The sequence below is a fragment of the Leptosomus discolor genome, chromosome 2 (assembly GCF_034619465.1).
Source record: "Leptosomus discolor isolate bLepDis1 chromosome 2, bLepDis1.hap2, whole genome shotgun sequence".
NCBI classification, from domain to species: domain Eukaryota; kingdom Metazoa; phylum Chordata; class Aves; order Leptosomiformes; family Leptosomidae; genus Leptosomus; species Leptosomus discolor.
Window position 1 is genome coordinate 68,820,795 of NC_141392.1, and position 132,723 is coordinate 68,953,517.

A 132,723-nucleotide genomic window follows, 5' to 3' on the forward strand; every position below is an offset into this window, starting at 1 on the left:
AGATTCACTATACACCTCAGAACAGTTGCTACAGCATGTGCTTGCAATAGCGCAGCAAAACTTTGCCAGTGTCAGAGCCTTGGAAAACTAGGATGGAAGATGCTGATGAAGATCAAGGTAGAAAACATAGGGTTGCAGTTTCTGCTGAGGCAACATTGGCTGTTTCTGCCTTCACTTCTAGGTTCCTTGGAAGCTGTAACTATCCTGCTCCTCTTGGCTTCCTCCTGTATCTCTGTTCCAGATCTGACCATGGGTGGAATAATCAGGCCCCTGCCTCGCACAAGCCCTCATGCTTGGGGCAGCAGACATCAATTTTGCCTACGCTGCAGGTGAATTTTGTATAGTTTCTTGTTACCTAGTCACAAGCTTCAAGTCTTATCTCTAAAAGCATTATTTATTTCAGTTCTCTCTGCATCTTCCTCAGCAGATTACACTGTCCCTTAGCTGCATCATCCTTAAATGAGCCTAATAGTAAATGAGACAGGAGATCACACAGTGAGTATATATGCATTCCTTTAGGACTAACTATTCAAAGTTGGCTTCCAGTGTTCTTTTGTGCATATAGTCTGGGGCCAAACGACATAGCCCCCGCTGCTCCCCATCCTGCGTGACACCCCCCTCCCCCACCCCCGCCTTAGAGATGCTAGATAAAGAGAAGTTGAAAAAACCGCACTGTGTTGATTGCTGTAATTGCTGACACATTCCTGTGGTATACTTGATCATTAGAACAGCTCACTTAAAACAATATTTTCTTTATAGAAAGGAAGTTGGTAATCGAGTTGTCATGCTTCTCTGCTTTGCATTTTCAGTTTAAATATTCAGCTGGCATTCAGTGTATGGTTATTGGTTACCAGAGCATGTTGATTCAAATTTTCATTATCCAACTGCAAGCTGATTTTGTTGAATGCTGTTTAAGCACTTGATTGCTACAGATTCTCATGTACAGGCCTTTTAGATTTTAGTCATGAATGTGGGCCATTTGAAAATGCTGTAATCTCTAACTGCTCTGTGATTAAGATGGCTGTGACACAGATTTGAATTTGGTCAAGTCTATCCCCAAACCACAGTGACCAAAATGAACTGGTTGTAGAAACCATGCAAGGAAATGCATTCTGTAAAGTACCAATCTAGCTCTGAAGTGTATGAGACTAAGTGGAGTTTTGCCAAAACAATGCATTTTACTGTCTGGGGATGAGCTAAACCTGTATTATCAATGAGTTTCAAGTGTTTGTGGCTGGAGTGCAAAGTGATATAGGGAAACAGTAGTCCTACGCAAGTCCTACTTCTTCTCTCTAAGCTGATAACCCAAGTTGTTCCCATTACAGTCTTGTGACTCCCCATCACTCAATGCCATTCTGCTAGTCCAGCCATCCCCATTCTCCGCTATGAAATGCCATTTTCTCTCTGTTGCCCTCGCTGCCCAGCAGCATGTGAGCCCCATCTGAATGCCAGGTTCTTCTCTCTGAGATACTCCCCTTGCCCAGACTGCTCTTGCCTGTACCAACCTTCCTCAACTTTTCTGGACACTTTGGAAGCCAACACAATGCATTCAGAGGGGTTTACATGATGGAAATGAAACAAAACAAAAAGGGAAAATGATCATCTATCTTCTGTGAAACATTGTCTTCCTAGTAGAAAGGGCTCTTCTAAAAAAAGCCTAATACTAGTTACCATCTTCTGCGAAATCTCTATGAAAAGATCCTGCACCAAGAAAATACAACGTACGGACTTCATGGTGTTGGGATTCATCTGATCGCCCTTCAAGTTAGGTGTCTCATCCACATTTGCCATCTGTGCTCCTTTGGAAGGAGTGACACTGGAAAGTAATTCAGTGTACCTATCTGAAACTTCTGTTTTAAGATGGGGTTATCTCTGTCTCTCCACTGAAAATACAAGTTGTGTAGACAATTAATTAGGCAAGATGCTAACCTTTTGTGTCTTGGGCTAGGTCGGCTGAATCCTGCATCAACAGGTAGCGCTTATAGAGTGTGTGGGACAGGAGAGGATTGTAGTTCCAAGCAGGAATTTACAAACTATTTACTATGAGATTATTATTCTTCAACATGCACTGAAAAGTTAGGAAGTCACCCTGAATGAAGTCCTACTGGCTGAGATAAACCTATGGTGCCTCACTTAGTAACAGACACCGTCTTATTTATTATAGAAATGGAAAATGAATACCGCAAAACACTGCTGGAAAATCCCGAAATAATTAATGCACGTGTAAGTTGCCTGGGCATGCCAGTTAAAACTTTAAATCCTGCATACTTGATTTAAAAGACAATCTAAGTCTTGCAAAACTACTAAGGTCGATAAATCCTCCAATAAAACAGAAGTGTGATTACAAAAGTCATCTAGTCCATGGACTAGAACTTTTGTCAACATTGACTCCCTGTGCTCCCTGGTCTTTGTGAATTAAATGCATATCCCTGCCATGAAACACTGAGTTCGAACTACACCCAGATTTTTTATGAGGTCTGTTGTCTTTTGATATTGCTTGAGAATAGTTTGCAAACAGCACTCAAAGTCCTAGTCTGAGATCTGATAGGATACAATTCTGACACAAATTAACAGAAATAATAGTTACCTTAGTCTGGACTGATCACCTAACTTCCTTGGCTGGTTAACAGCAAGAAAAATTCACAGGGAGAGCCATCTCACCCTGAAAAAGGTACATAAAATAAACAACTTAAAAAGCTACATAAAATAAACAACTGGAAAACCCTTTCTACAAAGGATATGAGGATACCTATTGAGGTATAGGTGAATAAAATTTTCGTTAGCCTAATGTCAGGCAAGACGAACAGAACACTCCTCTTTTCAGAGCAATAGAACATAACTTTTGCAAAGCAAACATCTGATCAGGCAGCTGGAAGTTGTCATGCAGGAATACCGTGTCCGACTCTTTATTTCAAGTTTTAACATGTGAAATTGTTTCGAAGAAGCCTAATGAAAAGAGGATTAAAAATTTCAGCTAATATTTTCAGATGTTACCATATTGCCCCACTTCCATAAACATACACCTCTGCTTGCTTCACCTTTTGTCGTTTGAGATCTATTTTTAGTTCCATTGTACTTAGAAATTCTTCACACTGCTGAATGCTAAACTGCACTGGCAACTCAGGAAGAATGACAATGAAAGATCTACAACATGGATTTCTTGAAGCTCCAGTTTTCTTTTAGAGACTGTTAAAAGACTATTGGATTGGTTTTCAAGCCAGGCTTCAAAAGAGTAATCCGGTAACAGAACTGCTTAAAATTTAATTGTTAAGTGGAGCAATTACTGCATAGTGTGAATGTCTCAAGTTCAGCCCCCAAGTATTCTTTGAGCTTGAAATCCATTGCACTAACAAATGGCCTCACAATTCAATGTAAGCAAACCCATTTACTAGCATAAATTTTTCTGTACTCACCACGAGGGAAAGAAAAAGGGAAGTACGGGATCGGTTCTCCCTCCTCTATGTCTCAGATATTGTTTATTCTGCAAAGCATTATTTGTTTTAGCTTGGTATTTCTTTTTAAATGCCTTTACTAGACTAGAGTGCTGCAATTTTAAGCCTCACTGGGAAACTTTAGTGAGTTATGAATAACCAGGGAGTGGGATTTCAGTGTAATTCAGGAATGAGAACTAAGCAAAGAGAAGAATATTCAACCTTTTCATGGAAGGATTCAGTATTCTTTTCAAAGTCATATATCAAAAAGCCACATACAATGGAAACATTCTCTCTCCCTAGAACATAAAAGAAGAGGGAACTGCCTGTTATGTGTTCTGAAATGATCCCTTTTCATTACGACTTCAGAATTTTTCTCTCTGGGGATCGCTGACTTCAAACCATGAAGAAAGGGAGAAACGACATCATACTATTTCCATTAAAAGCAGCCATGCGTAACCTATATTTTTTCCTTTCCTCTTTTTTTCCCATTTCACAATAATATTTGCATTCCAAAAAACTTATTCTCTTTTTTTGATGCACTGAGGTTAAGCAAATGAGGTTGCTGCCGACAGTGTTGTTCATACCACTTGCGTCTGCCTTGTTTTCAGCCAGCAGCAGAGAAACTGCTATGTCTGTGTGAAATTCATTAGAAAACAAAACATTCCATCTTTCTTCATTTGGCCTGATCCTGCTTGTTTACCATAATTAAGTTATAAGAAAATCATCTTACACAATAGGAATACAAAATTCCCTCCGTCTTGTAAACGCATAAGCTAGAACTGACTTGATTTTTTTTTAACGATCCCATGTACAGTATATTCAGAAAACTCTTGTATATGAACAGTTAGAAAAGAAATGAGATTAAATGATTCATACAGTAGAAGAAATCCGGAGAAAAGGGAATAAGTGTGGTAAGGGAAAGGTTTCATCTGCCTTTTAATACAGTGAAGAAAAATAAAGTTAACAACAGTTAGTATAACACAAGGGATATAAAAAGAAAGAGCAACATAGTCCCAGAGAAGAGTTTTTCCAGGTCCAGTGAGACTGGAGCAAGAAGCTAACCTTGGACATTTCAATATTAGAAATATAAGATTACTGTAGGAAGAGTTTAGAGAAAAGAGATAAAAAAATGGATGTAAGACATAAATACACTGTAAGTGAAAGAGAAAACAGTACTCATCACTCACATATTGTTCTTTAGACGTTCAAAGCAGTGTACAGACATTATCAATTAACTCCTGTATAATATTTGTTTAAGGCAGGTAGATTTTTAATCCCTTTTTTACAAATCAGGAAACTAAACCAGAAACGTAAAATGGCGTAACTAGGGGCCACGATAATAGAATGAGGTGGCTTTACTCTTCTTCTGGTGTTTATTCCACCAGATGACAATGCAGCACTAATCGAAAGATCTGTCTAAAGCATACTACATAACACGGATTTTCTGTATTCTACAGTTAAATCTCAGTGATTACAGATGCCATGATTCTTCATAAATTTCTGAAATGTGAGCTATCAGAAAAAAAAAAGATAATGATATAAAATGATTAAAAAGTCAGAAAAAAAGTTATTTTAAAGATTTCATATTTTGTAACTCAAATGCAATGAGAAAACATTGAGATGGTAATGTCTGGAGGCCTGAAATAATTTCTCAAAACATATTTTACCAATCCTGTGTGATGGTGACTTAAGCCTAGACTCTTCCAACTCTATGCATCCTGACAAGATTGTGCTAGTAGCATCTAAAATGATTCACAGATTACAAGCAAAATTAGCAAATGTATCTAACACTTGCATGTTGGTGCAAATGCATGATGTTTGATGTAACTTGCTGTAAGCTTCAAGTTACTGACCTGTGCAACATCCAAACGCCACTTGCATTTCTGCAGACACACAGAGTTAGCCAGACTTCGTGAAAGGGATCTGTATACGTAACTGGAATTGCTAGCAAATGTCAGGAAAAAACGGTCTGAGTTCATTAGAAAAAGTGACCTTCTCTGGAAGTGAAGACTGTAAATCTTGCTATGGGATTTGAAATTAAAAGGCACTCTAAAAACATTCATTGTTACTACCAGTATAAAGAAAATGGCACTTGTAATACAATATGTTTGAACAGGGTATACGATTGCTATTGTCTCATATAGTTCGCTAGAATAGCAACACAGTATAGCAGCAACAGTTTTGTAATGTCTTTTCTGGAATTTAGGAGCATAACACTGAATACTGAAAACAATTCTGTTTCTTCCTCGTTCTTCCAAAGACTAATTTCTTTGTCATCAATTCATTCTCACATCTATATCGGTTTTCAAAATGTTTTCAAAAATGTTTGCTGAATAGCTATGGGAAGTGATCTGGACATCCAGTATGTTCCAACTGATGTTAGATTCTTCCTTTGTTTTATTAAAGTTGTGTTCTCTATTATTCCCAGCCTTTAAGTGGTTTATGATCTTTTCGCACTGCAAGTCATCTGCAAAATTGATTAATATGCTTTCTTCCAACCATTCCTGAAACTATTGCACGCAGAAAACCCCCAGAAGGCACCTTCTCTCAATTAGCACTGGAGGTTTTTTGAAGGCATTTCTCTGCATTCCCATACTACAGATTATGACATCAAACAATCGAGATTAGGATCAGAGTCTGAACAAGCAGGAAGGACATATGTTCTTAGGGGGAAAGATCTCACACACAGAGATATTTTCAGTAAATTGCAGATTATAAAGGCTCAACAAAAGCTTAGGCTTTAAATTGGCTTGTTTTAAACGATGTTCATTCCTCCTCTGCTTTTAAAGCAACATTTGGTCCTTCTGAAAACAGAAAACTGAAAGCATAAGACATGAGACCAAGTCAGTCCTAGCAATTGGACTGCAGTCTGGAGGAGGCACCCCTTACTCATATAGAGCTTTTGCCAGATCTCCATGCGCAGTGTGGCTAGCTTTTACCATGTTTTCCTGAAGAATTAAGGTGACTTGGTCTCAATTCAGATGTCAGACAATTCTAAGATGACCAAAATAAACCCTTTCTGACAGGTCATCTCCTTCCTTTCTGCCTCCAGAGAAAGAACAAACCCTGGGCAGAGAACAACCATGGGCAGAGGAGCAGAAGATGACAGAAAGTTTATCTTGAGGGAAGGCAATTCTGGCCATCATGCTTGTGCTCATTCAAATTGTCTTCTTTCCTTGTACGAGGAAGGATGGTAGGAAGAGAGATATTTGTGAGTGCTGCCTAGCCACAGGGGTTTCCTTCCCAGGGCCGGAGGGAAAGCAGGGAAGTGAAATAAAGGCTGAATTTCCCCAAACTCTGGCTGCATGGTGATTTTTGACACTTTTGAGGTCTGCTAAGGCACAGAAGAAGGACAGTTATTCTTGTTCTCAAGTCCCTGCTTTATGGAAAGCCCCATCCATTCTTGGGTGTAGAGCACTGAGATAAGAACTGAACGTTCCTGTTGCTGGGGTGATTCTTATCTTTTCTGTGCAGTTTTGCAAAATGCCATTGTCAAAGACAGGCTTCAAGGCAGTGGCCAAGCTCCTTATGCCCGAAGTTAGGCACCAACAGTTTATTTTAATAAAAAGTGAAAAATATTAGTAATGGTTAATAAATAAGAAGCTCTAATATATAGTCTTATTAGATAAATGTTTAACAGTATACGATTTTTAACTTGATGCCAACATAAGAGCATATTGGACGTAGCAATAGGGTAGATTGTTTTTGTTAGTGTAGAGTAGCACAAATTAGTTAGAAAGGTGGCCTCAGTGTTTAAATATCAAAAATGTCTGTTTAGGTATTTAATAGATACCTTGATTTTGGGGGCCCACTTGCCTTCTTGTTACCTACTTAAATCAGACTCAAACTTACTGAAACAGAAGTGTGATGATACCAGAAATTAGAGACAATATTTTCAGAGTTAGACCTATAAAAGCAGCTTTTTTACTAATTAAAAATTCTAAAATGAATCCCTTTGGTCCTCCCAAGCCAGTACCTCCTGGGCATGTTCCTCAGTGATGCACCTTTGTCCAATAAAAAAAATAGCTACTCAAGCTGTCAGATGCATTTAAGCATTCATTATCTCCATGGTCAATAAATAACACAAGTTATTCTGCATGTCAACAGAAGCAGTAAAGCAATTTAACTCACTCACATCATTAGGAAAGAGCTGCTCATCTAGTCCCACTATGTTAAATGTTATTGTTTAAAATCACAGCTACCCCTGACTGAAGCTTTAAGGGAGTGGAACCAGCTAGCAGAGTGCAGTGAGAAGCGTATCTTAATCTTTTCTTGTCACTTGGAGGAATTTCTATTTTCTACGTAAAATCTAGGCTAAAATGTATTTTTTAGGGGTTTTAAAAAATTACAGCGTTTGCACTGCCTGCATAAAATGTCATTATTTTATTAGTTCACCTGATGTTTTTGCATGAATTCCAAGTGCATTGTGACCTTCCTTATAAGCTAACCATAGTAATTTTTATAATGAGTTTTAATCAACATAAACCTTAAAAAGTGATCAGATCAAAATGTTTGCTCTTAAAATACCAGTAAATTGCATGCTTAACCACTTAATTCCCTTTCTGCTTGAATTCAAAGCAAGCAATTGATCAGATCCAAGTATTTTTTCATACTTAGAGAAGAAAGCTATATTAAGACAAAGAAAATATTTTAATTCTGTGGTCTGATATTATATTGTCTGGAGATCCGAAAATATCGTTCTAACATTTCCCCTGAAAGGGATTCATTCATACAGAAAACCAAAAGGAAAGGAAGTGGGAAGGTCATTGGGCAATGCTTATTTTTTGTGAACCTACAAGCTCAGACTAGAGTTGGTTTATTGGGTCAGATGGTACTTCATCATATGAAGAAACATCTTTAAGAAATTAGGAACATCCTAGTGGCTTAGTATGAGCATTCCATTTATATTTGAATGAATTAAACAATGCGTTTTCTTGAGAGGCAAAAGGAAACTTTCCTCCCCCTACTCTTCTGATGTTTAATTTTAAAGTTTTCCAACCGCATATGGTTGATGTGCTTAGGACTGCTGGAGCAATGAAACCAAGGATAAGAATTTTGCACTATAATTTCATGAAGATTAGGAGATATAAAAGCCCATTGTTAAGAAGTATTGATTGGCCCAGAAATCAATCTCTTGATTGACACGTCTACTAGTTAAAAAGAATATGATTTAATTGATTACAGCAGCCTTCATTATGCCATGGGTTAGAAGGTGAGATGGCAATTATTGTATAAGAATACAGAAGGCAGGCTAAAAAAGACGACAGAGGGTAGGGTAAAAAAAAGAGAGTTAAGATAGTGTAAAATGAAAGACAAATTTTATTGTACACAGGGTTACTACTGCCTGGAAGAACAGAAATGCAGGGTTGTTAAGATAATGTTTTCTCCTGGAAGTAGGAAAGGTGAACAGCATTTTTGAGGACAGCCATGAACTAAGCATATTAATGTCTAAGAAACTTGGGAGTATAAAAATGAAAGGAAGACGGAAATAAAGAGCTAATTCCCATGCTTCCACAAGGTAAGGGGCCAGTAGCAGGAAGGGAATGGCATAGGCATAAGACAGCTTGAGGTCACGCTGATATGTTTCTCTGATTTTTTTCTACTCCTGGGACTTACAGAAAATGCAGGAAAGAATTGAAAAAGGGCGATTTTTTTGGTAGCATCCTTTCCAAAATGGAAACACTTCTCAAAGGTTATGCACCTTCTTCTGCCTCTTCAGCTGGGAAAATTCACAGAAAGCTCTAGAAAAGTTGTCCACTTTTCTAACTTTATTTTGTAGGTATTTCATGGATGTTGACCCATTTGAATGATAACAAAGGGAAAATTTGGGGTAGGAGAAGTGAATTACACTTAGGCCAAGTGCTGAACAGAGAGTGAGCCAAAAGTGAATTAAAATAATTAGCATTTTATTTGAATTCTGTGGGCAAAGGGATAGTAAGTGAGTAAAGAGAGATGAAGCCCCTTAGCAAATAATATGGTCTGACTGCAGTTTTCTGGGCAGTTTAAAATCTTGTGTGTATGGCTTCAGGACGCCATTGAAATGAGAATTACAGTAGTGACACAGGGAATAATCATGTCTTGGTTAAGGATTGTTACAGGGACAGATCCTGGTAACATTTCAGAGAAAGCAGTAGAAATTCAGATAAGGAAAGAAAAATATTTTTGTCAAAGGATACTCACAGATTTGTCGTTTCAGAAGTAAATTTCAGACTTGAGATGCAGATAGAGGAAATGATGTCACAGCCTTTTACTGACAAAATAGCTTAATTCAGAAAAATATAGTACACGAAGAGGCTGAAAGTTCTGGCAGAAATGGAAGATATGGAGATATCAGAGAGGTACTTGTCTGATCAGAGAGGGATCTGTAGCTGTTGTTCACGAGTACTCGTAATAAATTAGTTTCTTGATCATGTAGTGAGCATATTTCTTTCCTGGTTTGACTCATATCTCTCTAGCTGCATTTTCATTCCTACTAAAGGCTTTACGTCTTCTCCCCGGCTTTCCCTTGAGGGAGTGTGCAAGGTGCTTCTTTACTTTATCTTTCTCATGGATGATTCATGGCTAATGTCAGCCCTGGTCATCCTCTGCACACAGAAGAAAATTTTATATTAACCTTTAATCATCTGGTTTTCAGCTCACAATGCTTAAGTCACAGAAGCAAAGCTCCTGAAGCACATACCAACTAGTCTAAAAGTATGATTTATAGTTGCACTTTGTCTGTGGAGAAACATTTGTACAAAGCATGAAGTGCAGACGTACACTTTATAGACATCACTGACAAATATGACTGAGAGCAAGGTAGACAAATAGGACAAAATGGCTCTTTCATTATTGTCACCTCCTTCTGTATAGCCTAGACTTTGATATAAGATCTAATAAAATCTAGTGGCAGCTTTGCAGTACATTAACCAATTTTTAAAGCTTTAAAATTTAAAAAAAGTACTCTGTCTTTGAAATAGTAACTTTTGCCCTGAAAGTATTTAATTCTTGATTAGCAAATATTTTTGACCCACCTGTAACAAGGTTTCGAATTTTTTGCTTTGTTTTGTTTTTTTTTTTTTTGCAAAAAGTTGACATTTTTAGGACAATACTCTTTTTGGGTGTACTTATGTACTTAAAATTTTATTTTTCAATTGAAAGATAGTAAAGGAAAAATTTCAGTTGCTCTATCACTTCTCCTATGCCCACTTATGTGAATGGGAAAACATTTTTTAAACTGTGCTCTCTATCCAAGTCTTGCCAGCACTTTGTTTTATTTTGTGGCCTAAATAAACTGGACTCATCAAAAGACTTTGTATTACTCTTCTTCCTGTTTCATTCTACGCCAGTCTTGTCACTTCATGATACACAGACTCTCCCTTCCTTCAACAGTTCCCTTCAACATTTTTACAGTATTTTTTGACTGTAGCAGCTCCCTGTTTTTGAGATCTGTTCATATAATTTAGTGATCCTAAAGACTTGATTTTCCCTTTGTACTCATGTTTATCACATCCAAAACCCATTTTCAATTCTTTTGGCATTATTTCCACCAGACCACATGGGAGAACATTAAATATGCTTCATGAATTCCTGTACTTAAGCATCAAAGAACCTATACCAGGCCTACTGGCATTGCAAGCCATATTATGTCTTTTGTAGCTTGATACGCATCTGCAGGGGGCAAGGTCTTTCTCATATTTCTTTAAAACGGTGGCTTAAAACTTAAAAAAGATGAATTAACATTTTAATACAAACACAAGAGCATCGTTTACTTGTGAAAATGCACTGAAGTCATCCAGAACAGCATACTCCAAACAGAAGTATACCACATAAAACACACCTCCCTCTGTGGCTACAACTCTCTCTGTTTCTTGTATACAGATGTTAGCATGGGCAGCATGGGGAATATCTCATGTTGCACTCTGATGACTACCAAGAAATACTACTGACAATCTCTGCTCTCTGTCTCTCCACCTCTGCATTCAACTCAGCCCTTTGCTCCACCGTAGGGAGTTTACAGTATAAATTACAGGGACACTAGAAACTTCTGGAGGGGTGCTTAGAGGACCCACAGAGATTTTGGGCTCTTTGCAGAAAAGGAGATATTTATGCATGTAAATCCTGGCTCTCAGTGACTTCAGTGGGAGCTGCAGGGCTGCGTGAATCTGGAAGGTGCTGAGGAGGAGGCTGTGCAGGGGAGTGATACAACCACATACTGCACCAGTCGATGTTGGTGGCTCCCACATCCTCACAGGAGATGTTAATCTGCCCATGAAGTTAGGTCATAATACCCAGGTCCTGTCCTTACGTACATAAAAATCTGAGCATTACGATGCCTAGATTTTCTACCCCACAGAGGAATTCGGAATCCCTGTGTGGCACCTCAGACTCCCTGCACTGTACATATACAGCATTAGCCTAGGGTGCAGGACACTTATGAGTAGCACCTTCGTTTCCCCACCCTATGGCATGCAAAGCAAGGCACAATCTAAAGCTAACATCCAACATTGCCTACAGCTACCACTAGAATGGACCAGAGGGAGGACATGCTTTCTGCCTTGGAAGACCCATTCTGTAAAGTACACTCCTCGGAGCAGGAACCAGTAGCTATCAGAGTTCTTCAATTGCTCTTTTTTTCCCCAGCCTTCTGAATTCAGGAGAGGCAGAGAGCATCCTTCTCACACTAAGCTATAGTCTGGTGGTTAGTGTAGCCTCATAGGAGGTGGGGATTTGAAAGGGAAAAGCCAAGCTGAGGTCCTTCACAGCCTAGATGTGTAATCCAATTGCTAAGTTACTATTTACTGGGATTGATACAAACAAAACCAAACTCAAACTCCAATGATGCTCCTTTTTGTAGGTAGCTGGTTCAATAGATTTTTGAGGATGCTCCAAGAATACCCTTTGATTGAACATCTCTAAGGACCCAGACAAAGTAAAGACACATCTCTGGACCTTGATCAGACTTAGATGTCAGTTGGAACTTGGCTGTCCAGCTCTGTTACAGGCAAGATACTTTTGTTCATTCCCCACGGCAGACCTTTCAGGTGTCTATACAGGTTTAGGATACAAAGTTTGTTTAAGTTTAGGTGGCACCTGGATTAGATTGAAACTGCATAAGGAATTTTACAATTTTATCTTTCCGTCTAGTTGATCAATTTTCTTCTGAGTTCTATTTTCTTCCACTAGATCTGTCTGCTTTAGATTTGTTCACTGAATGAGGAAGGACTGGGCTACGTCTTGCAGAAGCAATGAATTCTTGCAAGTTCATCTGCTGTATCATTTTTCTGCCAGGTAATGGAAAGGTTTCATGTATTTCTGTCTATTTATGAACAGTTTTGCTGCAGTTTTATGGAGAGAAACTGCACTGTTAATTGAGAGAGATGTGCATCAAGATGAGTTGGTCATGGGAAAACACGGGCTTTGACATGAACCAGAGCAGGAAAAGTAAAGAAGAACGTGTCATAAGGGATAGCACTAACAAACTTGATTTTTTTGTGGGAACTTGAGTGGGTGAAACGTAAGCTGTGGAAACCTGTGTTGTTCATTAAAAGACCACGTTGTTCAGGCACAACCCTGCTCCTTCCCATTAAAGACAGTACTGACATCTGATCCAATCTGGGAAAAAAGGGCTCATGAAAAAAGGTATTTCAGTGAATAGATTTCCATTTAAACCTAGTGACAACAAGACAATGAGGAGATAGAAGCAGCTTCCTTAGACCTAATTTAGTAAAGGTCTAAAGAAATAGAAAGGCTCTCAGAAAGCTGATACAGTCCTGTGGCAGGACATAGGGGGCTTCCAGTGCTTCTGCAGAAGATCTGTTATTACCTAAAAATAGCAGACATTTGTTAAAACTGTAGCTATTTCTCCTCAGCTTTAGACTGGCACTATTTATTAGTTTAGATGCCATTGATTCCAAAAGGCCAAAACAGTTCCTATGCAATTAGAAGAAAAATATGCTTTTGACTCCCAGGAAAGTTTCCCTCCCAGCTCCTGGTTTCCCACTCAGGCTCTTTGTGAGGCAAGTGGTGAAACCAGCTTTTGTGAAGAAGAACCACACATGCAATCCAGACCTCTTCGGACAAGGCGCCATCATTCATGGCCCTTGCATGTTGACAAACACTTTGGTTGTGTTGCTAGGGCAATGGTGCTGGAGCAGCGAGCACATCTCTGTTAAATATACCCCCCGAGGGCGATGGGGCTGAAGGGCAGCGGGACCAGATGGTTCCACTCATTCCCGGCAGTCGGCCATCGCTCTGTGTAGGGCCAACTGGTAGCCGCTTTCCAGCCAGCCGGACAGCTCAGAAGGCTTGTGGGTTGCTTTTCTTTAATTACCTCTTTTTGAGAAACATATCAAAGGCCATTTTCTTCTTCTAAGCAACACATTCGTTTACTCAAAATATTTCCAGGCAGTACGAGCTGCAGCAGCAGCGTGAGGGATCACCGGAGTGTTGAAACACAGACGCGCAAGAGGCGAGAGCAAGAGGCAGGCTGTCACTGGGGTTCGCAGCCATCAGGGATGGCTGCCCTACCCCTGGCCTACGCTGGTGGCTCTCTGTGTGGCACACCTCTCCGTAAAACCCCGTGTATTTGAACAGCCGCATGTGTTTGAGATGAGGGTGCAGGAGCTGTTGTGGGAATAGAAGCAGCAGAGCGCACTGATGCCGGAAAAAAATGCACTTGGAGGCTTTCCTTTCTCTTCTTTTTTTTTTTTTTTTTCACAAAAAGGATTAAAAAAATTAGCAGGGCATACCTGCTTTTATTCCATTTGTTTTATTTTCATTTCTCTTTGCTGGGGAGGGGGGAGCTAATCGACGGAGCAGGGTGGCTGCAAAACATGAGTTTCTCATCTCGCCTGTGTGTGTGGATCCAGTTTCCTGTCCTTGATCCCAGATTATTTTCTCCCGTCAGGAGACAGCTGGTTTGGCAGAGCCGAGCACGGGGCGGCTCCGCAGGCAGTGCCGGGGGCGCGGGGCTCAGGGCAGGGGGGAGGAGGGCCGCCATGGCCGGGCGGTGCGAGCTGCGCTTGAGGCCGCCGGCGGGTGACCAGCAGCAGCGAGAGGTCCTGTGAAAGCTGGCGGGGTGGCCTCCCCTGGCTGCCCTCCAACCAGGGCCATTCACAGGCCTGTTCTCAGCCTCGCCTCTTCCACAGGGTCCAACCGGGAACAGAAGATGAATCACTTTTTTATCGGCCTCAAAGAGGTCCTTTGATGGGCAGGCGTATGCCTGCCATTGCTGTTTGATCCCCGCCTCAGCGCTGGGCCAACCCTGGTGCCCCTGCCCCCATCCCAGCCTGGTAGCAGGTGACATTCCCCCGGCCCATGGGTGCCCTGGGGGTGTCTGAGCCCCAGCATGGGGCATGGCTGGGCCACAGCACCTCCACCAGGACCTGGGCTCAGGGCCAAGGCCGGCACCCTGCACGCAGAGCCCCTGCGGTTGTCAGCAGCTTTCAGGAGCAGGAGGTGGCCACCTACAGGGTGTTCGCAGTGTATTTCCTTGGCTAGGCTTTTTAATTTCCCCCGAGAACTGCCCCAAAAGCGGCTTTTGAAGAGAGCCTGCCCCTTCAGAAGACACAGTGGTTGATGCCCCCCAGCAGTCCTGGCTGCTTGCACCCCGTTTTGGAGGCCCCAGAGCAGACGTCCGCAGGGTGGGCATTCCCCCGGCGCCGTGGCACAAGCAAGACCTCACAGCAGTGCTGCGAAGAGGCTGTTTGACATCATGTGGTGTCTGGGTTTTGTGGTTGGGCTTCGTAGACCATATATCCCGGCTTTTGTGCACCTCGGGAAAGGAGCAGGATTTGACTCAAGGAAAATAAATAAGGACTTTAAAAGACATGTTTATTTATGGACAGGCTTTCATGCATGCATCTAACAGCACTCCGCATAAAATATAATTAAAACAAGCATCAAGCTGAATATGATTCAGAAAATAAAAATGTCTTTAAATACAGTTTAGCTGCCAGCAGCTCGACATACTTCATTCCTCTGGGGAAGGAATAACGGAGACATGAAGTTATGTGACTACAGAAGCCACAAGACGTGGGTATTTTTAGGGGAAGTACAACTGGGGGAAGTAACTGACCTGTGACACGGGTTTAATACAAGAAACGCTCCCAAAGCCACCCGGCTCCTGACGGCAGTCAGGCAGCCTCAGATGGCGGTCAGGCCGTTTGGGAGGAGGATGGAGAGGGAGGTCAAGACCCACCAGGTCTGCTCCTGTGGCTGGTCTCAGGCACCCCACGGAGGCACACCTTCACCCAAACAGATCTTCAAACACTTGTATTGGCAGAGCTGTCTGAAAGCTAGACAAAATCAGTAAAACACTGTCAGATCCTGAATGCCTGCCATGATTTTCTACCATTTCTGTTTTTTTTTTTTCTCCATTCCCATTCAGGTCTGCAGCCAGGGAGGCACATAAAGCTGGCCCGGGGCACCGTGCAATGCCATGCAAGCAGAGGTGCAAGAGTTGCTTCCTACCGCTGTGCACTCCATTTTATAGCACCTGCTACCAAACCAGGACAGTAGGAGGTTGGTTACAGCCCTGAAAAGCCGGAGGTACTTTTCTGCCTTTGTCCATGCGTTCGCCACCGGCCCTGAGATGAGGTTCATGGCCTGAGTTGAGCAATCAAGGATGAACACATGTGGAGCCTGAAATAAACTCAACCTGTACTTGTTTTCTTTCTCTTTCCGCCTCCTCATCATATTTGCTGAGACAGAAGCACACCTTTTTGGAAGGTAAATACTAGTCTGGTATCATGCCGTAGAGCTGGGAACAATAGTGTGAACTCACTTAATGTTTTTTTACCTATGGACTTTTTACCACTTGCGTGACTTTTGGAGGACTTTTGCCAGCATTCTTTCCATTAGACCTACCAGGACAAGGGTGTTTCTCATGGGATTTCAAAAAAGACTTTATTTTAAATACCTCTGGAAAATAATATGTCATTCTAATACTGTCTGTGATTTTCCCACATTCTTCATAGCAATATAGGGAACTTTCAACCTTTCTTCCTTGTTAGTTTTATATTTTCTTTTTACGATCTGAAATTTTTTTTAGGGGAAGAGACTCAAATTTATTTTCACAGAACTGTTGTTCTAATTCCGAAGCAAGTATATGCAAATATTGTGAGGCACCAAGGAATCAGTTTTGTTTGTGAACAAATGACTTAATACCGTAGATTTAATTTATTTCTTTTTTCTTTATCCCAAGTCATCTCAGCATATGTAGCACAATAGGTACTTGGCCCTGTTTTTTAATTTCCTCATTCTGTTTGCAGAAGAAAATGCAATTCAGCTCTAGCTCTTGTTGCCATTGAAGGCAATGCCAAAAAACCAAAAGAACGTGAATGGAGGTAGGATGAATCTTGTTTAACTCTACAATCTATAGAATAAAAGTTACCCTTTAGAAAATCTGGTTATAGATTACAAATTTACAAAATCAAAGCCCTAAAGTGCTAGATTTATAAGTTTCATTGCAAATTCTTGAACTTCAGACTTTTTTATTTATTGTCAGAAATGCTAGATACTTGAGCTGCATAATCGTAACTATACTGCTGTAGCTTATGTCTTTCGTAAAATGAAAATTGCATGTAGATGAGTGTTCTGTGTTATTATTATTTCACTTTCAGTGTGTTTTCCAAGAAGTTGGGTTGAAGTCTTAGTTGCTTTTTTCTTACACTGTATTTAAATGTAGTTTTAAATTGGTATATATGGTGAGTGGATCCTCTAGTTTAATGGATATCCCTTCTACTTTGCATGCATCTAAGTAGACAAATAAATGACACAGACATCAGAAAATGAAGCCAACTCAAAGCTGCGTACTAGTGTGCTATACAAATACAGGTGCTTTAAATGCAAGAGTTTTATCTCAAGCTTCATCTTCCCATTGTGCCCTGAGAGAACAGGTAACAGGTGAGGAAGAGTCAGCCTTGGAGCAGGGTTTTCTCTGCTGAACTGACTGGAACCTTGCCACCGATTTCCACCGATGTCTGAACCAGCATTTACCCCAACTGCATAAGGCCTGTCTCTGCCACCTATTCCAGATTGTACACAATCCTGTGCATTTCTTCATGAGGGAATAGATAATGACTAGGTCAATACATTTGACCTAGGCAATGTATCTACTAACCTGTTTCCATTAATACAGGCAAACCCATAAATCTCATGAAAAATAAAGACTGTGTGTGGTCGTATGTTTATGTACATAATTATATACCAGTAGTCAAGGCACTGGGACACTGCCCAGCTGTTAGCTGCTTAGTGTCTGTGAGTGGATTTGGAGGAGGAAAGGAACCAAGTAGTGCAGTAGAGCTGCAAAGGTGAAAAGTGGTCTGATGATGCAAAGTATTCAGATTGTTGTATAGAGCAGAGGTTCTCTTTCAAGTTGGTATGTCTGAGGAACTTCCCAGGTATTTTTACCTTTTTGTCCATTTGTCCAGCAGTTTGGTGCTCTGAACAGAGAAGGTGAAAGGACAGAATGGTATTTGTAAACAAAACAATGATATCTGACATCCTTTATAACCACTGCAGATATGACTTTGTCACCTTGAAGACCTAACACTCTGGCATAAGTTGACCTTGATCTCCAAACCAGATCTTTGTGACCAGTATAAAACCTACAGGTGCAAAATCTCCAACTGCTGGTCTCTGATGTCATCAAACTGCTCATTTTCAGGTACCTAAATGCAGATTTGTGAAAATCTCATCTTGTCTCCCAAGGACAAAAAATGTATTTTTTGTTCTTTACTGATTACCAAATATTTCAGCTCTGTCCAAATGCATGGCTGTGTTTTCCTATGTACCAGGAGGAAATGGAGCGTCTCATTGCCCTACAGCTGTGACCCCCCCACAGCTGTGACCCCCCCACAGTGAATAGGTGATGACAGATGGGACATTGGTTTTGGAATTCACATGATTTCTGAAATCCCCTGTGCTTGCTGGTGAGCATGGCAGTGTTTATTCTCATCATTTTACACCCAAATTTTCCCTCTGCTGGTTTATCTTAGAGCAGATAAAGACAATTACTATGTGTGTATGTATACATTACTATTATTTGGAAAAAAACTCAGATATTTCCTGCTCTTTTTCCACTCCTGCCTCCCACTATAGCCCAGCCCACCCTGGGGAAACACTCTTCATGCTGAGGGTGTGCATTGTGTGGGTACTGGCAAGTGCTCAGGGGTTACACTGGGAGGGAGGCAGCAGCTGAGTCAGAAGCACTGTGGTAGCGCTGGGCTGGGGGCAGTCGGCAAAGAAACAGTGGAGAGACAGTTCTTCTGCTTCTGGCTGCTAATGATCTTTCTGGTGGCAATGCTGTTCTCATCAGGACTATTTGTTTTTACAGGCTGCCCTTTGTTGACTTTAGGCTTGTTTTCCTTGCCATGCAATACAAATATTCTCAGGCGTTAAGCTTTCCTTACCCCTACTGCCTTTTTTTTTCATCTGGGACCATGTAGGAGCTAAATTTAAACTTGATTGATAGCGTTTAATCCAGAGAGGGTCAGGGTGCTATTTTCCTGTTAAATGTTCTCTGGTTTGCTTCTTCTGTTTACAATCATGTCTCTGAAGTACTGTAGTCAGTCCTGCTTCCCAATGAAATCTCTTCTGCTTTCCTTGCCGCTGTGGGATAGTTGCTCTTAATTATGTGGAGCTTCATGCCGCTTTGTCTGATCCTAGATGGAAAAGAACAACAGCTATGGGCCTTTAAACCAGATGATGCCATGACTTACATACTCCCTCCACTGTAATAGATAGCAGGCCCCAGATTCCACTATTGTAAACCACTAAACATGGAAATACGAAAGCAGTCCTGGTTGTGTTTTCCCTTTCCTGACAGTCTTTGAGAAACATCTTCCTTGAGCAACCACATGTTCAGCATAACCATATGAGTTCTTTTTTACAGCTCTGAAGACAGCAATTGTACTGTCTGTCTGCAGTACTTTACTGCACAGATGTCTGTGCAATCTTAAACACATTATTTGCACATACTTTGAGCAGGACACCTCTTGCTGATGTCAGCTAGCTGTATGCATAGGCTTTTACTGATTTTACCTATTTCTTTTGTACCTTCATTGCCTCTGTGGTAAAATTCTGACATTCTAAGGAAGATGGAGAGGTTTAGGGCTAGGGAAAGAAAGGCAGGCCTTCCTGATTTAAGGCTTTACACATTTTCACTTTTTCTGGAGTGTATATGCTCTTTTATTGTGGAATTACAATCTTCTGCTTTCAAAATTAATTCATAGACTCACAGAATGGTTTGGGCAGGAAGGGACATTAAAGATCACCTAGTTCCAACGCCCCTGCCATGGGCAGGGACACCTTCCACTAGATCAGGTTGCTCAAAGCCCCATCCAAACTGGCCTTGAACACTGCCAGGGAGGGGGCAGCCACAGCTTCTCTGGGCAACCCGGGCCAGTGTCTCACCACCCTCCCAGTGAGGAATTTCTTCCTAATATCTAATCTAAGTCTCCGCTCTTGCAGCGTGAAACCATTACCTCTTGTCTTATCACTACACTCCCTGATCGAGAGTCCCTCCCCACCTTTCCTGCAGGCCCCCTTTAAGCACTGGAAGGCCACTGTAAGGTCTCCCCGGAGCCTTCTCTTCTCCAGGCTGAACAGCCCCAACTCTCTCAGCCTGTCCTCATAGGGGAGGTGCTCCAGCACTCATGAAATACACACACATGCACACATATAAAAGCAAATGAAAGAAAACCACCTGAACCACTATGTGAAGTTGGAATTATTTTTAATGGTTTAAAGAGCCCTTTTCATTTGTTCACATCTATAGCCATGTCATATTCTTCATAACGTACCTGCAGTGTTCCTTGAAGTACATTGACAGCCATCTGCCTACACATGTGTATGAGGTTAACTAATCAGTGCTTTTCCGTGGTATAGTCCATCAGGGTTAGACACTAGATTTCATGAGTTGTTGACAAATCTAACCTAAAAAATGCATGTCCTAACTCTGACACTGCTCTCAAGTAGCTGGTGCTTTCTGTTTGGACACCAGGTGGGAAAAAAGATGTCTTTAATACACAGGATTTTGAGTATAAATTATTTTTAAAATGTATCATAACAGAGAGCTACCTTATAGCCTAGAACCTTACCAGTTTGTACACATGATTGTGCATTTACAAGTTGCTGCTGCAAGAGCTGGAGTGTGTATTCTGCAGAGCTATGCAGGTATATGTACGTACACGCAAACCCTCTACCTCATGCAGAGGGAGAATACATTTAAACAAGTAAGTACACCTCTCAAACTATGCTGCTAGAATGCTTAGGGCTTAGCTGCTAGGAAACCAACATTAGACTCGCTTATGTGTTAAACATGATACTGGATGAAATAATATTTGTCGATTGGAAGTGGAAAATTTGGAAACAGATAATTACTCTCCTGAGTAATTCAGAAACAATGCAAACACACACACCCCCCCCCGCCAACCCCTCTGAAAACCTAACAAGAATACACGAGGAAAGTAGATGGGAAGAATCGGGGACTAGTACTTGTCCAAGACCCTGTGACCCTGTGAACTTCTTGAAAATGGAAGAAGGATCAACTCATTTTTCAAGAAAGAATCACAGGAAAAATGATGAGCAGATCTCTGCAACTTGCATATACAAGATGAGGGCTTCACTTTACCTCGTTTGGTTGTATAAAAAGTAGATGTCTGTCTTGGGTAGTGCTTTCATCTCACTTTATCAGCATGGGATGCAGGAGTGGTCACAGGAATGTTTGTACTAGCTGAGAGCATACGTCCTTCTTATCTGGTCTTCCTTCTGCAACAGAGTCCACAAATGCATGATAAAGAGGAAATAAGGACAGGACAAGAATATATGATTCTTCCCTCTAAGTCCTCTGCCATGTCCAACTTTTTTTGGGTGAGGAGAATTTTTGAGGACCTGATGCACTTTGTCTGTTTAGAAACCTTCAGATCCTTCTTCCAACTACTTGTCCAGTCTGTCTTTCAGCCCATGTGAACTTCTTCCTTGGACAAGAACAGCTATAGATCTATGTTGCATGAAGAAGCATCTCCTTTTGTTTGCTCCAAACCTGGATCTTACTGCCATAAAGACAGTAAGGCAGTGACGGTTCCTAGTTCATATATTGGAAGAGACAGGAAAAAGTTAATTTCTAAGCGTCTTCTGCAGGCCACTCATGATTTTGTACACATGTATCATATCACTCAAATTGTCTCTTTTCTAGCCTGAAGACTCCTACTACTACTCAGTTGTTCCTCATGTAGAAGATATTTCACATCTTTCTCATCTTTATTGCTCTTTTCTAGTTTTCATACACCCTTTTCAAAAGAAGGGCACCAGCACATCACACACTGATAGAGCATCTCACTTCTCTGAACGATCATCACTTAGCCTTCTGGACTCTCTAGAGGGGATTTTGCTCCTTCCTGATATGCTAGAAGTCCTGGTTTTCATTCCCTCATCATTTGCTTCTTGTTCTCTTTTGGCTTACTTATGTTTTTATTTTCCATATGCTAGAATGCATATTACTATATATGTTCTTTTCCTGGATACAACTAAGAGTATCTTGTGTCAAACAAAGCGCCCTATTTTGCCATTTAATCACATCAGCTTCCCTTTAACCTTTTCCAAGGCTTACCTAATAGACGACAAATGAGGAACCAACAGCAAGATTTCAGCAGAGTCCTGCACTATTATCCCCATCACATTCCTAGCTGCACCTTCTAGCTTCTTTTTTTTTGAAAAAGAACCCACCATAGTTCTCATTTGGAAGCTGAGCACAACTTTTTGGACTTCTTGACCTATAATGTTCTGAAACACATAAAATCTAAGCACATTGGAGTCATAATTGGAGTCATAATACATGGAGAGGGCTGGCAGACCCAAGAGGATTTATTCCCCTTGTCTTAAAACCAGCCCTGAATCTGGCTATCTTGTCTCATCGCTGACTACAGGGGGATCTGGGTGACTAGCTTAGATATTAGCCTGGATGACTAATGGTTAGCATGCTATAGTTAGATTCATTTCAGTGTCAAATAATCCAATGCTGGTTTCTCAGTCGGCTTGGAAAAGCAGCAATATTAGGTAAGAAACCCATCGCCATATGTAGAAGCATGTGAAATAAAGGCTCTGACGAAGACAGCGGTTACTGGAGATTAGCTGTAGAAGTAATTTGACAACAATGGCTGATTTTTATCAGCATCAGTTGATACAAATATACTTGAATCTATTGGTGTTAGATTTATATCAGCTGAAGTTATTTACCCAAATTATTCAATATTTTTCTCCATCTTCCTGCTTTCCTTTAAGCTCCTGCAGTTTTTCCTTCACTCTCATACACCACTAAGTCAGGAGGAGGTTTGATAGGGATATTTTTTATTCTCACTTTCCTTTTTCTTACCTAGCTAATCCAAGTTGCTGTGTGATCCCAAGACTGCTGTTGTCAGTAAAGGGACAAGGGGAGATGTGTCATGGAGGTAGTGAAGGAGGGACCACGGCTTTGGCACAGGTTTGCTCATAGACTGGGCTAAGCCAGTCGTGAAACCTCACCCTTGATTTATAAACACTAATTATCTTTTAATGTTACCATTGTAATTACTACTCTATTCCCATTTCTTTGTTTATGCCTCTCCCTGGGCGACCAATTTATATTTTCATTGTGTTTCTTTGTAGAGAAAATGCTAGGAACTGCATTTTAAAAATGCATGAAAGCTTAGTAGTCCCTTCATACCCTATTTTAAATCGTCTGGTGTTAAATGACTCACGATAATGTTACCTTAAATCTTAGTATGTCTGTGGCCAAAGCAAAACTGTCTAAGCCACTAATCTGAACACCAGTGTTTCCTCTGTGCAAATTTCATGAGTGAGGAAGGACACCTGAGTCTAGCATTGAAATTCAGTTTTACATCTTTGCAAACATGTACATCTGATAACACAGTGGTGGTGTACATGTGGGGTTCTAGCAAAAAGCAGCTGAGTTTTGGTTACTAGGCTCCTACCAGATATGCTGGCCTCTTTAGAGGAACATAGGGAGGCAACTTTTCTACTAATAAATAATGTTTATGAGAAACATCGTGATACATGTATAAAAGGCTAACACAGAAAAATGTGGGAAATGTCTTCATCTTCAAAATGAAGACTCAACTTGTGACATGGCATGAGTTTTGCTTTTCTAGAGCAACATGTGCAGAGGACAAAACTATACATCTCTCCTTTGAATGCCTTGCTTTTAGTCTCTCAACCTTCATGTCTTTTAAATGAAGGCCTTTATGTTTTAGATCCCAAATGCCTGAGCTTCCAGAAGGTGCTTCTAATAAAAAGCAATTGTGCAAGGGCTTAAATGGGACCCAATAATTTACAACTTTCCAACTGTCCTCTTCCATCCTGTTTAATAACTGTCTTTAACATGGGCTTTGCCCAAGTTCAAAATTGTGGAAGAATCATTCTCCCCCTCCCTTACTACTAATGGCAATGACGAACCTGTTTTCTTTTTCAGTGCTGTAGAGTTAAACCTGAGATTACTGCAGGTCCTCAACACAACTAATCATGAACAACAGATAGGAAAGCCTCTTCCTCCACCTTGGTGATGTATTGCTACAGTTAGTTAATTCATGATGCTTGGGATTTTGTAATTCACACATTCATTAAGTAAACCCCTGTATCTGTGTGCCCAGGACACGATCCAGTGTCAACTGCTGTAAATGGGGAGCATCCTGTGGATTTCATATGTTGCTTTAGAAACAGGCCTTTCTGGCACTTCTGGGGTGCTTTCCTACTGTAGGATGCTCTGCTCAGAGTTTTTGTCTCTTCCCCATCCCTTCCTCCCTCCCTCTTTTTCATATTCATAGAACCAAAATGAAACTACAGCTATGGACACTACCAGGCCATCATGTCAGACACTTTCTGTTTTCACATTAAGACTGAAAAAAGGTTTCTTCTCTCTTCCTCTGCTCTTGTGTCTACCAGCCTCTTCAGAGGTATCATTTTGCCAGACTTTGCTGGCCAATAACTGAACCACCGGCTTGAACTACAACAGCACGGCCGTAGGTAAGATAACTTCTATGATAGCTTCTATAATACCTACGATGAATCTGATACAAAGTACTTGGCAAAAACATCTTTCATTGATTGAGAAGACAAGAAATCCTGTGAGGTCTCAAAAAGTCCAAAAGTTACAAGTTTGGTCTTGGATCTCCCAGTTTCATCCTGGGTAGTAAAGAAGCAGAATAGCACAAAAAAAAAAAACCCAAAAACCAAAAAAAAAACCCTTCTGAGTCTCTTTCAATCCACAGCAACCGCCTGAGGGGCAGTCTTGTCTATTATGTACTCTTCTCATAGGCTGTTTCTGGTAAACAGTTTGCCTTAAAAATGTCTGTCACTATTATCCCTGCACTTACAGAGAATGCTATTATTTTGAATGCACAAAATTCCCCACTGAGACAGCCATGTAATCAATACAAGACTGCCTGATGATGTTCTGAAAAATATTCCTTGAGGATCTTTCAGTATAGCTATTTCTTGAACTTGCTCCCTCTGGCAGAGTACAATTGCTTGAATTTTTCCAATAGAGAAACCTCTAGTAAAAAAAGCCCCCTGTAAAAGTAGCCTGGTGAGCAGAAGAACGACAGGAACCTTTGTATGGGCTTTTCCCTGTAGAAATCCTTTTTGTTTTTTTCATGGCGCTGCTTAGTTACTCTGAAAGATGAGTAGCCATTCCTTACTCATTTCTTACACATGAACTTTCTGAAAATTAAAGTCCAAGCTGCATGCCATTGCCTCCTTAACTGCCAGATAGACTGTATTTCTCTTTACTGTGTTATATGTACTGCTGGAGAGAACCTGAAAAAAAATCAAAAGCACTGCAAATTCAGGCAGTAAGTTTACGGTGGTGGGGTATAAGACACGGTAAGACTATAGAAAAGTAGCACAACATTGACTGACCTCGTGAAAGTACTACAGATCTATCTCTGTCACTCTACCATCTTGGCCCACCTGGAGATAAAAATATTTTCGCAGTACAACTCAATTCCTGAGCCACAACTGAAAATTAATCATAAAACATTAATGTGACCAATACATATCATGAAGTTACAGTCCAATTTGAGGAGAGTTCACCAAGATCCTTACATCCACCAGCAAGACAAAGGAGGACCTCAGAATTCCCACTTACATTTTATTTTTATTTATTGTAGATGAACAGTGTTGCTGCAAAGAAGGAAGACTTCTGGAGTATAACTTCAGACCTTTTATTTGAAACATGTAGGAGGTTATTGTCTCCTTTTCCTCTGGTGAGACCTCAGTAGTCCAAACCTCACCTAGGGAAATGAAGGGGCCCTTGGGACCCCAGGACACTACCTCATGTGAAGCATGTAGTAAGAAGAATAGAAGGAAGAAGGAGCTGAGTTTAGGGAAATTTGACCTATGAGAAGGGTCAGAGGAAGTGAGTTTGTTTAGTCTAGAACAGACAAAAATGAGGGAAGATATGATGGCAGTTTTCTAATATGTAAACAGTTATAAAGAAGATTAATTTGTTGCTCACTATGTCCACTAGTCTTAGGAAAAGAAATAATCAGATTAATTTTAAGTAAAGGATGTCTAAATTATGTATTAGGAAAAAAGCAATTCTTATTAAAGAAATCTTGAAACAGTGGCGCAGACAGCCTAGGGAAGGTAGAGGGTTTCCTCCACTGGAAATTTTTGAAAGGAGATAAGATAAACCTCCCATTCAGACTGTCTTGGCAAATGTTATCCTACCTCTGTGTAAAGGGAGGTCATAGGTATCCCCTGCGGTACTTTCAGCACTGTATTTCTACGATTCTAGAATTCATTTCTGGAGATATGTAAGGTCTCCAGCAGCACCTTGCTCTTTCCAAAGCTGCTGAGTAGCCTTCCCACCTCCCTGGAAAACCCGTGGCACTTGCAGTGCTGGACCATAGACCCTTTTCCACCTTGGCCACCCCACAGAACCTAGCTACGCCTACTGGATGCAGAGAGAGAGTGTGCTGATAGATGCTCAAGATAACCCTGTTTCACCCCGGAAGGGTCTGGTATTTCTTCTCTTCAACCACCTACAAAAAGGCTACACACAAAAAATCCACAGCCATGTAATAAAATGCATGAGGATGGAAGATCAAGCCGACCAGCCAGTACCTTTTAGTTTTAATATACAAATGCCATGGCTAGACACAAGGTGAGAACAAAGTCTGTTCTTCCTGTTGTCCACCTTGGAAACCTTCTTAGCAATTACATTCAGCATCTGCTACTGTCGAGGCCTTGACCATGTTTGTCCAACTAGGACAGAAAGATTTCCCTGCTGCTTTTCCCAGCCTTCTGCCTAAAATGAAAACCTACATTTTACAGCTTCCATTTTCTACTTATCAATCCTTTGTCTTCTTCCCCAAAAACTATCAAAAGTGCCCTGTATAAAGGAGGAATCTTATGTGTCTCTACTCACTGCACAGCTAGAAACAGCTAAACATGGAGCCAAGCAAATTAGCTATTAAGTTCTGAGGGTTGGTAACGAAAATGGTTCTTCAGAATTGTGTTTTTTTCTTGCTAGGTCTTCCTTTCTTCTAGTAACCTCCCAAACCAGACCTGTTCTTTGCATATTAAAATCTGAAAAACTTGTAATTTTGCTCAAAAAGGGAAAAGCAATTGTGGAAAAGAAGAGTTTGTCTCTAGTGTAGCTCACTTAATGTTCTTTAGCTATCTTCCATGCTTAGAGATCCCTGCTGAGTTGTCTGATCAGAAGAGTTCCTAATATTCTTTCTGAATGTGACTGATTCCAAATCTCTTATTCAAAATTAAACCTTTTTTTTTCTCTTTCTACCACTGTCTTTGAGACCCATCTGTCCATGGTGGGTCTGTAAGGATGTCTCAAAAGGGTCTGCAGTCCCACACCAGGCCTGTAACAGAGCATGCATGAATGCCCTCTGAGAAGGAATGCAGAGAGGCTGCCAAGCTCTGCTTCATCAGTTCTCACCATCCCATTGGGGAGAATAAAACTCTTAAGTTGTTTCTTGTCCCATAAAGTTGTCTTTACTCTTCTAATTACAACTGTATTGTTGAGCAATCAAGTACGTGATTTCTAACAACCCCAGCCAACAGCCATTGCCCCAGTGTCTTCAAATTTGTCTTGGAGCAAGCTGTAGGTTGCGCAACTTCTCGTCTGATCATGATATACACGGTTCCCTCTAAAATGTAAAATCCATTGCTTTTCTTCAAAGATGGTATCCAAACACATTCTGTTGCTCTTTGCCATGGTATACTACATTTAAGTCATTTAATAATTTCAGAATCCTTATTGTGTTGCTGTATTACTGCCATCTCACTGTAGCTAAAAATTTACTCCCAGTAACAATAAGCCGTGTTTCCCCTGTTTTTCCTTCTTTCTTTTTACCTCAGGACATGCTGCCGCATTTGAAAATGGGCATGTGAAGCTGAAAAATTGCCTGTAACCCATCCATTCATCCTTAGCATTTGAGATTCCTGTGCACTTTCGCTGTGGAAGTTTCTGTCTATATTATTCTTTGTTTTCTTGATCAACAACCTGACAGTCTTCCACTTTAACACTGTTCAGGACTCTCCGTAGCACCCTTGCTCTCTGTTCCCTACTCTCTCCTTTCAGCAGCATTCACAGTTTATTGTATCAGCAAGTCCTTTCCTCTGAGTTTGACAGATCTTCTCATTCAAAATGGGACCTTGATCAAGGGTTGCAGTTTGCTTGGAAATTTGACATCGTGCACTATGGAAAAGATCTTCATGCAACTAAGAATAAAAATTGTTATCTATTTTTTTACATGCATTCCACACGTCTCCATTTCAGTATTCTTTATATCAAAGGCATTACATCCTCAACACATGAATTTGCTTATTCCAGAACATCCAGCACAGACAATGCTCAGCAGAACCATGGGTCAAACAGGTTTGTATTGTCTGGATCACCTATAGAAATGCTCTAGGGAATCATTGGAGGACTCTGTGTTGTGCTGTCATTGAAAAGCTCAATTCTGCACCCAAGTCTGTCACAATCTGTTGTAAACTTTGTCAGAAGTGAAGGTATGTAAATTAAAGATATGGTTGCTTTATCATTCTGGAAATTTGATCCCAAGAAAATAACATTAGAGTAGGCATTGAATTCTTTGTGTTTCCATTTGTACCAGAGAGAATTTCAGCAAATCAGTCACATCAACAAAAAGCCGGTGGGATCTGAGTCCATGTCCCTGTGCAGTGGAATCTGTGCATTTGTGAAACACCACCCAAAGAGAATATTTCTGCTGTAATGACCATAAACCTCAACCTGCACAGAAGTTGTTTGTGGCATCTCTTATGTAACTCAAGGGAAGACCCTTACCTCAGATGCTGTTTGCCTTCTCTGATGTTTGCTCACAACAGGATCACACACTCTGGGTCTCACACTTTTTCCTTCTTTTTAGTACTGGGATTTGGATGAAAACAAGAAATCCAATTCAGATTCTAAAAATCACCTGCTCCAGAGCACTGGTGGCTCTTGTAACCTCTTCAGTGGAGCATCCAAACGGGAATAGATGCCCTACACTAATGCTGGCTCCCCTTACTGGCAGAAAAAAGCCGCAATGGTAGCTATTTTGTCCATATGTTTCTGGCATGTGATGATGCTGGTGGAGATCACTGCGCACTTTCTAAAGTTGCACATGGAGTTTCCCAGGAAGATCAGGCCATCAGAATCACTTCCTGTTTGCCAGCAACTCTCCCTGGTCACCACTTGCAGGCAACAAAGCAAACACTGTTCTAGATCATCCTTTCACTCAGTCCAGTCCTTCTGGTTCCCTTGCTCCCTGGTCCCTCTCAGCTCCCACTCACCATAGGGTACAAACACTTCCTTATTACAGCAACAATGATCATAACCTTGTTGGTAAAACAGTGAGTTCAGCCATCTTTGGGAAGTGATTTCTGCCTCCAGCTTCAAGGAAGCAGCGCCATGTTACCCAGATGCTTAGGAGAGCCATGGAAGGCTGCATCCATCTCCAGAAAAGTGAGGGGAAAGTGAGAGCTTTTCTTTCCCTTTCCCTCTAGTTTAAATATCCCCAAAGGTCTGGTGGTTGTCAGCAATGAAAGTCATGTAAATTCTTTGGATTTTCAGGCATCAGCCAAGCCCAAATGCTCTAAGTGTGGAGCTGTCATGTGCATGACTGGCTGAAGAGCTGCATTGGCCCAGACAAGCTTGACTAGTACAGAGAGATGTGGCTGTGGGTAAGCCTGATGCAATGATGTCACGAGATCTGACCACAGATCCTGAACTGGCGACGGAAGTGCAATGGGAGTCAGCTCAAAGTTTGGAGCCTAAAGGGGAAGTGTCTCATCCCCTCCACCATGGGATGAGCTCGCTGCATATGGCAGAAGGAGCATTACTGCTGCCCTCGCCATAGACACACTATGCCTCTGTTTTAGGCATCTGTGGATCAGAAGATTAAACAGAAGACAAAGCTGTGACTGGATCACCCATATAAAATGAATTTGCTGTTGTTTCACTTTCTTCTTTTCTTAAAAGAATACAAACTTACTAAAATTGTAGCTGAAATTCAAAACACAAGGTACCACAGTCTCTATTTAGTTAAGTATTTCGTCCATGTGTTTAAGAGATACAAACTGGTAAAAACCCGAATGTAGAGTGACATAACTTATTCTGTATGTATGGAGATGTTAAGAGACAAACATTGTGAGTGTTACAGTACAGCATTTAACAGTATGGTAGGGATCTCCTCTTAGCACTGAAAGTTCAAAACAAATAATAAAAATCCCTAGACTTGACTTTCATTCTGAGTGTTTCGTCATATTAATTTTGATTTATAACTTTTTTATTTTGCCCTGTTTTGAATTCCTAACCCAGATAAAAATTCCAGTAACTGGTTTCACAAAGGCCTGAGTAAGGCATTGAGAACTGGAGCCATTGTTTTTATACCATAGTTTCGCAAACAGATGGGCATGTCTTTGAACAAAACCAATGGGAATATTAAGCATTGCCCTCTGGGAATATTAAACATGGAGATTATTAGCTGATCTCCAAGAACACAGCTTTGTGTCAGGTTCTATTTTCTCTGTTTCTACACATAAATACTGCATATGTATGCTGGGCTATGGTGAAGTAATTTACTCTCGTACTCCCTCATTTAAAATCATATTCAGTAGCTTAGATTGGGACCGGTTTTGTATTTCCATAATTTTTTCTCTCTTAGAATTCAGTTTTAATATGGGATTTGCAGATGTATAGGTACCTGGGGTGTGGAAGGCAATGTGGAAGAGGAAGCTGGACTGGGATCATGTAGTGCATTTTTGATTCCTCCCTGGAGTAGAGATGACAGCTGGGATTCGTGCGCCTAAGCAGTGTCTAATGCGGGAATGCTCATGGGCAAAGTGCCATGCCACAAGCTACAGCATAAGACGTTGAGAAATGGAAGGAAGAAAACGATGTTGAGATCTGCAAGTTACTTAAAATTTAAGGAAAGAAATCTCTGCCTGCCTTACACAAAATACTTATGAAAACAAGCCTTAAACAAAAGGATTTTTGGAAGTATTCTCAATAGCTTCAAATGGCATTTTTCCAAAGTGTCTTTTGGAAATAAGGAAGGGAAGATTTATTGAAAGGTGCCTGTAGGGGGAGATGGTTGCCCAGGAGATTGGCAGTAAACATTTCATCTCCAGGTCACCAGCCCAAGCCAGCTCTGCTCACTAGTGGCCAAAGCCTACTGTATTATTGTCATTAGGAAGGGACATGAATCATCTGAGAGTCTGTGGAGACATGAAAATGTCTGGTTCAATATATATAAATTATTTTCTTATAATCCTTTTGGGGACTTCTGAAGTACACACAAACACAAACATCTTTCTGAATGTTTATACAAACACTAGTTAGAAAATCCTAGTCATTTTAATTTAAGGGACAAACTCACTAACTACACCAACTAACTTAAAATCTCTCCTTGCCTCGCTACCCTTTCCCTTCCCTTCCCTTTCCCTTCCCTTCCCTTCCCTTCCCTTCCCTTCCCTTCCCTTCCCTTCCCTTCCCTTCCCTTCCCTTCCCTTCCCTTCCCTTCCCTTCCTTCCCTTCCCTTCCCTTCCTTCCCTTCCTCCTTCCTTCCCTTCCCTTCCTTCCCTTCCCTTCCCTCCTCTGACCCTTCCCTTCCCTTCCCTTCCCTTCCCTTCCCTTCCCTTCCCTTCCCTTCCCTTCCCTTCCCTTCCTTCCCTTCCCTTCCCTTCCCTTCCCTTCCCTTCCCTTCCCTTCCCTTCCCTTCCCTTCCCTTCCCTTCCCTTCCCTTCCCCTTCCCCTTCCTTTCTTTCTTTCTTTCTTTCTTCTTTCTTTCTTTCTTTCTCTTTCTTTCTTTCTTTCTTTCTTTCTTTCTTTCTTTCTTTCTTTCTTTCTTTCTTTCTTTCTTTCTTTCTTTCTTTCTTTCTTTCTTTCTTTTCTTCTTTCTTTCTTTCTTTTCTTTCTCTTTCTTTCTTTCTTTCTTTCTTTCTTTCTTTCTTTCTTTCTTTCTTTCTTTCTTTCTTTCTTTCTTTCTTTCTTTCTTTCTTTCTTTCTTTCTCTTCTTTCTTTCTTTCTTTCTTTTCTTTCTTTCTTTCTTTCTTTCTTTCTCTTTCTTCTTCTTTTCTTTCTTTCTCTTTCTTTCTTTCTTTCTTTCTTTCTTTCTTTCTTTCTTTCTTTCTTCTTTCTTTCTTCTTTCTTTCTTTCTTTCTTCTTTCTTTCTTTCTTTCTTTCTTTCTTTCTTTCTTTCTTTTTCTTTCTTCTTTCTTTCTTTCTTTCTTTCTTTCTTTCTTTCTTTCTTTCTTTCTTTCTTTCTTTCTTTCTTTCTTTCTTTCTTTCTTTCTTCTTTCTTTCTTTCTTTCTTTTTCTTTCTTTCTTTCTTTCTTTCTTTCTTTCTTTTCTTTCTTTCTTTCTTTCTTTCTTTCTTTCTTTCTTTCTTCTTTCTTTCTTTCTTTCTTTCTTCTTTCTTTCTTTCTTTCTTTCTTTCTTTCTTTCTTTCTTTCTTTCTTTCTTTCTCTTTCTTTCTTTCTTTCTTTCTTTCTTTCTTTCTTTTCTTTCTTCTTTCTTTCTTTCTTTCTTTCTTTCTTTCCTTCTTTCTTCTTTCCTTTCTTCTTCTTCCTTCTTCCTTCCTTCCTTCCTTCCTTCCTTCCTTCCTTCCTTCCTTCCTTCCTTCCTTCCCTTCCTTCCTTCCTTCCTTTCCTTCCTTCCTTCTTCCTTCCTTCCTTCTTCCTTCCTTCCTTCCTTCCTCTTCCTTCCTTCCTTCCTCTTCCTTCCTTCCTTCCTTCCTTCCTCCCTTTCCTTCTTCTCCCTTCCTCCCCCTTCTTTCTTCCTTTCTTCCTTCCTTCCTCCCCCTTCTTTCCTTCTTCCCCCTTCTTTCCTTCTCTCTTATTTTTTTCTTTCTTTTATAAATAAATTCATTTGGCTTGTGAAGTCCCTTAAAGAAGATACAAAACTTTTAAGAAGCCTGTATCATCTGTTTTCTTTTAAAGTATAGCAGACCATTGGAATTTTGGAGAAAAAACAAATCGTGTTTGAGACCATTTTCCTCTAGAAAAACAATAATAAACAAGGCACTAAACAAAATGTTTTGCAGCAGCCACTGTCTGAAGCATATTGTAGCAAGGCATGATATGCTAAAATGCAACTTGATCAGATTTGATTCAGGATGATGTCTTTCTTTTAACCCACTGGAGAAAAGAACAAAGCTTAAATGATTTTATTTAATAACAAACAGACAATAATATCAATAGCACTTCCCATTTAACTTATGGCAACCATTAATATGTGCTGTGCATATACCCAAGAAAAAGAGACATTTTCCCCATTTGGTTGGTTTCATCTTTTGAAACATGTCTCCACCAAAAGCAGATTTCAATTTCCCTTCGGGGACCACAAATACCCAGCTCTTTTCCCCTCTCTCACTGCGGTTAGAAGTTTATTTTTCAGTTGTGGTAAGTGCTTTGCACCATATTTATCTGCATGTTGTTTGTTTTAGGAGCGGAGCATAGAACATACTATTTTCAACATAGTCTTCTACCAGGGGAAAGACTAACAAGCAGAAGACTGTGCAGAAATAGTTTAATGGAATTGTTATGGGTAACCATACTGGTTGAATCAGAAAGTCTGTGAGAGTCTCTAGACCGTAGCTGAGGAGCTTCTCCTGCAAGAAATATGCGACTGAGGAATGCACACAGGCCCAACCAGCAGTGGAGCTGGATTGCCCTTGGTTTTGCATGTAACCCCTGGCAAGTCACTACACTTTCCAGAAGCTTTGTCCACATAAGGGGCATTTTCTGTATTATTTCTGCCCTTGCTTCTTTCAGTGGCCTTGCAGCTTGTTAGGACTGACATGTGTACAGGGTTCTTGCAGTCTTTTATATTGCTGCAATGGCAAATTGACATTGACAGTTGGTGAAAGCACAAAGTCTCATGGAAAGTAGGCAAGCCATCCTAGGAGGGCTCCAACTTTCTGTAATCTGTCTGTGTCATGATTTTACCACCAGCAATTTCAGTCACTTCTATACATTTCTAAGCAATTTGCGGGTATGTAAGCCTGAATAGGATTTGGCCTTCTTTTGGAGGACATCAGAGAGGTGGTGGTGGAAGTGATCACTGTGTAATGAGATGAAGAGGTTTGTCATCTTCTTTCCTTCTATTTACTCCTAGGCAAAGAGAGAAAATAATAGTTAAACCAATATTAAAATGCTTGTTAAATATGTTCATATGTGCATTAATGCATGCACATGCACATTTTTCACACTACAAAATTAGCTATATTTTTTTTCCTGAAGAATTATCTGCATGAATGGAGAACAAATATTGTAAGGTATCTCTAAGTAACGTCTCAGCAGTTTGAGAAAGACAATTTTAATTCACTGCATGTCTACTTGTTGTGAACACCTGTTTTCTGCAAACACTCTAGAAACAGTTGAATGGGATGACTTAGAAGATTTTACATCAAAGCAGGAAAGAAGCAGATTAAATTCTGATACATCCAGGTAAAACTCATGAGGAAAATTGTGTATGTTTCTTGTTTGCATGTAGAAAACATGTTTTGCTTGTTTCTTGATTTGTCAGGTTTGCTTTACATATTTTTGCTTTGAATTTTCTCTGTAACATTCTGGCCTTTATGTGCTATGTGAGCTGCTACAAAATTTCGCAGCTGCAGTGATTCTGATCCCAGTTTCATTGCAGTATCACTTCTCCATCTTCTGATACTATCATGCTGAAATCAGAACAAAACCAATACATCTCTCAGTCTTGTCACCTCATCCCTCTTACACATCACTGTTCATTTTTCTGAAGTGACTGTTAGAGCTATTCCAAATGCATTTTTCTGAAAATGCGTTTTTGTTTCTAATTCCAGAAATCTTGCCCTGTCTTGTTGTTGAAGTAATTTTTCACCCCTACCTTTTTTGCCCTTGCTTAGTTATTTTACCGGTGCAACAAACACTACAGTAGATTCTTTGCCCATGCATATATTGACCTCGCACAGAGGTGCATCAGGCAGTGTCACCAGCAGGTCAAAGAAGGTGATCCTCTGTCTTGGCTCAGCACTGGTGAGAGTACACCTGGAGGGATGGGTCTAGTCCCAGGCTCCCCAGTACACGGCAGACATGGACTTCCTGGAGCCAGTCCAGCAAGGACCACCAAACTAGCTATAGGCTGTAGCACAGGACTTCCAAGAAAAGGCTGAGGGAACTGGGCCAGCTCAGTGTTAAGAGTAGAAGGTTTGGTGGGATCCTCGGTGGGATCTTCAACATTTGGAATTGCCTTTTCACATGAAGAAATGATGCATTAAAATTTAACATAATTTCATAGTGAAAAGGAAAATAAGGCACCAGATAAGTTTCACTAGTCTGCTGAGGTTTCTAAAAGATAGAAGGAAGTATTGCGTGAAACAAAGAATAACAAAGCAGGGGCTAAGACATGCTTTACAGAGGTATCTAAATCTTGGAAAAGTGTGATATTTGTTTCATCAATAACACCATTTATCTAAATCATGCCATATCTCTGACTTGAGAGGGAAGCTAAGTATGCAACACGCGCCCCCAGAAGTTAAAATAATATGGCTGAGGAAATGCTCTCTATTACTTGCTGTATAATAAATTGATACCATAAACCTTTAGGACTTTTGGAAAATTGCCTTTTTAACATGAGTTTGGGTTTTTTTGGTGGAAAGCATGAACCACTTAGAACTGATGACACTGAGGCAACATTGCTGTGTATATTAGATAACATTTGTGTGCAGTGTAATTTCACAGAATCGCAGAACCATAGAACAGTTTGGGTTGGAAGGGACTTTAAAGACCATCCAGTTCCAACGCCCCTGCCACGGGCAGGGACACCTTTCACTAGACCAGGCTGCTCCAAGCCCCATCCAGCCTGGCCTTGAACACTGCCAGGGAAGGGGCAGCCACAGTTTCTCTGGGCAACCTGTTCCAGTGCCTCACCACCCTGACAGTGAAGAACTTCTTCCTAATATCTAATCTAAATCTCCCTTCTTGCAGTTTGAAACCATTACCCCTCATCCGATCCCTACACTCCCTGATAAGGAGTCCCTCCCCACCTTTTCTGTAGCCCCCTTGAAGTACTGGAAAGCTGTTATAATGAGTGAATTCATCCCACTGAAAATGGGGTCTGTTTGTCCATAGCTCGGAAAGCTTTGGCTTTCATTAGTTTTTGGCAAATGGAACATTTTGGAGGAAAATACTCTGTTTAATTAAATAGAAAAAATGAATAGAGCCTGAACAGCAAATAAAATATATGAATGAAAATGGGTGGGAACTTAAATGCACATGAACTGACAGGGCTGTTCTATGACATTTTTCAAAAGTAATTTTTAATTAATCTACAAGCCAGTTCTTTCGCCTGCATTGTTTTCTTCCTCTGTGTTTTGGTGGGTGTTTTTTTTGTTGCATGTGCTTGCATGTATGTATTGGTACTTTGTATTAGCCTGCAAAGAAATGTCAGATTTAAAACTGAAAGAATGGAATTTCAGCAGCTCTGCTAACTGTAACGAAAGCCATATTCCACAAAGCACTTTCATCTAAATCCCTGTTTAAGCAGCATTGAGAAGTGCTAAGGGTTACAGCGCATGACCGAAGCAAAGATAAAATTAAAACATTTTTTTGAGGAGATGGGTAATTAAAAATAAATCAAATCAAACAGTCTTTATAGCCTTTGTAAAATCACTTTTCAGGACAATTCCTATTGGTATAAATGAAAGCCTTGACTGAGTGTAGATTGAACTAATATTAAGAAATACCTACAGTTGAGCCAGAAGATTTTTTACTGCAAGCCTATCACATACTCTGTTTTAGGGCCATTTGCAATTTTTTTAAACCTGCATTTAAAAGACAGATTTATTTTTTAATACCTAATTTCCTGTCAGAGGCAGTTTAGGAAAGTTCCATGCTAAATTGTGACACATCATGATAAATACCAAAATTGAACCCCTTTTCTTCTTTCACCTTGGATCACGTGAACTTGTACCTCTGTATCTTTTAGGCATCGTTTTCAAACAAATTCACTGTCAACATGAAGCTTAACTAAACTGTACAGAACAGTGAATCTCGGATGATTCTAGTTTACCGAGTTTTCCCCCAGCATTTCTAGCCACTGAGCCCGGCATACAGCAGTCGAGTTGCAGAGCTCACTTCAGGCGTGGGCTGATTTCCAACAGCCTGCTCAGGCTCTGGTGCAAGGTTTGCGCGGGAGGCTTGGCAGGAGCACTGTGCTTCCCTTTGGGAGTGTTTAGTGGGAGGAGGTAGCAGAGCCATTGCTGACCTGCCCTGAAATGAGCGCTCGTTCCCCACGGCAGAGGGATCTGCAGAGAGCAGCTGCTGATGCCAGGCACGACGAGGCTGTCCTGTGCTATGCTGTGATTCTGCACGAAATGGAAAGTTGGTTTTCAAATAGTGCAGGTTTGGGTTTTAATCTAGGTTTTATTTACACACAAACCCCCAACTTGTTACAAGAGCAGCTGGGACATAAACTGGGGCTTTGCTGCTCAGGAAAATGGTACATGACCACCAGCAGGGAACCTGTCAGCTCCTACCGACTCTGCATTAAGCAAAGATGCTGAATAATGCTAAGTACTGTGGATGTTGACAGGTTAACGCAAGCGAGAGGTCTACAACCTAGGTAGCCCAAAGAGACCTGCAGCTTTGGCTGAAAATGCCTGCAAGCAGGAACAGCTCCAACAGCAATGATGAGGATATTTTTGTGGTCAGCTATTTTTGCAGTGTAGCGGTTACTGTGCATGTGTATGAAATGTGTACAGTAATGTATGTATGTAGCTAATTAGCAAACGCATTATACTATATTTTAGAAGTATTTTGTTTGTATAGTGACACTGGTTAGTGACTTCTGGATCCTAGCTGCAGGGTGCTATACCCATTGCTTGATGTTTGGCCAGTATTCTGCTGCCTGTCGCATTGCCTGAGTGAAGGAAACTTGAGTAATGAGTCTGATATCAAGTCAAATTTGTAGCAAGGAGGGGGTCTCATGTCTCCAGTTAATGGGAGTGGTAGCCCTGGGAGAAAAAGCCATTTCCATCTCCTAGGAATCCTAACTTCATGCCAATGCCTGCTCCGCGAGACCAGCATTGTCTCAAGCACTGATTCTAATCAGAGACCAACGCAGAGTCTCCCTTGTTCATGCCCAGCTCCATTTATCCAGCAGCTCTCTTAAAAGAACTAACAGTGCCAATAGCATGTGCTGTTAGCATGAAGTCTTTGCCTACACAGAGGCATGTATAGAGTGTACTTTTGGGACAGACCTTTTGCCTAAACGATCCCAGACCCCTCTTGTGGACCTCTAGTGCCTCTTACAATGACAGTAACAGTCTCTAACTGTCAGTCACAGCTACTTAGCTCTTTTTGACCTTTTTTCTTTGCTGCAGGACTCACCCTGCAATGAGAAGACAGGCTGCCATGTGCTTCCCAACAGCACTAGGAAAAATTTAGATGGAGACCTCTGATCTAGTTGTCTGTATTACATCGTTATGAGTTTCAGTACACCCCATACTGCTTCTCAGACTTAATGGTCCTGGCACAAACTTTTCCTTAGACCCTTTTAGCAAAGCAAGCAGATAATTTGCTGAAGTCAATACATAGAAGGTATTCCAGATGGAAGCCTGCTGAGGGTACAGGGACATTCCCCTCACCCAACTGGGAGGAAGCAGCTATTAAGCAGCACTAGGAAAGAGTTAGAAGAGCAATGTGATGGTGTGATTGCTCTGTACGATTACTTGTCATTTCTACTTCTGGAGAGACAGAGTAAATGCGATGTCAAGAGGGCAGTATTCTATATTCCCCTTGTGTAACGAGAACAACTACCTAAAATATAAAACAGCAGCATCACGCTCAGTATCTCCTGCTGAAACTGAGAGAAAACTAGGTTGTCCAAATTCAGTTACTTATTCTGGAATTTGGCCAAGATAACAAGGCTAATCTCATTCTTGCCAAATCTATGTCACAGGGTATTCATGTGGTCAGCACCTTGGCAGCTACATCGTACACAGCCCCTGTTTAGATAACTCTTTCCGTACAAATACTGTGGAAGGACCTGGCTTTTACATACAAAGTAATTGTGGACCGGAATGTACTTATTGCATGAGTGCAGCAAAATATTTCTGGAAAATGGTTTTCCTCCTCCCTGCTAATTGGTTACAATCACATGGGATAGCCAGGGTGTAGTGCAGATGGAAATAATCAGGAAAATACTCAGTTTCCATTAGGAGATTTTTTTTCCCCAAAGCTTAGAGTTTGATTAGTTTTATTTTGATGTTTTCCAATCTCTTGCAGCACAAGATTATCCTCTTCTTCTAAGAATATCTTGATTACAAGTTTTGGACACTGGATTTAAACTCAATTGAACTGTTGACTTCTTTAGAGAGGAAACCCAAGTCTTGCCCAAGGTGACTTTCTGTGGACTCCCACTATAATCAGTGGAATGACAGATGCTACTCCAACCAATGATTCACAGCTTCAACTTCAGGGTCCTGCTCTGAATCTGGCAATGACTCCAAAATCAGGTGTGTAAGGTGAGGCCAAGTGAAATCTTTCCTTTGGTTCTTTCTGATGACTAATTGTGGGAGATTTGCTAAGGTATCTGTTTATTTTCAGAGAAAATAGTTAATATCCAGAGAAATGGTTCAGATATGTACAAACAAAACCAGGAAAGAAACGTTCCTAGCTGCCACTTTATGCTTGGTTGACCCTTCCCTTGTGGCAAAAAAAAAAATAGCGAGGAGTCACCACGATTCTCCCTGACTATTCCTTGTACCAAAAGGTTGTCCTCATCCTAACCCCCACACAGAGAGTTGCAGCAGAAGGCATTCTGGGGGCAAGCTGAGGCAGTCAGACAAACTGCCTAAAGGAATTTCATAGACTGGTGGTTTTGTAGAAGGTCATTCCAAAAGGGATGCATGTTACTGGTACTGTACCAAGTTGATGCATATCAGGCCTCAAAAAATTCCACGTCATTAACATTGGAACAAGGATGTATTTCTCTGTTATCCTTAATATAAGCCAGTATAGAGGAAAAAGTAACGAAGGGAAGGCATGACAGATGTGAATCACCTCTATTAACTTGCAAAAGTCATGTACATGTGTCAAAACAGAATATTAAAATGGATTAGCCATTCATACAAATAAGAAAAACATGTGCATTTGTTTCAGCTAGGGTAAAAATCACAAAGGCAACCAATTCTCATACAGCATATGTGAAAGAGAACTTGGCACAAAGAACAGCTTACCCCAAGTGTTCAGATACACATTTCAAGTACACATATTATTTTTTTCAGCTTTCAGGTTATTAGTCTGCTCCAGCAGGTCATGAGAAACCACAGCTTAAAGGGAGAAATAATGACTTTACACTCCCAATTTATTCTTCAAAGTCGCTATTTTTTGTCTTGCTTGAACTTTTTTCCATGTGGTTTCAAATCCTATTCACATAGCCATGCTGAAATGACCTGAAACTGTACAGTAAATACATTGTAATAAATACAGTTTTCTGGATATTAAATATGTATTTTGGCATTTTTTCCATGACTTTTTAATGCTGATTTTACCATATACAGAGCTGCCACTTAGCATAGAGTGTGTTTTTTAGCAGTTGGACTCCCACTGTCAACCATGCATGACAACCATGTTGATGGATGGACTATATTTACTTGAAAGGTTTTGGACCGAAGAAGGAGGTTACAGCTTAAACAAACGTAAGTATTTTGTTATTACCGTGTAATATTCACAGTAATTTGCTCCTTTCATTGGGATTTGGTAAACAGGTCCCAGTCGTGTTTTAGAGATGATAAGAAGTGCCACTTTGCTCATCAGTTCTCACATGCAGCAGAAATTTGTTGTTGTCTAAGAGCATGGAGCCATGTCACGTGTAAAAAAACAGAGTAGAAGAGCAGTGTATCCCTTGGTAGAGATGTTATTCCTTAGCTCCAAAATCGCTTCCAGAAGCTCTCTGACAGAGCAGGTTATCAGAGTCACAGCTAGACAGACACCCAGCCTCACTGCCTTACAGGTATGCTTTCCAAAAAATAGTCAGATAAAAACATTTGGGGTAGATACAATCACAGGGGTCAATTCTCCCTTACTTCCTCTGACAGCTCAGCATATCCACGTATTGCCCACTCTTAAATTAGACCCCAGTCTTCTGTTTATTTCAATGGCAATAACAAACTTAGAGAACTACAGTATTGCTCTGGAAAACAATTAAAAAGCCTGAGAGATTCTTTTGATCACACTTTGAGTAAGTGCCCTTGCAATTGCAAAGATGCTGCCACAGTTGCCCTGTGCTTTCAAGCATGGAAGTGTCAGTTTCCCTTCTGAAGCAGAAGCACTTACAGTTTGTGCGAATTGCATCAACACACAGCCCTGACAGCACAAGCTTACTGCTAGCTGAGACAGGCTGCGTGGCAAGGCAACATAGGAGCCTCAGGGTTCACTGGTGGATTTCGTTAAGTTTTGGCTCTATTCAGTCCTAGGTAAATCAGGGGAATGCGATATAATCACAGCACCAGGTATCAGGCTGTGGTCGTACATAGAGATTGCTGCCTGCTGTTGTTGAGCCAAATTAGCTTTGTCGCTGGTATCAATAGCAAAGGAGCTGATTCTCAGGCACCTGGCTGATAATTCACTTGAAATCTTTTAATTGTTTTCAAATAACATCTCTTCACAAATATACTTAAGTTGGTCACTTTTATGTTTCCCCTTAAATGCCAGATATCAAGCGAATTAAAAACAACCTCAGCCATCCCTGAGCTTTTTTACATTCCCACCATCCAAGCGTGGAAAGAGTTTTCTGTTTTAATTAATTAGAGAATAAAAATCAGTATCCAGCTGCGATGTAGGGTCTTTTTTTCCTGTGGAATCAATTCTCCCAGAGAAAATAGACGTTTTTGCTGGAAATGCCGACTCAGATGAAATCAGAAGACTGTGATCAGGGATGTCAAGAGCACCAGAGATTAACGTTGCATTAAATCCTTGCGGTTGAAAAGAAGCCACAACAGTCAAGCCCCTTCTCCCTGGACACCCGCTATGCTTCATTGCCCTCCAGTTTCTCCCTTCTTTCTCATATTTCACGACGTGAGTGTATATGTGTGTGTGCAGACACATATGTGGGAGGGTGTTAAGCTGTGCTCTCATTATGCTCTGTTTCCTCTGGTAGTGCCTGCTTTCCTCCCTGCTGTTTGCACTGCTGTGCGTGCCAGCAACATCTATGCACACTCAGTGAATTATGTGGAGTCGCCTCAGAAGCCAAAGGAGGAGGTGACAACTGGTGGACATCTTTCTCTGCCTGACAGCATATGTAGAAACAGGCCAGCTGGACAGACTTCTTTCTGTGCTGAGGGGACCAGTAGATTATTTTTGCAATTTACTGGCTTGAAAGCTCAGCATGTTAATGCCTCACTGACTACAAAACTATTGGGCACAAAATCCTGAGAACATGAGAACCAGCCTTGGAAAATGGTGTCTGTGCCTCCCCCTATTTTTCCATCTTCATTTCAGCAGGCAAAGAGTATAGTCAATGTTGAAAGGAGAGGTGTAATAGTGCTGGTAATTTATAAGCTGGCAACAGGATGTAGTTTATCGAGTCAAGCAACAGACATTCAAGTTTCTGAAAACCCCTGTAACAAGTGCAATTGTAGCTGAAGTTGTTTTGCCTTCCTCCTGTCTCTTCAGAGAAAGCTCAGCTGGTAATAAACAGCGATGGAAACAGAAGCGGGCTTTCATTCGCAGAGATGGACGCTTCAGCTCAGGTGGAAGCACATGGGCAAGGAGGGGTAAAAAGCAAATACTGCTGCTGTGTCAGCCAGAGTTACAAGTCTCTGGTCTCAGTATTAGGTAACACCACATCTTTCACGATCTGGAAATTATTTTAACTCTTTTACAAGAGTTTAAAGGTTACTGTTATTTTACTGAAACCTAAAACAGGAACTTCAAGGGGGCAGGAGGAAGGGGTTGTCATTCTGCTAGCGATGGCCCTGTCACCACTGTGGGAGCAGACTGCTTGTTCATGTACTTGCCAATGAGTTCCCTGTCAAGGGCGCTTGTCTTGCTCAAAAGGCCATTCAGTTCTCAGGGGAATGATGTTCTTGGGCTGGATCGCCCCGGCTGGTGCTCTGTACTGTGCCTCTGAGGACTCGTCTTTGGGAAAATAAAAGGCTGGTCCTCTGGGGGTGTTCGCTCAGGGCTCCCAGCCTTAGCTGGAGCATCCCTGGAGAGCTAACCTCCGTGCTGGCCGTAGGGTCTCCACAGTCCCACAACTAGCACTATCAGTAATGGTGCTTACGCTGTGCATTGCTAGAAGGTGCTCAGCACCAGCCCTGACGTCATCCCCCAAAGTAGCAGAGATGCTGCAAACCCCTTCCTGGGCAGCACTTGCAGATTTTTGAGCACCTCTACTCGGTTTAAAAAGACCAGTAGAGAGATTCTGCACTCCAGCTGCGTTTGCAGGGAATTGTCTTAGAAAGCAATTGTTCTCCCCAAACCTTGGGGAATAGACTTTTTCCATTAAAATCATGGTAAAGGCAGTGATCTAAATGCAATGGTGCTCACACAGTGGATGTGTAAGCAGCCTTCCTGTATCATCTGGTTTGTGAAAAAGAAGCTGCAATTTGCATGTTGCAGTACCGGCCTTTGGAGCAATCAAAGGATCTGTGATACGTAAATGATATTTCCTTTGACAGAAAAGTTCTGCTGCCCTTAGGAGAACCAGCAGAAGTTATTTTTAATATCTGCATTTGGCCAAACACCAAATATTATGAGCCAGTCAGTATAAAGCAGTTCTGTATGAACATTAGACTTATAATTATTCAAGTGCTTAAGCTGGGACACGCTTCAACATTTTCCTGAGTTTGGTGTCATATAGTCAGTTACTATCTCCCCTTCTACCATGGAAAACATAAACTTTGTGTTGCTCAGAACATGCTGGAGTCTCTCAAGGATGGGATGGTGCAGATCTGGATTCCTCTTTGCCTGATCCATGAGCAAGCTGCAAGCACAGTGGCTCTCCGCGTGGCTTCGGTGTGTACTGTTTAAGGCAAAGAGCATATTTCCAGTTATCTCTTACCATGTAAAATATCACATTTCCCTGGTGTTATGATGCTATAATTACTCACCATGTTTGTCCCAGAATTACTTGCACGTATTTTGTAAAAGAAAAACATCATCTTGAGTTTTTTTGTGTAGGCAGGGTTTCATGTCTGCAATATGCAGATTTTTTAGAAAATGGGAAATCCTAAAATAATCCCACAATAGAAAGTTAAAAACAGAAACAAAGAATATAAGAAGGCTCAGTGCTGGAAAGTAAACTATTTTTTGAGGTAATCTTGCACCGTATAGTAAAATAAAAGCTACAGTTCTTTACTTCTGACAAGCTGAAGGTCTTTTTTTTGTACAAAAGAATCTATTTTCTCTTTTATCATGCTTCTTTCAAAAGGAGCCACACTACAACATAAAATATGCACAGAAACAAAAGACTTGGATATAAATAAAGATAAGGTGCACCAGATCTGAGACACATTATCTTCCAAATGCAAAAATGAACCAACCACAGAAAAAACCCAAGCTCACAACATTTCATGTTATCACACCAATGAAAGCAAATTCTAGCATATGATCTTTTTCAAGATGCTTCCTAAACCCTATCTGAAGCTCGAATGAAGTCACGTGTACTTGCTTCGAATTTGTAAAGCCAAGTAACTTGGCCTAAGAGCATTTCAAAATGCATTTTTAAGTATGTGTTTTTAGTGTCAATCAGAAATAGAAGGCATTACTTTTCTAAGACAAGTAAACTTTTCCAAAACAAGCAAAGCTTTACTGCTCCTACAATTACATGTTATCCATCCTACATGTATCAAAAATGGTAAATAAGTAGTAAGAAATCCTGCTTGTTTTGTCTATTCATATAAGGTTATTTGGGTATATAGTTGCAAACTCATCTTTTTAATCTGGTCTGGGTATGATGTACACGACAGGCAATTCTTAGAGCAGCAGGTGCATGCAGCTATGTTGGTGGATCTCTGCAACCATCACATAGAGGGTATTTCTGTTTGGTGCTGCTATTGACACTCCTTTCATTAAACGTCCCCTGCAGCATTCGCACACATGCTTCACACCTTCCAGACACGCTGCCATAGCCACACATGTGCATACAGATGTAGTCCCAGAGAATTCACAGCTTGCTATTCATTACCAATGCCTAACTCTCTCTGCCTGGAAAAGTCATTATTACATATGGAAGACACAACTAGACTGGGCAAGAGGTGATTTATTATCCCTATATATAAATTTAATCATCATAATCTAGGAAAGAAATATTGTCATTCTTTGCAAGAGACTTCCACTGGATTTCCCTGACAATAATTTTAGGTTTGAAATATACCTGCCTGCAGAGAAACTCCTATCGTAGCTTCTAAAAGCACAGAGACTGGCACTTTGAACTCCAGCATAATTTCTGTTGTCATAGATTACCCAGCAATTGCAATTATTTATTGCTGGTCATAGTATTCCTGCACTCTCTGTGGACGGTGCAAACAACTTAGTTTTCTTTCAGGCATCAGTGGTTCTGCTGACATCAACTGAAGTCAGATGAAGTTAAATTTATCGCTAAAAAGTGTTCAGGATACTGCTCGGGCTTTTTCTGAAATTTAGTGCAACAGCCAGGAAGACAAATCAGCTGCTTAGTATTTCAGAAAATCCCAGAAATAAATTCTGCGGAGCTTTCTGCAAGTCTGGTTAGTTTTGAAGACAACGGGAACTTGGATGCTGGATATTTTTGAGCAAATGGAGACAGGTCAGCTCAATGAAACCCTTCCAAGTACCTTACCTGTAGCCTTCAAAAGCATCCAGGCAAAGTCAGGGTTGGAGCATCAAAGTCATAATCAGTGAGACAGACCACGATGCCATCCTCAGTCTATAGGGTTGGGGCTGGTTGCGCAGCCCACGTTGCATGGCACAGGAGCATGTTCCCCCACCAGTAGAAGAAGGAAAGGGGCCAAGCCGTCACAGCCTGCCTCTAGTAAATCTCCTCTTGTCTCAAACACCTCCATCACATTTTGATCACAGCTTCTATCTGCCTCTGCCATGTTCCTGTATTTGCCAGCAGCCTCGCTCAAAGTGACCTGTCTGTATGAAAATGTTTCCCAGCCCCAACCTGCAGGAAACACTGGAGAAGTGTTACTGGTCAGAAGCTCCAGCAGTGACTTTATGTCCGGGTTGCTCTCCCCTGAAGGCAGCATCAGGATCCAGCCTCTCCACAAACCTATTTCTGCTTTAGCCCATGCCTCTAACTGCACCCACAAGGCTCTGGAGGGCCCTCAGGATGGTTTTTGGCGGTGCCTACACATCTCAGCTGGGTCCAGAATTGCCCATCTTCAACTCATTTTGATCTACGTATCCTCCTGCCTCTGTAACTGGACCGTGACCCCAGCATCACAGGTCCTCCCATGATGATTGCTTACGACAGATGGAGGCAGGTGAAGGAAGTTCAGAGACAGAAGGCAAAAATGGAAGGAAAAGACTTCCCTTTTATCTATTTCAGTAAAATTTGTAACCACCGAATGTGTCTTCTCTTTCCTGAAGTGATAATCCTGACCCCTTCCTGCATGACCTGGCCATAACCCTGGGAGGAGGAAGTAATTTATTTCAAGTCCTGCTGTTTTAAATGTCTCTCAGCCTTTAGGTTGGCATCTGAAGCCACCTGAAACACGTTTTTCACCTGCTTGCCTGCTCGTTTGCCTCCAGTCATCCGGCAAGTGGAGCTGGGGACAAGGCAGCCACGGTGGGAGCCCTGCACAAAGGGCTGACATGGGATCACAAGCGAGGCTTATTTGTTTCACACCATTTCCCCAGCGCCCGTGCTGACAGACAGACAGCCTCCCACCAGTCCCCGTGGGGCACCGAGCAGCCCCAACACCACGGGCGTGCAGCTGGGAGGATGCCAGTGCTCTGCATCTCCTACCTGTTGCCTTAGAAACAAACAAAGGGACACAGGCTTTTTTTCTTTCCTCCTTTCTTTTCCTTTTTTCTTTTTCCTTCTTTTTGCTCCTTGGGTAATGCACTGTGTGCCAAGTCTCAATGTGGGAGGGAAGAGAGAAGAGTAAAAAAAGAAAGGAGAGAGAGGAGTGAGAATATCAAGACCAGGAAACATATTTTCAGACTAAATATGAAAGCAAGATGCATCAAGACAGCTACCGGGCTCGTCCCTGACTGCTGCCCTTCTCTGGCGAGCAGCAGGAGGTCACGGCTGCCACACCGAGAGCAGTTGTATGAACCAGCTGTGACATCTGGCTTACATTGAGGGATCTGAATGCTGGAACCGGCCAATGTTTGTTTTCTCTTGCTTGAGCCTGAATCAAAGTTTTAATTAAAGAAAGCTCAGAGATGCTTTCAGCGAGACTGCCCAGGGTCAGTGTGCAGAGGGTGCTTTTTCAGGGGTATAAGCTGGTCATGGTCCGACCCACTCCCCGAGGTGATGGGTGCATTTTGGGGTAAGGAAGGCGTTGCAGAGCCTTAAGCAGCAGAATTATGCTCAGAAAGGCCCTATAGCCGCCTTTGTGTACATGGAGGCCCAGACCTCGAGGAGTAACCACAGTCCCCAAGGATCCCATTGCCTCCTGCACGCCTCCTCTTTTTGCCAGCAGCTATTCCCATGGCTGATCAGCCTCACTGCCCTTCTCTTTGCAAAATTACCTGATTCTTCCTGTGGTTCCTCCTTTGTTTAACGCCAGTCCTAGGGCTCTCCTCTCACCATTCCCAATGAGGACCACCGCAGCGATGCCCTCTGCCACTGCTGGCTGCAGCTCTATTGCTGCTTAGCTACTACTGTAAGCTATTAGTTCTCAAGCTTCTGTATTAGGCAATACTGGCTTTTCCAATAATTGTTTTTCAGGCTGTTAGTAGCACTTCAGGATAATTTCTGGAATAGAACAGCCCTATCCCAACTTCTGAGCAGCCAGTACCACTATAATAAAATATTTCAAGCAGATCAGATCTCTAGAAACCCCTTGAGTCCATTCCCAATGCCCATTAAAACTGCAGCAGCAGTTCATCTCTCCAGGGCTACACTTGCTTGGAAAAACACCCGGCACAGATCCTATGCTTCCAGTGCAAAGCACACCCCATACAGCTGCAGCTTAGGCAATTCAGCCGAGAGTCAATACATCACAGTCAATCTGCAGCAGCAACCAAAGAACAGAAACCCAAAGCAGAGAGGTAGGTTTGTGGGATCCCCTTCTGCAAAGAATGGTGTTAAAGCGCATTAGTCTGTTGGACATAGCTGAGACTTCTAGATTGGCTGCTGGTGATGTCACAGCCACCCGTGTGCCCTATAAATCTATTTTTTTGGGTTTATGTGTAAATGATGTAATGCCCGCAAACTTCCTCAGTCAGGGTTCATTATTTAATTTCTCAGGTGGCTGTAGTCATAGGCTTTGAGGCGTCTGTGGCCACCCACGATGTGCTCTCACTGCCCAGAAATGAACTTCCTCTTAGGCCTTGTTTTCTAATTGGCATCTGCAGAATTAAAAGTCCGCTGACCACTGCGTGTCATGGGAACACTCGGGAAAGTATCTTTGGAATGATAAAACCATTTTGATCCCAAAATAATGTGTGTGCTTAAACTAAGGCCTTCTCTGATAGAAAGAAGACAATTAGAGCCAAGCTTTGATACAGTGCCATGTTAGGAAAAATAACAGTTTTCATGAGCAAACATCTACTTGAAAAATAACACTCTCCAAGTAAGATAAAAACCTTGCTTTACCTAATCAAGTATTCCACCTTCGACAGGATTTTATCCTGAATTTTCTTTGCTAAATGGGAGTGCATCTTTACTAACATCACCAGGCTCCTAAGTTGTTCCTGGGGGTGGTTCTCATCAGTGGAGTCATGAGGATTTATGTGTCTCCTTTGTCTAACCTATTGGTGATAAACACATCTCATGCTTTCTTTTAATCCTGCTAAACTCACATCCTTGGTGTTGTTTTACCTAAATGTTTATAAATCCAAGGAGTTAATCATCCATGAGAAACAGTTTCCTGAACACAGAGGCTTTCCTACACTGGTCCAATTTGCCCTGAGAAATTAGCCTTCTCCATGATACTGCCTAGTGTCATGGTACCAAAATCAGTGGTTTTCTGATAATATCTGTGATCCTTCATTTTTTGGCAAACTGAAATATTGTACCTTATTAGCAATTAAAACAATTTGAATGGAGAAGTGCAGAGGTCAAATTATTACTGTATAAACACTGATTAAGCATTCCTTAAACTGTGTAAATCCTTAAAGCCTGAAAGGATTATCTTCACAAACTACAGCTACTTTCTTGAACCTGAAATCAAGCATCTCAAATAAAATTAGCTTTTAGAAGGGCCTTGTCCAAAGCACAGTGAAATCGATGAGAATCGACTGCATCCCAAAGAGTTAGTGAAAACTTCCTCACTGCCAGAGTTAGGATTCTTACTGAGGAAACAGTACAAGCGACAATAGTAGACAAAAGCATGTATTTATATAGGAACATAAATATATTTTCAAATATATTATACACTTGCAGGCAAGTTCGTTCTTCTATAGTAGTAAAGTCATATACAAGATACTTCAGATAGTGGTTATTTAACCTGAGTCTATATGCATCGCAAATACTAAAAGAAGAAACACAAGGAGAGACACATTTTCTCACAGAAGAAAATCTGATTAAGAGAATTTTTAATCTACAAGGTTGTGAATCACTAAAACATATTATTTATCTTCCGAAAGAACTGCAAAAAAATGGCACCATGAGAAAAATGGATGCTGATGCTGTAGACAATACAAGTGGCTCCTGCCTTTTCTCACAGTGAAATGCTCAAAGAATGTTTTTGGACAGGATGTTTCCAGCAAAGAGTCTCAAAACAGCATTTTACTTTCTCGCTGTTGAATACAAACCAGAAATTAAAAGGTGGCAATGAGAAAAAAACTCATAAGTAAACTTTTTGTCCTCAGCAACACCTTTTTACCCAGGGAGAATTTTAGCTGCGGAAGAGGAAAGGACAAAGGTCTGTTGGACAAGTGGAGCTCCTCAAAGGACTTGCTCCCAAATACTTCTTCCTGTATTTTTTTTCAGACTTTTCTACACCAGATGTTTATTGACCAGGGTTTCACCACTGTAAAACTGTTCCCCTGCACCTTCCACCTGATTTTGATGTCCTTGGTTTATTTAGGACCTACATTCTTCCCCCTCTTTTCTTTAAATCAACCTTCCCAGTGGCCTGAACATTACCTTCTGCTTTGCTTGTTTTCCCCACCCAGTACTTTCGCCTAGCTAGAGCACTACACCAGACACAGACCGCCGGTCGCCGTGCACAAACTTCATGAACAAAACCCACAGGACCCGACTGGATGCTCAGCCTTCGCAAGCGCTGCCTTTCAGGGTCAGGACACTACCTCCATAAGCCTCCTCAGAAGGGCACGGAGGTTATTGGGCAGGTCCTGGGGGACCGAGTGGTGTACCAAACCAAAACAAATTTGGCAGCTCTAACTTCCCAATATTACGAAGCAATACCGTTTCATACAGAGGGTACGAACAGGGACGTGGAGCTGAGACACGTGCTTTGCAGGAGGGCAGGCGTTTAGGGAGGTCCTCCCTGTGCCGAGCCCACCAGGTTCAACACTTGGCCAGCTGGAAAAGTCACCTCATTTTGCAGACCTGCAGCTGACATCTAGAAAACCACACTGTGACGACAGCCAGGCTTAAACCCTGCCCTGCGCACACACAAGGTCTGCTGCTTCCCAAGTCTGAGATGTCAGCCCGGGCCCCAAGGGTTGCATCGCAGAGGGCAAAAAATAAACAGCCAAGCACCGCAGGCTGCCGCCGGGCACCCTGCATTCCCATGAGAAACTTACAAAGTCGGATAAACCGCGTCACAGCAGTCCTGCAAACCGGAGGCCTGGATGGTTTAAAAATACTGCCTGCCGCAGATTTCCCAGGCCATATATAGTTCACACATCTCACAGTAGCAGGAAGGAGCTGCAAAGACACACAGAGACACAGAGAAGGAAGAAAGTAACAGGGGATGCGACTGCCAGTGTGCAACAAAAACAGGTTAAAAATAGCCTGGGCCGCAACAGCTCCCTCCTAGCAGGGGGGCGCGGGGGCCGCTGGTTCTCCCTGCCCTCCCTGGCCCCTCTCTCAGCTGCCTATTTTCTGCCAGGAGGAAAGGGCAGGAAGGAAGCTTAAGCTTTCGGTTCCTGTAGGCAGATGGAGAGAAAATGAGAGCCCTGCTTGTTTTGACACCGGGCAGGCTCACCGAGGCTTGCACAGACACCCGGACGGCGCTGCGGGACCGCCTCCCCGGGGGCTAGGCTGGGGGCATGGGGAGAGCACACCCTTGGAGGGTCTCGCTCGTGACCCCCACCCACCAGCAGCAGGCGTAACCCGAGGTGTGATGCCATGCTGCCCGGAGGGGAATGCAGCCTGCGCTTTGATAAGGGCTTTGAAACAGGTGAGATGCTGACCTGGAGATAAAGCCAAGATGTACAACCCTACTCTGGTAACATAAAGAAAAACCAAAAAACACTTGTTCTGCCCGTCACCTCTTCTGTCCCACAGCCAAGCTTCCCCAGAGCCATTGCAAAGGGAAAGCAGCCACATGCCAAATGGGGTTATCTCTCTGTGAGGATATTGTCCATCACCTTCTCCTAGCCTGGCCCCTTGCAGGAAAAACGAGACTATGAAAGCATGTGCCATCAGGTCAGGGTGTGTGACCCTAGCCTCCTGAAATCTCCTTGCTTGTTGGGATTTCCAGCAGCCAGGTGAGCACCACCTGACCTGTGGCTTGGGTAGAAAGAAGGAGGTGTTGGTATGTTTCCAAAGGCCACACAACTAATCGCAGGACCCGTTTCAATTTGTTCTTTAGAGTGCTAGGATTTTTTTTCTTTTATTCTTGGCTAATTGCATCCTGTAGGCCTGGTTGCCCCAGCCACAGACAACTTCTGTCAGCTCCTAGATGCTGACACGAAGCACTGAGAGGGGTCCAAGCCAAAAGTCCAGATTCCAAACGTCCCTGAACTTTGGAGAAGTTCAAATCAGAGCACACATCTTTAGTGAGAAGAGGAAAGCTGTTACATGATCCCAGCCCTGGGCAATAGAGGTAACACTCCAGTGTGGTCTGAAGGTGACTTCCAGAATATGTGGTGTGGAGCAGAGCAGAGGAGGAGAGGGAAAAGCGTGAAGGCATTTTTCATATGTTTAAAAAAAAAACCCAAAGCTCTAGGAGGGAACTTGGTGTCTGCTGTCTGTGGGAGGGTGAGGAAGGTTGCTGACAGAGTAAAGGGGGTTAAGAGAGGTGGATGAACTCTGAATGGAACAAGAAGCGATACCAAACAGCCCTGTAGGCTGTCAGAGAGGTGTCAAAAGTCAGGAAGGAGCAGAATAACCAAGAATGCTAGCGTTCAGGGAGAAGGCCATCAGAGCTTATCTGTATATCTACGAGATCTTGAGACTGACAGCTGCATTCAGGCTCACACAGTCCCTGCTATGCTCTCTGTCTGCCTTTCACATGGATCAACATCCTCCCAATGCCTCATCTCCAGTTTTGTTTGCAAGGGAAGGATGCCTTTGGATAGCAGGGTAGCGTGGGGCACTGGCTGTGCCGTGTGTTGGACAGTAAGCAACACCAGCCTCTCTGCGTGCTGCCGGCAGCCCCCACCCCAGCATTTCCAGCTACAGGGGCAGCGTGGGCTTTTCCGTCTGGAGCACAAGAAGTGTGCACGGTGCTCCTCTGGCTCCCCATCAGCTCACGTCTCAGTCCATCACTTAGGCTTGCAAGAATTAAGGCTGGGCACTAACAATGTCAGGCTGCGCAAGCAGAGATGTCTTTTTAACTCCACGTCAGAATATGGACTCTTGATTCCTGCTCCTGGAAAGACACCAAACAGCCTGACTGGGTTTGCCTAATACGATATTAATGCGCTGGCTGTGCTTAGACATACTAGTCTCTGTACACCCCAGGAAAAGCTTTAGCCTGAACTTAGAGGGCACCACGCTGCAGGATTGGGGAGCCATCCCCATCAGATTACACAGGGTTAAGGTTTAAGGTCAGAGTGGTGCACAGCTTAAGGGGATAGCGGCTCCGGCCATGCTTGCAGGAAGGTGGGATGACAACCCTGAGCATGACCATACATGTGGTGTGCATGCAAGGGTGACCTTGTATGTGCCATGCTCCTCCCATGGGCCAGAGGAATGAACTCCTGGTGATATCTAACCTCCCTTCAGCCAGCTGCCACAGACTGGTTAGATGGCTTTTGTGCCATGCCACTATACCAGCCATAAAAAGTAAAGGGTAGCTTCCTGGCTCTCACTTCCTCAGTTAACAAATACCGCCACTAACTAACTGACAGTAACATGGAGCTATTCTTGGCCATAGGTGGATCTTACTGAGGTGATACTTGTTGTGGGTAATGTAATTTATTACTCGGTGAGGCACTTTGGGATACAGATTGAGAAGACCACTAGGAAAGTGCCAAAGCAATAATACAAGTCAGGATCTTCCCCAGTAAGGTAATATGTTCCATACTTGCTGTGCCTCTGAGAAATAAAGCATTGAAGTTGCACTGGCTCCAGCGTAATGCTGTAAAGATTTCCAAATACATGGGTGGAAACAGGGGACTACTGTGCTCAAGAGGTGGGTCCCTCTTTGGATCAGCAGAAGTGCAAGGCATTTATTTTTTTTTCTTAAAGAAACTCTGAAGACAAAAATCCCACCCTGTGGAAAGGCACTTGGCTGCCAGAGAGAAGTATTTTGTTTCAGGCAGGCGGGCAGCTCTCCCCACACAGCAGCAGGGTCATGCCGTCCAGCCCACGTTAGAACTGGGCTGTACTCTAGGTGAACTCTACCAAATTAGCTGTACATGATGCTGCATTCCCTCCTTTCTCGGAGGATCAAAGTGGCTGGATTGAGTCCCAGCTTTCTGCAGATAAGCAGGTCACAGGACTAGTTTGCACCTCTATGCTGCTTGTAATACACCATGTTACAGATTCCTCAGGATTTCCTGGTTTGTGCCCATATACACTGGATACCGAGGGCCACATTTTTTCCCTTTAGTCATCTGAGCTAATCTAGTGACCTGGAATACTTCTACAGACTCTTAACACCAGTACAGATTCTCTGACAGTGTTACATCTGATTATAAACTACTACTGCTCTTCTTGCCCAAACGCTCTTTATGATTCCCTTGTTTTACATGAAAAACTCATTCTGTCCTTCCAAAGGCTTCTCCCACCAGCACAGCAGCACGAGGGCAGGTGCAGCAGCCTACAGCCTAACTTGGATTAAACTCTTTCTGAATGGTGGAGGGAGAAAGAGAAGGCTACTAGGTTTGGTAAGCCATGAGGCATCCCTAATGCCCAAGCAAAATGCATGTGAAGAACAGGCCGGGGGTGGGGGCAGATAGCAATAATTGGAAGTCCATTTCACTTGTATAAAAGTGTTAATTAGTTGTTTGTCTGCAGGCACACCGTGGGCTTCACAAAGACACACACAAGTTGCAGCAATTAATTACTAGCAGGGTCTGGGAGACTGTCTCCATAATTAAAATTTGTGATCAAGCAGCAGCAATGGGTGATTCAAAAGCAAACAGCAGAACATGTACATATATATTCCTCTCTAAAAAGATAATATGGTTTTGTGTCATAGGACTGAGTGATAAATTGACTGTAATTTTAACCATTGCTGTTGTTTAAGCAACGGATACATTTATAATAGGCAAGTGATAGCTTTAGAGTGAGTCATTTTTTTACCTATGTAGTTTATCTGTCAGTAGAAGCAGATACATGTTGAAACTATGCAAGAAATTATGTCAAATCCAACAAATAGTTTTGAATGAAAAAATAGAAATAGACTTGAGAAAAAAAATGTTTTATTTAATTTTGGAAAGATAGCTCATGACCCAATGTTCCTATTTTAATTAAAAAGTAAAAAGAAATCCCCAAGTCCAAAATTGATTTGAAGACAAATATTTTTTCCAACTCTCATACCCAGCTATAGCCACACATACTCCCCGTGTCTGTGCTCCCCAGAACATAAAAAGATTTTAAGGGCTGAATGAGGGAGAAATTCAAACAGAGGCATCTTATTAGCAAAGAAAAAGACATGACAATAGTTTGGATAAAGCATTTAAATGTTTCATTTAATTTGTGAAAAATACATTGAGTATAATAATAGAATAGCACTGCATAAACTTGCACAATTCCAGTGGGATGGGAAGCATCCTGAAAATTTTGGCTTGGGATCCTTCTTTACAACATTTTTAAAAAAATATCTGATATCTGGAGCAGTGAAGACCATTCCCAAAATAAAAGTGACCTTCATAATTATTTTCATAGGCTATTTTTGGCAAGGCTGATTGAAAAATATTTCCAGTGAGTGTATTTTAAAAGTGACACATTTATCTTTTCAGATTGTGAACTGTTCAATTCACAAATATATTGATTATTAAAAATTACTCATACCCTCTTTTCTGGAATATTTTTGGCCAGGGGATTGTTTAAGACAATCTGTTGGTATTGTCCAGCCTATTTCTGAGCTGTGTTCATCAGAGACAGTGACCGTGGCATTTTTTTGTGCTCTGCTGGGTGGCTGAAGAACACCTGCCAACAAAGTTTTGGAGGCACTGCTCCCATTTCCACGTTTTGCAAGTCACAAAATATTTACTTTTTTTTTCAGGAATATTGCAGCCAAGAAGCCAACAGAAAGGTTTGCTGAAATATTTCCATGGAGAAAACAGAAAAAAAAAGGAGCACAATAAAGCTCAAACCAGTGCCAACAAACTGTATTTGCTACAGTACAGCCTGTTTCTCACAGCTGCGTTCAGAGGCAACGAAAATGTTTCCCTGGGTCTAAGAACTCCCTGGACAGGAACGGGCTTCCAGCCGGCAGGATGCAAGTGCTTCACAGCAATGAAATATGGGATCGTGTGGCAGCCGCTTACTGTAGAAAGTCTTCCCTTTTCATATGTGGCAAGTCACAAACTCAAAGCAAAATGTCGCATGAAATGGAGCTGTAACTTTATATCTCTATGTGTAATTCAATTATAAACGGAGTATTTTGGCCATTGGCCACAATAAAAGAAACGTCCGATTAATCTGTGTAAAGAAAGATTTCGTATTTCAGAAATGAAAATTTAAAATCCAAGACCAGCCCTTAATTACCACGCAACGATCACAAAAAACCCTCACAAAAATCCAAATTCAATTACCTGAAATACTAGTGCTTGGCTTGATCATACTTTAGCCTTCTAGCTCAGACACTAAAGCATTCCCAATTTAAGAACAGGGAAGGGTAAGACCAACATTTCCTCTGCTGGCAAACTAGGTTTTGCAGCTTTTCTTGAGCAGAACACTCTTTCCTTTCATCCTTTCAGAATAGTATCTACCTAAAACACTTCCCTTATAACATAGCTGCTACAACCTAAGTTATGAGGGAACAGGAAATGGAAAAAAAAAAAAAAAGGAGGGGGGGCAATTTTTGGAAAAAAACAAAAAGAGAGAAAAAGAAATTGAAAAGAAAAAAAAATGAAGAAAAAGAAAACTGAAATTGAAAAAACTAGGTCAATAAGCTTTGTGAGAAACTAAGGATTTATCTTTCACCTTTCTGCACATGCTTATTGTTTTTCCTTTTTACACCAGAATGTTCAGAAGACAAAGTCAAATAACAGCAATGAATAACTGACACCCCAGTGTAAAAAAAGAGAAATCCAAAAATCCAAAATACTTGTGAAATCAGGGATTTGCGGGGGGGATTTAGAATTGCCCCTTCAAATAACTTTTAAAAAAATAAAATGCTTACCATCAGAAGAGTCACAGTCCACACCAGGGAAGGTACAAAACTTTATGCCACGAACTGAGGCTGAGGAAAAAGTCATTACTAAATTAGCAGAGCCGAACTTCAGTTAGCCAAGTAGAAGAATCCCATTTCTACCAGTTAATGTAGACAGCCAGTCCTCTCCAGCTCGACAGCCATCTGCACCTCTTTAAGTTGTCATGTTTGGTTTGATTGAAACGTTCACATAGTAGAATAAAAAATCCAGAACTTTGAAACAGCAAGAATCTTACTGCCAAGCTTTGTAAAACTCAAACCTATTAACCAAAAGAAAGCAGCTAGACAAAGAAGCCAATACACAGACATTTTATTGGGGGAGGTTTTGTTGTGAATTGTGACTTGCACAGTAACTAGTTTGCAAAGGTCAGCCAACTACGTTATCCAAGACAATTACAAATCTCACCCCAACAATTTTACAATGCGACTCCTTTGTAGCGTTACTTGGAATGACCATCCAAATAGCCAAAAAGCAGTGAATATTTTTCATGTTGAATCATGATGGTTCAAGCACCGCTGTCATCGTCCCAATGTCACCGCACTGACCTGTCAGTGCCCTGCAATGGAACACTTTTGCACAGCAGTTTATCAGGCTGCCTTGCACTGGGATATTGCAACCACCAGCAGTCTTGAAATGCTTTCTTGAGTCTTCGTACGCGTGCTGTGCCGCTTTCACACTCAGAGAGCGCTCTGACAGGGATCTTGCTCCTCTGCTCATGGAAACATTCACTAACTTTACTCCCAGCAAAACAATAAAAAAGAAAATACATATTCTCACAGAGCAGAAACACAACTGCACCTAGGAGGGCGTATAGATCATCTGCCAATATATTCAATCAAAAAGCCTAACCGAGATACGCACTTCACAAAAAAAGCACGTCTTCTATTTAGATATGACCTCACAACTTGTAAATTGATTACAGATCTGCATTAAAATATAAAATATATTCAAGACCAAGTGTCCAAATTAAGTTGTGGTTTGGGTTTTTGGGGGGGGCTGGGGGGGAAGAAGCAGGTGTCTGCATGTTCGCCTCACCTAAATAACCTTATTTTAAAAGGCAGGCAAGTTAAAATCAGTATTTTTCTGCATAGCAGAAATTTAGGCTGATACTAGCATATTAGATTTCCCATATGAAAAAGATGGGATATGAAAAGCAGTGGTACCTCAGAAGACAATTCATAATACTGAAAAATTCCTGGGAATTTCGATGGTACATGGCTGCAGGTCTTACCTTAAAAAAAAAAAATTGAGGATTTATGATCCCCTTGCAAAGAAACAGTAAAACTGCGGGTGTAAAGAAGCACCTCATAAAATCCTTGCATAAATTTTTGCATATAACTAAAGAATGTGGAGTCAGCAAAGCAAAAAGTGGAAATGTTAACATCTTTTTAGTTTTTATTCTAGTGTGGTTTTTGTTGTTTTTTTTTTCACATAAACAGCTGCATATGGGAAGTTCCTCTCTTTTTAAACGTGGATGATATTTTGTCACTGAAGATGACAAAGAGAGGTTGCAGAGTCCCCACCCTTGGAGACAGTCAAAAGCTGTATGGACATCGTCCTGGGCAACCTGCCCTAGCTGACCCTGCTTTAGCATGGGGCTTGGACCAGACGAGCTCCAGAGGTCCCTTCCAACCTCAACCATTCCGTGATTCTGTGATCTTCGTTAACAGGAATGATGTGTGATGTTGCAAGAACATGTCTACTAATCACCTACTACTGAACATTGTATATGTGCTGTACTATAGAAAGGAAGTGGTTTTAAAAAAAAAAAAACAAATCACTGTCATAGTTTAAATAATATTCAATTACTAAATTCTGAATTCCTAGGAAGTGTCTTCCAGCTGAATGCCTTAATGAATTTTAAATGCTGTAAGACTGAAAAAAATTTTCCCTTGCCTGAGTTGCCTAAGTTTTTACATGATGATGAGCAGACAAAACAAAGGGGGATAGCTTACAGTGCTAAACATTGCATTTAACTGATGGTTCGTCATAGCATACATGATGATTTTACATGTAAGATGTAACAAAACTACCATTGCCCGCCCCTACTCTTCACTGTGTTTTTTAGGAGAAAGAACTTCACAACACAAAGTGTAAGCTCGTATTTAGAAAGTCTCTATCTGAACCATCAGTGGGGCCTTTCTCTTTCCTCAGCCTGAGTCCCCTTGGCCAGTGAGCCTGTGTAAGATCACAAATCACAGCATTTGTTTTTCAGTGCATGCCATTTTTTATGCTTTCTCAGGAACACTCATCCACAGTTGGCTCCTCTAGTCCCATTTCATTCTTCTTTGTACTGGTGGATGGCCTAAAACAGGGAGAAGTGGTTGGACTTTGAACACACAGTCATTTTTTATAAATTTACTGTGCACTGTATATACTCCACCCCTCCATTTCTTCCTTGCCCATCTCCTAGTCAGGATGAACTCTCCACCAGCCCAAAGTGGCTCCCCACAGCTTGCACGCCACTGCAACCATTTGCCTTCACATCAGTGATTGTGTCAGAGTGCGGTCATTCCCAGTTGTTAAAGTGCCTAAAAGAAAAGGATTTGCTGATACAAATTCGAGGTGTAACAAGTTACTTCTGGATTAAGAAATGTTGGGTAGTTGTAAACAAAAGATTATCTTGCCCCACCTCTTGGAGGCTACAATATTTTTCACAGCTCCCCCTTCATAGTGCCCCATAGTTTGTAACTGCATTTGGCAAAAGCTTATCTTCCACAGTCTGAATGTGGAAGAGTTTTGCTTATCTATCACGTTCATTATTATGTGATTAGACAGTAGCCACCACCCGCTGTAACTATGATGTGGAATGAGGAATGTGTGAAGATTTACTGCTTACTGTCTAAATACAGCTTGGAAATATATCTCTACAGGAATAAACTTGCTTTTCAACTTAAAAAGTATAGCGCACACCTTGCTTCGGAATACTGAGGAAAATCAACGTAGCAGTAAATCCTCACGTTGACACACTCGGGTTGGTGCCACCATTCTGACCTAATCAGGAAAGGAAATGACTTACAAGTCAGACCTACAAGCCGGGGTCAGCAGCCTTTGTGAAGCAGCAGTCAGGGGTGTTCGAGGCTTGGGCTCAACTCTCATGGTGGCATTCAGTCACGTCTATAGCACCTTCTCAGCCCCCCAGCTTGTTAGAAATAACAGAGCCAGAGATCAAATTAAGAAGAAAAAGGTTACAGTGGGAGTTAAGAAAGGCTGGTTTCCTCCTTCCTGCCACACCGCTGATGACAAGTCATTCCCTCACGGGTTTCCACAGCTCCTCCAACACTGCTCTTCCTGAACAAAAGATCACACACTGTCATTCATCTTTGTAGATCTCTCATGCTTTGCCTTCTACAACTGTTCCACGACGGAAAACTGCACCTGTCACCTTCTGATAACTGCCATCTGTTGCCACAAAACAAACTGCTCATAACCCCCAGGAGGGCTTGTGGGGCAAACGACAAAAGCTGCAGGTGGGTAGCATTCCACACATAGCCAACTTTGGGAAAGTGGAAGTGGTAAGAAGGAGCTACCTAGGACATGCCTCCAAGTGGTGGGGTGCAGGTGCTGCCTCCAGCCATTTTTGGGCTGTGGAGGGGAAAGCCGTGTACACCTCAGCCTCACCACAGGTTGCTCTGACTCACTGCCCCATCTGTGTGGCTGGTGGCCAGGCCCCTGGGGACTGCTGCTGTGCCTCGTGGCAAGCCATCGCTCTGCCCCGTGGGAGTGCTAGTGCCTACTTAGGGCAGGGCAGAGCCTCAGAGAAGCCATATGGAGACAGTCACACACCCAGCTGAGGTGGCTGGGAGAGGAAGATAGTCTTGCATGGCTTCCCCTGTGGCCCATGTCCGCCACAGGCTGGTTCAGAGGTAGAGACTAATTTAAGGGGTGGCATCAGGAAACCCTCACATTTTCAGCTGTCAAAGCTCATTAGGCTTCTACCTATGTGTCTGCTCCCAGCAACAGTATCTCAGCAGCATAAAGCCCCCGCATCAAAACACAGTATCAGCCCCAAATGCTGCTGAGGGCAGGGTCCCCCCTGGGCCACCCAAACCCCTCACAGTTACATCAAAGGGCTCTCTCCAGAACTTATTCATGAGTTTTCTTTACAGTCTGCCCATCTGAAAAGTACGGTGGCATTAAATTGTATACGCAATTATTTTTTTTTTAAACAAACAAAGCCTCCAAGCCTGACAGGCAAGGGCAGGGATGGGATTAGGCAAACATCCTATACAGACGGTTCCCCTTTCTGTCTGTCAGCTTGTAAGTGCTTTCTTTTCTGGAACTATACAGTACTACTAACTGAGCCGGAAACAGCTATTTAAAAAGTGATTATAGTGTGACATTTTTGTTTGACCTAACATCAAGCCATGTGCAGCTTAAATGTCAGCAAAGCTATTTACTATAGGGACAGGCAGGCCCTAGCATGCTTAAATCTACCCAGCGTCTTAAAACTGCGTGCTGTCTCTACTCGGTGCACATGAATGACACTGAAGGCAAGATGTAAAGTATAGCGCTCCGTAAGCTGTGATGATTGACTAATACGCTGGGTGGCACAATGCATTCAGCAAGAGGCTCACGGGGAGGAAGACAAAATAATGGATAATTAAAATCAATCTCAGGTTAGAAAGCAGAGGCCCGTGCAAAAGTTTCCCTTGGATTAGCAAGAGCATGCCAATAGCTGGTGTGTTTTGTCCAGGGATGTCTGAGGAGCTCAAATATTTGGACAAAAATAGCAAGCAGAATTTTTTTGTGTGTGTTAGCGCAGGAGCTGCATCGGTCACACGAGAGAGGAGGGAGCGCAGCCCCCAGCTGTGTCCAGGGGTCCTGCCCTTAGCAGCCTCCTTGCAGCCCCCAGCAAAGCCCTGCAGCCTCGGGGCTGTAGCCCCCGCTGGGGCTGGCAGAGCACAAATCCGGCCGCCCAGCTGCGGCTGCCACGCAGGGTGACAGAGGGGAAGGGAGGCCTCAGAGCCCTGTCACCAGCCAGTGAAATAATAGCCCAGCAGTGGGGGAGCAGGAGGCTACTGCAGCTAATTACGGGCATCCCTCCCTGGGTGAGAGCCGACAGGAATGAGGCGGCTTCAGATCCTGCAAGGATGCAGGAGCACGGACAGCTATAAAGTGATATACAGTTATATAGTATCATCAGCTCTCCCTGGAAGACAATGAACTGGTTTGCAATGGATGGAGAAAAGTACACTTACAGGTCCTTACTGGGACCAGAGGCACGTATTTGGACAGCGTTCCAGTCTAACGTTCTTCTCAGAGCCTAAAATAACAAACAAATCAGTGTGCCTTTATTTTGAGAAAACGGTGCTCACAGTAATGAGGGTGGGTGGGGGCACTCGAAAGGAAGCAGAGCTGTGATAAAACTTCCATTTTGTTCTCTCTTGCATGTCAGAAAAAAATTTACATTATAATTCAGAGTGCCTTTCAGGGTTTATTTTTCTTTACATTGTTACATGCCCGATCACATCTGATTTTGGAAGCTAAGCAGGGTCTGACTTGGCTGGCATTTGGGAGGCCGCTGAAAATGCAGGAGACTGAGCAGGATCTGTGTGTTCGTTATATGAATGCGCAGTGCCTAAAAGCATGATTGGGGCGGAATGACAAGTATATTCACAGCTTTTCCATATTTTAAAATATTGCTTTTCTCCATGACTGAAAATAACATCATGAATCTTAAATAAGCATTTTTTCAAATAATAATAATAATAAAAAGACCCCTCGTGAATACTGGTTAATACTTTCCAATGAGCACAGAAAAACCCTTTGAGCAAACTGATCATCAGGTCATTAGAGATAGGAAATAAATTCTTTAATTTCTGTCTGTTTGCTATTTACTTTACTAAGTGTTGACAGTGACAGGGGACTGTAAAAATCCTTTCAAAACTCATTTAAGTACAATAAGTGAAAACAGTATAAACTTTTTAAGAGCAAAGATATGAGAGGTAGCCAGAGGATTTTTTTTTTATGTGGTGTTTACTGTTGTTCTTGGTGTTTTCAGTGATAAAGGTCTTAATTATATCATATAAACGTTCCTTCCTTTTTGCTTTACCTTAGAAAAATCCACAGGATCAAGTATTTTGCTTGGAGGCTCCCAAGCAACAGTTAAAACTTCAAGAAAAGTTTCCTTCATTAAAAATGTTCATTAGTCATTCAAGTTAAAACAAATATCATTTTGAAAAAATAACAAGTGTAACTAGAACTCCCTTCCTCTCCTGCATTCTTATCAAATGTCATCAGTGGGTACCGCTCAGATCCTGAGTGGGCCTTGTGGTCCAGGGTGAGCTTCTTATTTTTTGTCGTCTTCTCCCCTCAAAAAAGTTAAAAAGACAGAACTGACAGTGAATGTGTTACAAAGAAAGCAAACATCAAACAGATCTTTGAGTACCTTTCTTCCACCTTTGAAGAAGAAATAAATACGAAATGGCAAAGCAAGGCAAGCTTCACATGCCATAAGCCTCTCCCAGGTAGTGCCTGAGATGCCCTCGTTCAGTTTTGCAGCCCTTCTTTGTTATATCGAAATGTGAGGGATTTCTAAATCCTGATTTGGATGCATCCCCCAGCAGCAGGGAGAAACCGACAATTACTGAAGCAAGGCAAGTTGTTTTCAGTTTAGCAGTTTTTTTCTAAGCCAGGCTTGTGGTTTCATTTAAAGTTTCAATGCTTCCATTCTCTGAGAAGCCTAGTGGCTTTTCAATAGCAGAAGATCAAATGATGTTAATCGGGCAGTGTGACCTAATCCTCTAATTCAGCTGCCTTTTTACATTAGAAATGTTTTGCTCATGTAAGATTTGGTTTGCTCTTAAATTGACTTTTTTTTTTTTTTTTTTTTAATGCTAAATGTGCTATTCTAAAGTTCTTCTCCTAGCTCCATAGATCTGTTACACAAATAAGGGAAGCCCACCTTTTCTTCATTTTGTAGGTTTAGATAGGCTAATCCTAAGGGTTCTGACAGAAAATCTCTTGTTAACCACAGAAAGCCCAAGATGTTATGCAACAGCAGTCAGAAGAACATTTTTCTTTTTGGTAGTGATCCCACAGGTTACCTACAATGAACGGGGCTGCTCTGGTCAGCTAATGCAGACTGTAGGAAGGCTACCGTAAGTGTGCTTTCCCCTCAGCCTTCTGATATACCTTCCATTGACATTCGCACACGTTTCACCAAAGACTGAAACAATTTCCTCGTTTCCCTTCTGTTCCCTCACTTTTTCTGATGTGGTGGCTCTGGCGCACTGCCTCATGTGACGGGGCTGCTGCGGCACGGCTGGGAAAGGGCAGCTGGAGCAGCCCTCTTCTGCGATGTCCCCCCTCCCTCCACACTGTGCAGCTGGGCTTGGGTGCCAGGTTGCAGCCACACCTGACCTGCAGGACCAGAGCAGAGCAAACAGCCTGCTGGATTGCTCCACAAACGACTGGTAGCTTACGCACCGAGACCGCCTTGTGCTCCCATGCGGACGGGGGCAGCTGGGTGACCCCCCCCCCAAACACAGCCTGTCAGACTGGGCATGTTCTCTGACCCTGTAACACCAGAAGAGCTCCTGAGCTCTATAAGTGCCAACAGACAGACCACCAGCACTGGTTGTGTCTACTGACCTCCACAGCGGCATCCCCTAGTGAAGGCCACACGAGGGGAGCCTAGCCAGCTCACAGGCCACGTGCATTTAACTGTATTAATCAGTTCCCCAGGCACATGTTTGGAACCAAAACTCTACAAAGCCTGGCGACAGCCATCGCTCCTGCGGGCGACGCGCAGGTACCTGCATTCCTGCACAGACCCAAAGGCCGGCCCCTCCCGAAACACTAGGCTCTGCGGTCAAACGAGTGTTAAAGGCCAGCACAAATTAAATGTCGTTCACTTACCCCTAGGCTGGATTTGGCTAATTACAGATAATAACTAGCCCATAGTTAACACTATCAATGTTAACCTACTTCCTATGACCTTTCCTGCTTGAGTTGTAGAGGAAGCCTCAGCAGAAGACATCCAGCCCTTGGCCCAGCCATCAGCGCGTGGTGCCTCTCTCACCTGCTTTGATGGCCTGCATAGGGCAGCACGGGGCTCCCTGGGGACAAGAACAGACAGCACCTGTGAGGCGTGTGGCGGAGGGGAGAGAGCTACACGGCACACATGTACCTGTCACTCCAGTGGTTTGCTCTTTTCTGTACCATTACTGAGGATTCTTGCAACAGATTTTCACTAGCTACTTCTACACGGTTGCTAAGATTTCCTCAGGGAAAGAAAGATATAATACAGTCTGGAAAACTAAAATGATCATTTACAGTGTCTGGCAGGTGCTCTTCAACCTTTTTGCTCTTCAGGAGGACATCAGGCCCGTTGATCCTGCCTGCTGGAGCTGTGATACACAATCCTTTTGCTGTATCCAGTGAACCATACAACTTTCTTTTTCTTTTTTTTTTTTTTTTTTTTTCCCCCTGCCAGATGGTAACAAATTAATCCAATCAATTAATTACTTTTCCTGAAGATATTTTGCCAACACAAGGTTTGCAGTGTCCGTGTTGGCAGAACACATAAGAGTTTTCGAAATCCCACGTGTTATTATTGGCTTTACATTACATAAACCACAAGCTGATTAAGATCCACCTTATGAGTAGTTAATGGGTCTGTCCCCAGTCATCTGGCATTTGTGGAGATTTTCATATCACTGTGCCAAGTGTGTAAAGCATCCCCTTTGCGCCAGCGCTACTGCTTAAAGAAATAGAAGCATAATTTCAGCCGGGCATTGAGCAGTAGCAAATGTGGTCGAAGCAGAAATTTGTGGGTGGAGAGCGCCATCTCCAGCTACAAAATAATAAATACTCTGGGGTAACAAAACGAATTTGGTATTTCTCCTTTGGAATTGCCATCTGTTCCGGCAAAAGTTGGAGGAAAAAAGCCATTTGAGACTGATGAAAGACTGAGATTTAAGCCTTAACACTATCGTAATATTCTGTAGGGAGACTTTGCAAATCCTTGCTAAAGTTTATGAATTAATTAAAAAAGGTGCTTAAAATTGGAAGAAGTTGAGCATCCCGAATTTGCTTCTGTTTTCAGGCTACTTAGCCAAGAATAAAATCACATCAGATTTTAACAGCGGTAAAATTTGTACTACATTACGGTCCTCCAGCCTACACAGAGTCTGTACATCCAGTACTACATGACGCACCTGATAAGTACTTGGAAAAGCTCATGAATGACACCTCTAGCACTGACCCAGAATGACTGGCTAGAAAAATAGTGCAAACGAGCAATACGCAAGAACAGCATACAAAGTTCATGCAGAAGAATTATATACATACAAATATTACAAAATTTACAAACATTAAAAAATCACACTACATAAATATTTTACATAAATACATTTAAGTATATAAATACAAATACTACAAAAATTATACACAAAAAAAAATGGATAAATACAAATACGAAAGAATTACAATGGTTGTATTAAGTACAAGTGGATTTCGTATACATTTTACCCCACATAAATGGTACATGTGTTAGTGTACGCTTCTAAAGAAATCTGTGCTGGAAAAAATAAACCAAGACATTATTTATAGTTGATGTTTGAGAAATTGTTCTCCACCACAGTGTTAAATGATGTCACCGTCCTGTTACCCAGCAGTTTTCTGTTCTTCCTAACACCACGGGAAGGTGTTAGGAAGACCACCTCAGGTCTCCAGAGCATTCACAGCTCCAAAGGGTTCACATGGAGCAGAGATATTAAGTGCATCAGAAAATCAACCTGTGAACGCATGTGTGCTGCTTTTGATGATAGTATTCTCGGAACTAAATGGACAGCCAAGGTCAGGGCCTGCAAGCCCAGCCTCGTTAATGGCAAGGATGAGTTTGCTCTAGAAACATATCTAAAGGACACTAGTGACAAAGAATTTGTCACACAATAAAACTGAAAATCGTGCCTCCTCATGTGCGCTGTACAAGACTCTTCCGTATTAAAGAATTACTTAAGAATTTGCAAAAGCAAATGGACTACTGGATTTAAAGGACTATGAATACTAAACACGTACATTGAATAGAAAGATTCAGGAAGGGTTACAAGACAATGCATCTGTTATCAGCTAGCCTTAAAAATAGCATTCTTGAACTAGATATAGCATCTTATTTAAAATGTAAATTATTAAATTACTCTGTGTTATTTTTATGAGAGTCTGAGTTCAGAAGGAATTTGACAACCGTTCAGAAAATCAGAAAGATTCAGTTTGCAGCCACAGAGACTGCAAGATCACAAAATCACAGAATCACAGAATATTAGGGGTTGGAAGGGACCTTGAAAGATCATCTAGTCCAACCCCCCTGCCAGAGCAGGACCACCTAGAGTAGGTCACACAGGAACGTGTCCAGGCGGGTTTTGAATGCCTCCAGAGAAGGAGACTCCACAATCTCTCTGGGCAGCCTGTTCCAGTGCTCTGGCACCCTCACAGTGAAAAAGTTTTTCCTTATGTTAATGTGGAACCAAGATACAGAAAGAGTTGATGCAGCTCTATTAGAAAGGGATCTATCAAGGACAAGAAGACAATCAAGAACTGCTGGCATGGACTTATGAAGGACAAATCACACCTGGTTAACCTGTTTGCATCCTATGATGAAACAGCTGGCTACATGGACTAGGAGGGTGCAGTAGACACAATAGATCTTGACTTCAGTACAGCTTTTGAAATAATTTCCCACATCACTCATGAACTGAGGAAATATGGCATGAACAAGCTGGCTGTTAGATGCATTGAAAACTGCCTGGGCTGATGGGTTTGGTGGGTGGCAACTGTTGGCTTGGCAATCTGCCTGAAGGCCCATAACAAGTTGAGTACTCTAGGGGTTAGTACTAGGGCCCCTATAGTTCATTGTCTTCGTCAAAAACCCGGACCATGGGACAGGATGCATCCTCAGCATATTTTAAGACAACGCTGAGTTGAGGAGGCGGGGTGGTTGACAGGCTAAATGGTAAAGCTTCAGCTCTGAGGGACTTTGAGAAGCTTAAGGACTGGGCTGACAGAAGGCTTAACACGTTCAACAAGGAGAAACACAACCAAGGAGAAACGCCCTGCACCTAAGGCAGAATAAGGCCTTCCATTGGTACCAGCTGGGAAGAAACAGGCTGGCTACTAGCTTTGCCAAAAAGGACCTGGGGTTATGTGAAAGTCAAGTCCAACATGAGCAAACAGTGTGCTCTCATCCCAAAGAGGGCAAATCCCACAGTAGCCTACATTAGAAGGAGTACGGCCGCTAGACTGAGGGAAGTTACTGACCACCTCTGCTTGGTGTTGGTCAGGGCCTGGTTTGGTGTTTCCACAGGTAAAGATGGGGAATCTCCAGTGAAGGCTACCAAGATGATCAGGGTTTAAATCACATCACCTTGGAGGACAGGTTGAGGGATCCTGGGTCTGTCTTGCCTGTGGAAGAGCGTAAGGGGTTACATAACAGCAGCCTATAACTACTTGAAGGGGGTTTACAAATATGACAGAGCTAAACTCTCCTTGGTAGTGGTAGGGAATGCAACAGGAAACCATGGGCAGAAGTGGCTTGGGAGAGCCAAAGAGGACATTATGAAACAAATTATTTACTTGGAAGCTAGTTAACCTGGACAAAATATTACGAAATTTTTATTTTGGATCGTTTCAAGAGCTGTCAAGACATTTACTTTCAACAGGAAGGCTAGACTGTGCAACAGCCAGAGGTACTTTCCAACCAACCTGTTTATGATTGCGCACAAATGTAAAGCCCATGGCTTTCTTGGTCTATGATTCTTGTTTATTGTGGGAAAATAGCCTTAAAATGGTCACCAAAATGTTGTCTGGGCTTTACTATTAATTTGGGAGTGTGTTTAAGTATACACATGAGCAAAATTAAAACATACTCTGCCATCTGTTGCTATCTGGCAAACTGCAGATTCCTGCTTCTGAAAATGGAGCATTTCGTTGCCACATTTAAACCGCTACCTGCTACTTCGGTTGGCAAAAGCAGCAAAGAAACGCCCTGTGTTCTGAAAATGCACCGCTTGTCAAGTAATTCACTGTGCTATTTATTCCACTTGTAAAAGTGATGGAAGTGCCCGTAGTGGCAGATGGGAGAGGACCCGCCACCCACCTTCCCTTCCCCTCCCCACAGCGGCCGTGCCCGTGAGCGGCCTCGCTTCTCTCGCTGCGGCTCTCGTCGCATCCGCCGCCTGACTCGTTATTATTAAAGCGCTGTCGCGGTCCCCTAACCCCCGAGGAGCCGAGGCGGTGGGAACGCGGCTCCGCCGCACACCTCGCACCCGCAGGCACCCACCCCGGCGCCCGGAGGCCTCTGCCGGGACGCACCGCCCCACCGCCGGCTGCCGCCGCCCGGCCGGCAGCTCCCTTCCGTTTCCCCGGCGCCGCCCAGAGCCGCCGCCCAGAGCCACCGCCCGGTCCGGCAAGAGGAGGAGGAGGAGGAGGAGGAGGAGGAGCGGGCGGAGGCGGTGGCTGCCGGGCGGCGGATGGCGGCGGGGCCGAGCGGCGGCCTGCTGCCCTTCCTGCGGCTGCTGGGGCAGCTCAAGGTGGGCGCGGGGGAGCGGCCCGTCTCGGCGGGGCGGCGGGCCGGCTGTGGGCCCAGGCGGCCGTGGGGGCCGGCGCGGCGTCTGACCGCGGCCTGCCCCGGAGCGGGAGCGGGGCCTGGCAGCGGGAGGGCTGGCGGAGAGCCGGGGCCTCCGGGCTGTGAGTGTCGGCCCGCCGCGGCGCCCGGGCTGGGGCTCCGGCGGGGAAACGTGGGTGCCGGCCCGGGGAGGCCCGGCGCTTCGGCGTGGGCACCGTGAGGCCGAGGAGGGCGCTTGGTGGTGCTGGGGCCGGTGCTGGGGCTGCCGCGGTGCGTGCCCCTGGGCTGCGAACAGCAGTGCAGAGGCACCCGCGCGGCCTGCGGGCAGCCCCGTCCTTGGGGCGGGTGTTTCCCGAAACCATCGAAGCGCGGTGGAGCGTGGAGGTCACGGTGGGGGGAAGTTTCGGCTGGCGGCTCTGGGGTGAGGTCCTTCAAAACCAACGGTTTTAACGTTTACGCTGCTGTGACCCTCTCCTCGTTCAGAGAGTACCGCGGACGGGATGGGTGTATAGGAACGTGGCAAACCCGGAGAGCGTGTCTGACCATATGTACAGGATGGCCATGATGGCGTTGGTGACTGAAGACAAAAGCCTTAACAAGGACAGGTGAGGCTGCCTGTGGCTATCGTGACCATGTGTTAGTGTCGTGGGAGAGCTGCAACCAAAAAAACACCTGTTGTCCTGAGGAGGAGCTTTTAAAATACACTGAAGGAGTTTGAAATTCTTTTCCCTGCGTCCTTTGCAGAGTGTGCTGTTTACCTGGACAGCTGAAAGGGGCTAAAGTCTTTCATTGCTAAATTCCAGATGCTGAGGCAAGTCATTAATGCGGAGGCTCTCAGCTGGCCTTCTCTCAAGCCATAAGTAAGCAAGCAGAAGGCACTCAGTTAAAACACAGTTTGGAGCAACAGACAGCGAAGGCAAAGCCATACTCCATGTGAGTTTTGACAGACTTAGTTAGCACTCAGCAGCAGTAAGGAGCTTCGGAAATCATACAGCGTAGAAGAGAAAGCATCATTAGTGTTGAATGAGTTGTCAGGTCTAGTATGGGATTATGCTGGCTTTGTCCTTGCAGGAGCTGATGAGAACAGTGAAGGCTTTTGTGAGTGCTCTGCTACAGATTGTCATAGCTACAGAGCTGTGAGTGCCTGATTGTATATTGAATTTGGGATGGCTCCAATCAGATTACCTCTATCTGTTGCAGCATTAGTGTGAAGTGTGTAATGTAGTTAGTTATCACAGAATCTCCAAAAGCAAAGCATACTAAAGCCGAGTACATTATTTCTGAATGCTATATTCTTGTAAAAACTGGTTTTATACTTGAATCTACATTTACAAGCAGCAGTAGCTAGAAATCAGGAATCAAAAGCATGTCTAGGTGGAAACTACTGTCTTAGCAAAGAAATTAAAAATGTTACGTGAAATAAATAAACTAAAAAACTCCTGTAAAATATATGAAGGGGAGTCTCTTAACTTTATGAATAACAAGATATAGCTTAAAATGCTGAAAAAGTAATTATTCTGTCTTTGCTTCTTGTCAGATGCATACGATTAGCTTTGGTTCACGATATGGCTGAATGCATTGTTGGAGATATTGCTCCTGCAGATAATATCTCAAAAGAGGAGAAACACAGGAGAGAAGAGGTATGGATGTAAGGCACGAAGCCACACCTGCAAAGCGTTCTGCGTGTTTTTATTGCTCGGGTGGTAGCGAAGGGAGCCTCTAAGCAACATAACACTGTCGTTGACGTTGGGCCAGTGCGCCACAAACAGCTGAGGTTTTCAACTTGCTGTGGTTTTTGTGCGTGTCATGTCACCAAGTACAAAGTTGGAAGGAGAACTTTTGAAGTAATCTTCACGTTGGCCACTTAGTCCTGAACCAGCTGGGTTTTTGGTAGCCTGAATCAGATTGACCAGCCTTAGCAAGAGGTGGGGAGCAGAGAGTCGGTGCGCTGAGAAAGGTGGATGACAGTTCGTGGCAGATCATTTGTGTGTTGCCAGATGTGTGGTTGTGACAGAGACTTTATTTAAATAATTTGCACAGGACTCCAGACACGTGTGTCCTTTTTGTCATGAGTGTCTGAGTGCAGCATGCCGGGAATTGTTTTATTTTTGGCCTTGTACATATCCAAACTGTTGGTTTGTCATTTCTGGTTTGTTGTGTTATTTGAAGAAAATGTAAACTGCTCCTCCAGCTACAGCTAGAGGGCAACATGATGCCTCAGAAACTTCAGAGGCTACAATTAGCTCTTCGAAGAGTGTATAAAAAATTTAAAATAAAAATGTGGCAGTGATTCCCCTCACCCCCCCCCCCCCCCTTTTTATGCTTGTTTAAAACTTGGGGCTGGGGGGGCGATGACAAACTCTAGGAGTAAGCTCTTTGCTAAGAAAGTGGAATTAAAGATCACAGGGGTATTCAGCCCTCTTGAAGTACTATACTGACTGCAATTTTGGTATTTCTTTTTTTTTTTTTTTTTTTTTTTTATGTACTTCCTAGTGTGTTCTTACACTAAACAAAACAAACAAAAAAAAACCCTGTTTCCTGGAAGCCTCCGAAGGTTGGTTTATCACTGAGGATCAGGCTTCAGCTTTGTCTAGAGAAAAATTCTCATTTGTATTTAGGCAATGAAAAGAGTACTTTGATGCCTCAAGTATATTTAAGAAGTTTTCTTAAGTGTTTGCAACTCCTTCTGCTCCCATTTCACTCAGTGAGGACTTTGCTGTTGACTTTGTGGGAAGGAGGGTCAAGCATTAAACATTTAGGCTGACTCTGAAATACTTTGTTATAAAAATACACCACGGGTAACGGTTTCATGAGGCGGCTTGAGCTGAATTATCAATATGCTGCTTCTGCGGCAGAGTTCTCCGTTTTTTCCCTTTGCTCTACAGCTGACGTTGAGCTGGTTCTGGAGCTTGCTGCTTGTGCAGTAAGTTTAATCAGCCAGTCTCACCAAGGCTAAGGCAGCAGAAAATGACCTTGATTTTTAAAAAAAAAAAGAATAATTTTTTTTTTTTTTTTCTTTGGGTCGTTTGGGTTTGGTGGTGGTTTTTTTTTTTTTGCCAGGTAAGTCATTGTGGCCTGCTAACCTTGAAACCTGATGAACTCCAGAGCTGGAAGGAGGTGGGAAGGAAGGAGACCTTGATGCTTCGGTGCTGGGGAGCAGCTGATTCAGCTCAGCCGTATTGTGAAACTATACCTTGTATTTGAAGTGGGGCAGCAACCATGGCACAAAACCTTTGTCTTGCCTGTGATGCTGATTGTTTCGGAAGCAGCCCTTAGTGTTAATAGGAGAACAGTAGGAATAGCACAGAAATAGACTGTTGAGCTGGGAGAGCACCAAGAGTGTGCAGAACAAGTTCTGCTTGCCGGCTGTACATCAGTTTGATACTGCGTTAAACCTCGTACCAAGATTTTTTTTTTGTTGTTGAACGAGTGGTATCGCAGTCTGGGAGCGCTGTGTTTTGTTGCTGCAGGGTATTAAATGGATTATTTTTTTCTCGGTTTTTCTAGTGTTGGAGATTTTTAAAGGCTTATATTGTGTCGCCTGCCTGACAGTCAGTAGCTGTTCTCAGCCCTGTTAGCGGGAATGAGCTCGTTGAGTGTTTGGGAGGGGACAGTTGCTTGTCAACGCTAGGAGTTAGTGTTTTGAAGCTGCTTTTATGAACTGCCCCTGTAACCTATTAAGTTCAAATGGTGCCTCCACTAGTTAAATCTGCAAGGCAGAGCTGGTAATTGATGGCAGTTCCCTGGCATTTGATTTGCCTATTTTACTCTGGGCTTCTTTTTGGACTCTTGAAGATATTGGATGCACTTTCAGGTTGTTTTTCATGTGGTTTAGACTAATTCCCTAACAATTCACTTAAGAAGCTCCCAGAAAAGGTTCTTCACTGAGCGGTCCTACTGTTTCTCTGGCAGACTCATGTAGATGTGTGCTTTAGAATAATACACTGTCTAGTGTATGTTTCTACAGACTTGATAACATGTAGTTAATTCATCAAAAAAGATAATGATAAAAATGTGCTTGCTCAAAAAAACAGATAAATGGAAATGGCTTCTTTTTTCAGGCAGCTATGCAGCAACTGACCCAGCTTCTATCAGATGACCTCAGAAAAGAAATCCATGAACTCTGGGAAGTAAGCTTGCATTCTTTCAGTCCTTTGCTAAAATTCAGGGTGACCCACTGTCCTCTTCCTGTTTACCTATGAAACTGTCATCTCTTATTTTGACCTCAAGCAAGGTGGATGAGCATTTGCTTGGGAGATACAGCTAACGGTATGAGACACAACCGCTTTGGAATCCTTTTCAAACAGAACCCCCAAACTTCAGTAAAATAACCAGCTTCTGCCTTTGGCCTCCCAAAGTTCCAGACGAACCTGTCCAGGACTGGGTTTGTACAGCTGAAGGAAGCTTTTGTCTTCTACAGCCAGCCATCTTGGATATAAGTCTGGCTTTTTACTACATTATCTCTTTTGTTCACATCTGGCCATTTGCAGCTCGTGATCTTTTAATACAGGAAAAAATAATGGGAGCTGATGATGCTGTGGAGTATTTTGTGCTCTTGATGCAAGTAAAAATTTATGTGCCTTCCATTTCTTTATTATACAGCCCATTAGGCTAAACTATTTAATAGTAACTTCTGATTTAAACTTAAATGTGGTGTACTGACATGGAACAATGCTTCTCTACAAACAACACGGATTGCTGGCTGGTCTTGGGTACCTTAAATGTTTGTGTTGCAAAGTATCTTCTGTATTTGAAGGCGATTTAACTTTTTAATGTGAACTCATGCTGTTCATTGATAAGATCTTTTATACTTGCAAAGTAGGGATGATTAGATTGTTTCCAGACAATTCAGGTTTATAATTACTGTGCTTTATCTTCTCCTGGCATACAGTTGCACGAGGACAAGTGCATCCACAATGTCTTGTTCACATGTTGCTGCAAACAAAGCATTATATGTTTCTTGGACTCTGTGACCTGAAACTGTATTTTTACTTTTCCACTTGGACTGTATTTAAATTCCAGATATTTGCAGCCCATTTTTGCCTTTTGTTACAGTACCCTGGTTTTTTTCTGGTTGTAGTTGTGTGGTGAAACTGGCAATGGGGGTGGGTTTTCACTGCTATAATTCAAGGTAAAAGGGGTAAACCAGCATAACCAGGTCTGGGAGATAACGTGTGTGCATTTGTTTAGTGAGCACTCATTCACCATTATAGTTGAGGAAAAGGAGTTTTTGATAGGTAAGATTAGTCCTGTAGGACTTTCCCCTCGCCCCCCATGTATCTTTTTTTCTTTGCCTCAGTCTGCTCTTCTGATTGTATAAGAGCTGGTTCAGCATGCAGTTGGTTCTTCAGCTTGCTAGCTTTTTATCATTCTCATTAACCATAATTTAACATACACATGCTTTTGATCATTTGTTCTTTTTTTCTACCTTCAGGATAATTTACTGGCATTGAGTCTCCAATGCAGCAGTATGAGCGTAACCCACATAGCAGCCAGTGTAACCTAAAAATCTAATATTCACATGTAGTCCCTCTAGTCTTATTTTAAGTGGAACAACTACGTGCTTAAAAAAAAGAAAAAAAGGCAGAAAATTAGAAGCCTCTGATCACTTGCTATGATACTCTGCTCTCGGCTAGCCAGAGGCATTTCCCTCTGTTTTCTTTTTGTGAGTAAAGGAAGTTACAGCCCAGAGCCGAACAGTGGCTGGGACAAGATCTGTTTTCTAGCAAGTCCTTCCTGCTCGGCTCTGCCCTCGGCTCTGCCCCTTTTTGCTTTCAGCTTTGGCAAGGGCTATTGCTTGGGACTGTATCGGTGGGCACTCTGCAAGCGTAATGTAAGGGGGAAAGGCAGAAGAAAGATGCCTCCGATGTATTTCTTTATAACTTAATCGAGTATACATTTGAGAAAACATTAAAGTAAATGAGTCAGCACACTTCAGCTCTGTCCTGCTTTTTCATTTTCAAGAGCAACAGTACAGGAGTCATTTTTTTTAAAAGACAGACTGTGGCGTTTGAGAGACCAGTTACTGTTTTTACAAAGTACACTGTTATTTCCTACTCTTAAAGACCTGCGGGGAAGAAACAGTAAGTGTTTGTTTCAGCACTGTGCACAGTTGCACATACAATAGCTGATGTTTCTGGAGGTTAATGTGAGCTGAGGAATGAATGAGACTTGGTGGGCTGTGTGGCACAAAGAGGCTGGTAACAGATTGCTTGTAAAGCAAATCGATTGGGAAGATCAAACAGCCGTAGTGCCCCTGAAGTTCTCCTTCGTAATGCTGCCGCGAGTTTCTTCTTTTTGGTGGCCACGAAAAGAGTAGAAATAAATAGGATTAAGAAAAGAAGTAGTAGTATTTAAACAATTTGAAGATGAGGCAAAGCTCAGATTGAAAGGAGGAAAGGAAGGTAGAAATGTTGAAATGAAATTGTTTGCTAAAATAATGATCAGAATGTAATTGAAAATGCAAAGCATCGTTCAAATCCAAGTAGACTAGTGTATGAATCAAATAATGGCTATCAAAATCTGGATTTCTGACAATAAAGCAATAAGCATAAGAACAAGCAGGCTCTTAATACTACATCATACAAGGAAATTACCATGTCCAGGAATTGCAGCCCAGGATCTTGCTGCTGTGAGCAACACCCACCCCACAGGTGTTGTCTTAAGATGCAGAAAGAAAAACTTCCTGCACTTGCGCAGCTCCCACCTGCAGGACTGCTGTGCGTCACGGGCTGTGTGGACCTGAAAGCACAGGTGGGCCTGGTGCGTACGTAAGCCTCTGGTCTGCTTACTGGTGGTGCTGGTGATGAATGGGGTCAGACCTGCCGAGGGTATCAAGGTGATGGTACCCTGTGCAGAAAAGAAGCCTTTTTCTGTGGTTGGTTTTGGAAGTCAGGAGGAGGCCAGCTGATGAGACATCAGATACAGCGCAGAAGAGTTAGAAAAGAGGAGATGAACTAGCAGACCTGTCCGCAGCCATCACTGGAAGCAGATGACAGCAAAATTGTTGAGTAGAAATGTGAATGACTCACAAATACATACTGGTGATGACTGGAGAGGGGGAAAAGATACCAGAGAGATTAAAGGACTTAAAGTCTGAAGGGGAGGAAACCCCTTCATGACGGCCCTCCCCGTCTCCTAGGAGAGACATAAAGACATAAGCCGCTCAGACAGATTAGACTGGAGAGATTAAGGAGGAGTGACGGGAGAAATGTAAAGAACAACTCCTTATAAAAATAGCGAGTGCTGGAGAAAAGTGCAAAATAGTTCTTAAAAACAGGTGATGGTAATGCGCAGGCACACGCTGTGGTAATTCCTGGCCTTAGCCAGGCCTGAAAAGGTCTTTATATATAAAATGTTGTTAAGTAGAACCTATTATTTAACGTGTATGTTGTGTAGGGTTGTCTCCATATCATCCCTGATTCAGCCAAAACACTTGATATGTTTAGAGGTAGAGTATGCAAAAGAATTGTGCTCTGAAGTCCCATTTCACCTCATAGAAATTGGGCACATAGTTGATTTCAAGTGTTTTGCTGAACAGGAGTCTTAAGAAGAGAGTGAAAGAGGTAACGGTCGTGAATATTTATGGAGTGGCTTGTATTAATGAAGAAAATTCTAGATGTATAAAGAGCTTCTAATAGTCTGTTTCAGAACAACAACATTTTTTTTCTTATAACTGCAAATCTGCTCAGGAATATGAAAACCAGTGTACCGCAGAAGCCAAGTTTGTAAAACAGTTGGATCAGTGTGAGATGATACTGCAAGCGTTTGAGTACGAAGAGTTGGAAAACACCCCTGGCAGACTGCAGGATTTTTACGATTCAACTGCTGGTATGACATTTGGGCTTTTTATTTTTTTTTTTTTCCTTTTGTAAATGCAAATGAGATGAAATACAGAAATTGCCTTTTTTGCTGATAAGACATTCAGAGCAAGTGAGAACTAGTTGTTTTACTCATGTACCCTCCATATTTTTGAGGAAGTTAACTGCAGTGTGAGCATACCTTACATTTATTTGTATCTGTGGAACCTGAACCGTGCTTACGCCAAGTTCCTTTTACATCACTCCGGACACCTAGGGAGAGGCCCAGCTTTCATTATGCTTGCATGTGTTTAAGGATCTCCCTGTAACATCAGAGGGGGGTATAAGGGAGGCTTCAGTAGTCACCGATGCTCTTCACCGATGGAGCTTGCTTCTACTTTGTTAGTGTACATGAACCAGTGAAACAGCATTTGTTACCCCTACGCGTTGTGTGACCTGCCCGAGGTACCTGTGAGAACCAGCTCGGTGCAGTGTTTTAGGTGCAATTGTGTTATTTTTTTATTCTACCCACTGCTCTTCATCCTTTCCAAAACACACTGATAGTGGAAAGGAAAAGCAGGTGAGATAGCGGTCTTTATTGTTTTAGCAAGGGAGTTGAACACCAGAAGAGGACTGTGGCTCCAAGTTACCCTATCCTGGGCAAAGCCTAGGGGCAGACAAACTTGGGGAGAGGACCAGCAATCACCAGACGCCATCCCTGGCAAGTCCCACTTACACTCTGGGGACTCCTCAGGGAAATAAGCATCTCTGAAAAATGCAATAGTTTGATTAGGGAAGGAGGGAAAAAAAGGACATCATCCACAAAGCTGGAATAATTCATACTGTAACTGATGTCTTTGCCTTCCTACCAGAATTCAGTAACTCAAACTGAGCTGGTGTCTCAGTAGAGCCTACGGGCACCTGTAATTGGGGTGGTTTCCTGTAGCAGGATATGTGGTACGTGATTCTCTGGGTCAGGGCGCTTCCCTTTTTCAGCTCTTCAGCTCTGTCTTAATGGAGCACAAAATATTTTTATAAGTTTTTGGTAAGAATGGCTGCAACTACTCTTACAGTTATTCCATAGTTGGACAAAACTGGGAGTACTTCTTTCTTAAAAGAATAATTTGACATTTATTCTGAGCCTAAAGTGACATCACTGCTCACGTTTCATTGACAAACTCTCACACATAGGAGAGTGAGAGCAGGCTTGATTAACTTTCCCTTTCTTTTGTTTTGCAGGAAAGTTTGTTCACCCAGAAATACTCCAGCTTGTATCTCTGATTAACACCGAAAGGAATAAAAAACTAGCTGCTACATCACATCCACATTGCTCTTCCTAAATGCTGTAGCTGTAATAAATACTGTGTTTTATATTCTGTGCCTCTTTTTTCCTCCTATAACATCACTAATTCTGCCAGCAAAGTTTTCTTTTCTGTGCATTTGCTGCTGAGAATCCCAGGAACACTTAGGTGGGAGCAGGTGAGAGAGTTACCTCCCAGATCAGAGGTTGTGTCAAGGACTAAATGTTTAGAAGTAGCTTGTTTGGGTTTTTTCTTCTTTTTTTTTTGTTTTTTTTTTTAATCAGCCTCTGATTGATGAAGTCTCAGTTACCTGAATTTCCCCAGTGGAAAATATATTTGTAAGTTTTAAAAATTAGCTGATGGCAATCTGATCTGCCCAGGTCGGGCACTGACTGGGACAGGGGGTCTTGTTCTGTGACTTGGAAGTACGTCTGGATTTCCGGCTGCTGGGAGCTCCAGCCTCAGCGGGCAGTACAGCGCACAAAATGGGCAGAGCATGTTGGCCCAGGGGGACGTGGGACGCCTGCTCTGCGCAGGGAGCCCCGCGGGGCAGCGGTTGTGCTCTGTGGAGACCTGGAAGAAAGAACAAGCTGCGCTTTACCGAGCAATACAAAACTGGTCGGTGGTTACCGGTGGCTGATGGTCAAACTGCAGGTGTGGTGGAGTGGGCCCATCACCCTGCTGCATTTTTGTTCCCCCCGAGAGGCACGCAAACCACACAGCCCCTTCCCCCGGCGGAGCAGGAGGCTTCACTGGCTGGCGGTACAGCGTTCCGCAGGGGAGCCAGGGGACGGAGCGCTGAACCCCCAGCCAGAAGCGCAACAGTGCAACGTAAATACTGTCCTGGGAAATGGAGACATCGTTTGAGTGCACATGTTGTGGGGTTTGGTTTTGTTTAAAGAAACCCAGCAGGTACTTTAGGTAAAACTACATTCCCTTCTACTTGCTGCAGGTGCAAGCGCATGTCGGTTTTGGGCACTGCATTTTACTAGAAATAGGCCAGTGCTTGGAAAGAGGCTGGAGGACAATGTGCAACCTGAAAGCCTGAGCCGTGATGAAAGGTCAGCGAAGAGCCTGCGGGGCTTCAGGCTTCCTAGTGCGATACCAGAGCGTGGTGGTTGTGTGTTGGGAGAAGTGTGCTAGGCCCTGGACATGTGACCTACGAGAGGAAATCGCCTCCTCCCGTGTCTTTCTCCTGCTCTATTCCTGTCAGCACTGACCCTACGCATAGTGGCAGCTGCTGTAGGGACAGTAACATGTAAGGATTTATGTGGCAGAGAAGCTTGTCCGGCCAGCCTACCTCCCCTAACAGTCATGCTCACACAAGCTCTTTAAATTATGCTCTTTGTGAAAGTCGTTAAAAGCAATTTACTGCTTCCCTAGAAGCATTTTTCTATGTATATACATACATAAATATATAAATACAATGAGGTCTAAATTAGTGTCCCGTAGAAGGTGGCAGTGTTTGGACTCATATGTTTCAACCTTGGTCCATGGGTTTAGACCTAGAAGATGTTTCCTGCCATGCGTTCCACTTTTACTGAACTTGGTTCAATTCTTCTTCTCCTTCAAACTCCAAAATTTTCAAAACTTGCACCACAGATTTCCATGGGGAGTTTCAGGTCCAGAAGGAACTGAACAGAATTTTAAAACTGTAGGAAGGGCAGATCACATTGTTGCCCTTGACCTTGGTACTCTGCTGTGACATAGCAAGGCTGAGAGGTGCACGGTAATATTGGTAAATACACAGAATCAAAAAGAAAACATCACAAAGTGTAAAAGAGTAAGAGAGAATTTATTTTTAATAAGAATATCAGTAACTTCATTTACACAAACTAAGTTGACCACTAATATCTTCTTTACTTAAATAAATTCACATTTATGCACAAAACCATGTAAAATAAGCTACCAAGCTGTCACAAGAAAACTGTACTAAAAAAACCTCATTAGATTTGCTTCCATGCTAAAAATCACACTAAAGAGGCATTTGATATAAATGTCCAGAGTTAACCTATGTCCAGTAAAATGTTACAAAAGGACTTCCAACTCTGTAAAACCTATAACAAAAGCCACACAGGAAAAAATATCACTTAAAGCCAAGTTTTCTCACAAGATTTTAAGCAGTCTGTAATGTCAAACTCACTAACACTGATTTGAAGCTTTGGCTTATGCACAAAAAATGCATCCATTCTGAAAGTAGCCAGACTGTTTTCCATCTTGTTTATGCTTTATCATCGGTAAAGTTGTGCTCATCTCAGTCTGGTGAACTGAGTAATACCACATGCAGGCTGACACGTGCTCACTAGACAGCAGGATAGTGTCACAAGTGTGCTGCTCTTTTCTTAGAAAAAAATGTTAAAAGGATGCAAGAAACCATGCTGAATCAAAGCTGAGAGGTGACTGGCTCTTGGTGATTAAGCAGATATAATGCGGTTGGTGAAATTATGTCCTGGAGTGAAGCACAACACAATCTGACACCAGAAGTGAAGTACCTACTCGTCCTGTGCGTTGTAAGACCACAGGGTTTAGGCTAGCAGCTCCGAGATGCGGACTGAAGGCGTGGGCTCTCCGACCTATGGCACGTCTTAAGCCAGTTGTTGGTTTTGTACTCTTTCACTTAAGGCTGTATCTTGACCGAGGCTCATAAATACACCTTCCCTTATTTCTGAGGGGAAGATATGGAGGCAAAACCACTAGAAGTTCCCTCCACTCCACTTCCTTTTGTAATTATCTTAGACTGTCAAGTCTTACCAAACCACAGAGAGTGAGCAAGGGAATGTATTTTTAAACTGAAGCTTTTCCAGCTACAATGATCACCTTAAACCAGCAGCTGTGATTAGTTTCTATACGAATAACTGGGTGTCTCGTCCTGTCCTCCTTAACCCTGCTGCCTAATGGGCGGAGGGCAATGCCAGACTGTACCGGTGAAGGAGAAAAAACTTCTTTGTGACAGTAACTGATTTAATTCCGTTAGGAAATAGATCATGTGCAGACACTCCTGAGTAAAGGGCACCTGGTATGGCTGGTAGACAGCTGGTACGTGGACTATTGCTGGCAGTAGAAATCTTTGCACAGCTCTAGGTCCACCTGTCTGATGTGGCACGGAGAGGGGAGCTGGAAGCCAACAGACAGGAAACGGGGAACTAAAAGAAGTAAGAAACTTGAGACTAGGAGGAGATTGTTGGAGGGAAGTTATGTGAAAATGAAAACTATTTTGGTTACTTCACATAGAATTTAGAGCATTATGAGCCAATGACTTGCCCGGTGTACAAAGTACCAGGTGATAAAGCGGCCCATCCAAAACACAAATAGAGAGAGGAAATGTTTCTCCAGCACAAGGCCAGGGAGGCAATTTTCCAAAGCTGACAACACCTTGTTGCACAAGTTGGGTGGCGAGGGAGATCTGAGAGTCACTGGCTGGGCAAGTCTCTGAAGAGAGGCCTGGGAGGCTGAGGAGGGCCTGCGGTCTAACACTGAAGCTCTTCTTCACTCTCAGGGAGTCGGGTGCCAGCAAGAGAGCTCTGAGCACTGGCATGGGCTGTAGAGCTGAGAACTTCTTCAAAACTGCCCCCTGTGTGGTTTGTCCCACCAACCTTGGTCTGAAACAAGGCAAACAAAGAGAACAGCAGGTTCCTCTGCTCACACTGTAGCAAGTCCCATTTGCATTCCACCCCGCGGCCACGGAGGGCTGGGAACTGTTCAAAGCAGGCAGAGAACATGCAGGGTTGGGTTTTTCTTAGAACAAAAGCTATAAAAACAGTCAAATAAAGCAACCTCTTTCCTCCCCCAATTTTTAAACTACGCTGCAATCATAAAATCTCCCAGTGGCATTTATCATACACTTAAAGGAACCAGTCCCTAAGCAGATCCCAGGCAGGATCCTGGATCCTGCCAGGAAACTTAAGAGCAGTTCTTTACATGAGTAGCTCACCGTGGTTTTTGCCTTTTTTTTTCCCCCCAGTTCTACACAGGCTGGATAAGAGATGGGTATTATAATGAACTGGTTCATTTGCTGAGTAAAGTGGCCCATCCGCCAGTGATGGTAACAGCTGCTCTCAAAATACATAAACCGTACTGGGATTTTGGACAGCACAAGGAATACAGTAACCAAAGAACAGAACCAGCAGCTTGTCTCCCTTTAGGTACCTGTAGCTACCTAGATAGTGGTATACAAACCTGCTCACAGCATTTGTCGGGGGGGGGGGGGGGGAGGGGGAAGAAATAGCCAAGTATATTAATGAAACATATAACAATGCGCTCACAGGTCATCTGCTTTCAAATTGCTTCTGTTTGCTGAATTTGTAAGTGTATTAAAAATAAAACCCAGTATGACTAAATCTCTGAAATAAGAGTTTTCGTAACAAAGACAGAGCTTTATCTAAAGATCTGGAAATGGGCAAGACTAAGTGATGAAGAGACAAAGCTGTTTTGACTGGGTTGTCTCGGTAAGAGAACACTCTATTGTGGTTTGGCTTGCCGATACACCCATTTGGAGTTGATTCAAGCCTGAAAATAGGGCAAAACTTTTTACTCCATCCTAGAACTGCAGCAGGACTTAGACAAGCTGGCATTTTTCCAGCCTGTCAGCCACTGAATGCTTAGGATGATTATTTTAATTAACTGAACTTTGTGTCTTAAGTTTCCAAAAGGTTAATCCTTGTTTCATCCAGCTAGCACAGGAGCTTGCCTAACTTGAAAGTTCAATAAAATAAGGGAGTAGTAGGTTTGATATTCGCTCTGACAGCTTGAGTCACTGATATTAAAAGTTCCCATCTCAAGAGGTAAAAATCTGTATCCCATCTAGCGGGCTGTGCTGACTTGCAGAAAGTTCTCGGCCCATCACTGATTTCGTCAAACAGCAATACAAAATACAGACATTGTTACGTGCTGGTAGGCCGAGAACTTGCAGTGAAAAGGCAGCCACTGCCTAGTAAAGCTACTATTAAGTTTTCATGGCAAACCTCATTACTTTTATTTGCCAACTAAAATTCTCATAAGAACATTGATTTGGACTGATCAGAGTGATTGTGAAAGTAGACTACTCCTACACTATTTCAAACGAAACTGATAAGGGGCATCTGATTTTGGACACCTCAAAATGCCTCTGACCAATTTAATTCATCAGTGTTCTGATTTTCAGAGAAGTTGAAAAGAATAAGACAACCAGGTCCTGTTGATTTCCAGGGGAAGTGGAACTAATGCACTCTCCTAAGAAAGCTCCAACCCAAAGTCCAAACTCCAAGAGCAAATAAAATGTAATTTGAAATTTGACTCCTAAATGTATGAAATCTGTTTTGGCTGACTACAGAAATTGTAGGATCTGTAGCTATTATGGGGGCAGGGGGAAGGTGCTAAGGCTACTGCTGTTCTTTTCTTTTTTCAGAAGCCTCTCTGGGAAGTTCTCCACTTTTTCAGACCACAACAAGATCCTAGAATTGAAGGGACAGCCTACGATTTCTACCCCCACCCCCTGGTCTTCCTAATCTTGCAAGCCTTGGAACAGAGGCAGGGAAAAGGAAGAACAGTGCTGAGATATTCCTGGTTGTCCACAGCCTGCATCAGTGGCACCCTAGGTCCATGACTCCAGCTTCCTTTCTCCATTTGCACAAAGAAATCAAAGAAAGAAAGAGACTACAGAAAGAAAATGTTTCAGAAAATGTCAGTGGGTTTGCCAATAAATGTGGACAATGAAGGTTTCGTGGGAAGTGGAAGACGACCTTAGGCTCAAGACTTTTTGTTTTGTCCTGCTTAAAGATTCCTTCAAGGATGATCTAAGAGCACTCTGAACATGATAGGCTAAGAGCTGGCCTGACAAATAGTCTCCTGTAGAAGAACAGCTTTTGTTAATCGGGAAAATAAGATCAGGCTCCTCAAGCAGATCACTGTGAGAAGAAATGGTCTTCAGAGCTGTGCAGTTTGAATTGGCTTTTCCTCTTTCTGAATGACACACGGAGGTGACTGGAAACAGACACCCCACCCTGACGCAGAAAGGACATCACTCACACGTGTCCTTTACCCCTCGAGGCAAGGCAATGGCTTTAAGCTGTCCTTCTCACAGGCTGGCCTAAGTGTAGAGGAGTCTAGAAGCAAACTTGGGAGCTAGAAGCACTACTGAAAGCCCTGAGAGTAGGTTTAGTGACTGAATGGATAAATGGGTACAGGAAGTGCTGCACATCTCACACTGGTGAGTGGTGAAAAATGAAAAAAAAAAAAAAAAGTCCATACCCATTTCAGACCTCAGGTGTTCCAATGAGCTGCATCCCTTATCTAAACGGGTAGAAGCAGGAGGAACACAAAGAGATAAGCAAGTGATACGCTTGACTGCAACAGACAGGAATTCAGACCTTCCGAGCTGACGCAGCCCACTGCATGAATGATTTCTCCCACAGTCAGGCTGAGTACAAAAAGCATTTGCAGCCAAGGTGAAAAGAACGAACAGCAAAGTGTAAACAGGCACTGAGCTGGGGCTCTGGGGGTCTGTGTTCTGTTCTAGCTCCTTGGGATGCTCCTAGTCTTCCCTGGGATGCTGCCTCCCACCTGTGAAACCGAGATGATGTTCCTTCTCTGACAGTGCAACGGAGATTACCCTACCCTACCACGACTTAAATTTGTCAGAACAGCGTATCACTAAATAAATGTGAACACTCAAAATCTGAAAGTTATAGAGCAACTCTGCATTCTTTGATGGACATGCTCCTTTAGAAACATAAAAATAAACCAAGCTCTCTCTGCTGCTTACTTTCCTCAGACACTGGAAGATTTTATGTGCTGTGCGATTTCACAGTGGCACTTCCCTGTGCACCTGCTGCTTCAGTTCTAGCTGTAACTTGCATTTTCTGCAAGAAGGGATGTCCTTCTGTCCCAAGTGGAAGGCCATTTTCTTGCCTTTTTAATGCTAACACCCTTTGACATTAATCTAGTATTTTCCATTCCCCCTAAAATGAGGGGTGATCCAACTGGCCCTCGTCCACCGGCAGTTTGTACCTGAAATGTGTTGGAATCTATCGCAGCAAATTAAAATGCCGCTTTATGAGCACACTTGACTTTATCTGATGAATAAGAACCATTAGGAGATAAACCCTCTTGTTGCCTCCTTGAACGTGCCTTACCATGCAGCAAAGATTAGCTCACTGCCAATTCGCCATGCTCTGTCCTGCTGAATAAGAACCTGAACACACGCTATTACGGGTAACTGGTAACTTTGCCATCAGATCTTCCTGTCCCACAGCAAATACATCAATATAGCTTTGAAATTTTAAATCCAGACAAAACTGAAATTTTAGCAGAAACACACCTGCATTAAAGAAAGATGAGTACAGTGCTAAGAGCCACCCAGGTAGCGTGACACTCATCCAGGTTACATGACAGCTCCCACCAGCGGGATAAGGGGCACCTGGTGAGTACACCTCTAGTACTGAAAGGCCTGTAGCTCAGGGCTACAGTTCACTCCACAGGCACACGGCTGTGTGTATCTGCCAGGGCACAGCACAAAGCTCGTGAGGCCACACTGCTTTCAAAATCTGACCCTGCAGCTGCTACAGGCTCTGCCTTGCACAGCACAATCAACTGCAGTCACACCTTATGAGGCATCTCTGCTTTCCGTTTTAGCGTGGCCATGGTTTTGGCATTTCTGAGACCACTTGTTTACTTTGGCGGACAACAGAAGTAATTTCTTAGTAGCAAAGCAGAGAAAGGCTATTTCTTTGCATATTGCCTTCACTTTCCACTAGTGCTCTTGCAGTTCCACAAAGTTCTTGATGGAACAGCAAGTTCAATCAGTCTCCTGTACAAATGACAACGAAGCTGCCACACTTCAACACACACAGCCATAGAACTCTGCCTCTAACCTTTACCTTAAGGCTTGTGACAGTGGTCTCAACCTTCTCCTCAAACGATTTGAAAGTTGGAGAATTCCTAGGAAAAAAAAGGAAGTTGAAGGAAGGAAGAAGAGTCAGTTGCAAACGTAATGGGGTAACTCCACAATTTGATCAGTCCTTACCAGGGAACAAGGCTAGGGCAGGATGAAGGCTGCCTGGCAGCACAGGGCTATAGACTGATAGGGTATGAACAGTCACTTGTGCTCCGTCAGTCAAATCCAGTTATGGTAATTGGATGAGTATTTTTTTAGCTACAAATTTGCAAAAGCAGAACCTGCCCAGTAATTCAAACCAAACAGTGACTGGCCTGCCTACCCTTGGATACATGTATCATGTTCTCAGAAGAACAAACAGAGAACTGAACAGGCTGTAGTGCTGCATTTCTACAGTTTTATCCATTTGTGGCATTGCTGTAATGAAATTAACATTTTTTTTCAGCTGATGAGCAAGTTCATAATCTACATAATTAAAAAGATGACAGTTTAATGTCCTGAGGGTAGGATGAAGGAGATTAGAACTACACAGCAAGTGGGCCTCAAGTGCCTTTGAGGAATCCTGACATCCCCCCCCCCCCCCCCCCAATGATTTTGTGACCACAGGTGTATCCTGCTGCTTTCAAAGACAAAGACTTTAGTGAGACTGCTCCAAGGGTGCCCCTCTGACAAAGCTAAGCTTTTCTCAGCCTTTCACTCCCTGTAGAACAGAATCACAGAATGTTAGGGGTTGGAAGGGACCTCAAAAGATCATCCAGTCCAACCCCCCTGCCACAGGAGGACCATCTAGAGTAGGTCACACAGGAATGCATCCCGGCGGGTTTTGAATGTCTCCAGAGAAGGAGACTCCACAACCAACACTGGTTTTGGGAAAACTGTCAGTTGAACGTATCTTAAAAGAATAAATTAAAAAAAAAAAAAAAAAAAAAAGAGGCAACAGATGGGATTTTCCTTCTCAAAAAACAAATCGCATATTTGGTTTGCTGGCTTGCCTGACAACCTTGTTCTTTCTTTCTCCAAATCTTGAAACACAGCTTCTCTCTCATTTTAAATGTGTTCAATTTTTCACATTTCTTCCTGGAAACAGAACATACTGACCACAACTAATATCTGCCATGTAATATTATGAATATAACATGTATGCTGTTTTAAAGCGAGAGTATGGTTTCCTATACAGGCCTGTACTCAAGTCGCCCCTCAGCTGCTTAGACAGAAGTCTCTTCCCTTTTTGCAGTGGCTTCCCCACTGCTGACCAACCCTGTCCCGTGTACTAAGACATGCTAGAAACAGGCAAGCTGGAGTGACTACAAAAGCTTGTCTCCTCCTCCAGCAGTTCAGGCAGCACAAAGGACTTGGGCAAATCTACATTAGGTAAAGGGGACCTTCTTCTGGTTCTCTGCTCCTTGCTTGCAACTGAGAGCTCAATTACAGCACACTCTGTGCTTCATTGTTAGTGAAGACTCTGCAGCTCAGGAACTGTTCTCCAGCAGGGTTACTCTTGTACTTCCTTTTACCACAAGAAATAAAGCGGTGACAGAACCTCTCTAAGCCCAGCACAGTATAACGAAGCAGTTACTTAATCGAGTGTTTAGTTCTTCAGCTTTTTTTTTTTTTTTTTTTGCACCAGTCTATTGTGGTATATTCAGAAAGAGATTATGGAAACTACCATCACTGGGAGTGCAGGGTACCTCCTAACAACATGGCCAACAGGATGCACTAAAACCACTACATCCATTTGTTCCTACATGAAATAAAACATATCAGTGATCTTTAACCGTAACAGGTTCCTCACAGTGGAACGCTGAGGCAGAATCACTTCACCCTGGCAGGTGCCCACGCCTCTGTGTCAGCCACGGGGAAAGGCAAACACATGCAGGAGCCTGCGCTTCATTTTGCAAAGCAATGAAGCCAATGGCTTCTAAAGCTTTATAGTGTTCCAATTCATCCTCTTTGCACATTCTGGGAACTTACAAGGAGCACGATGATGGCCTCTATTTCTGCAAATACATTTACATCATATCCCTCATCAGGCTGTTAAGTTAAACTGACCCTAATTTAAGGAAAGGGAAAACGGAAGCCAGTTGGAAAAATAACACAGATTTACTTCTGGTTTCTGTTAAATAGGTGACAACCTTTTCATAGGGCAAGAAGGGTCAAAAGGAGAGAAACTGAGATTTGTGACTTACATTTGACCCATAGGTCACATTGGTGAATGCTTGCCTTGCACTATCCACCTGCTGAAGTTGCATTAAGTAGCATGCATCCCATAACTAGGAGATTTGTCTTCCCCACATACTTGGCAGGGAGCAGCGATATTCATATATTTAGAGGCTAAGGGAGTAAAAAGAAAGCTGGACTCTAATTTTATTGAAAACAGAGCTTTACTTGAACAGACATCAATATTTGGCTGCAGTCAAGAAAGGCATGATTATAGCCATTAAAATATGAAAGCACTCTTATAAAATCCCTCCATAGGGGCATGATCCAAAGCCTGCTGGAGTGGAAAGCATCTCTGACGTTAATGGGCTTTGGATGATGTTCTAGAGATAGCAAAACAACTGAATTTCAGATTCAGTAATACAAACCTCAGCTACCCAAATACATCTCAGAACAGCTTCATTTACTGAAAGGCTTGTACAACAGATTAAACAGTTAATACAATTAAGAGGGAAAAAAAAAAAAAAACACAGATGGCCTGTCCTGCAGCCCTTATCTATGTGAATTACCTTAATTGATTGAAGTAAGACTATTCATCTAACTAAAAACTGCAGGATCAGGATCAAAGTATGCAAATCCCCCCTCATTACACTGTTGAACATCAGCATAGCAAATAGAATACGAGTGGCACATTACCTCATTGCAGGCATGCTTATGGAATGGCGAATAGAGTAACTGTGGGATAAAGGCAAAAGATAAGGAAAAAAAGCTGTATAATCCAGTTTGCAACATAATTATAACATACAATTTTTTTTTTTTAACTTAACTTTAAAAATATATATACATATTTTCAAGAGCGCTGGTACTCTTCCTCTCCTGATGCCAACAGCTTGTCAAACTCACCTGTGAATGCCAGCTTACTTTCAGCGCTGTAGACCTTACCACCACATTCTCGTGTCAACTGATCAGGAATTTTACAAGGCTCGACAGAATGATGCAAACCAGCTCCTGGCAATATCCATTTAAAGGTCACAGACTGCTGCTATCGACAGAGACACACAACACGTGACAGAGGAACAGAGAGCTACCTCCATGTTCCACAGTGACAGACGATAAGCTCTGTGTTGGGTGAGTCGGGTTTGTGAACGTAAACACAGCTGGTTCAGGGCAGCAGGTAAGTAGGCAACTGCCTGCCTTTGTTGCATGTACAAGGTATGGAGTCCAAACAGCCAGCGCCGGTCCCCAATTTGTACAGGCTCCCGCACCATGGGCTACCTAAACAAGAGCCTTTTTCAATCAGAGAGGCAGCTCTCTCAGCTGTAGCACTTGCTGTCCTCATCTCTGGGACATTTCGCCTCCTCCTTCACACCTCAACATTACCAAGGGTAGAAAGCTGTCTTCCACAGCTCTCGACCAGCTCTCCTTGCCACACTTCCCTTCTCAGACTTCCCAGCAAGACTATCGGAAGGTTGGCAAGCAGAGGATGGAGTCTCTGCATCACTCAAAGGTCCCCAAATCCTCTTGCACACCTTTAACCCTACAGATGGCCACTGACCCTAACCGCTTGACTTACATTAGCCACATTCTCCCACCTAAGCTAACTCTGCTATCAGATCATCACCTATTCCCTCCTGCTGGGAAGCATCAAGCCTGTTCTCAATATGAATCTTTATATGAAGTGTCAGACCTGTCCATAAGTACGTTTAGATCTGAACATTCTAAGTAAATTGTGCACTGCAAGAGTATGTATTGTTTAAAAAATCCATGCATGGCTACTTTCTGCTGTGAGCGACAGCTGCAGCCTGGTCTGACTCAGAACAGTGAGAGCTTTACTTTAAGGGGCATTGGCTGCAATCAAGCAAAGCATCATTATAGCATTAAAAAATGAAAGCTCTCATAGACACAGCACATGCATTTGTTCTAAACTATACACATTCAGAGCAGCACTTCGTCCACATACAGACAAAGACTTTTCTTTTTCCCAGATTAAAGATTCAGAAATGGGGGTGGGGAAGAGCTGTTTGGCAAGCAGGTGGGACAGGGAGATCTTATATGAACTGTTTGCTGTTGTGTATATTTTAAGGCTTTTGCTAAGCTCAGATAGACAAGAACTGACAGCAGACCATGCAAATGCTTCATGTTCAATTTTTCACAAAATTTTTAAGACCTACAAAAGATTAGCCCAAACATTTCACAAGTGCAGCAAATCTTTTAACAATCCTAGTTAAATTAAACAAGCATGCTTGCCATTTTAGTCTTGTAACACATGACAAATAGGCAAAAATAAGAGTTTGGAAGTATTTCAGCATGGGCTGCTCCCCTTCTAACAGCAAAACATGCCAAACACGATGGTTTAAGTAAGAAGATTACATTGTGTGAAATTAAATTTGCACAGCTGAGAGATGGCATGTGACAGACAATCTGAATAGTTAGTGCATATTTTATTGAGTTCATCTTTTAATTTCTCTAAAGAGGTAAGGATGCAAGTTACAGGAACAGTGACAGCATCTTCTTTTACTACAAGCCTAAAACATTAAGTTTTTTTAAAGACATACGTGTCTGTGACAGTGATCGGTGCAGAGGCAGAGAACAGAGATCCTTCACGACATAGGTCACTAAATATTACATTTTGGTGTCACGTCAGAGTGAGATATGACAGTCAATCTACGCCCTATTCTGAAGTTTTTTCAGTGAAGTAAGATCACTTAGCTGAACAGAAAAATTGTTCTTGAGCTGTCCTGTACGCTGGGTGATGCTACAAGGCCAGAGGGACTGCAGGGCTGTTCAATCCCTTTGCTGGGTGAAGTGACATAAAGCCAGACCCCTTATAGAATCTTCTAAGTACACACACAAATGTTTTATAATTCATCATATACTGATGCATACAATAAATGCAAGCTCTAAATACAAAGAACCCCTTTAATCCTGTTAAGAACTTGGCCTACTGCTGGAAATCTCCCCAGGACTCGAGACTTTTAAAGAGTCACTGTGTACACTTTATGACTAATATACCTTTGCTTTATTGAAGAGGAGATAATTAAATACTTTATACAATCATTATAAAACTCTGCTGGCTGAACAGAATTTTTACTGAGCATTTGTTGTTTATGTTCCAACCTCTGACAGAAAAAGATGGCTGAGAGAATGGGATTATGTATAAATAAGTTTTCCCAAGAGCAACATCTTTTGAATGTGTTCATTATTTGAATTTTAGACTAATCTATTCAAGAGCATGGCAAACACACTCTAGTCACTTAGTCCAATCCTTTTTTCATTATACTCACCATGCTGTAAAAAGGAGGCATTACCGTTTAAGTAGTGTATGTTTTTGTAATACATAACGATGCTGAAAGGCAAGAGGTTACTGCATTACATTCCATAAAACAAATCCTGTAAAATACAGAGGCAGCATTCAGGGAGAGTAATGTGTCTTACCCAATTGAATGCGATCTGTGGTGGATGCACAAGGAAAGAAAAGCAAGAGTTAAAAGTATTACAAAAATGTAACAAAAATACGCATATATATCTGTAGCATGTCTAACCGCCCGCAGAGAAAAATAAAATGATTTGCATTCAAATCTTGAGGCTGGAATTCACACTACAACATGGATCAGTTGAGATTCCTTCAAAGCAAAAATTTTCACACTCCTTCACTACGCAGTCAGCTATTTGAGTGCAACGAAGAATTTAAATTTTGTCTGCTGAACTTTGTGTTCTCTTCACTAGATCCTATTTAAACAATGGTAACTGGTTTCCTTCCCAAAATCCTACCTTAACCCCATTAAAGAGAAAGTATAGGCAAACTGGAATTGTACATGTACATCAGCAGCAAATGCCTTTTTTTTTTCCCCTCTGGATTTCTTAATCATCTCTCAGTTGAGAAGGGTATGGAAAAAATAAGGGACTTATAATTCCTAAAATGACATTTTCTAAAATACTTCTTCCTTGTTGAAAACAATACTTGAAACACTTTGACACTGTTTTCCAGCTCACAATTAATTAAGGCAGCAGAACTGCGAGAGTCACACTGATATACAATATTCAAAGGATCTCATTAAGGTTCCGAAGTCGAGAAACGATGAGGCAGACAGCCTCTCCTTCATCTATGTGTTACTGATGTAGTCTTTAATTACAGACCACTTCAAGGGAACACCTGCCTCATGCAGTGAGCCAAATAGATGGTGCACACTTAATGAACATCTCTTCAATACTTATTTTTCACATCTTTTTTCAATGTGTGGTGTGATGCATTATTTACTGCACAATATTCATACCTTGCTCTGAAGAAAAGCATTGATTTCTTCAGGGTTATTTACAGGGCTCATCATCATGTATATTGGCGCTTCTCAAACATTCACAGATTTATCTTCACAACACACTTCTGCTTAGACAAGCTTAAGTAATACTGTTGCCATACATAACCTCCTTCTGCTACCTGCTGACTCCCAGTTAACAGCCACCTCCTTCTCCACGCTAATACAGATACTTGTACAATCGTATGATGAGGAAATCTGTGTTACTGCACAGCTCTAAAACCCAGCACAAAAGAAGGGGTAAGTGTCAGCAGAGATGAGAGAAAACAACTGCTTCACCTATCAGCAAAAGAAATCTTACAAAATTACATTTTGAAGCAAGACAGTATTACTATTTCCTTTACAGGAGATATCGGAGACACAGGTTTAAGAATGGCAGTTCTGGGTATGACAGCTACAATATTTCAAGGAATTCAGCTCCAAATGAGTTCAGCAACAGTTTTAAGGGCCCAGAAAGACCCTAGACCATGGAAATCCTGGAAATGCACAGCAAAGGGCTGTGCAAAAACTCCACCACCACAGCAACAAGAAAACCCAAAAAGGCACAATGATAAAGGCATAGCAAAAAACAATTCCCACAGCACTAAAGCAGATTAATTATACCTGAGCCATCCCCAACACATAGTGGCCTAACCTGCTTCTAAAAGCTTCCAATGACAGAGATTTCACAGCCTTCAGCAATAACCTGTACCTCTGTTCAGCTGCATTTGTGAGCTGCTAGCCTAGCACTTGCTAGGTCCTTATCTGCAAAGCCGGGTGGTCAGTGCTCCCCATCTCTGCTTTTGATTTTTTTCCATCTGTCAATAAAGCACCTCGCGCTTTCCTACATTGAATTTCATTTTATCATTTAAAATAATTTTGAATTCTAATCCTGGTGTCTAAAGTGCTTGCATACCCTCCCACTGCAGTCATCTGGGGATTTTAAGTGTACACGATGCCATCATCTAAACCAGTAATCAAAATGCTGAGAAGTAACAGACTCAGGACAGCTGCCTGCAAAATCCGGCATTATGGTGAGCTACTGAAATCTGTTCTTTGAATATAATTTCCAGCTCCCTACACCCTCTTCCTGCTAAAGCATTAACACCTAAAGTGTATTTCTCTAGTTCTGCGAAAACAGAATGGACAGCTTTATCAAAGTCAAGCTCTATCACATTTCCCACTTCCCCTCTTTGACAGGTGCTGTCAGTTCAAGACAATTGTTCTTGACAAACCCTTTTATGATTTTGCCATCACGCTATCTTCTAGACACTTTGAAAATAACAGGTTAAAGCATTCCCCCAGTAACTGCTTTCTATCTCCCAGAACCTCCCTTGCTCCCTTCCAGAAGGATGAACTTTGCCTCCCTCCACCCCTAAGACCTCAATGCCTTCTGTGGTGATTCCTGTCATCCCCGAGGGGCACACTGAGCTGCCACAGTCATGCCCCCAAGCTCTCCCTCCCTGCAGTCTTCTGTCTCTTTCCACGTGTGCCTTCCAACTCCTAGCACGAATGAGGCATTGTATTACCTTCAGTCATCTTGAGAGCTGGTTCATCCCAGCCGCTGCATTTGAAAGGGGTCTGTGTGATGCCGTATTAAAAAAAATGTACGAGACAGCTGAATGAAGGATGTATAAGCAGTGCAACTGCTGACATCCTAATTTGCATGCACGCCTTTGTTAGCTTAATCTTTAAACACATTTACTTGCGTAGTAGTAATGTATGTGGCAGTGTGCATTAGCAGTGTCGTGTACATAGTTTCCTTTGTCTTCTTTTTTAAAGCAAACCAAAAAACCAGATACCAGTTGGTATCACAACTTATTTCTACAAAGGCCATCAGCAGAGCTGAAACTCAGATCCACAGAGACAGCTGCAGAGTAGTACAGCAGTACTGCATGAAAAGACCCAAACGTTACCAGTATAAAAAGGAGCAAGGGATAAAGATGCTCAACTCCATATCACATCTGTGCTCTACATGGCAAGAGCTGTGTTGGAACGTTAGCGTAACCTGTACTGCTGAAAGATCTGAGCCCACGCTACTGCCCTGTGAGTGACCTGGGACTCCCCTCTCCCCCTTTGCCCTCCTTCTCCATGCCAGAAAATGTTAAAAGAGACAATATGAGCTAGGGGTGGAGGGGCAACAAAAAATCCCGATGGCACATCATTAATCACAAGAGCTATTCATGAAGAATCTATTATCTTATCTATATTACTAGTGCCTGGTTTGTATCCTAAAGCAAAAGTATCTGTATACTTTTTTATATGCATTTCTGGTATTTCTAGTAACATGATAATATTAAATAGAATGCATTACAACTGTAAAGAGACTTTACAAGCACTAATATTAATTAATACAAAATATAGAAGATTTAAAACGTTAGTGATTATTCATGCACAAAATGAATTAGAGAGTTGCCACACTGGGAAGCTGGGGTGGGGATGAAAGAGAAGCACAGCAGCTGCATGAAAAGCACTTCGTCCCCAAAGGGTGGCTTCTTTGGGACACACAGAATTTTGTCATTTTTCTTTCTTGTAGATTTCAGCTTCTTGAATTCTAACACAGCAAAATAGCACATTTAGGGGAGTCTATCTGCCCTGTTGCTGATACATGATATTTTAGTAACATTTTCAGAGATAACACAAGGTGAAAACTAAGACCCTGCATCTTCAGAACATAAATATGTGTTTCATGTGGTGCTCTGTACAGTTGACATAGCAGGCAACCTGGAAAACAGTTTCACAAAGAAGGCAGGCTTCAATATTTAGAATCAGGCTGACTACAAACCCTTTTAAAATCACCATCGCCACAGGCAGGGGGTAAGACTGCTGAACATACTGGGAATTATGATGATCATGGGATTTTAGAAATCAGTTCCAAGTGTCTGTTCTGAATGAAAGCAGAACAGGGATTTGCATCTGGATGCCATTGGTGACTATCAGCCTTAATGCCTAAGCAAGAGAATAAACCCAGAGCCTGATGTGTGTTTAAGTCAGCATTATGGGAGGAGGTGGTGATAATCCATATACTAGATCACTGAAAAAAAAATATTTGGATGAGCAAAAAAGCCAGCAAACACTGAAACAAAAAACACATGCCTCCTTACAGCTTACTCCCCAATCATGGGTGGCATTGGAGTGGTAGAGGAGAAGATTTTTAAAACCATGTCATTTAAGCGATAAGGTTTACAGTGTGACTCCACACAGAACTGCATCTGCCCAAGTTGAGCCAAGATCTTAGGCCAACTTCATTGCTGAGGGAAGCACACTGACCATTACTCCAGATTTAGGATGTTCAGCAGATGCAGAAGGCCCAAGTCATGCCATGGTTTATGTAACTATGGGACACTGGCCATGGTGTTTGTTGTTTCACCATCAAGTGTCAAGAAAACTGAGAACTTAACTGAAAACAGTAAGCATCCACAAGAAAATGGCAGTGCTGATAGCTCCTGTTTTCCTGAAAAATCCCCAACCAGGTTCAAGGTAGTAATTTTGATCAAAGAAAGCTTCTAGAAACAAGCTTCTTGATTAATCAAAATGCTTACGGACTTAGCCTTTGCTCTGAGCCCTTGGCTAAAGGGCTAATGGAATAAATACCACCCATCTGCTTCCCAAGCACTAGTCAGAAGCATGATCACCATGGGGGTGGGGGCTGGTACTGATAGGTGGGACAAAGGAATTTGGTAGCAGTCACTAATTAAGGGAAACATTAAAGAAAAAACATGCTCTATTACAGTGAGGACATTTCTGCCTTTGCAGTTCATCTCATACCCTATGCAAAGCACAAGCAACAGGACCTTGAGAAGTACTAAACTGTTAGAGTCATCCTTCCCTCTCTGATCAAGAGCCAGCGTTCACGATATTTGCACACCAACTCTTTGGTCGCTGCCGTAGGATCTAAAGCAAGAAGCAGCAACCTGTTCACTGAGCAGTGGGCTTGTCTCTGTTACAGGAGGAAGGGTTAGGGAAGAACAGAAAATGAAACAGAGGATGCGGTGGTGCCACATGCAACGCACGCACCTCATGCATTTCTCAAAAATGCAGAATACAACTATAAATGCAGGGAACGCAGTAAGAGTAAGCAAAGGTAGGAAAAAGGCTTGTGAAAGCAACTCATGCAACTGGAGCCTCAGCCTGGAAAAGAGGAAACTGAAGTGAAATACGATAAAACCACAGGAAATCATGAGTGGCATGAAGGGCAGCAGAAGGACTGCACTCACTGTTTCTCATAACAGAAGACCCAGAAGTCATCAAAGGAAAGACCAGGGAGACTCAGAATAGGTAATGAATGAACAAACAAATAAACCACACACTTCTTTACCACATAACTATCTGTTCATCTGGGGAGACATGAGGTGTTATGAATGTCAAAAGCTCATAAAAGTTAAAATAAATAAATAAATAGATAGATAAATTCATGAAGGAAAACTCTTCAGAGACTTTTACATGAAAGCTCAAATCTCTGTTTTAGGAAGCTTCCAGCTCCCAGACTGCTGACTGCTAAAAAAAATGTACTAGGAAAATGTAACTGCATGCCTCCTTAGTCTTATATCCTTTTCTAGGCATATACTACCTATGGATGTTTAACTGTGTGAAGTCAAACAATTCTTAGAGCATGTTCATAGCCTGGCTGCAAGTCACTTACGAGATTTCCACTTTAAACTGCAATGTGGAAAAAGACATTGTAAGGCAGCGATGAAGATTTTCCCTTTTTAGTTTCACCTAGAAAAACAGTAGTATTTCTGTAGAGGGTTTATTAAGCTGTATGTAAAAGGTAGGTAGGAAGTAGGGACTCTAACGATTTCTTAGTATTCTGATTAAAAATAAAAAAGTAGAAAAAATATGTTTTAGCTGCCAAGAACTATGCTTCAGCCAGTTCCAGTAAAAAAAAAAAAAAAAAAAGGATTCACACAGTTCTTATGGATATGGTTACCTCATACAAAGTGACCAACAAAGTATTTCATACCTTGTTGGTCTAATAAATAAGACCCTAATTCTGCAGCTCAAACAATATATTGTAGTTACCCATGTCTATCTGTAATCACAAAAGACCAACTCCCTAATACACCTGAGAAGTTCTGTAATTCTGCTACCAAGCTGAAAACTGAAGTGCTGGCTTACAGTGTACAATTTCTCCATTTATGCTCTCATTCTGAGGAACTTGAAGATCAACATTTTTAAAGATCAACATATAGAGCCTGACATTTAAGTTCCATTTAAGTGACAGTTCTTCTCCTGAAGTCAAATCCTGTTACTTTCATCGTATCTTTTTTTACGCACACAACTGCGGAACAAAACTTTGCCTTTGTACATCTCAAAAAAGCTGATAAAAAAATAGACTGATTTTTTAATTTATTTATTTATCTTTACACAAGCAGCTCCAAGGCTGGCTTCTTCAGATTATGTTGGTCTCCAGAATCCCCGTACGAATAAAATTGGGTTAGTAAAGATCTAACAGCAATTTTTTGTTCCATTTTACTTGTACATTTCCTTGAGCTTGCAAAGTTATTCCAAAAGGATTTCAAATTGCACTTTTTTTTTAAAACCAGGACTCAATAAGAATTATATATTCATTCATCATTATCCCTTCTGTTTGGTTGACACCATGAATGTTATAAAATACTCTGACTACAAACTACTTGAACCTTTAAAACACTAATGTAGAAGGAAAAGAAGAGCTGACAGATGACTTATACTCTTTGTCCTCAAAATAAGACCAGAGAAGCAGCAAATCCCTATACCTCATATCTCCGAACTTCTTGCTGATAGCAGTTCCTACATTGCTGATAGCTGCTGTTGCTTTTTGTCCCGCATGGCTCAGGGTCTCATGTGTTTTCTTGTAACTGGAAACAAAAAATAGAACAGAAATAGCGGTAAGTATTAAGAAAAAGAGGCTAGAATCCCCTGCAATTAATTCACTTTTTCCTCATTTCCACATCCTGAAGTCCCATCGACTGAAAGGTTAAGAAACAGAATAATTGTAGCACAAAACAAATTACAAAGATGTCCTGCTTCTGCACAGCTTCCTAAGTGCAGTTTAATCCTAATGTGAGCAAAATGCTCTCCAGAGCAACCCTTCGGGATGCCCCTCCTCTCTGCAGATAACATTCTCTGAGTGGGTCAGCACAAGCTGTTTTACAGTAGAATACAATGATCTGTTGAATACTCGTTTGATATAATTTCTGTAAATCTACATCAAATAACCATTCTTGCAGCAGACACTGACTCGGTAGCAAAATGTGCTGTCTAAAGCACAGAAAAGAATCAGGACACATGTAAGTCTGCATACATATACATATTAAGACACATTTAACAGATACACTTCAAAATGATTTGTTGATATTTCAGGTCAGACAAAATTGATCAAATCTGTTTCCATATGCTACAACTGTACTTTTTAAAAAATTATTTAAAGGAAGAAGCTTTTAGGAGAGATGGAGAAAGAAAGATGAAAAAATCTAGACAGCGAATGCACATTCTAAGTGAACTGAATCCTTTTAGAAGTCATTCATTTCACATAAGCGTACACATTCAAACACAGAATCATCTTAATTTCCTGATCCAGAATATACGCTGACCCACACAGACTCTTCAGTACAGTTGAGTTACATTATCAGAGTAATCAATAAGCTTTTCTGCACAGATGCTTTTTTGCTGAGTAAACTAACTCTGAGCACGTCAGAGGCTTCTTTCTGAGTAAATGATCTGATACTCCCAGTGACACAGACAAGCTCAGAATTAGAAGTACTGACCTAGAAACAAAAGGCAAGCATGTTGTAATCAGTCTTGCGTCCTGTGCCATGCGTTGGCAGACAGGAACTGAAGAAATGTTCATGAGAAATTCAGATATACAATATAATTGGTTCTAATTCTCCTTTGAACAAATTCTGTAAGATTGTAAATATGTACCAAAACACATTGCACATTAATAATTTAAAAAAAAAATAATCTCACTGCCTAATTCCTGAAACAGAGTATTTTCTTCTTACTTTGCAATACAACTTTGTGGAGGCAGGCAGGGAAATCAGAGAAGATTAACATTTGCAATAGAGCACATCATATTTTATGTCAGGTCCTTTTAGCCTTAGCAGTACCTATTGCTGAAAGTCCCCTGTTGAGGACTGTGTTTTACAAACCACATGTCAGAAGGCAGATGCCAAGTAGCGATCTTTCTTTCAGACAACAGTCTATCAACAACTGATTTTTGCCAACACAAATACTTTGATTTTTTTGTTCCTAAGCTACTAAATATCTTACAGACTACTGACCTAACAAGTTCTACTACTGCCAAGTGAAATGGCTCCTTCCATGAAGGTGCTTGTCTCTCTTTTCACTGACTAGAAAGGCAGCCTACAGGGAGCAACTTAGATCAGGGTACCAAATCTCTAGAAACCTAGAGTTAGATAAGCAGAATCAATCACATGCACAACGCTGAATGACGACAAGGGCTAAAACATTGCAACAGCGACAGAAGGAGCACAAATTATAATTAAAAAGGCAGGAGCACTGGTTATGCCTGTTTTAGTCTTCTTTATATTCCACCAGAAGAAATGAGAAGATTGTTTCCACTGGGTCTCCTTTTTGCTCAGCCCTGCCATCTGTTCCTGGACATAGCAAGACTGCAATGCTCTTATTTCACTGAGGCCTCATTCTCCAGTTCAAGCAGTTTAATAGTGCTGTCATTCTCTTGCTATCAGTGGACATACTCTCACATAAAACTTGAGTGGGATCAGACCCTAAAATAGACATTTATGATGCTTCAGTCAAAGTATGACCATATAGTTTTTTGATAAGTGTGGTCTTAATATCTTCAAATAAAATCGGATTTTAAAATATTTGATTTTTAGTAACCAAATATTTTAATGTCTGTGGATTTTCATCTATATATATATGGGCATTTCTTAAAATGCCTACATTATTGCATACAAGCCTTTAGGCATTTCCTAACAGAGAAGTTTCCTAAACCATTCAGCACAAGTGGAATTTTGCTGATGACAAAATTAAGTCCAAGACTTGACTTCCAGGTCTAAAAAGTCCTTGGTAGCAAAACTTATTTATGTACAGGTTGCCTGTACACAGTCAAATACTTTACAGATATCCTTCTGAACTAATTCTTTGAAGATGACACTTTGGAGTTCATTTTATTCACAAGCATATTCAGCTTTTTGAAAAAACACTGCCGTGTCTTACATCTTTCTGCTGCAGGTTCTTCACACTTTGTGTAACGGTTAAGAGAATAGTCCCAAACACCCCATACAGCAGACAGACTCAACTTTAATTGAGAAACATTACAATCCCCTATGTATTTCTGAACATTACATTGGTCAGAACACACCTCCTGGAAATCAGCTGAAATGGCACTGATTTTGGTGTTACAATTAATATTGCATTTTCTCTGTGGATCCCATAAACCCAACACCCTCCCTAGTATTTCTACTAGCAAGGAAGACACAGAGACTGCACGTATGTATGTTCCTAATGCTCTTGACATTACGTAACGACGTAAATCCAGCTCAGACTGTTACACAACTGGTCTTCTTTCAGCACCAACTTCAGCAAAAACAACCTTTGACATGAACCCCTCCTCCCTTTGGCAATGCTGAAGAAGAGCTTTAAGGAACAGCAAAACAACGAAGGTGAAAATGCAGTGCAACATGCAATACCTGTCAGCAGAGACAAGAAACGATAATTTGCATCTTAGTAGAGCTCACTGACAGTTAGCTTAAAAATCAAGCCCCCCTCATCCCTGCCTCTCCACCTTTATGCATATCACTATGCCTTCTTCATAAATAAATTAGTTTTCCATAGAGCACATTCCCTTTCTGTAGTCAGTTATGCTCTGTATTGCTATACACACAGTATTTTAGTTCGGATATTTTTGTCATCACAGTTGGGTTGTATTTACAGCATTCATTTGATACCTTGCCAAACACCCTGGTAACAATGATCTCTTCAACATGTTCTCTCTGACCTCTGGGAATCTTCTCAGTTGTATTAACAATTTAGGCCAGCAATTTTCATACCCTCACGTAAAACACACCAGTTTGCAGTTTTGTTTTAATGCACTGAACAGCTTATATAATTTTCAGAAACCTGTAAGAGTGGAAACTCCAGTTAAGACCTACTAAAATTTGTTCCTTGGAAAAAGTGCTGTACGTATGGCTTGAGTCCTCCTAACACCACCAACTTCTCCAACACGCTAAGTCATCTATAATACCTGCACACTCTCATCCTTTGAGCAGCCACTGCTGGCAATCGTTAGGCAAGTACTGACCACCCAGCTCATCAGGACAGGTGACAGCATCTCTGCAGGCAGCAGCCATCGGCTGAAATAAAGTCAGTGACCCTGAGCCTAAGGCAGAAATGCTCCAGCGGAAAAAAACTCCAAGAATTTAGGACACACAGAGTCAAGAGATACCAACTTCCATTCATTCAACCCACAGCGTTCATTTGCACACAAATACATCACTAGGCTCTGTGCCTTCCTCACACTAATACAAAGTCACCTTAACCTCCCTTGAGTTTAACAGCATTAAACTGTTAATTAAATGCTGTTGTAATTAAACCAGATGCCCAGTAGCACTGGTAAAAGTAGAAACAAGCTACTTGATTTATGCAGTTAGAGCAGGAATGCCTTCTCTGGTTTTGTGGCACCTAAACATACACCCTAGCACAATAGAACTGCTAACAAGGATCACATTTCATGCTTTTCACTTAGCAGTAAATATTTATAATGTATTTCATAGACAAGAAGCATTAAACAAACATGACATGTTTTTCCCTCATGAATTGCTGTCACAACTGTAAACTTGTAAATAAAACTCACCTGTGGAATTTTGAACATTACCTTTTTATATGATATTGATCTAAGAATTTCATCCATCAACTTCTGATTATAATTTGGTTTTTAAAATAGGGTGTTTCTTTAACAAAAGCAATTATTTATAAAACATTCTAGAGGCTATGATAAAATACACTGATATTGCAGTTATATTCTGATAATATGGCCAACACATTTAAAAGAAGATTTAAAGATAACTCACATCTCCAGTACTGTAACATACTAATTAGGCAAAGTAGATTTACAGCATATTTTGACTGCATTTTCACATACTGCATTTAGGTTGTACTATCATGTCACAACCAGGTCTCACTAGCTGATTTTTATAGCCAGCGAAAGCAAATGAAAGAAGCACTTTTTCATAAAATACAACGTGCAAAGGAAATAGCGCTTCACATAGAATATAGGCAGACAGCAGGCATATAGCGAGCTCAGAGAACTAGAATATAGGCAGACAGCAGGCATATAGCGAGCTCAGAGAACTAGACATTTGATTGATAGACTCAGAACGGTTTGGGTTGGAAGGGATCTTAAAGATCATCTAGTTCCAATACCCCTGCTGTGGGCAGGGACACATTCCACTAGACCAGGTTGCTCAAAGCCCCATCCAACCTCATGTTAAATGACCAACATCATCTGCGGGGTAAGACAGGATGATGATACTGCATGCTCTTTGATCTCATCTCAACTCAGTACAGAATTGCCCTTCACAGGGCAGAGTGAAATCTAACCCTCCTTCAAGGTACAACACATGGGCTTCTGACAGAAGAAGGCTACGATTATTCACGTTTTGCATGGCAAGCTACAGTAAATTATGAAGAATTTTAATTCAGCTTCTGTAAAATTTGTACATCTGTTAATTAGTACATCTTCATTCAGCATTGTGACTCTCCATCAATGCTTGCTGGCAAAATTAATCCACTCGAGAAACCCTCTTCTGTGATAAAGCTTACATAAGATGCAACAAAATGCAAACAATTAACAACAAAACCATACAGCAGAGCAGAGTCTGGTGGCACAAGTAATGCCCTATGGAGCTTGCTTCTTTTTAGTTTTCAAACCATTAGTCATCTTAAGAATGGAATCAATGTAAAGCATCTGGATCTCTGAGAAACTCGCAGCTAGAAAACTATTTTTTCTGCTGATTTTCTGGGAAAAACAGGGCTCAGCATTAACTAAATTATGCTAATGATCAAATTAAATAAATGCATATATGAATGGGAGATAACATATACATAAAACATTCTCTGAGAGTTTTCGTATTGCCACTTTGCCCACAAATAATTGTAAAGTGCTGTGCATTGGGGTTTTTTTCGTGCTCACCTGAAATCCATTCCAACTTCAAAACCAAACAACAGACGTACTTTTTTAGACATTCTTTCCCTTGCCAGGTATGTTAAGAATTAACTGAAACCGTGCTGGCACTTGGATGGGTACATATGCCTAAATCAGTCAAAGGAAGTATGCCCCAGGTAGCTCCTCTCCCACAGAGAAAGGAAGGGCAGAGCTGAGGGAACCGAACCTCTGCAGGTCGCAGGGGACCTGCCTGCAGCCAGAAATCTGCGCAGCACACGGAAGGTGACTGTTCAGTGGGCTGGAGAGAGTCACGGGTCAGGAGAGGTGCCAAATATTTTGTGCTGTCCTGCACTGTAATATTTAAAACTTTGGGAAAAATTTGGCATACAATTGTGTGAAAGTCACTATTTGTACAGTGTAGCCTAGAACGGGGGAAAACCAAGCAGTAGTGCTACAGTTAATCTCCAGGTAGGAAAGCCACAATATGTTGGCTCACGCACAGATGAGCTTAAGACATTCCAGACTGAAACTTCACAGTTCATCACACCTTAAACTATGCCAATAATACTGTCTGTGGGCTCTGTTCTGTAGACTAGATCAAAAAAAATCATGCAGATTAAACATACCCCAGCCTCCCTTTTCCTTTCTTCCCCTTCCTTTCTCCTCTTCCTCACTTTCCTTCCTCCTCCTTTCCTTTCACTTAATTTCTGTTTTTCCTTTTCCTTCCATTTCTCCCTTTCCTTCCCTTTCCTGGATATTTTTAATCCTGGTCATTTCAGAGATTCCAGTTTACACTCAGGCCTCCCCTCCTCTCCTTACAGTTAGGTATACATACATACAGGCAATTATAATATACGTGTATGTATTTTCTGGTGCCCAATGATAATTACAGTGGGTTCTTCCCTGAGAAAGTAACACTATATTCATTGATCTGGAGGGAATGAACATTGCCTGATCTGACCCAAAGGACACAAAACCAGTGGAAGTGAGAGGCTCCCTTTATTTCCATGTAGCAGTGGCGCTCACACAGATAATGTGCTTGCTAAAGACAACATGCAATTTCTTCACCTACTCAACTGCTACATTTACTTGCAAATTTCGAGAAGGCAAAATGTCAAAAGGTGATTACGCATTGCAATGAACAGAAACACCCACGTTTCTTTTACTACCACTCATAACAAGTACGTGTGTGGGAACACGGCATACTGAATTCCTAAAAGGCACAGTAGGGCTGTGGTTGTCCACAAATTATATCTGACTTCCTGAGAAAATGCTGAACCCCTGGAACACATTACTATATATTTAAAGTTACACTAATGAAAACTGCAAGTACTGTAGGTTCTAAGTCTAAAACACACGCAGTGCAAATATTACCTTCTTTTTTCTCTATTACTTTCCTGGCAGAAATTTGAACTACAAATCGTTAAGTTCCCACTATTTGAGGAAACCCATACAATTGTCCTCAGGTTCCCTATCAGCAGAACTAAGCTTGCTCACATACTTTTCAACCAGTAGTCAACAAAGAGATTTTTATTTCATCTTTGGAGGGAAAGGCCAAGTCCATGCTGAATGCTCTTGTCCTAAATCTCAGGTAAGTACTACATGTAATAGCAGAGAAATATGAAACCTTCCTAAAAAAGGCTTCAAAAGACAGCCACCACCTGAGAAAGCCCCAGGCATTGTCTAGGAGACACGCTGTTCGGAGTTGGCACTTACATTTCTCTTGATTCTGGCATCTAAATCATGAGATTTTCCCTTTTCAAAATAAGTGCTAATCTTTGTCTGCGAGGGCAAACGATGAAAAGCCGTTTTGAAAACATAGCTTTGCTTTGTGAGATTCAAACCCAGATGACAGTCTTGCGCAGGTCCACTTTCCATCACATCAAAGGCTTCCCAATCCCCTGGCTGGAATCACTAAGTATATGGGCTTTGAGACGTTGCACTTCATTTCACTACTACAACCCTCAAGGAGAAAATGGATTTTCTTTAATAAGTTTTTAGCTACTCTAATACTTTATTAGCCATAGTAGAACTGCTGCTTACAGCGGTCTGAACATCTGGAATACTGGTTTGGGGGGGGGGTTAGTAACAAAACCAACCATTTTCATCTACCAAGAAGCTACCTCTATGCCTTCTAACAGCTGCTAACATTTCAAGAAAGAATGACAAAGGAGCTTCTGGGAACTACGAGGATGCAGTAGGGTGATTGGTGGGCAATTTTACAGATACAGCTGCTCCTTAGAAACTCAGTGGTAACAAAATATCCCCTGAGAGGACAACACTATAATGTCCTACTGTTTTCTTCCAGAGAAGTAGAGAGGAGCACCAAATTAAAAGCTGAGGGACAGACACAGCTGAGCATAGGCCAAGGTATCTTGTGGATCTATGTCCTCAGTGCTTCATGTGAGAGACTGGTGAGGAGGATATATTAACCTTTGTAACCTTCTCCATATATAATGCAATGCAATTCTGCAACTGCATTGAAGAATACTATTACTTGGGACCTTGACTGTCCCAAAAAAATGGGGCAACAGAAGTCTCAATTGAACAAAGACAAATGCAGAGTCCTGCAGTTTGGGATTAACAACCTCATGCACCAGTAGAGGCTGGGGATCAACCAGCTGGAAAGCAGCCTTGAAGAAAAAGACCTGGGGTCCTGGTAGACAACAAGTTGAACATGAGTCAGCAATGTGCCCTCACAGCAAAGATGGCCAGCAGTATCCTGGGCTGCATTAGGAAGAGCAATTACAGGTCAAATGAGTGATCCTTTTCCTCTACTAAGCCCTGGTTATGGCCACATCTGGAGTGCTGGGTCCTGTTCTGTGCTCCCCAGTACGAGGCAGACATGGACATACTGGAGCAAGTCCAGCAAAGGGCCATAAAGATGTCTAAGGGATTAGGGCATCTCTCACACGAGGAAAGACTGAGAAAGCTGGGACTGGCCAGCATCAAGAAGAGAAGGCTTATGGAAGGATCTCATCAATATGTACAAATAACCTGATGAAAGTGAGTACTGGCAAGATAGAGGCAAACTCTTCTCAATGGTAACTAGTGAAAGCGCAAGAGGGAATGGGCACAGATTGAAGGCAAGAAATATTTAAACAGAAGGAAAAGGTTTTTCACAGTAGGGGTACCTGAACACTGGAACAAGTTACCCAAAGAGGCCGTAGAATCTCCATCCTAGGAGATACTAAAAACCTGAATGGACACAGCCCTGAGCACCTTGCTTTAGCTGACCCTGCTGTGAAAGGGGGAGTTGGACTAGAGAGTCTCTTGACATCGCTGTCAACTTCAACTACCCTGTGATTCTGTATAAAACTAGGTCAATCTTTACAGAAGCTGTCTTCTTACCTTAATGCACTAAGCAGTGAAAATCTGAAGTATGGAAGGCTAGAGAGAGCTGTGGGAACTTTACTGAAGCACCACCAATCAAACAGCTTTAACTAAGTAAACATACTGCATTCAGGTTACATAAAACCTTTCCTTTGTACCAAAATGTTACTTCGAAAAGCTCAATTATGGTCTTTGTAAATATACCTGTAAATACTTTTTTAATGATTTCTTAAGCTAAAATAAATAACCTTGAAATCTGCCAATATTACCCTGCTTCTGGCATGTAAATAAGCATGAATTATCTATGTTTAAAATATAAATAAAAACTTGCATTGCTAGAAGCTATCTGAATATCCACCCACCCCTATTCACTGGAAACCTGATCTTTAAAAAGATGGGGGGCGGGGGGAAGTCATTCCAAGTGAACGCCTTACCACCATGAAAGCAAATTAAACTTGAGGCAATCATTTTCTCTCTAGTTACTGATAGCATGTATAGTAGAACCCCTTACCTTCCCTAACACATAGCTTATACTAAAAGTCAGTGCACTGAGGAACAGCAGAGGAAATGAACAAAGAACTTGAAAAATGTATTGCGATTCTGGTCATCGTAAGTGAATGACTTCCAGGTGTATTTCATACAAGGCTGAAAAATGCAAACAGCATTACAGCTTTTCTTTGGAGAAAAATAAAGCTAATTTTAAAAAAGCTGATACAAAAAAAGCTGCACATTACTGTTGCAAATGTAGTGTCTTACTAGAGGTAGTTAGAATTGCTTTTGCACACCTTAAAGCATGAATTAATGACAAAGAAACAGGACATCAGCCCATCAACCTCCAGCTCTACTTTCCTCAGTATGAAAACTACGACTTTTTTTTTTTCTTTTTAATCATAGCAATCCTTTAATGACAATTTCTGACATGTACATGTCAAGCATGCTCAGGCTAGCTCCTCAGCTACCTGTGGCCAACCACTTAAAATGTAAATGCTTAAAAATAATCAGAATCTCAAGTTTAAATTTAGTCACTCCAGGTGGCATCCATCCTGTGTTAGGTTGTGACACACTTTACAGAACTGTTTCTGAGAGAAGTCCACCCCTCTGCCTCTAAGTCCACTTTAACCCTAAGAATGCATCCCTAAATGGAGGGCTTACAAAGAATATTAACAATAAGAGGACAAAAATTTGTGGCTTAATTGTTCTCTTTGGCTTTGAAAACTTCCCCTTTAAACAAAAGTGATTTTAACCTCCAGAAAAGCACAGCAGCTACAAAACCCAGTAAGACTGAGTGAAAGCAAAACTTGCCTTCTTAAAAACAGGTCTTTTTGAAATATAAAATGACTGAGGACATCGACGCCTAAAGTGCCGGCATGTAAATATTTTGAATTTTTATTTTTTAAAACAGGCTTTTCATCCTTACTAAATCAAAGAATCTTGGTGAGTAATGCTACCCCACTGCTATTTTGGTGCAGCTACAATGAATCACCTCTATTACTTAACATATCCATTCTGAAGAATGCCGGGTTACCATGATTTGTACTGGCATTGGTGTACTGGCATAAGTGTCAGACAGAATTATACAGCAGTTGGACCATAGACGTCAGGATTTTCAAGGGCACAGATGGATTCCTGCTGCTCAGTTCCACAGAACAACTTGTGGACACCTATCACCTAATGGCTTGCTGTTTTTGAAAGTCATCTCAAATAAAAAGCAGCAGCTACCATACTGATAAAGTCTCTCAAGTCTCTCTATCCTTGTGGAAAATGTCAGCATTGTGAAAGGAAAATGAAAAGCTGTCTTGGAATTTGCTACCATATTAAGTAGAAAGAAAAGTTTTTGTTTCAAAATTTTGCTAGTGTCTCCCAGTAACTCTAGTTCAGGTACCTTGTGCCCATCCTCTCTTCTAAAGCTCAGTGTCTCTAGACTATCCTCTCCTACCACAGGCCAAACACGCTCACCGAGCCAGCATGGGTGCCCCTGTTAATGACATGTCATGAGAAAAAGGACCTAGCTGAGTAACTGTCCAAAAGTTAGAGACAGGAAACTACATTTCCTATTAAGGGGTTTATACCTTATCTGACCTCTCATTAAAATACAAAGAATTATTCTATTAATGTAAGAATGTACATTTTTCCATATTTTTAATGTATTTTTCCAAGGCTCTGTCAGGGCCTTGAGTGCACCAAGAGGCACTGCAAACTCTTCCCCCCCACTCCCATGGGTTTGGCCACCTGGGCTCAAGGCCAGCTCTGACACTGCACAACTGCGTAACCTTGGGTAAGACTGTGGTGACAGTGCTGTGCAAGAAAGACTTGGAAGAAGCCTTGTAAGGCACATCTCCCCTTCCCTTGGGAGCTACACTAAAGCTGAGACTGCATTTAAGCCCTTGGTCCTTGCCTGAGTTAGGTTACTGCTGCGCTTGTACCTGGCCAGGTACCTCACTGATCTTGACTCACAGATTTGACTTCCTGGCTTGACCTTGGACCTGGCTCATCACTACAGGGTCACCTGGAGACCTGAACTCTTTGGCATGACCCTGTTCACTGTCACTGGACCTGCTCTTCTCTCTTCATTCAAGTGCTGTGGGCCTGCTCCTTCATAGATGATGCCACTGCCCTGCCTGCCTTGCTATCAACTCCCAGCTCAGCTCTTCTGTGGAACAGCTCACTCTTGCTTCTCCCTAAGTGTCAAATTCAGTTGTCAATTGGAAAGAAAAAAAAAATAAATAAAAAATCAACTTTTCAGACAGCACTTGATGAAAGGTGGGTGGTTCTTTCTACCAATGCTGCTATTAATTCAGCCCAAAAAGTTTTAGAGGAACGCAGTATGTTCATATGTGTACGTATAAAGATCAGTGTGAAGCTGAGACCAGCCCCTCAGTAATTATTATGGTCTTCCCAGAGCTTTGGAATTCCTGGTTTTATTTGCCATCCCTCTCAGTGACGCTCCATCAGAGATACAGAGTAAAAAGCATTTGAAGTTTACAAGTAATACTACCTATCCTGGACTTGAAGATTTTTTTGTGGCAGATTCAGGATAGGTCTTGTCACTATGTCCATCTGTGTATTTTTAACTCCTTCCTTATGTGAGACAAAAGGTTTGTACCAGTTATTCCTGGCAGCGAGCCTGCAGCCCAAATAACCTCCCTCCCCTGTTTTCTCATCCAAGAACTGGTGCATTTCTAAAACGCACCCTCCTGGAAGGCAGCAACTGATTTAAGACTACAGAATTCCACAGTATAATTGGTCTGGTTCAAAAAAAAAAAGAAATTTCAAGTTAAAACCATTTCAACAACAGCAGTGGAGTAAGAGTTCTTCATATTTATGTGTTACCTTTCACCCTGGGAACTCAAAGCTGCTTACACATTACACAGGGTGAGTTTCATTGAACTCTTGGGAAAAAGTTACACATTCTGCACACTGGTGAACCAAGGTTGTGAGAGGCTTCAGAACCTTCTGTGCCTAAGAAAATACTACTGGAAAATAACAAAAAACTCAGCATACGTAGGACTTATGATAACCTCAAAGACAGCACAGTTACTCCAACAGGGTTTTTTTGTTTCTTTTAGACAACCAAAAGCAGGGGTTAAACAGAGTCAAGCATCAGCTGATCCTGCCAGTTAGAATTATTTATAATTCAGATGATGTTACTATTTTTTTAAATAGTTGTTAATGTTTTGATAATTTTTTAATTTGTTATTTTTACATTGCCCCCCTTTGAAGTTGAAAAATACGATACATTGAGATGAAAAAAGGTTCTTTCTCTCCTCAGTAAGGATTCTGTAAGAATGTGTCACAGGACAGGAAGATAACCTTCTCAGGACCACAACAGTTTCAGTTGCTGTGATTTTGCGAGAGTAAGGTGCGACATGACAGCAAAGCATGTTGCAGCTGTGGAAGGTTTTTTTCCAGGTCTCCTTGCTCTGAGAAGCTTGACATGTTTGTGCTATATACTCCTCCTGGCAGGTATTTCAATAGCTAAATTTCGTAGCAGCGCTCATCCAGGCAATACCCCCAAACACGCTACACAACATACAAGGATGAATTTGTACAAGGTCTGTACTCACGCAGAAGTTGTCTGCATATCGTGCCAGCTTTTGCTGAAGTTCTGCTTCAGTTCATTCATCAGACTTATGCCAAGCTTTTGTTTAATTTCAACCAGGTGCTTTTCTTTAGCTGCCAGCACTTGCCGCAAAGTTGAAATTTCATCCTCTAGCTGAGAGAAACAAAGAGGGAATAGAAAGGAGAAGGGTTTTAGCCTGTTCCCACAGAACGATAAACACATACAATGTTAAAGAGATTAAATGAATCTAACATAAACTTGCATTTTTTGTAGGTGACTAGAGAGACACAGATTCAAGCGCTTGTAGAGATCACAAAGACGCATTGAGAACAGAGCTGACACTACATTAAATTAATGTCTCAAACTGTGTGACCTGTGCGCACCATCATACACATGTGTCTGATGGGAGAGAATTCTCCAGTAAGGAAGTGACTATTGAGCGACTTGACCAAGATCTGCCTTAGGGCATTGGGAGTCTCAAACATCAGCTTTTCATTCACTAGTAAAATGGGAATGGGCAGAACAAGAGAGGACTGGATAATTCACAGAACCATAGAAGGTTTGAGTTGGAAGGGACCTTAAAGATCACGTAGTTCCAAGCCCCCTGCCATAGGCACGGACACCTTCCACTAGACCAGGTCACTCAAAGCCCCATTCAACCTGGCCTTGAACACTGCCAGGGAAGGGGCAGCCACAACCTCTCCGGGCAACCTGTGCCAGTGCCTCACCACCCTGACAGTGAAGAATTTCTTCCTAATATCTAATCTAAATCTCCCCCCTTTCAGTTTAAAACTGTTACCCCTCATCCTATCGCTACACTCCCTGGTAAAGAGTCGCTGCTCATCTTCCCTGTAGGCCCTATAAATATGTTTCTTTGAATGCACACACTTTTAACTTCAGATTTGTAGCTTTTCAGTCTTACACTCATGAAAAAAATAGATGCAAATTCTTAGGAGCAGGTTAAAAACAAGAAAGTAAATCGCATGATAACATACAACTTAAGAGTATCAGAAAAAGTTACGTCCTTATCACATGAATTTTATCTATATATTTTAGGCGCTGCATATTTCAAAATAGTAACATAAAAACATATAGTAGAACGACTGTTAACATGAGTGAACAGGTCCTACCCAAAGTACAGAAGCATTCAGAAGACACAGATTAGTCTTTTCAGAGCTTCCAGTCATGACCCAAACTGTGCGAATTCCCGTTGTAAAGATGCCATTCAGCCCAGAGGGATATAATTCTCCCTGCAGTGGACATTATTTGAAACATTTAAACCAAGCCAGTGTTTCAGCAACACAAGGACCAGAACACTTGACTGAGAGGAGGGACTGCTGAATCAGCGTGCCAGCGGCTCAGAAGGCTTCCCCTTGGGCAGCACTCCTGCGAGCACGGGTTTGCATTCTTCGTCCGGAAGCCTCCCAAGCCAAGTAATTATACAAGCAGCACTCAGAGGTACTGAAGCTAACAAGGGCAAGTGACACCAGAGCAGCTGCCTTTCACTTCAGGTTTAGAAATTCCCTTACAAACTGTGTTCCTTCCTCCATATGTTAACAGGATAACATATGGTAATATATCTGCTTACCATATGTTAAGTTCCCTGGAACCACAGTCTCCTGTGATTTAACTCCATAGGCTGCAGGTGATGAGGCAAGCACCAGCTAAATCAGTTGCTGACCTCCGGGGCTATATTTAGGATGTCAATACCAGCATTATTTTTATTTTACACACTCATGCATTCTGCTTCCCTGTAAAACTGGCTGCCAGCTTATTGTTCTTGGGAAAGTCTCACCCTGGAATCCCCCAGCGACCAGTTTCTCTTTTGTCACTACCTGCTATCTATATTATTCAAGCAGCTCAGGAAATAAGTGCAAGACTATGAACACAAAGCAAAATCATGACCTCAGTGAAGCAGATAACAGTATTCATCAATGCCTGTGATGCCAACACTTCGCTGGTAGAATACCTAACAACCAAAATCGCTTTAATCTTCCCATGTCCTCTATGCATCATTATATCCCTAACCTGCAAGTGAAACGCTGTCAAGAGGCAGCATGAGTTTCTCTTCTGAGAGGATAACTGAATAAATGCTTATAGGAAGAAGAAATCACTAATGTCAGCATTCCTCAGGCAACAGTTCAGAGCTCCCTGTAGCTGTTTCCCACCCACAGCAAATCCTTTAGTGCACAAGTCTGCCTGAGTAACACTGCTAAAGAACTTAACTTAAACCAATACCAGTATGCTTACATGTACTTAAACATTAATGCTTTCCATATGGGCTAGTGCTAGGCTGATCATTAGGTACCTGGATATGGAAACATTCAAGGGCTTTATTAAAATTACTTTCCATCTGTTCTGTTGAATAGTCACCTAAAGCTGTAAAGCCCTAAGCAAGCATTAACAATGTGCTCAATGGCAAAAGTATGAACAACATTTTGACTGTATTAAAACCAATAAATTATTTTTCCTTAGAGATCAGTTTTGAATTGACAAAATCCTCCTCAAGTTCCATCATTTTAAAATAATGGCAGACACAAAGCCTCCCTCAAGAGCTCAGATGTCAGCAACTGAAGACTGTGAAGTAGGCAGAAAGGATTAGGGACTTACAGTAGGACCTTGAAAAGCATACCTAACTCCATGGAAGTCAGGCATCACCTGCTTAGGCATTTTTGAAAAGTCTACTCTTACAAACGCAGACTCGATTATGAAACTAGGGCTTAAGTCAATAGAAATACAAGGTTCTAGTCCTCACATTTCTCTTCTTTCTAAGTACAACAGAGTCAGAGTCCCTTTTTGTGGGCTTAGGAATCAGAGTTAATAGCTGTTTTTTCTTTCCTCTGTTATTGTGTAGGACATGTAAAAGCAAGGAGAGGAGCTGACCACCTAAGACATTATGATTCCCATGATTAGCTGACATGAGTAACATGTAAATCACACAAAGGTGAGACCCCAGGAAAAAATCCACAATTACAGACAGATCTTTCTGAAATCTGGGACCGACTAGTGATATGGAAGGAGGACAGTGAAGTCCAGCACACAAACAATATTCTCCCTTGTTTTGCCTTTTTTGATTATTTTAGGGCAAATTGTATGTTTTACAGGGCTGAATATGGTTTTAGGATGGTGGCATGCCTGAAAAAAAAACATCCCAGTAATTCTCCAACAGACAACTTCTCTCATTTTTTCCAGTAGACACTCTCAAAACAGCTCATAAAAAACAAACCAGAAAGTACTTATTCAGAAAAATGAAGCACTTTGGATAAACTACTATTAACAAAAAAATATGTCAGTTGGTATTATCTATATTCTGAGCTACACATAGTACTATATAAAATGTGGAGGTGGGAAGATACAGCTACTGGTTGGAATAATACTGATGAATGCATTGAATAGTAAGCTGAATAGTAAATTGAGTGTTTATTATGCTCGTTTTAAGCAGCAAGGCAGCAACCTATTAAAATACTAAGGGGCCCCAACAGAAAACAGAATTCGGCATAGATAAACGTTTACTTCTAAGTTAGGTTAAGCACCCTTTTTCCCTACCGCTGCATCACCCAAACGTGTAGTGGCCTGGCCTGGCTGTTTGCACAGCCCTCCTCACCAGGGGGAGCTGAACCAGGCAAAAGCCATCACAGAAAAAAACAAGGGCTATTTTTAAGCCAGATCAATTCCTAGATCCAGTGCAGAGATGTGTGCAAGTACCTGTGCGGGTACAGCAATCAGGGTAAGAACAAACGGCTGGAGACGGAGAGGAGAGGAAGCAGTGATCAGTTAAAGCAGCACATGCAGTACACCCATTGAGGACATGCACTGTGATACGTACCACAGACATACATCACTACTGAAAGGAAGGCAGACATGGCTGTTTAAGGAGTGGGAGCTACCCGAGAGACAGACTTTGCCAGGAAATAAAGAAATAAAAAGCGAGCTATGCAACCAACACCAGCAGTGTGGTAATATGCTGACAAAAACTTGAGAAGGAGCTGGCAAGTACAGCAAAGCCAGCAGAGAAACTGAGGCCACAGTCCCCTGACAGGGAGGTCTTGGAGCCAGTGCTGTCCCAGGCGACTCCCACTGGCCCCTGTGAGCTGGTACATCCATCTTCAGTTGCACCACCACAATTCACCCCTGCCCAGCAGCTACTAGTCATGCTGACAAAACCAGCGAGGAGGCACGTAGGTGAAAATAGTAGCGGTAGAAAGTTTGAAACAGCACTGCCAGAAAACCTCTCACATCATGCAACCACGGCTTGACAATACCCTGGTGTCTCAGGGCAGGCTCACACACTTCACCAGCACAGGTACCACCATGGCAGCCAGACCACAGCATGCATCCACCTGCCTGTGCTAGAACTGAACATCAACTCTCTGCATAGCTACATCCTGTAAAAAAATCTGGAAAACACATGGAAAACAGACAAAAACAGTAATAAGGAAGGACCAGCTATATCACTAGTAGAAGAGCAATGGGGGGGGGGGGGTGTACTTCATAACAAAGTAGTTCACTTTGTTTTTTCTTGAAAGCCCATGAAATGAAGGAAAAGATTCTTTTCTTCCTCACAAATACAAGACTGCATCTTCTCTATACCATTCTTTCACATAATCCTTTTTATGTCAGAAGATACAAAGAAAGTTACAGCAAACACCCAGTAAAACTTTCTCTCAATAAAGCCAATGCATGGGACTCTTAAATTCTGATTAGCTATTGTATTTAGTAAACTAGTGATTGTTATGGAATTGTTACCACTTTTCAAAAGTGCTGATCATTATATTACGTATAATAAAATGCATAAAATATTTGTAAGGAAATGAGAGCACCTTACTATGGTAGCCTTTTAAAGAAAGTAGTTGTAACTGTGAACAGAGTAACACAGCACAAAAAATAGCAGGCACTCCACCTCTCCACCAAATCATATAGCTCAAATTTTACACCTCCAGGCTGAGTACCTGTTGATTTGTAGTTCTTCCTTGGGTGAACAGTACCCAGAGACATCAGGGATACTCATAAATAAAATTAGCCATAAATTTGCAGAAAAAGGTACTCATATCTTTCAACAAACTGGGAATAAATATGCAGTAACACACAGAGCTGAACTTAGAACCTGTGCATCAGCTAGAAAGGTTGTAGATCAAACCAGATGGCTGCTTTTGTGAAGGTATGGGAGGTAGAAGACAGCAAGGAGTAAATCAGTGCTTTGATGCGTGTAACGGAAGGACAACTGACAGCAGTGAGCGAGATAGCTCAAAACCTCATCCCCCATCATGACTCAAGAGTCATTGTACCATGCTCCTCACACAGAGGGAGGAAGGGGGCGGGGGGAATAAAAATCTGCTCTGCTAACAAGCTTCTGGCCTTACGTAAAGTTTTTGGACTACAATTTTCTGCTATTATTCCAAAGTGTCAGACTGACTTCTGTTAATTCAAATAACTGTTAGAAGTTTCTGTAAGAGTTACTCATTTTCCTTGCATTGTAGAAATTCCAAGGCTCAATTAGAATCAGAGCCCTGCTGTGTTAGCCAGACTACAAATACAAGAACAGAGTTAGTCCACGCTCTCAAAAGCTTCCAGTACAAAAAGACTACTAGCAGTGGAATAGGAAAAGAGAATACAAAAAAAAAAAAAAAAAATCTGTCACAAACAGTAGTGCCAGTTCCCCTCCTAATGTCAGGGAGGGAAGGAAGAAGACCACAAGAGATATATACAGCAGATACTCAACACAGAGAGGGAACATATTTTTCTGTTTAAATACATGCACAACAGGTGCTCACAACAGCTCCCCATTATACCAAGTGATTGCAGCATTAAGGAAGATTGAACCTTTCAGAACAGTAAGAGGAAAGGTGCTTGTTCCTACAGGCTCAAACAGGTATTACCTAACACATAAGCACATGGAAGAAAACAAAGCTACCACTGGTGGAGTAGAGGGGGCTTGAAAGTAAAGATTAACAGTTTTTCAAAAGGAAACATTAGCCAATTCCCACAGAGGTTTCTTTCTGAAGGAGTCACAGTCTTACATGGTTTTTTACAGTCTTTTCTAACAATCATAAGCCTCATTTAAGTTTCGACTTTGTTCACTCCAAATTCAAGTTCTCCAAACCTTTCTTAGCACAATTATCAGGTTTATTTTGTTTTTAAGCATAAGCTGTATGCCAGTAAACTGCTGTGAGCAATTCGGAAAATAATTTCTAGGTCAGCCAAGATCATAATATTTGAAAGGCAATCTCTCACTTGTGTGTTGGTACATGAATTAAAGCATTTCTACCATGAGCCACTGAGAACTCTCTGCTCCCACAGGAATCAGCAAGCAGGAAGGATGCCCAGAAACTTCAGATTTAATTCTCTTGAGAGAGGCATATCATTCTCACATGGCTGCAGGAAGTTCTTTTTTTTATTCCTTGTTTCCATTTGCCTTTTATGACCCTTTCACCAGAAAAGAGAAGAGAACCACAGAACGGCTGAGGTTTGAAGGGACCTCTGGAGATCATCTGGTCCAATCCTCTGCTAAAGCAGGGCCACACAGACCCAGTTGCCTAGGCCTGTGCCTAGAGAGCTTCTGACTATCTACAAGGACTGACTCCACAACCTCTCTGGGCTTAGTCACAGTAAAAATGTGTTTCCTGATGTTCAGAGGGAACCTCCTGTGCCACTGCCTCTGGTCCTGGCAGAAAGCCAATGAACACCCCAACTCCTATCTCATTGCTACATGATGAACAGAACATGTAAAGTTTCAGCTTCCTTATTATTTACAGATGTGACAGGATCAGCAAAGATGTAAAAACTAACTAGCAACTCATAAACACGAGGCTTGATAAAACATTAAAAGCAAAAAAACTACTATTTGGGATTTTGTTTCACTAGAAAAACCTAAATCAGCACTGAAGGTAAATTACTTGAATCATTAAGAATGTTACTTCTTAGAATATTTAATATTCCAACTTAATATTAATGTAAATATTTCTGTTGTATGAAAGACAGGGATCAATCTCTGCAAAAGATCTGTCCTCTGGATGTGCCCATTCTCTGTGTAATAGCAGCAAACGCTTCACAGAGCACTACAGAACAATTATGAAGAAATACTTTTTCCCTAGCAGTTTACACTTTGAGGGTATATGCTCACAGTCCCAAATTTTAGGTTTCCTACTATTCAAATGGGTTGTTTTATTCTTGCTATGTGAAGTTTCCAACCCACTGTCTTAAAAAAATCATTATTTCAGAAATAAGAAAAAAACAACTCCCCCACTTCATACAGCTGTAATTTCTGTTATTTGTCTCACATTTAAAACAAGTAAAGCCTCACTTTTTCCCATTCTCTCATTTTCCATTTTGGAATTTCACTTCTGTTTCCGCAGTATTCAGCAGCAATTAAAACTGAATCCACCTCCCTGTTGTAGACCAAATCTAGACAACCTTTGTAATAAAAAGACTACATGGTTCACACCTTTTTCCTCCCATCTCCTTGTTATTAAGTATTATTTTAAAGCTCTTCATGGCATCATGACATCTCCTGAAGTTCTTTAATTAAGCAAACCACAAATACAAAGCAAAAGTATAACCCTCTCCAAACACATCAGTGCCAAAGAAAAGAAAAACCAAAAATGTGGTGAAATTACTGTAGTCATCGTCATTAGTCTCTCCCACAACCACCAGCAGCAGGTTTTACTCTAAGGACCACACAAAGAATCTTTTCCATCACGTGTCACAGCCATTGTAAAAAAAATAACATAGATCTAATGAGAATGCCACCTTCCATTCTTTATAAAGGAAGTTTTATAAATAAAGACACATCTTGACTAAAATGGTAAGGTATATTTAACTCTCTCTACAATCATCAAATAGAAAACATTTAATCTTCAAAAAGTATCTAAGGAAATTAATTGCTTCACATTATTGTAGTCTAGAGTAATTTTACTAAAAAGGAAGAGCATACCTTTATGATGTGTACTTCATCCTACAACTAATATCTTCCAGATTAAGGAAGCAGAAACAGTAACACTCACAGAAATTCAAATTCGTTACCTTGGCTAGCTCAATCTTTAACTCTTCTTTTTCTTCTTCAGAAATCATACTGGTGAAATCAACATCAGTGACCACATCTTCATCTGCTTCATGCAAAGACTGGGTTTCCAACAGGCCTTAAAGTAAAGAGTTAAAAGGTCAAGACAACCATTATCAATCATTTCAGCTATGATATTGACCTCCTCTAAAATCTAAGAATGATATAATATTCACCAACTAAGGAAAAAAAACAACAAAAAACAAAGAAATCCAAATCAACCTTCTCCTGCTAAAGGTCATTTGGATTCTGCTCCTCTTTGCTTCTGAAAAGCTATTGGAAGTATCAGATGGTCATGTCCGCACAGAAGCAATTTAATACCTGAAAGCGCCACTCATTCCCAGAAAGCAATCACCTTGGACCCCACTAGTCCCCAACAAGGCATTTCCTTGCTTCTAACAATACAGAAGAAAAAAAAAAAAAAAGGGGGGGGGGGGGGGGAAGGCGTGGAAGAAAAAAAAAAAGAAAGCTTTTCTTCAAAATAAGAAAGCTGGTTAATTGAGTCACTGATGGGAACAGTGGCAATAGTACACTGAGCAGTACAGGAAGTATATTACTGAGCCAAGTTTGCCTTAAAAGTACCTCTGATTGCAGCAATTTGAGAACCTTACACATGTATACAGTTTGCAGAAGCAAACACCATACCTACTGTTTGAATTTTCTTAATTAAGGAGAAGCATACCTTGATCGCTCAATCTAAAACTGTAAAGGGTGAACAATTATATTGGACCTCCAGTTACTTTCTTCTTCTACATGTCCAAGACCAGGATCAGCATGTATGATAACCAAGACATGCACATACATAAATGTTTGGGAGACCTGGGCCTGCCTGGTATATAAACACAGAGGAAACGGAACATATCCTATCTCCCACTCATTCAGTGGAGAGAATGATTGCTGGGGTTCCAGCCATTAATAGCCTCTCATTCTTCATTGTCCGCAAGGAAAACAGTGTAAAACATAAGATAACAGAAAACATTCTCACTCCTTTGGAACTTGCTTTAAAGTTCTCGATCTGTTTCTGTTGTGGAAGAAAATTCTCCTCCAGGCTACATCTGGGACAGCACTTTTCCCCTATATTTCAGTTCTTAATGGGGTTATCAGCCATCTCAGCTGACTCCTGACATCTGTATACTGATTAATACAGAAGAGAACAACTTCTTTCCCAGGTTCACAGAGACCTGTATACTCTATTACATAGAGATTAGAATTTAACTTTGTTAAGCTTTGGCAGGAGGAATTAGAGTTTACAAGCAGCAAGTATTCAACAACTTGAAACTGAGCGCTTTACATTTTCATGCAGAAAGAAACTCCCTCTAGCTTTCTGTCATTTCTCCCACCTAGAGCTCCCCAGTGTACCTGCATTTCCTCCTATTTAACAGAACAGATTTGATCCATACCATCAACTTCACTGCAGAGAACAACGCAGTGAACTCAGCCTTGTTAATTACAATCTCCCTTGAGTGGGAAGATAAAGAGCAGCAACACAGGTGCTGAACCCCTGCCTGGCACCATACCCAAGAACAGAGCACCACCCTTAAGCACAAAACCTTTTAACGAACATGAAAGTATACAGAAGTAGTCAATACCTTAGCTATTACCCAGAAAGCAGCCTGCCACAAAAACCTAGATTGCCAAAGCCACAATAAAAGAAAAGTACATTTATTCAGTAGGAATACTCCCAAATCACCTTTATTAACACCCTCCATCTCTAAACACAATTGTTCTTTGGTATTTGTTTGAGAAGTAATAGTGTTGCTATAGGAATCAGGCTAAACTCAGGCCCCACGGTCTTGAAAGCAGTCTCTTTTTGCATGGATGGAGAAGCACAGTACAGGGCAGCTCTTGGAAACACTATAAAAATCTCAGGGGCAACAAGGTTAAAGCTGAAAACCCTTAAGAAAAGTCTTGGGGTAGATGTGACCTTGGAGCAACTGAAACTTGAGCTAAAAAGAAGGCAGGTCTGTGCTCAAGGGACAGCATTAGTTTGGGATTGGCTAGGTAAAGAGGCCAGAATTGCTGGGCAATGGTGAGACAGAGATGGAAGCTAACATGGGCCAAAATCACTAAACATGACTGAGTAACAATTAGACCCAATGGTCAAGTTCAAACTTCAAGACTGAAGTGAAATTACACTCCATTCCAAGATAGCATGTGCATATCAATCTTCTGCACGAACCTCTGCAACCTCACCCAGTGCCAGAGATCTCAAACTCTTTCCATCTATTGAGAACGTAAACATAAAACTCTGCCCCTGTCATTTATATCCTAGAGAATTTAGCATCCACGATTTCAAGGAATTGCTCAATAAAGTATGCACGCAAGGTTCCCAAGACTTTGTTCTTCTGAGTTGTTTTTTTTTTTTGGTGTCCCTATTTCCGCTCTAATAACCACTGAGTTAGATTTCAAACAGTTAGGGGTCTCTTAAAACAAGATTAATAAAACAATCAGTTGGTAGAGAAGATTTAAAGTGATTTCACACAGAAAGAATGCTAGATGAGCTTATCCTTGTATGACATATCAGAGAAACCAAATAGGGAAGAAGGGTCATTCATAAAATCCCATTCTGTTGTTTTACAACAGAAAAAAAAGTGGCCACAATTGTACTTCTGGGTACCACAGCATCCATCCCACCAAAGTACGCCTTCTGCAAGGTTCCTACAGCACTTCAGCCAGGAGGAGTCCAGCACAGCCTCAGAAAGAACTGTAGTATTAACTTGATTCAAGGAAGTCAGCCAACCACAAGACACAAAACCATAGGAAATTAGGCTATCGACATTTTCCTACTCATAAGACAACTTGTCAGTTTTGCAGTCTCCAAGGAGAACAGGAACCTGCAGCAAAACTCTCATCAATATATACAAGAAATGGTAATGATTTTGGCAGCAAAACAGCTCCTATTGCTAGTATTGCTGACCCCACCTTCTACTCTGTGCAGGAAGCAGAGCCTCCTCTCTGCCTTCCCTGTACGGTCCTTTCCACTAGGCAGCCTGGGAAATAGACCTTTTGGACATTAGTTACGGACGCACCAACTACAGAAGCATAATAGAATACAAGAGCTCAGTGGGACTGCTGATGTCTTGAATTAACCACATGAGTAATTGTTTAAGAATCAAGGAACAAGGTAGGATCCTATTCAGTGTGTTTAATCTAGCTACACATTTTGTTAAACACCCTTAATCTAACAATTTATGAAAACACACACAAGGATGAGTTGGTTCAGCTAAATTGTTAAGAGCTGAGTCCCAGAATCTAAGTATTTTTCTACACTATATAGAGGAGTGACAGATTTAGGCATCTAAAAGCCTAAAGTTAAGGTAACAATGCATTTTCATACTTCACCATGTACATTCAAACCCAACAATTAAGTACTTCACCCAGGAAAAAAGGAAGCTGCACTTTAGCAATGCAGACATCTGTCTGGGTGCACGTACAGACATTCAGTTCATATATACAGTTCCTGCCACTGAGCATGTAACACAGCTGCTCTTGTTACTTTCACAGTTCTTCCTTTGGGGTAGAAGGAACTTAATGGTTTCCAATTCAGCTGGAATTAAACATATCTACACAGTACATATCTACATACCTAACTATATATCCACACATAGACACAATGTATCTAGAGTTATATAAATCATCTGTAACTTCTCACAGGAGCTAAAATACAGAACGGCATTTTGATCGGATGTTCAAGGCAAACCTTTCCTGAAGCACTGCAATATGACAGCTTTTACAGTGCACCTCGATTTCCATTTGCTGATCTCTAGGCAAAATCCATCTTATCGTTTAAATTGAGGCTATCTTAAATAATAGTATTCAAATTATCATTTGCTGCTTATTAAAATAAGCTTGCTGGGAAGTTGAGAATCTAGTCAGGTAACATCTCAAGGTTCTGTTTTCCGAATAGCTTACTAAAAGTATGGGGAAGCTGTAAAATTAATTTAAATCATTTTTTCTCCTAACTTACAGGATTAGGGAAAATATTTATTACTTACTAACTGTCAGTTAAGGCTCTTTCTGACAAAATACATGGAGCATACAATTTCAAAGTGAAACATTTCCCAATGGCTAAATTAGTTTTCCATATGAAGCGACAAATAGACGCCTGGTCAGAATCATCACTGCCAAATTACCAACCGGCTTAATGTGCAGGGAACTACAACAGTTTTACCTGCATGCTTACAAAAGTAAAGACACTAAAAGAACTACTCTGTGAGGATTCCTACCTCTGGTTAAGTGTAACTTATTTCACTGGAGAGACTGACAGTAGTTCTAGATCTGCAAGACATCTGATACCCCCCAGACCAACACATGATGCTGCTTTAATCCTGCTAAACCAGTCAAGTTCTGCGTAGTCAACGGCATTGCTAAAGCAGCAACCATAAGCAGAGTGGTTACAATTAGGACATTACAATATTTGAAATGGAGCGCAATAGAGGTCAGCATCCACCAGCTCAAACTCTGACGACAGCTGCATCAGTACACTCATTCTCCACTAGCTAGCCGTGCCAAGGGACACAGCTTATCAGCTCCAGGTAACACAACATGCTGCTCTGGAGCCTTGAGCTAGGACCTCTGCTTTGCATCACAGGTACAGCAGCTGCTCAGAGCTCACGGGTATCCCTGCACTGCGCTACCCGGCAAAGACAGCGGAGTATTTCTTGCAGTTACTGCTTTCTCTAGACACCGTCACCTCACACGCTTACAGCTACGGTCTCCAGACCGAGGGGAGCACTGTGAGTCCCTGACAATGATGGAGCCCTCCTTTAAGGGCAGGTTTCCAAGGAGCAGCCTAGCACCCTCCAGCACACTTTAAGCGGTGTCATATAAGCCCACCTACAAGTATTGCTCTTGTACAGTGTCAAAATCCTGGACAGGCATTTTCCTCTCCTCCCCAGCTACACAACCTGACAACACACACGTAATTGGTCTGGGAGAGACAGTACTTTTGCCTAAAGGTGCATAGGTATTGGTTATGAGCCACGGAAAGTGTGGTCACTCGGAAGGGAGTTGTACAAGTAACTGAGATGTTTTTAAGATTATCATAAAATCTTTGGTAGCAGAAGAAAGAAAAAAAAAAAAAAAAAAAAGAAAAAAAGAAAACAAGAAAACAAGAAGAAGAGGTTGGCCTGAGGTTCCCAATGCTACTTCTTTTCCTGCCTAGTATGTATGTGCTTCTTCATGGAGGAGTCACATTCAAGCTGCACTCCCTGCAGCCTCTTCCCAGAAACACTGAAGGTCATGCCTTGTTTCTAGCTGTGGTAAAACTGGAAAAACTGGAATTGTCATAGTTATTAAAACCGTTCAGATGCACAGCTGCTATGATTTCAGAACTATACTAATACTCAGGTGTGGAATCAGGAATCAACTTTCCACCCATTTAGAACAGCAATTTAGTTGTTGAGTGGGTGAATAGCTTCTGCTTCCCTTTGTAGTACAGGTGTTGCAACTCCCAGAATGAATTAGGAGCTTCATCCAACAGATTACCAGCCATCACAAGAACCCATTGCATTGGTAATGTCCTGTATCTCTTATGTCCTTTACTAACAGCACAGTATTTCAGGCATTGACCTCCACATATGCACCTAAAGCACAGGTTTTCCAAGCTTCATTCAAGCAGGCTACTAACTGGTAGGACACGAGGATAGAGCCCACATACCACCACTTACTAGCATCTATTTTCTTCTTCTCCTCCACCTTACCCAGATTAAGTCAATCCCGTTTCTCCTAAATTTAAATTCAGTGCTGTGCCTGGTGCCCTGGTGCAATTCTCTTGCACTGACAAATCACACATGAGCCATCGACAGAGCTGAAGCCACCTTAGAACCTATTCCATGAACTTCCCATTCCTCATTCTCCATGATCAGCTGAGGTGTTCTCATTGCCTATTCTGTTCTCTCCACTTCTTCCACTTGCAATTAAGCTCGATCCAGTACCTCAATCAAGACTTAGCTCTGGGATAGGCCATCCCAGGACTCTGCCCAGAGAGAGATGCAAGATCCAGCCCACCTCCCTCACTATCTCTTCCAGACAGCCCCTCTTCTTGTGGCCTAAGATTGCTGGGGACAAGATCTGAAGGTTCCTATGGTATCATACAACCTTACATTCCTACAACAAATTACACTAAGAATATACTCATGTGTAACTCATTTATCCTCCACAAATAGGCAGACTAGTGAGTGCCTGGACATAAGATTACTTCAAAAAGAAAAAAAAAAAAGCCCCCATAAAGTATGGGAAAGCATATAGTAGGTATAAATCAGTGCAAAGAGATGTTTGCCTTTTAATTTAAAGAAAGTTTTAGTACTTAGTGTCACATATAATTAGATAAAATATGCAGGAAACATTAAAAGTATGGGATTATCAGTAATTAGGAACTGTAAGTCATACAGAAGGATCCAGCTCAAAATGATTGAGCAGACAACCCTTTGTATTAGGATATTTATACAGAAAAAGTAGGAGGTGGATAGATGGGGGAACACATTTAATACGATCTTCTGAAAGATTTTTATGACAAGATAATACAACAGCCATAGAAGGAGTTACAGTATGCTGAAACAGTTCACCGGCATTTTTTCTCCAAAAGTTCATAGCAGTTGTGGCTAAGACTAGTAACCCAAATTCTACAGTCTGCTGTTAAATCTGATTTAATAAAAGAAACTGTTTCAGAACTGATTTGTACCTGTGCATATGTTTGCTACTAGAATTGTAGGGATGCCAAATTAAATAAGCCACTTAGAAACTACAGGATCTGCAACTATTCCATAAAATTTAAATTAACCAAACAATACAATGAAAAAATCCAAGACAGATTTCTAGATTCCTTCAGGTGTCTGGAGATTAACTGGATGAAGGTGTTTTAATTAGAGCTCTCTGTATTTTCTCCATATTCATCTCAGGCCTATATTCTAGAGCATTACCATCAGGATAATTCTTGTTTGCTGCTCACGTTAAATAAAAAAAAAAAAAAAAAAATAACAACAAAAAGCTCACACTACTGGCAGAGATGTCTGTTGAATTAACCATAATGACAGCAAAATTAAAGGCAAGAACACCAAATTTCTGCTCATGTACATTTTCTGACATTCATTTCAGAGAAATATATAATGACCCTTTATTCTAACAAAACAGTTAAGAAATTAAGCCCTTTTACTGCTCTATTTTTTTGTTTCCTGACCAATTAAAACCAGCTTACCTACCTTGTTATGTAGTATTCATAACAAATAGTGAGAAAACATCTTCTAATTATGTAACCCTTCTAGTAAGCAAAACGACATGTTACAGCTTCTCTTGCCATGTCGGCATAGTGTAGCTAACAGCATAGCAAGGTATGCAGAAGAACTGTTTCTTATTTAAAATTGGAAAACACTTGTTTACAAATACAAATTGCAATTAAGTCTTCAAAGAGATGAAATGGTAAGTAGAATGAAGGAACTGTCCAGACATTGCATTAGTGTCTTTGATCTTCTTTATAATGTAGTCTTAATGCCAGATATATAGAGATTAAGGGGGGGGGGGGGGGGGGGGGAAGGGGACTAGAAGCTACAGTAAATAACTAAATCGATCAGAAAAACTGTTAAAAATTGCAAGGATTTCCAGTATCATTTTTTCTGAAGTTATTATGGGAGGACCTAAATAGGAAAATACGCTTTCATTTACTCCACCTAGAGAACAAACTACTTGCAGGAAGATCTTGTCTTCTGTGTTTCATTCTAACTGAGGACAAGCCTGAACTGCTTGAGCCTTGCAATTACCATACAGCCTTCCTTTCTCCTGGAGGACTTGGAACTCAGAATAGAAGGATTTTGATTTTGAAGCTATGATTGGAAAATAAACCCAGAAGCTGGGTTCATCTTGGTTCAGAGAAGAACTCAAGACACACAGGTCATGCAGATCAAAAGTGCAAGCATTAAACAAAACTGTAGATTCTACTTCCTGTGACCATGGGGGGTCAATCTTCCTTTTTCTCTGAGCATGCCCCTTGGATGGGCACGTGTCTTCATCTCCTCTCTCAGCTAGGCTTTGGGTTGGGGGTGGTTCCAAGGAGAGGGAGGGAGTACAGCTTTTGGGTGTTCAAGAACTCTAGGATGTAGTCTACCATCTCAGAGTAAGTGTCCTCAGTCGTCCTGGAGCAGCTCATTACAGATCTTGCTAAGGCTTTCCACTCCATCTCTCAACCTCTGCAAAACCAGTCATTAGTGAATCTATCCATAGCTATGAGACAGATTGGCAGGTTTCCAAACAAAGGAAGACATTTATTTGAAACTCCTGAATAAACAGACAGTCATAAGTGTGCTAATTCTTTTCTGTTTCAGTAAAACAAAAAGAAACTAATCATACATTGAGGATGTCTCTACGTTATTTTCCCCCAGAAGCCACTGACACATCTGCCAATCCATGCCAGTGGAGAGAGACAATCTACACTCAAATAACTGGCAGAAAACAGACTCCACAGCTTGACCACTGCACTGAGAAGCCATACACATTGGTAAGGAGTTTGATAATCATCCCAAAGACAGAAGTGCAATGGATAAAACTGAGAATAGTAATCATGGTAAAAAGCATATATCACTTACTAAAAGTAAGTACCAAGCTTCAACCTGAGAACTGATCTTCCAAACAAAATAATTATCTGAAACATCCAGAAATGCAAGGCATGATCTTATGCATTTTATCCAATAGCTAGCTCTCTTCATATGAACTAATAATCCTGCCTGCCTGGGGAAGACAAGGACGACATTGCTTTCTAAGCTGTAGCTATGGAAATACAAAGCAATTGTTGTGAAATGTAACAGTTTAAAGACAGCAGATGCTTCTTTCTATTATGTCAATACTGCAAGTAATGACAGTATTGTACCACTTACTGTGCATTCTATTGATCATTCTGCACAACTTTCAGTGAGATCAAGGGTAAGAAAAAGATGCCACAAGTGGAAGGGCTATCATCTCTTTTTCTTTCTTTAGGCAGAACAGAAAAAAAAAAAAAGAAAGAAAAAAGATGAAGTCATGATGGAATAATAGGGAATGAGAAAGTGGATGACACTGAGTCACAAAAGAGACTTGTTCTCTACAAATAAGGTACTCTAGAAATTGTAACAGACTGCATAAAACAAATGAAGGAATAAAGCATATATAATCAGACTAGAGAAAAAGCAATGTAGGGGAAGATAAGAGCTATGACATGGAAATGCTGGCAGTCAGAGGTGGAAGTTGTCAGTCACATTTCTTAAACCCACCCTTTCATACTAAAAATACACGAAGGTACATTTTTCTAATCTCAGAATAGACAGGCACCTTGGGTCCCATCCTCAGCTGGTAGAAGTGACTGTGATCCCATCAATTGCATGATTAAGCTCACATATCTGCTTCACTGAATCAAAATCACAGAAACTTAACGGCAGTATTTAATAACCTTTCTTTCCCAAGAAAGAATCGGTTTATTGTACTGTTCTAAAGCCAAGTGCAAAACAGTATCACTAGATAGCAATCTAACTTCAGTATAATTAAACTCACAAGCCTCTTCAATTAACTTCCAACAAAGTATCTGTGCTGCAAGAAGTGATAAAATTATATTTTCAATTAAAAATAAATTCTTCAAGTAGCTATAATTTGTATCTTTAGATCACAAAACAAGATCTTTGTAAGTACTTTAAAAATGAGGAAAATCTAGCTGCGGTCAGTAGGTTGCTTGCTTTCCTCACACCCCCATCCAGCTATCTTAACATGTAAGGCAGATGTGTCACTTCTGATCCTGGAAACTTACTAAGGAAAATACACAGGAAACAATTACAGCTGGGTACACGACAGTTTCTTTATTCTCTTCAGGCTCAAATTCATTATTCCCATTGCTTTAATACAGATTAAATGTCTCAGCACTGTTACATACTCTAAAATACACATTTGGGACTGCTGAGAGAGAAGGGACAAATTACCCTCCCCTATATCTGTTCAGTTTCTCACATTGCGAGAGTAAAGATAACAGTTTTTGAGGACCAGGACTGTCTTTCTGCATACTACTTGGCCCAAAATGTCCATGATCTGCGACTAAGCTTCGTAGGCAGCATCATAATTATAAATTAACAGCAATAAATCACAGAATGTTAGGGGTTGGAAGGGACCTCAAAAGATCATCTAGTCCAACCGCCCTGCCAGAGCAGCACCACCTGGAGTAGATCACACAAATCACTCACTAAGTTGGGATGAAGGCACAGTTTCTGTTCCAACAGCTTTTCTTAAGTGTTTATGTTAGACTATTCAAAAGCTCACAGCCACCAGAAAGAGGCAGTGAATCAACATGCTTCTCAGAGCAGGATGTCTTGTGTCCTTCTTTACCTCACCATTTTTTAATCACCACCTGCTTCAGTTTGCAATACTCCTTAACTCCTTCATAATTAAGACTAGCTACTTTGCACTAGTGCACTTCTGCCTTCTTAAGGGGGGTCATCTGAGAGTGTAGACTTCCTCCAGGCTTCCCTAAACAAACTTGACCTACTCTTGGATGCATCTACCTGCAACACAATTGCATTCTCATTTAAAACTAATAAAAATAAAGCTCATTTATATTAATATTATTTTAAAACAATCCATTTTACCAGAGACAAAGGCCATGTATTCTCTTGCACAGGCCCTTTGTTTAAGATAAAACAAATTTTTATTTGTTAAAACAAACACTCCAAATATATTGAAAAGCAGCTCTAATTTGTGCCATCTCGCTTCTTGCAAATGCACTGCCTTACAGCTAGGCAGTCATTGCTGCTGACAAACCGGCAATTTGGAGTTAGTGTGACACTAATTCTCTGGACACAGGGCACACAAAATACTACTCAATCAATCAGAATAGCATGATCTAGCCGGCCTCATTCAATTCCAAGTTTCATTTGTTCTTTCTCCAGCTTTTTTTGCCAGCACCCTGAACTGTGACATTTATTTATTATTCTGCTCTTAATGTTAAGCTCCATCTTAAGGCCTTCAGAGTTTTTGGCATCATTAATTTCATGGTTTTGCCCACTCAGTGTTTTGTAGCATGCCATTACACAAAGACATGTGTTTGCTTAGTGAGGCTGTGGGTGGAGACATCTGGGGTTTAGGGCCCTGGGTATCTGTGAAGTTTCTATAGAAACAGGTTTCTCGGCCCTTCCTTCTGTTGGGTAGGGTTTGAAGACAGGAGGCATGGCTCTGCAGTTGGCCCAAGTTACACAAATGACCGTACTACAGGAGGGGAGGCTATTTACCAGACCAGGAGACAGAGATTGGCACTTCCAGCCACACTGTATAGTCTCAGTCTTCAAGGTCCCTGATTTACTCTCAGATAACAGCCAAAATGGCAGCTGTCACAGACAGAGTGTGGTTTTTCCCCTCCTTGAAGACCAACAGGGAAGATAAGCCCTGAACCAAGGAGGCTCAGCTGCCCTGCCAGCTGCTCTGGACACAGGTAATGGCAGGTCAATTGGTAAGAGAAGGAAGTGTTTTAGCTAAGCACGTGGCACAAGTTGCTACACCCTTGAGGTTGCATTAGATCACACTCAGTGGCAAGAACATCACTCGAACCTCTACCCTACTCCATTCAGATCACCCAGTCTGTTATCATGCCTGTTGTAACTTCAGTGCCTTAAGAAGGTCTAGAAAGAGGACACAAGACAGGCCTTGTCTTCTCTTTGCTCTTCTACTACCTTACATAAGAAGATTTTTCTGAGGATGTTGTTACAGGATGGACATAACACTTTTCTGAAACAAACCAGTATTCCAATGCTTGCATCGCTGCTAACAACTTCCATTCAGTTCTTCATCCCTAGTCAACATAATTGTTAAAATCTTATTCTCTCTTACCCTTTCCCTGTCTTTGATTCCCATGTGCAGCATGTAACTATTACCAGAATACTGCTGCTCCCCTTTCAGGACACGTTCACGCTCCATACGTCTATGCAGACCCAGACACACCTGAGCAGCCTTCTAATGCTGGATCTAGGTCTAAATCTAGTTCCCGTCTTTCTTGAATGGGTACAAGCTATTATCATTACATACGCTTCTTTACTCCTTGTGCTCAACGCAGACTTCATCTATATTGCTCACTATCTATGCTTCTCTATTTTTTGAGGCAATTTAAAGCCACAATGGGAGACATATAATTTCCTCTACCTGTAGTATTTGACTTCCACTTTCCTGACAATATCTGTTATTTAACTCTGCAAAGACCTTATTTAAATCTTCAAACCACATTGTGATTCAGTTTATATGAAAGACATTATTCAGCAGCCTTTTTTTTCTTTTTTAATCAGTCAGGCTGTTCCAAGTAATTGTTCCTTCTTCACCATCATCTTTTCTTTGCTATCAAAGCTTCTGCACCATCTGACCCACAATACGACTGAAGGATTTACTCTTGCAAGACCACATGGCTTCATTGGTTCTTCAGTATTCTCACACGCACCTCACAGTGTACAGCACTGGTTAGATAGTTTAATTACATGGCAAACATCATTCTTCCTGATTATGATTCCTTCCTCCCACAATAATAAGTTAATAGCTGCCATCTGCCTATTAAAATACTTAGAGCAGAAGATAATCTTCTGTTCCTGGCATAATTGCCCCTCTAACTCTGTAACGTACGTACATTTTACTTGTCTCTAAGGAAAATCTGGTTGTGTTTAAATACAACTATCTCTGATCACTTTTTAATGAACATTTAGCATGCACCAACCCAGCAGAGAAAGAACAGAAAGCATTTGAGGCCTTCAGAATATATTCTAACTAAGCATATTCACTCTGCACCATTCTCTAAAAACCTGTCAGCATTTCCTATTGACCTACCTGTGATCTACTTAGTGGAGTTAAGAACATTTTAATTAAAGTGTGAAACACAGAAAGAGGAATTAGATAAGCACCTAAGATGCCCGAGCCAACATCAGCATGACAAGTTATTACTAAATCCACCTAAAGCACAATGAAAAATTACTCCACGGAAACTATACAAAAGTATTTTAAAACTTTAAGATGGTTATGAGAAACCTTTTTGTAACCAAACCTGCACCACCTTAGTTCCACCCAGGTGGCCAGGCAACTACCTGGTGAAGAAACTGGTGAAAAGAGAACACTTGAACAAACAGGTGAACACCGAAAAAACTAACTCTTTACTGAAGAAGCAAACATCAGCTCCCTTCAGATGCCATTTATAAATATTTACCGAACATAGCCTTTTAAATCCATCCACCCATAGTTTTTAATCATGCTTTCCATACTTCACTTATAATTTATAAATTAGTAACTTTAACTATTATGCAATTATTAAATAGAACTTTAAAGCCTGGCACAGGTACTAAAGAGAAACACCTTACGTATTCAGATGGCTGAAGAGGAAGGGTGTTTCACAAGTTAAAGCAAATCCCACAAATGGAAAC

The 132,723-nt window shown here is 41.7% G+C and overlaps 2 protein-coding genes across 5 annotated transcripts; one reads left to right on the plus strand and one right to left on the minus strand.

The window, feature by feature from the left end:
• The first annotated feature begins 69,235 nt into the window (after nucleotides 1–69,235).
• HDDC2 (HD domain containing 2) lies at nucleotides 69,236–78,469 on the plus strand. Its single transcript, XM_086460448.1, has 6 exons — nucleotides 69,236–69,295; nucleotides 69,814–69,935; nucleotides 70,868–70,970; nucleotides 73,392–73,460; nucleotides 77,022–77,160; nucleotides 78,369–78,469. Exons 1-6 carry the CDS (start codon nucleotides 69,236–69,238, stop codon nucleotides 78,467–78,469), a joined length of 594 nt encoding a protein of 197 aa, XP_086316574.1.
• A 3,428-nt stretch (nucleotides 78,470–81,897) lies between these two features.
• Nucleotides 81,898–119,406, minus strand: TPD52L1 (TPD52 like 1). Of its 4 annotated transcripts, XM_086461252.1 has the most exons (8): nucleotides 119,296–119,406; nucleotides 111,281–111,429; nucleotides 100,941–100,971; nucleotides 98,488–98,591; nucleotides 91,893–91,907; nucleotides 89,154–89,192; nucleotides 86,284–86,344; nucleotides 81,898–82,029 (listed from the first exon to the last, which is right to left on the minus strand). In XM_086461252.1, the coding sequence occupies exons 1-8, from the start codon at nucleotides 119,341–119,343 to the stop codon at nucleotides 81,898–81,900; spliced, it is 579 nt and encodes a 192-aa protein (XP_086317378.1). In that variant the 5' UTR covers nucleotides 119,344–119,406. The 4 variants fall into 4 exon arrangements, with proteins under 4 accessions (XP_086317378.1, XP_009959150.1, XP_009959151.1 ...); XM_009960848.2 differs by lacking the exon at nucleotides 100,941–100,971 and having other exon boundaries at nucleotides 98,488–98,589; XM_009960849.2 differs by lacking the exons at nucleotides 91,893–91,907; nucleotides 100,941–100,971 and having other exon boundaries at nucleotides 98,488–98,589.
• Nucleotides 119,407–132,723: the final 13,317 nt, after the last annotated feature.

Coding starts and splice junctions, on each gene's coding strand:
- TPD52L1 (XM_086461252.1), bottom strand. CDS start 119,343: ATGATTTCTGAAGAAGAAAAAGAAGAGTTAAAGATTGAGCTAGCCAAG. Junction 100,972..111,280: donor GATATGCAGACAACTTCTGC/GTGAGTACAGAC, acceptor TTCTCTTAACCG/TTACACAAAGTGTGAAGAAC. Junction 82,030..86,283: donor CCACTGTCACAAGCCTTAAG/GTAAAGGTTAGA, acceptor GCCTTGTTTCAG/ACCAAGGTTGGTGGGACAAA.
- HDDC2 (XM_086460448.1), top strand. CDS start 69,236: ATGGCGGCGGGGCCGAGCGGCGGCCTGCTGCCCTTCCTGCGGCTGCTG. Junction 69,936..70,867: donor AAAAGCCTTAACAAGGACAG/GTGAGGCTGCCT, acceptor GCTTCTTGTCAG/ATGCATACGATTAGCTTTGG. Junction 70,971..73,391: donor AGAAACACAGGAGAGAAGAG/GTATGGATGTAA, acceptor TTCTTTTTTCAG/GCAGCTATGCAGCAACTGAC.